The 124936-nt window shown below is 37.0% G+C and overlaps 1 protein-coding gene and 1 long non-coding RNA gene across 2 annotated transcripts; one reads left to right on the plus strand and one right to left on the minus strand.

Annotated features, from left to right (window-relative positions):
- The first annotated feature begins 15008 nt into the window (after positions 1-15008).
- On the plus strand, positions 15009-105822 carry LOC121314500 (collectin-12-like). Its single transcript, XM_041247859.1, has 10 exons — positions 15009-15501; positions 27522-27572; positions 77972-78094; positions 91923-92021; positions 92130-93176; positions 93904-94380; positions 94860-94996; positions 95642-95751; positions 96589-96734; positions 104875-105822. Exons 1-10 carry the CDS (start codon positions 15495-15497, stop codon positions 104892-104894), a joined length of 2217 nt encoding a protein of 738 aa, XP_041103793.1. The 5' UTR covers positions 15009-15494; the 3' UTR covers positions 104895-105822.
- LOC121314501 lies at positions 27580-33358 on the minus strand. Its single transcript, XR_005950111.1, has 3 exons — positions 32919-33358; positions 31493-31573; positions 27580-27775 (listed from the first exon to the last, which is right to left on the minus strand). It is a non-coding gene; the product is annotated as an uncharacterized LOC121314501 (long non-coding RNA).
- Positions 105823-124936: the final 19114 nt, after the last annotated feature.

Genomic DNA, 124936 nt, shown 5'->3' on the forward strand with positions numbered 1-124936 from the left:
ATTTATCACAATCATCCCGAACAGTCTAATAGATAATATATATATAGATAGATAGATAGACAAAGAATATACATATGGTGCTAACATATATATACAGGGTAAACGATATGGTGTACCCACACACACCACATATGTATATATTATATATATTATATATATAATATATATATATATAATATATATATATATATATATATATATATCCCTTTCAGACGGACAACTCCTGTTGAGAACAAACCAATAGCTTTTGAAACATATAATAATTTAAAACAATTCAGTTGAAATACAAATATATATATATATATATATATATATATATATATATATATATATATATATATATATATATATATATATATAGCTCTATGCAAAATTATCAGTTTCTCTGGTTTTACTGGTTTACAGAAACAGAGAAAATTAGAAAAATATAATTCTAGTCATCATCACTATCACACAAATCTTCAGATTCCAACAGTGTCTCCTCATCATCATCAGCCATATTTGAGGTCAACAGCTTGCAGGCTGTAATGCATTTCAGATTGTTCAAAATGCACGTGCAGTCCGATGGCTGGCAAGCTCGAGCACACCTCCATGACATTAGACTGTAGAACCTGTCATCCATTAAATAACAAGACTTCCTTCTTTGTTTGTTGTGAAGCCATGCCCTTCAGTGGATTCAGAAACGTCAGGAGAATTCTTGAGGCTCCGTCTCCAGATGGCAGCCTGTGACGGGGTGCTTTCCCCTTGTGGATATTATTTATTTATGTATGTATTCATTTGTGTTGTTGTTGTTATGTATTATATGTGTTAGTGTGCGGACGGACGAAAGCTGTCCGACATTGTTGTTTATTGTTTGAGGCCGGCAAAAAAGCCATTCTCGTAAAATGTAGCTGCCGCAGATGGGGTTGAATCCCCATCCCGATAAAGCCCGTGGGAATGTGGCTGGACCCTTAATAAGGTAATTTTTTAAAGGGTAATTAAGGCTCCAGCCACAGTATAAAAGACCCACTCGGGGTTCAGAGCGGCAGAGAGTTTAGAGTAAGAGCGAGAGTGAATGCTACCAAGCCAGCGAACAAAGGTACTTGTTTTTGACAATAATTATTATTATTATTGTTAGTGTTTATTTGTTTGGCCAATGTGTAATTTCTTTACGTGTGTTTTATTTAAATCTTTGCTTTCTATTTAATTAATAAATGCAGTGAGCGCAGCCATAGCGCCTCAGTTTCACCCCATACATTCTGTGTTTGTTTCATTCCCTGGTCTGCCGTCACCCCTGCAGCCCTCGCTGCCACACAGCCTGATAGTTTGCTCGAAGTCTGTGCTGCAGCAGAGTGTCTTCACATGGTTGCAGCTGCCAAGATTCAATGTCACCTCTTCTACCACGGAACATTTGGTATTGTAGCTCATTCACTTTGTCCACCTTGGCGTTGCTGCAGAATATTTGATATATTCTTGGATGATGTTGAACACTTCTTGAAAATGCTTTCCTGAACTTCTGACCTCGAAGAAGAATTTTTGAGGGCTTCCAGCTTTCCTTGCCTAGCCAGTGCACTCACAGTATCACACCCAGTCCACGAATGAAGTCCCAACAACACATTAGACACCAGTGCTGCAACCAATTTTGTGACATCGACAAGTCTGACATGAGTTTTAGTGCCCCGTCTGATGAAGATTTTGCTATTGATATCTGTGCTCACACCAAGGGATATGATGAAGACATCTGTATCATCTGCAATGCAAATCAGAGCTGGGTAGCATTCTGTATCATGCTTCGCTGTATCGGCCTCTTCTTGATTGGACTTGAGGACATCAATCGCTTGGCAATCGTCGTGGGTAAGTTTGATGCATTGGTCACCGCATTTGATGAACATGGTTTTGTCACCAAGCTTTTGTCTCCTGCACTGATTTTTTCAGCTCTCTGCAAGAAGCTTTGTAAGCTTGTTCTTGTTTTCTGTGCATGTCAGCAGCCGCCTCCATTCTTTTAATTTTGAGGCCAGGTCTTATTTGATTGAAAGTTAGGCCTTCTTTTAAACCATGGCTTACATGATTGGGTGGTCTTGTTATACATCGAATACCACATTGATTCTGTTACTTCCTTGGCCAGCATGAAGCATCTGCGCAAAAATAGAGAGCTCATTGAATGTACGATTCTCACCACAGAGTTTCTGAATGAGTCCCATGGCATCAATAAGCGAAGCACACGGATGAGGGGTGTCCTTAGCAGGTGATGCTTTGCTCTCCAAGTGTTTCACTAGAATGGCTGTTGTTTTTTTTTTTCATTGTGCCGTCAGTATTCTCCAGCGGCCAAGATAAAGGACCAAGAATGTGACAAAGAATGTCCCGCATTTCCAGCATTCTGTTCTCAGCAATGAGAACCATGTACTCAAACACTCTTTGGTCAGCTTTCAAGATGTTCTCTGTTTACCCTTTATCCTTTTGCAGCTGCTGCTCATGAAAATTCTGGTAAGCTTTTTCTCCCTTTTCTCGTGCTGTCAGTAGGTCAACACAGACCTCAGATGGTGCAGCTGCCCCAGTGGAGATGCTCACAAGATTTGAAGGATCATTTTTCTCCAGCAGATCAACCAGTGAGGCAACGTCAGACTCGTCTCTCTTAATGCGGGGTTTCTCAAGGTCTGGATGACTGAAACCCGAACACTGACACGCAGTTGCCTCAATGCTGCTGCTTGATGCTTAGCTGTGAGATAATAACGGGACACAGTACCTGGTTTGAGGCTGAAGGCAGGTGTTCCTCCAGCAGTTTGGTTATTTTTATTCACCGTTTCTTCAGTGGTTTGGACCATAAAAGGATTTGCGTACATGAGATCAACAGAGATTCCACCGCTTTGAAAATCAGCATGCACTTTTGGACAGGTCTCCTTCAGACGTGTCATCTGGGTGCAGCAAACTGGAAGATACCTTGTATAGTTGATTTTGTCCATTGCAAAGCAACACGGGATCAGGTCTCGAATGCCGAATAGATGAAAATGCCAGTCACCCTCTCTGTCTGCATGGAGTAGTCCAAGAAGGATGTCGACCATTTCAATGTAAGTCATCCAAAACTCTGAGAGCGGACCTCTCTAGTGCCGCAAAACATTCAGGTAAGCCTTGAACAAGCCCAGAATTATCTTGCATAATTCATTCTTCAATGCAATGTTGTGCGTTGCATGTGTTCTGGTGAAGCTCATGCACTGTTTGAATTGTGTCATTCAGCTTTGGAAGATCTTGAAGGTGGTTGGTCTCAAGCTAGTCTGTCCACGCTAACCTCATCAACATTTCATATGTTAGCTCATGAATTTTGTTGCTCAGCGTATGCCTCAAGTTTCCTCTTCAAACGTGCATAATCAGTAGCCACTGATTCAAGTGACAAGCTGTCTAGTCTGATATACACTTGGTGATCCACCGTGAAAAAATGCAAAGAATCTCCAAACTCCACCTCAAGATTTCGACGTAAATGATTTTTGGTTGAGTCTTGTTTTCATGAAGGACACAATTTCGGAAGTAAGTTCAGTCAGAGGAACAATCCACAGGTTTGAAAATACATCACTCTGTATATTTTAAATTAACATGTTGAGAGCAGCCTTCTCCATTTTATGGTAAGAGTCTTTCACTTCGCCACATTCAGAACAGGCTTTTTCTAGCCTTTGGCATGCATAGACTCTGTAACACATTCTGTGATAGTAGAGTTCTGCTATGACAATATCTCTTGAGGTTACAGAGATAATTCTTTCATCTAAGTGTTGAGTTGCGATGTCACAAACTGTTTTGTCAGTTGTGAGTTCTACTGCTGGCTTCAAGGGTTTGCGACTATTCGTTCCTATGATATACTTCGTATTTTGTTGACAAAAAATGCATATTTTGTCATACACTCTTGACTGTGTATGAGCAGGACCTTGTCTTAAAGAGTGCCTAGGGTCCTTGTATTGTGTTCAACTGCAGAACTTTGTTGTTTTTCCAGCCTGGCCAGTAACTTTTTAAGGGTGAATTCCAATCTTTGGAGCAGCAGTCGGATTGTCTCTTGCAAGTTAACAATCGGCTCAAATTATCTCACTGCTGCAGTGTTATCCACGAACGGTCATCTTGGGGTTTGGTCAGCTCATTCAGAGGTGACTCCTTACTACATATAATGCAGAGTCCACGGTCTACCTTTTGTTGCTTGGGCTTTTCTTAACAGTCTGACATTTTGATGGCTTGTGGGCTCAGTTTAGGAGGACTGTGAGAAGGAACTGTAGAACATCACTTGCTGTCATCGCTTCCCTGAAACAAAACAGAAAAACTGTCAGTACCACCAAACTCGCTAACATACATGTCACTAGTATTTAATGACAAATCATTTGATGGTCATAGATTAATTATTAATTTGCGCTAGGACACTATAAATTTAAGTCTCAAAAATGGTCCAATAAATTAACTTGCCTAGCTTTAAAGACGGATGCTAAAATTATATTTAGCTGGGAATCTGGAATGTCTATCACAAGATTCCAGATACTTTAGACATCAGGATAACTGAAAACCATAGTGGCTTTTAGTCCCTCCATTTTATAGTCAGTTCCCAAATTTTGAGCCCTGGCTCATGAACTATTAGTACAGATATAAAATGTTTGAGGTATATATTACTTTTATTATATAATGTAATTTACAAAGTATATGTAGCTCTCTTTATATGTCTGATATAGTTGTTTAGTCATGATAATAGCGACGGCTATACACACACACACACACACACACACAGCCGCAGACAAAAATATTTGGGCAGTTAAAAGAAAATAGAAAAACCACAAATAAAGTGCTTTCTATCATTTCTGATTGTTCTATTAAAAGATATAAATTAAATTAGTGATTCAGCTTCATAATAAAACAACAAATTATTACATAACATGCATAAACTGAAAAATAGCGTGCAAAAACTAATTTAATACGTATTTAATAAGTATTTGGGGACCTTTACATTAATATTTTGTGTGCCCACCCTTTGCTTTCTTTACAGACATCTTTCCAAAGATATTTTTGCCCATTCTTCAACACATACAGCTTTGAATTCTGCAATTGACTTTGGTTTCATTTTGGCAACAACAGCTTTCAAGTCAATCCACAACATCTCAGTGGGATTCAGATGGTCAATCCATAACTGCAATCTTCCTTTTTTTCAAAAATTCCTTTGTAGACTTTGCAGAATGCTTAGGGTCATTATCCTGCTGGAATACAAATTTCCATCCAATAAGCCTTTTAGCAAATGTGAGTGCAAAAATTTCTTTATATTTGGCAGCATTCATTGATCCTTCTACAATACAAAGGTCGCCAGTGCCTGAGATGTTCAAATCAAATGAGAATTCAATATGTTTCAAGGCAGCTATATTAAGCCGTGTCCATTACACACTTCTCCTGACACAGCTCACTTTCTGCAATCAATTTGACCTGTTTGTAAAAATCAAAAACCTCAAGCTATGTCAACAAAAAATTCTGGACAATTACAAAAAGTTATGGATGACAATAATTTAACTGACTTGGGTGTAAGTGACTTTTTTGCATCATTGGAACTTCTGGCACCCAGAATGTGATGTTATTTTTCTAGAATTTTTATGTCATTATACTGTCATCATACTATAGTTTTCTAGATTTTGGCTATGCATGTTCCAAATCTGGAACGCCTGGAGGAGGAAGGCCAATGACAGTTTGGTCATTGTACAGTTCTTATGATGAGTGACTTTACCATTAATTAAATGACACCTACTGGAGCAACGCTTAAGTTTGTTGTAAACCAATGTCAAAATAAAAAATGACAGTGCTACTATAATAGCGTGCTACTTCTATTTGTGTTGTAAACATCTAAACAAACACCTTTGTCTGATTGAATTAAACCACAATTACAATATTGATCCACCGGGTGGCAGTGTGTGTATGAGCTATGCAAAAAAAAAAAATAAAGTTATTGGTTTTTTTTTTTTGCTTTCTGCTTTACCGTTGTAATGCTGAAAACACTCTCATGTTCCCCTATAGTGCTGGCTAATTCAGCCACCCAGCCAAATCTCTGGGCCATTTGCTTAATCCAGCTGACAGTGTCCTCAGTGTGCTGTTGCACTATCTGGAGCACGTCTTCATACTGCTGGCTAGACACATTAATCAGGTGTGAGATTTCATTAAGCTCAGAGTGCAGCTCAGGCAAACTGGGGCAGACTTAATGGAAAATAAAAGAAAGGCATTTCAGTTATGTGAATTAAAACTTTAGCTTTTTGAATCCTTTTCAGACAGCCATACCCCCATATATTCTTAATTTAGTTTCTTGTTTTGCAACATTAAATTCTGTTTGTACCTTCCAAAAATCAAATACGCACACAACAAGGAAAAACAACACCTTAAATCATTATTGTAAAATATTACTTATAGAATTGAGGATCATTTCAGAATTATCTCTTTTGATTAGTGTGAAGTTCAACGTAAACTTGTCTTGATTTTAACCAGGGTAATTTTATATTGGTTTAAAAAGTATTTTTGTCATTGCTGAAAGTATTATGACTTCACATATTAATTTATATTAATTTAAATTATACTAACCAAAATTACATAAGAAAAGGCACCACGGTCATTGGTTTTAGGTTATTTTTAGCTATATTTTATTTGTTTAGTGTTTTTATAGTAGCTGGTCCCTTTTATAAATAAACCACAGTTTACAATAGTTTGCCATAGTTTACCAAGGTTTGCAATGTTATTAAATTACATGTATGATTTACCATACATGTACATCTCTTGGATTTCAAATGCTTATCTACGCTTTATCGTGCTTTCACCATACTTTATTACACTTTGCAATGCTTTTACTATAGTAAGGGGTAGTAGATACAGAGGATAAGGTGTTCTACTCTATGGTATCAGTTGATTAGGGATATGTTATTCTAGTGCCAAGAGGATGGTTTTGTCAGGATTTTTGTAAAGTTACCTTGAGACAATGCCACCTGGCAGGATTGACACTTGCTCTGAAGTTTCCAGCATTCTGAACTATTCCTGCGGAGGTCTCTACACAGCTGTCTGTTCATCGATGGAATTAAATTTGAAAGGATGTAATTTCCTTAAGTTTTCAAGACAGTTCGAAAGTATAGTCAAAACTTGTTGTATTGGTTGGTTGTATAAAGACAAATCCTAATGTCTTATGTATAGAATATATATATATATTATATATATATATATATATATATATATAATATATATATATATTAAATATAATATATATATATATATAGATATATCTATCATGTAGTTCAGTACACTCCCAAGTGTTACATGACAGTCAGGGCTGGTCTTTCATCTACTCCTCACAACAACAAAATAAAATGGCTGAACACCAATTCTGTGACTTAAGAAAATTAATTACAAAACAAAAGAAAGATGCTTCAAACTCTAAAATGGTGATTAAAACATCACTGTCACTCTTTTCTGACTTTCTGAAATAGTCGTACATCTGTCGTGATTGGTTCACTATCACTGTCCTGAAACTGGATTAATGCAGTACAACTGCAAAAAAACAAACAAACAAAACAAAAAAAACAAAAACACGAAACTTTGATAATGGCTGGATTTCACCATTTTCTGTGACTTAAGAAAATTTATTACAAATCAGCTACATTAACCAGATATATAAGTCGTAACTCCAGGTTTGGTGATTAAAACTTCACTGTCATAATCTTAAATTTACATCCGAATGTACAGCAGCCATATGGAAAATGTATGCCCCTCAGGAACACTATTGAGTCCTTTTATTACAATCCAGGGTGCTATATATATATATATATATATATATATATATATATATATATATATATATATATATATATATATATATATATATATATATATTATACAAAACACATTAGACATAATACATGTTTTAATATAGCTGTCAAAATACATTGGATTTACAGTGTTTTTTTGTTTCCTGTGATGTTTTGTTTCTGTGTGCTGCTGTAAATTTTACCCACCCTTTAAAATATAAATGTCTGTCACAAAAAAACAGTACTGTCAGGTAGTGAAATTCAATCCCTCCCCTATCCAATACGTTTCCAACCTGTACAGCAGAGTATCGCATCCCAGTAAGTCAATAAATTGAAGTGCATTTTTTATTGTGTTTCACTGATCACAGGCCCAAAAAGACTTCAGTATGATTGTGTTTACACAATCAGGTTCTTAAAAAAACAAATGGTACATGTTTCAAAACCTGATTTATGGGCCTTTAGAACCCCAGAGTTTTAAAACACTAACAGTTTGGTAACAGTATTCCTATAGAATAAAAAAATGGTTTAAACGTAGGCAAGCAAATGTGGCCCATTGAGAACCACTGTAATAATTAATAATCAATTTCTTTTGTTCAGTTCCTCAGCTTAAAAGGAAGCAATGTCAGTTACTGTTTGAAGAAAAAAAAAAAAAAAAAAAAAAAATTTTTGGAGGCGATCGATATTCGCCTGCGGACGTTTGTTACCGTCATTATATAGTAATATTATCGGGGGAAAGCCATTGTTGTCAGAAGGGACATAGTTATTAAAAGGTGATGTCGGGAGGAAAGCTCACTAATTATATAATGATATAATATATATATATATATAATATATATTATATATATATATATATATATATATATCCTTCATGGTCACTGAAAATAATTATGATCTTTTATTAATATAGATCCCAAATTGTGATGTCATTTTTTCTACTGTTATTTACTATTACTGCTATTTTCCTTTAACTTACTGAAGCCTATCCATTTATCTTTTTTTTTATGTAATACATGGATATTGGTATCTGTAATAAAAACGCAATAAATGGTTGTTAAGGTTCAAATTGCAACCGAATTTAATGAATAATAATAACATTAATTAAGTCAATATTAAAGAATTTTAAATATAATCATTTTTTTTTTGGATAATTGAGGAACGATGAATTAAACTGGGTCAATAAAGAACTGCAAAAAATAACTTATTTTTAAGGAAAAGGTGTTTCAGTGGGGTATGGTTTTGTTTTTTGTTTTTTTTCTTAGTCACTGTCAGAGTCGAAGATTATTTGTCTCGCCCGCTTGTTTGGTGCTCCCGTTGGTGGAGGATGATTGTAAATCTTCACAGAGACAGATTTGTTAAAAGTGCCTAAAAACCACAAATTGTGGGTGTTGTCGAGTGATTGAAAACAAGACATTTTGTGTTTGAAAGAGGTCTTGTGTGCACAGGAGTCACATATGGGTCAAAGGTCAAGTATAATATTCTAGACGAATATGGCATTTTGACGTCACTGCTGTAGTAGTGTGCTTTTTTTTGAATGGCTCAGGATGCAAATATTGCCATTCACCCACATATATATATATATATATATATATATATATATATATATATATATATATATATAATATATATATGTCTATATATATAGTATTATATAATATATATATACTAATTACCAGTTTTTTTTATGTTTTTAAAATTTCACAAAGCTGTAACTCAACTTTTTTAAACCTCTTTTGAGGAATTCCACTCTTCTAATATATTGTTGGCTTAACTACACTTTAAAAGTTTCATAAATGCCAAACAGTGTTAAAGAACTCATGAGTAAAACATGAATAATGCCCAATATAACAAATATGATAAATATTTGTCCTTATCAACTTGCCTTGTTTCTTCTCTGACACACCACTCATAGTCTCCTGAAGTCCATGAAATGTCTCAATAATCACAGAGCTAAATTCTTCAAAGATTCTTCTATCAAAATCAACAAAGGACTCTAAAACATCATCGAGGCGAAGACTTTCCAAGAAGTCTGGGCTTGAGTTGTGATTGGAGTGAGAATGGGCTCTCAGGCTTGGTCCAGTTGTGTGCAGCTCAGAGATAAAGGCTGCCTGAGAAGACTGATCAAATTCCTCATGCTTCTTGTAGAACAGCTCCATGCTTTGGTTGAATAGAGTACTCATTTCAGAAATAATTTTGTAAAATGATCTTCAATCTGTACCACTTTCACATCAACACTTTCTGTGTTCTGGTTTACCACAGGTCTTTGTTTTCATGAGAATTGATGAATAGATGAATATTTCTCTGAAAAAGGTCTCTACCTGTAAAAGTAAAACAGAAACAAGGTAACTCCTGTCTAAGAGCAACCCAGGCAAATAGGTTTCTTTCAAGTAAAACAACACTTATCTGACCACTTGATGCCACTGATAAATACATGGTGACATTTTAGTGTTGTAATAATTGCTGGCTGTTGGGTTTCTTTATTGAAGGTAGTATAGTGCAAAAACAAGCAACAAGTATTGTTGCTTTTAGATCACTTTAGATAGGTAGTGAGTATAGGTCCCTGCAAGCCAACACAAAATACAACAGCAGACAGACTGAAGCAATTATACAGCTGAGTCCATCATAATAAAACTTGTAATACAGGAGGTTGTGGTTATTTGTGCAACATGTAATCATAACAAATTAACTGTAGAGGCAAGACAAAACAACAGCTTGAAAAAAGAGTTAGAATTGAACTTCAGACTGCTTTGAAAATGAAAGTGAGTACCATAGTTATGTCATAGTACAGTACAGCCCCCATACTTATGTTTCCCAGTGTAAATAATAGTGCTTGCTGTTGATACTGTATCTCACCTAGCAAATATGGAAAAGCCTCTGCGACAAGCAGAGGTATAAAATGATTTGCAGGTGTCTTCAAGGCAAGGCCCGCATTCATCCCAGGAAGCCTTTAAGGATGATTGACACTGGTCCTCGGGCTCTTCTAGCTTTTGTTTCACCTCTTCAGAAGAGCTCCCTAAACCAAAGAAACAAGTACAAGTCTACCATCAATGATTGTTTGGTCATATGAAAATATATATTTTCAGTTTATATTTTATATTCGTTAGTGTGTGCCTCTTATTATATATTAAAAAAGACAATTATCAATTGGTTATTAGTTAATTTTCACCTAGGATTTTGTAAATCACTGGCACACTTCATTCACTGAAGATGTTTAACTACTGCATTTGATGCATTACAGAATCCTCAACATTTAGCAGAGGAAATGAAACTATTAGAAGTGTATGCATTGAATATTGACCAGGACAGAGTCTCAAATAAACACATTTATTTGAATTTGCTTTAATAACTCACATGAATACATACCTTGTCATTATTAAAATTTATATCACAAGAACTAAAATTTGGAAAATAAATGTTGGATATTGAGAACATTATTATTATTGATAACTAAAATTACCAGCATTAACATTACTACAGTTTACAGCAACATTGATTTGAACAATTATTTAAACTTACTAATGATTTATTTACAGCTACAAAAGAATACAACCATTATATTTACCAGAGGTTGTACACACTAAGTCCTAGTTCAGTCACCAAAACAGCAGGCGCAGTCAATTCTCAAGTGCACTTTTATCTTTACCAATGATTTGTAACTATTTACGTGCAGTTGATGAACACAAAGTTAATCAAATTAACACGTTTGCATTAGCTGTATAATGTGTTGTGTTGTGTACAGTAATACTGTAAATACACCCTTAAAAATATCCCTACTGTTGGCACTAGAGGGAGCATTGAGCATTGAGTATGTGATCATCATATTCAAAATATTTGATTCAATATACACTAACATCCAACAAGTATTGGGAAAGATGAATAGATACAGAACTACTGAGGATGAGCATTTGTGCTTGTTTTACTTCACTCAGCTTAATAAATACATGAGGATTCCAGATCATCTCCAGAACAACAACAATAATAATAATAATAATAATAATAATAATAATAATAATAATAATAATAATAATAATAATAAGTGCATATGAGACATATTTAGTGAGCTAGCCATCTCATAACAGCAAGGGGTACCTCAAAAATTGTATCCAGTTTCTAAGAATGCATAACTACTGGGGTGGGCAATTTAAACCATTTTACCCCACTTAATCCTTTACCTCAATAAATTATATTGGTATCCATGAATAAATCATTGCCCTGTCTTCAAATACTTGCAAAATGTCTAAATGAGCACTCCATCTCAAAAGTGCAGTGGTATCCTCAGAAATGATCATTTTATTACCAGTTCAGAAAGGATGGGACATTTGTTTTTGTTTTTTTTAATTTTACCACCTAAAAATTGATTTCTGGAATAGTGACTATCATGCGGGGTAGACGTATAATTTAATAAGTCTTTCAGTCCTATTTACAGCATATTTTTCTATTTAGCTTTGCTGGATAATCAAAACAGAGAAAACCCCTTTATGTGGAATGAAGGAACTTCTTAGGATTATTGGATAAAATATTATAAGGCTTCCAAAAAATATACAAGCATATGTATTTGGTATTAACTACTTCCTAACATAAATACGTCATACCTACATTGAAATAGACAGAAGTATCTAAATATTTCTAGATAGCGAATTAAAGACAAAACAGTGGTGGGTTCAGGAAAATCTCAGGAAATGTGTCTGCCTTCGTGAAGGGATAGTCTAAGGCCTATCTGCAAGGCTTATCAATTGAATTTTAAACCTTGACCTTTTTTTCTTTTTTTCGTGTTTTTAAACTTCAAAATCTCTTTTGGTGAAACACATCCTGTCTTTCTATTTATGTAGAGAAGAATATTACAGCTCTAAACTTATTTAAGATAATAAGAAGCATTTAATCATTGAGGTCAATTAAAGGACCCCCCCTAAATTATTAATAGTAAAAGGCTTTCCATTACAAAAGGACACAATCCGTGGAAAACATATTATTGTTATTATTATTATTTAAAAAAACAAAAAAATCTACATAATCTTTCTGTAAAGTATAGTGCTTAATCTATAACTATGAAACAAACTAGTCTTCAGACATTGAGAAAACTACACATTTGTCATAAAATTTTACTGGTTTTCCTATGTATGTAAAATATAATGGAAATAGTCACTGCCATGTCACTTCATTAGAAACACATCTGTAACTAAATCAACATTCAAGATGTCAGCAGCTTGCAGGGATGATGGGTGCCAGTTGCATTTTTGTTTGTTTGTTTGTTTGTGCTTTTGTGTGATAAGCCATTAAGGGTGTCTGCCTGTTTCATATTATCTCAAACTACAGAAGACATACAATACATTCCCCCAACATTAATCCATCATCCTCTGTTAACAGTTCATGGTGGGTGTTGATTTCTGTACTGTCACCTAGCCAGGAAATGTTTCTGAAACAGCCACTTCTTGATTTCCCTGACTGTTTATCCTGGCCATGCTGTTTCTAGCTACTCCTGAGTGACAAAAGATGCAGGTGTGACAAATGACATTGGGTCGGTCTACCCAGCACCTTTGAATGGAGCGTACATATATAAAAGTGTACAGGGAACTGCCATGGGATATATTTTCAATTTTTCCAAGCTGCTGGTTTATCTGGGGAGGACCATATGCAGGGATGTAGTTTACAAATGTAGATTTACACTGTGGCCCTCGAGTTCATCAAAGTGATTAAAATCAGAAATTAAACTGGTTTTGTATGTAAAATTGCAGAGTTTCATTGGTGACAAGTTCTACTGAAGTGCATTAAAGGATGGTCCCAGAGAACTTGAGAACTTCATTTTGACAGGTACCTTTTGACAGGTATACTAATAGCAGGAATGCTTTTACAGCAAATAGGCTATCATCAATTGAGAATTGTTTGCAAATGCATTAAATGCTACCTGCACATAGTCAATGTACCTGGATATTAAAAAGTGTATCCATATTTGCTAAATTAAAAGCAGAGAGTGCGTCTTTAAATTAGAAAAAAAAGCTAATGGCTGGATGAAAATTTGTCTAAAGGCTGGCAAAAAAAATAAATCATATAATAGTTATAGTAATTAATATCTTCATTAATTTCAACGTGAATGTCTCAGAGCCCCAAAATAAAGTAAGTCCAGTTAAATGGTCCTTTCACTGCCAGGAAATGGGCCAATTACACTAAACAAAGACTACTACTATTTTTTCAATGTAATTTTTTTTGCTTGGATGTCAAAAGTTTCAGTTTTTAGTAGTAGTCAGATACATTTTTTGTGTCATCACTTTTTGTAACTTACCAGTATTGTCAATGTGCATAGGAAAAATAACACCAGTGCCCAGGTATTATGATTTAGGAATGCCTGCTTGCCAGTGATGTAAATCAAACTGTGAGACGCAGTCCTCAGTGAGCTGCGGAAGCAACAACATTCTATGTATTTTTTTTTATATCTGAAATAACGAAAAGCAACAATGGAATACTAATGAGGAAAAAATAAGATTGAAATGAAAAAGAACAATTTAGATTAGGGCTTACAGTGTTACAGTGTGTTTTTTTTTTAAGTGCTAATAGTGGGTTCCAAACAGGTTGACCTCAGGTAAAAAAATAAATAAATAAATACAAGCTGTAATGTAGTAAACTCGTTTTGTAATCTAATGGCATAATAAATGAATGGTTGTAAATAGCAGGAAAAAAGCTTTAGTGAAGTTATTGAAACTACAGTAGAGAATTTGGTGATTAAGGTTTTTTTTTACTTTTGACATCCTTACAGACAGTGGTCCAGGGAATGCACAGTGGGTGTATATGTTGCTGTGTTAATTAACGGATTTAACTTATCCTAAAAGTGAATGCAGACACAACACAAATAAAAATAAGGAAATACAGGTTACCATTGCATAACAGGAATAATATATCATTATATACGAATAATATCAAACCAAAACACAAACATTATTAATTTTATTGATATTATTATTTTGCAATGTACTCTATTTTATAAACCAGTGCTGTTTTGAAATTGTATTAAGAATGTACTTTACAGAAAAGGTTTAATATACATTTATTTTGTATCCAGTTAGGTGGCTGACTACCTACTGAAGTATGGACTGTAGCTTGTGTCAAAAAATAAGGGAAAAAAAAAAAAAAAAGATTTACTGTCGTGTGATTTTGCAGCCTGGATGTGGTTCTGTGACGTTTTTACTTTTAAGACTTTAATGAGTCCCAGATTTCTTTCCTAAAGGCATGTTTCACCATGACAGTAGTAATCTAATCTTTCTCATCTCCGGGCTCACAAATTCTTCACGTCCACTTTGTGGAGCACTTCACCTTTTCCCCTTTAAGAAACGGAGACCAGAGGGATCAGACAGATGTAGAATACACGTGGTTTGACAGAGAGTCTGAAGACTCCGGACTTCCTTTCTCATTTGACATTTTTGTGGCTTTCTGATTCAACCCATTGAAAGTCGATGGGAAACATCTATATTCCTGTACTTTAATACAGCAACTTCTTGTTTTACTGATAAAAAAAAAAAAAAAGCTGGAAGAGAAAGGTCTGCTACAATCTGCCTTGTGGATGGAGTTTTTGACCGATAGGATGCCTGTGCTGAAACTTTAAATTTACTTTGCTGTACGGTACCTGCCGAACATTTTGTTAACGTTACTCCTGCTGACCTGAAGCTTCAACAAGTAAATGCATTAGAAGAAACATAGAATATACAGATTTAATTGGCATTTTTGCGTGAAGTTTACACTTTTGCCACAATGAAAGGTATGTTCAATTTTTTTTTTTCTAATCTAATATGTGCAGTTTGATGTACAGTAGTGATTGTAAAACAAACAACGAATAACGGACTATGCGGTACTTATAGCAATATAATAGCAGGGTTTTGGGGGTTTTTTTGCAACATAAAAAAAAAAAATTAAAAGTTTTTTATGTTTTTTTTTTTTTTTTTGCTTAAATTGTTCAAGTTTTTCTTTTGCCAGAAGGGCCGCACATCTGGTTGCGATTATGTACCAGTGGAAGTAAAACTGGGTTGTGAAATGGTTTGGCATCTTTCACTGTACAGCAGGGTTACTCCCAGATATAGGTTTTGTTATTTTAGGACATTTGGCAACTCGATCATAAAACATAAATTGTATGTACGTGTTGCTGGGCGAAGTGTAGTTAAAATGTAGTAATTATTGGAAACTAATAATACGAGCTTCTTACATTTACATTGAATATACTTGTATATAACTTTATATTTCCACATAAATCATGTTTTTACAATAATAAACACGTGTTAAAGGTAAATTGTGTTATATATGTTTATTTTAAAACTCGACTTAATTCTTCTACCGTACTACGCATGGGGTATATATTTTCAAAGAGATTACTCTACTGTAGTCTTTAATTAACTCCTGTGGTAGACTGTGGTTAATGAACATAGAAAATAGATTTGTGTTAAAAATCTAAACATTCTTAGATAACAGCTGCAATATAATTGTAGGAAAATGTATAGTAGGTTGCAGAATGTTTTAGTTTGTTCAGGTTTCTAAAACAAAAACAAACACCAAATTGTGTTGTTAACGTTTTTTAAATATGTATGCAGTAATTTATGGGCCAACTTTAATACAGTGCCATCAGGTTCCAAAACTGTATCACGTCATTTTGTGTGGTCTGTTGCACAACTATACATGAACTACTACAACTATTTCTTTTCATACGCAAATGTTTTGTCTTTTCAAAGCCCTAGTAATATTGTGTGCTGTGTCGATATGTGCTCTCCACAATATAAAACAATAGAAGTTACTTTGGCTAGCACGCAGTTTAAGAAGACCGCACCATTATTGTTGCTGAAAAACTTCTCTTTTGATGCATAAACTTACAAATTAGTTAAGTTTGTTTCTATAGGAATGCATCTGTACGGTATACATCATTGATTTCCAACAATCAGGAGATAGTTTAGCTGTACATCATAGATCAGGTGTCCATTTCTGCAGCCGGTAAAGAATTTAAGTTTCACAGGTAGGGTGCAATTTTATAAGCTCTGTTAACCAAAATCAATATATGTACAACAATTAGTCCTGCTGACAGGACTGAGCTATAAAAATGTAATCTAGTAATAAAATATGTTTAAATAAATAAACAAATAATCATAAAATACTTCATTTTGTTCCTAGGCCAAAACAACAACAAAAACATTTCACATGAAATAATAATAATGTGATGATTAGGTCAACAAAATCCTCAAGGGTCTATTAAGGAGCAAAAACAGAGGACAACGGATGAAGTAATCTTTTTTTTTTTTTTTTTTTTTTTTTTAATTTCAGCTGCATCCTACTGTTATAAAATGTTCTCCAATTCTATTTAAGCAAGTATGAAATCTTTAGATTTTTCAAAGATATTTCAGTTGACTGTCATAACATTGGTTGGCTTGTTGGTAGAGCTGTGCCCATCCCACGTCTCCGAACTGTTTTCACTTCAGGCAAGTGGTGTTTGAGAGGGGAGGCAAACCATAATCTCAATATTATCTGAATTAAGTGCAGTTCAGTTTCAATAAAATCTGAAACAGACTTTGGTTGACACTTTTATTTATGGATTTTCTCCGGTTCCCAACAAGGCAGCTGTGTTAACCCTTTAAAGATCAAACATTGTTCAGTGGGCTGCTTCCCCAGGACCAGTTTTTTTTGGCTGTATTTGACTATCTTCCTCAAAAAATTACTATTACTACTATCACATTACTATTTTTTATAGTAGCACCTTGGAGTTGGTGTCCTTTTTTCCAGAACACTGTAGAACATTATAAAGTACTTCAGAAGTCATAAAAAAAAAGATTTGACGCAATGTTTAGTATTTATTATGTGTTACATGTTTTATATTATTATGTATTCCATTAAGTGTTTTCAAAGAGATGTTTGTATAAAAAACACTTTATTATATGACTGGAGGGACTTTACTTCCTGAAAGCTGTGTTGAAAAATAATGATGCTTGGGCAAATTACAATCATTTTATCAGAAAAGGCTTTGCCTTTCTATATTTTAAATTAATCAAAAATATTTTTTTTAGCAGTAGAGACTTGAAAATTATATTTTTTGGTTCAAGACACTTTAGAGAATATTATACCGTACTTCAGTAATTATAACAAATACTTTTACTGATTTTCCACTCCAATAAAACAATCAGGTACTTTTGGTTATGAAAGATTTTTTCCCCCCTGCACTCCCAATACATTTTATGATTAACTTTTTTTTTAATTATATCAGTAGATGTTGAGGTTCAAGAAATTCTGTTAGCTGAAGGACCCAACAAGACTCCCTGAAAGTTTTGTTGATTATTTTTTTAATATGGGAAAAGTGGCTCAAGACATCCTCTTTCACCTGAGTGATTTTATGAATTTAAAGCCTTAAAGCCTTTTTGTTAAAAAACAAACACACATACCATGGTTTAGAACAGTGGCCCCTAAGTAAACTCCAGGTGTTCAGCAAAGGGTTCCCAAAATCCCAGAACAGCTTTATATATATATATATATATAATACTTATATATATAATATATATATATAGAGAATATATATATATATATATATAGTTGCAGCTTTTTTCAACTTTATCTTAGTTTGCATTTTTCAACTTTATCTGTTTTCTTTTGTTATGAGTGTGTTTATATAAATTTATAGTGCCACAACCTCAGGAGAAGTGGCAGCCACTTTAAGATCCTCTAAGGATCTTGTGACTGACAGCTGGCGGGAGCGCTGACTGGGCGGGAGGCGAGCGCTACATGGAGGTCTGCGCCAACCGGATTCTTGGGAGCAAGAGGGGGCAGGACCCTATATAAGAGCTGCAGGCTGTGTAAAGCGCCATAAGGAGACGACAGACGAACTGACCAGTAAGGATAGGCCAACAAGAAGAGAAAGAACAAAATAACAACATTAGCTGCTGTGTGACCCCACTGGTGTCTCCGCTGAGGGAAGCGAGAGAGAGAGAGAGAGAGAGAGAGAGAGAGAGAGAGGGAGAAGATGGACGGTCAGACAAGGAAAAAGGACAACTGAGAGAGAGAGAAGGGAGACTGGATTGGAGTCAGAGAGAAAGACTCTGTTGGAGTGGCTTTTGTAACGTGTGTGTGTGTGTGTGTGTGTGTGTGTGTGTGTGTGTGTTGTGATCCTTCCCCCATCCTTCTGTTTACCCCATGCTCTTTCCCCCACTATTTATTCACAATAAATATGGACTGATTCCCTTTTCCCCTAGTGATCTGTATCAGTCTGATTTCATCAAGATCCTAACCTGAGAGAACGCTACATTAGTGTTAGTCGTGGGGTTATATAGTCGGATGGAGATACAGTCGCGCTGAGGAGCAGTGGAGGTAAATGCGCGCCGGACTGGCTCAAGGTGATGAGGAGGGAGGTAACTGAGGGCAGCCGTGTGCAGACGGGAGCACACAAAATGGCAGGCGCATCAGGGTGACCGCGGGAACTTGCAAAATGGCTGACAAGTCTCACCGTTCCCACAGCTTCCTGAGCAACTGCAGTTCTCAAGTGCAGCTACTCAGACTTGTGCTTCAATAAGGAACAACAGAGGGAGGTAAGGGCAGCCATTTTGGCTCAGGGTGCAGAGGCCCGATTGGTATTGCAAGTGATTATGTCCTCTCTGGCAGTGAAAGAAGTTGAGCTGGAGGTGGCCATGGGAGGCCTGGGAGGTGAGTTGGGGACGGGGTAAGATGGGCCGCGGCAGTAAGAGTAGCCGGGAAGGGAGAAGATTACCTAGATAGTGAGAATGTGATGTGGAGGCATGAGGCGTGACGAGCGAGGCCGACCTGAGAGATGTCAACAATGACGACAGGCCTGGCGATAGCCGGGGGATTCTGCCAGCAGTGGGGACAACCGCAGGCCATTCCATCCCGGCCCAGCCACGACCCTGTCGACTGGGCGATGCCGACCTATGGGGTGTCGACACCGGCTCAGCCACCAAGGAAGGCTCGGAGAGGCCTCTGGCCATAGCGAGAGAGGTGGTGCAGTCACAGGCCCCGACGTGGGGCACTACAGTCCCTCAGCTGCAGCCTGGTGGCTTCCATGGGCCGCCCCGAGTGAAATTTGGGAAATTTGATTGCAAGAGCAGCTGGGAGGCATTCTACTGTGTGTTTGAGGCTATCGGAGAGGCTAATGTGTGGACGGGGCATGAGAAGGGGGTTCAGCTCGTTACAACTGTGTGCTCACCCTCCTCCCGCATGACAGGACCAATGTAGTGGCACTGGCTGCTGTCCTGGATCAACAGTATGGGGTGGTCAACGTGAATTGAGTAACCATTTCCAGTTTTTTCTGGTTTTTATTGGCTATATACACATTTTTTTGTATTGGGGTGTTTTATCGATTTTTATCTGTTAAAAACGAAAATCAGATCCCCAAATATGTGCTACAGCATTGACAGGGATAGGAATATCCCTATTACAGTGTTTCCATATTATACATTTTTAGGGAGGTTAGCTGCATAGAATAATAGAAGTTAATGCAAAACAAAAATAGTTTATATTTGTTGCTTGACTTGTGAACTGAATGTAGAGTGAATGATCTAGTTCAGCTCCATGTTATTATATGGGTTTATTCAGCCAGATTTAATCTCACAAGACTATATGCCGAAAGGAGATTCAGTTAACAGTACTTCTGGAAACACTTTCCATTCAATTTTTTTATTTTTCGGATTGCTTACTACCTGCCTCGTCTTCGTATTCCGATGTGTTTTTTGTACATTGAAAGAAGTTGGTGATACTGGATCTGAGGACGACCCAAATCCCCAGTGCATTATTTGTCAGGAGGTTTTGTGAAACCAAACTTTAAACCTGCAACATTAAGATGCCATTTATCAACAAAGCATTCACAATGTGAAGAAAATACGTTTTTTTAAACAAAAGAAACAGGAACTTTGCATTCAGCAACTTTCAGGCCCAGATTTATAAATGGATTGCGCATGTTTTACGACCTTAAAACAGACACTGAGGGTTCTGAATTCTTGGATGGGATTTGTAAAACACATGCAATGTACATGCAATGTATATGCAATTCAGGGGCGTTTCTGAATGAAACTGCTAAAATTGGGAGAGGATTTTGCAAGTGAGGTCTATTAAATATTCTGTCTAATTTATTAAATCTGCCGGTAAATGCCGGCGTCGTTTTTGCGTGATTATTTTAATTTGCCGCACCAGGCAGTAGGCTATATAAAAGGCGAGGTGACGTGGGAGTCTTGTCTGCAGCAAGAAGGAGACATTGTTTTCAAGGACAAAGAAACATTGGAGCAAGGAGATGACATAGTTTTCAAGGACAAAGAAACATTAAATAACATTTTGCAAAGAGATAATTTTTTAACCCTTCTGATCAAGTCAGTTTGTAAATTTCGGTTTATAATACGGGTACAGTATTGTTTTGCAAACTCCAATTTTCAATGAATGTTTCCTAGCTTATATGACAAAACAGTCTGCAAATAAAGAATATAGAATCCATGTAAAAAAAGGTTCTTAGAAGCACCTGAAAAAGGGTCTCCCCGCAGTGGCAAAGCAAGGTTCTAACGAGAGCCTTTACTTCTTAGAGTCTAGGCATTGTTAAAAAAACGATATTCCGAGGCTCACAAAAGAAAAAGTCTCATATACAAGGAGGGCTCATCCTGTACCGTTATTTTAGTAATGCCTACAGAATATATTTTGTGTAATATGGCATTCTGGTATTTAACAATACTGGTTCAGGCAGTATTGTTAAATTCGAGTTGGAAAGAAAACGGTAAAAGAAAAAAAGGACAGAGGGACAGATGTCGCAGATGGTTTGTAGCTAGAGCAGGTACAGTTTTTCGACCATATATACCATACAGATATGCTTTAAAATCATACATAGAGTAAGAAAATGGCAACAAACACACACTACTTCTAAGGAAACCTTAATCCAATAAGGGATGACGATTTGTGCTTCTGAAACTCCATTAAACATCAGCGAAGTTCCTCTGATTTAGTGGAAAAAATAACCAGACCCACTTTCCTAACCTAACTGCCTTGGCAAAGAGCATGTTAAGTATCTCTGCAACATCAGACCCGAGCGATAATGTATTCAGCAAAGCAGGGATGCTTGTGTACAAACTCGGATGTCATAATATTTCTGAATAAAAACAGAAAATAAGCTCTGGAGACAGCAGACTTTGTTTAACGTTGGTCTTGTAAATAGTCATTCGTGATTTCGTCGTTAGAGTTTTTTTTCTCTAATCCTGTTGCTGTTAAGTCATCTTAAGGTGAGACAGTGATATTTTAATGTTTTATTAACTTTTTGTGGGGAACCTCGCCAACAGTGTGACTAGACATAAATAATTAGAAATGTGTAGTTTTAAGTTCAGCTGGAGAAATGTTTACTTTTCGTGATTAGGTTTGATGCAAATATATGTACTATTATTTACACTTTTTTTTTTTTTTTTTTAATAAAAACGATGTATCAATGCATCAGGTCTTTATGAAAATGATGCATCGATAGTAAAAAACCACTATCGTCCAGCCCTAGTATTCATTCTGGTCTTTCCACCGCTCATGTATGCAATTCAAAACACAAGATTTTCACAGCTATTACATTACATGCACATAAAATACGGATTAACACAAAGTCCAAAGAATATAAAAACATTGCTAACATTTTGACATGCGGTAGAGTTTTAATGACGCGTCGGCAAATTATATTTTTGCAGTTTCAATCACTTGCACTGTAATGACAGAATAAAGAAGCATCAATGAATTCCCTTTTGATCATCTTCTAGCGCATTCCGGTTTTAATTGTTGCCTTTGCTGTGACTTTTGTATAAGTAATAATGCACTGGGATTCACTTACCTAAACTAAAAGAACGGAAGAAACTACAGTAAAAGTAAAGAGATTGAGGTAGCGATCTGAAAGATGTTTCAATAAATTAGTGGCATTTCCTCCTTTGTTTTTCACTTTCCAGAATGCGCATGGTAGTTGGTCAGTTCCGCTAAGCATATTGTTTTTAAAGCAATTATTGCTACTTTGATATTTTTATTTTACCCCAATATTAAGTATCGTATGATTTTGGTATCATGATATACCGTAGGTATCGATATACCACTAAACATTTAAGATATACTATATATATATATATATATATATATATATATATATATATATATATATATATATATATATATATGAATCAGTGGTTGAGTAATCCTGGCCTGTGATTGGTTAAAACCTCATAATAGGAGGACAATTAGATTGAACTATTACCCAAACATCCTTACACCACGGGTCAATAGTCTCCATCTGCCATGCAATTGGGTTACATCACTGTCAGTCCTGCCCCTTTCAAAGGAACGCCTTATTCCCCTGTACTCTTCACAAGAGAAAATGGCTGAACACCAATTCTATGGGTTAACAAAAAAACTATTTACAAAATACAATAAAAGAAAGATGCTCCAAACACTAAAATTGTGATGAAAACACCATTGTCACTGTTTTCTGACTTTTTTTTCTGAAATTCAACTTGATGAAAACAGATATGACGGGCGGGATATAAACCGGGTCATGCAGCAGTCAGCAAACCAGACGGAGACTGAGAAAAAACTTTGCTAACTATAAGGTATAAACTTCAAAAACATTTTTTGTTACTTAATTTATGTTATTTATTTATTTACTCATGCTGTATCAGCTATATTTAAACAAAATATATAAAGTTGTATTTACTATCCAACCTTGCCTCATCTGTTTTGTTGACTGATTCTTACATTAAATATGTACTGCAGACTCAGCCATATGGAAAATTAAATGCCCCTCGGAGTCTATTGTTACCAGCTGCGGGCACTATATCCCCCTGTTGGTAACAATAGTCCTCCCTCAGGGCAATAATTTTCTAATATAGCCCTCTTCTCTAGTCCATATATATATATTAGGGCTGCTCCGACTAACAGATTAATCCCATTCTGAGAAAAGCTTCCCGCGTCAGTTCATATCTGGTTTGATTTTGTTACACGCACACACTTCTTACATTTTCTACGAAGTCCAGAACGATGTTCAATGTCTGCTACTAGCTTGGAATAATATGTCTGCATTTATTACAATCAAAGCAGACTTTATTCATTTTAAAATTGTGTTGGTGAAAAGGGAGTTTTTATATTTAAGTTGGATGTACAAAGTTCATTTCGACAGAGTTGACTGTACAGTGAAACATTTATTTTCCATGATTTCTTTATTTGGCCTGGCATGGTTTCAGGTGAGTAAGTGCCTTTTACTGGTTAGTACTGTTAATATTACATTACTGTTCAAGTTGTTTATGTATACATATTTTTTACTAGTTTATATTGTAGAACATGTGTAGGAGAGTTGTTTTAACTGATGTTTACCTGTTTTATGGTCCTGAAAAGTTTTTTTTTTTTTTTTTTTTAAATGCAAAAAACCCAGAAGCCCTAAATATAATGTAAAAACATTGAAGGTTGTTCATAAAGAGCCATAAGTGTTATATATGTTAGTGTGAAAGACAAAGTAGTGAAAATATTAAGTTGACAAATGTTTTTTGATTGAAAACACTTTACATACAAGAAAGGTATACCTCCAATACAATCATATAAGCATAAGATTTAAACTGACTTCGGACAAGGTCTCAGTACAGCTCAGTGCATACATTTTGGGGTCAATTCGAAAGAGATGAAAAGACTGACAAAACTGTACAATGTTTGATATTTATACCTATGTAAACAATTGTTGTCTCCACTCCCATTTCTCTTACTGCAATGATAGGGGTTTCCACTCTATCATTGCAGGGGAAAAAGGGGGGTGGGGGGGGTGGGTTGCATACCATGTTGTACCTAGCAGGACACATCCATCTTGTCTTTAAGTTCCCCTCACCCATCTGACACTATCTCTACTAGTCTCCTGCCTTTTGACGTTTAGGTCAGGCAGCTATCTGTGACTGAGTCGTGTTAGGCTATGCAAAACTACACGTAGCTGGTTTTGCCGATGGGAAATAAAAGAACTCGAAACTTACACAATACTGTATAGAAACTTAATATAAAAGCATATTAAAGCAACTGAATTAGTAAGCACATTAAAACGACTATAAACAACACATTCACACACAATTTAAACATAATGATTAAAAACAACTCACAATATAAACAACACACAATATCAAACTTATAATTAATAACATAATTAGTTCCTCATGCAGAAAGCTATCACTACAACAACAAAAAAACAATTATCAGTTCTTGTGCATTATATTTTGCTATTAAACTCTTATGGATTGATGTTATTCTGTGAAAATGTATTACATTTACTAAAATAAAAACCCTTTAAAACTACCAAATTCCCATTGGGCTTATTTTATGTTAGATTCTATTGCTTTTTGTATGTATTACTATGCAGGACAGCTACTGTTTTGTTAAAAATGTGCAGGGATGAATCTACCGATTAATCAACTAATGGCCATATATAATACATGGATGAAGGCTGTATTTGTACCCTGAGCCATTCGAAAAAAAAGGCATTGTACCACAGTAATTCCTCCTTGGTCTTGTAATTTATGATGTCACAGAAACCCTAGATGGAATTATTATCCTGTACTCACTAAAGCCCATCTGTCTATCTATGTATCTATCTATCTATCTATCTATCTATATATATATATATATATATATATATATATATATATATATATATATATATATATATATATATAGATAGATAGATAGATAGATAGATAGATAGATAGATAGATAGATAGATAGACAGATAGATAGACAGATAGATACAGTACCAGTGAAAAGTTTGAGTACACTTGCTGGAAAATAGTTTTTTTACATAATTGACAACGTTTTACGTCGTATACGTTTCTGTAAATACTTGAAAATGAAAACATGTTACAATATACAAAAAAAAAAAAAAACATAAGGAGTATCAAAGCAGTGTTCAAGAAAATTGAAATTTGTCTGTAAATCTTGGATTCCTCAAAATAGCCACCCTTTGCCGTAATAACAGCCTCACAAACACGAGGCATTCGGTTAACAAGTTTCTGCAAGAAATCACCCGACATGTCTTCCCAGCTCTTCCTCAGCAATTCCCAGAGATGTAGATCACTTGTGGGTAGCTTTGCTTTGACTATTCTGTCCAGTGTGTCCCATACAAGTTCTATGGGATTGAGATCTGGGGACTAGGCAGGCCAGATCATTAGATTGAGTTGTCCTTCACTTTCCTTCTTCGCCAGTTCACAACTCTGAGGTGTGTTTCGGGTCATTATCTTGCTGAAGAATGAAGGACTGACCAAATAGCCGTAATCCTGATGGAATGCCATGCCTCTGAAGTATGCTATGATAGCCATGCTGGTTAAGCTTGCCATGGACTTGGTAAAGATCGCCAACTCTGTCACCAATATATTGTACTGCATACATCTTCCCTCTCCTATCCAATGATGTGCGTTTCCAACCTGTACGGCAAAGTATGGTGGCCCAGTAAGTCAGTAAATTGAAGTGCGTTTTTTATTGTGTTGACTTGATCGCAGGCCCAGAAGGACTTCAGTATGATCGTGTTTTCATGATCACGGTCCTTAAAGGGTTAAGACTATTTGTTCTTAAAGGAAAAGCAAATGGAACATGTTTTAAAACCCGATTTATGGGCCAATAGAACCCTAGATTTCTTTTTATCAGTTTTAAAACACTAACAGTTTGGTATCAGTATTCCTTTTAGAATAAAACAAACAAATGTGACCCATTGTGCACCACTGCAATAATTAATAATCTTTTTTTTTTTTTTTTTTTGTTCCGTTTCTCAGCTCAAAAGGAAGCAGTGTCAGTTACTGTTTGTAAAAACTATTGATTATTTCCGGACTTGTAGAGGTTATTCGCTTTGCCTGCCAACAATGGCAGAAAAGCCCCTTTCATATAATAAAGACTCAGGTTTATCATTCTGCAGATGTTGAATGTTGAGGAAATGTGTTTTCTAAGCACATAGAAAGCATTTAATTCTTCTGAAAAGTTTGAAATTTACAGATTTAAATGGTCTTGTCAGAGGTTATGATAATGAGATGGCCACAGTGCAATAATTATGGAGGAATCGTAACCAAATATGTTACGGGGATGCGTTATATCAACTATTTTTAATATTCAATTTCCTGTTTAATATCCAGTTCTCTCCAAAGCTATCATATGTGTTTTCTGTATGATTATCTATTATTGTTTCTGCTTTTGATGATGTTCTAAGTGTAATACTTGTTATAAAGTTTTTAATGCATAAGACTCTCTCAAAGTTTTTTAGTCAAAGTGTTTCGAATCATTGTATTTCCTATAAATTGACCTATTTAGCAACTAAATGCGTAATAAAAAATGATTCAACCAAGTATTTGTGGTACACAAAGACAATGCCTTGGTTTGATTAAATAGATCCCTGCTTTTTCAAAAGGCTATCATAGTAATAGCATAGCAAAATGTAATAAAGCCTAGGTAAGCATTATAAAGCCTAGAGAGATACGGTAAAGCATACAAAAAAAACATGGTAAACAATGGTAAATGCATTCACAACAGGTTATGAAAAGCATGGAAATAATACAAAACTACTATGCAAATTATCAGTGGTAAACATTTATAAGGGTGTCCTCACTATATACTCTTGACTGTCCTGGTTATTACTTCCTTAGTTTCCAGGACTCAAGATTCAAGAACTCACACACAAGTAAATAAAAAAGACAATTTTGTTTTTTTCACAATACTTTTTAATTCTGCAAATGTCAAACTGCTACATTACAGGCACAGTCTGCTGAACTGTTTCAAGTGTGTTGGTAACTGTTTTTACAGACGATTTCGCTGAGGAGGAAGAGGTGCAGTCCTTTGGATACAAGAGATTTGGTGAGTAACAATAAAGCTCATGTGTGATTAAAGACATGCTCCCTCTGTCAAGATGGTTGTGTTGTGCACTTTGTTTCAACATTTGTCCTGCAGTAAGTGCGTAGTCAACCAAGTCTTGTTCCTGCTTTCCGTATGCTTTCTTGGACACTCACTCCTGATACCTCTGTGCACGTCATGTTACAGTAGTGGGTTAATCCTGATGTCTGCAACAAGTCATGAGCAGACAGTCAGTTCCTTTCCTCTCATACACCCAGGGGAGTAAAAGAATATGTTCATAAAGACTTTGTTAAGGTAGCTGAAAATACAACTGCAGAATTACAGCAACAATTTGTAAAGTGACTCCCATCCCATAGCCCCAAGGAGTGGAGCCACTTTCATTGTGTTGTTGGAGTCTGTCTTACCTATTTTCTTGAAGAAAACTTACACTGTACACTTCTTGGAAAGCTGACATGAGGTTGTCAGCACAAATGAGCTTTTACAAGGAAAGCCTGACTACACTCTTTGGAAGAGGTGAATGGCTAATAACCTGGCAGCTGTAAGTAAAACCTAATGGACCAAACTAAAAACAGCTGCTGAAAGTCATATTTCATATTAATCAGACAATAATTTAAGTCTCCCATTATAGGCATTTTCCTGTGAGTTTTAATTGTAAATTACCTGTACAGAAGATGCATAATTTGTCAAATGGCCCCAACTGTTGTACAGTGGGAGTATTCAATTATACCCTGTTAATGTTTGACATGTTTAAAACTGTTTTATAAGCAGCAACTATCATTGTTATTTTTTGTTCTGTACAAACTTTGAGGAAAAATCCATGAGGGCCAATTATGTTCTAATGATGGGGAGTCTTAGCACGGGTTTAACAAAGACAGAATGATAAATCCAGTGTTATGTTTATTTAATGTAAATTAACTTTGGACTTCAAGAGTCATAAAAGTTTAAATGGCAAGACCCTTTGATCAACTGCAGCAACTGGCAAGCATTTTGACACTTTCATATCATAGGTAAAAAAAATAAAAAAAAAAAAATCTTACTAAACCAAAAACAACAACTGAATTGAAATGGCACATGCACATTATTTTTAATAAAATAATGTATTTAATAGTAATATTGTTTGTGTTTATTTTTGTGGTTATAGTGAGTTAGAGGTGTGCAAAATGAAGAGATGTGCTAAGTATCTTACCAGTGCCACTACTCTTTATCATGTAGTAATCACAGAAGCATGTGTTTCAGTACTCTTCTTCATATCCCTATTACCTTTGCTTAATCACATGGTCTTCAACCTGCCTTTATTTTGCATTAGATCTCTGTGTGATAAAGCTCCTCGTATCAGTGATTTCATTATGGATTATAACTCGGCTTGCTACTTTTTGATATTAATCAGTAAAGCTCATTAAACGTCGAATTTCAAAAAAAATATGGGTTCAACTGAAATAAATTTATATAGGGTAAACGTCGTTAAACCACTCACTGATTTTTATTTTCTTACCAAAAATAACACTGTGTAACAATTTTTTTCTTTTTTTGGTTCCTGGGTAGTAGGTGTTATTTTCTAATTGCTTATGCCTCAAAAGTATAGAAAATGGCTATTATTCCTCACAAACTTTGCTTTTGTGACCAGGACAGTGATATTTTGAAATTTACCTATTTTCCAGAACATTCCAGATAGACTCAGTGCTGAGTAAACTTGGAGTAACTTCTAGAACTTTCCAGTAATATAATTTACAATTTTCAATGTTATTGAAAAAATATATATGAAAAATGTTGCGAGAATCTCTTACACATTAGTCATGGGTGAAATAAATGTATTTTTGTTGGATGGTACTGAGGGGAAAAGAGAGCCATGAAGTTCGCTATCCCAAGAATTTGGCGGGAACCCACTGACCACTCAAGCAACTGCTACTTCTGCATGGTGGACCCTTCCAAACGTCGGACTGGCAAGAATGCACCTGCTATCACGTATCCGGACCTTCCTTCATCCATTGCCCCAGTGCCACACTGCCATGAGCTCCCCGTACCCACTCCTCCGGAGAGAGAGCAGCCGTCTTTAGAAGAGAGCAGCAAGTCAGAGAGCGAAGAAGACATTGTAGATCCAGATGACAATTTCAGAGGTGGAGCTGAGGAGAGAAACCATACTACCCCAACCAAAAAGACCTCAACGAGTTGATTAGAGATCTTGGTCTCACCAAGTCCAATGCCGAGCTTTTGACGTCTAGGCTCAAGCAGTGGAACTTGTTGGATGAAAGTGTGCAAGTCGCAGATCAGAGGAAGCATCACCAACCTTTTTCCAGCTTCTTCACCCTTCAAGATGGGCTCTGCTTCTGCCACAATGTGACCAGTCTGTTTGAGGCAATCGGAATCGCCTGTAACCAGAATGAGTGGCGCCTCTTCATTGACAGCTCATCCAGGAGCCGTGCTGCTCTATAATGGTAACAAGTACCCGTCTCTTCCCCTGGCTCACTCGGTGCACCTCAAAGAGGATTACAACAGCATCAAGACCTTGCTGGATGCCTTGAAGTATGATGAGTACGGCTGGGAGGTCATAGGAGACTTCAAAATGGTGGCATTCCTGATGGGTCTCCAAGGCGGTTTTACCAAGTTTCCCTGCTATCTTTGCCTTTGGGACAGCAGGGACACCAAGGCGCACTACCACAGGCGGGACTGGCCACAGCGGACAGAGCTCTCTGTGGGGAGGAACAACGTCAAGTGGGAGCCACTGGTGGACCCCCAGAAGGTGCTGATGCCACCACTGCACATCAAATTGGGCCTTATGAAACAATTTGTCAGAGCTCTAGATAAGGAGTCGGCAGCCTTCAAGTACCTTCAAGACTTCTTCCCTAAGCTGTCTGAGGCAAAGGTCAAAGCCGGTGTCTTCGTCGGACCATAGATAAAGAAGATCCTGGAGTGCAATGAATTCCCCAAGAAGCTCACTAGTAAGGAGAAAGCGGCTTGGAACAGCTTTGTCGCAGTGGTTCGGGGCTTCCTGGGCAATCACAAGGCCGAAAACTATGTGGAGCTGGTTGAGACTCTGGTGAAGAACTACGGCACAATGGGCTGTAGGATGTCCCTCAAAGTCCATATCCTTGATGCTCATCTTGATAATTTCAAGGAGAACATGGGAGCGTACTCGGAGGAGCAAGGCATGCGCTTCCACCAGGATATACTGGACTTTGAACGCCGCTACCAAGGACAGTATAATGAGAACATGATGGGAGACTACATTTGGGGGCTGATTCGTGAAAGTGATTTACAGTAGAATCGTAAATCTCGAGAAACTACTCACTTCTAAATCTTTTGTAGTCATTTTTGTATTACTTTAGTATAAATACATGTTAATTTGGATTCATATGTTGTTTTTTTCTGACTTTATGTGAACGAAAAGACACAAATTTGCCCGTTTTCTCATTGGAAATAGGTAAATTTACAAAAGCAAATCCTGGTCCTGGTCACAAAAGCAAAGTTTGTGGGGAATAATAACCATTTTCTATACTTTTGAGGCATAAGCAATTAGGAAATAACAAAAATTGTGTTACAAATCATCTCTAGTTTGTGTAGTTTTTATACTTGCTGTCTGTCCCGTCTCCTTTCCGCTCTGAATGGCGGTCGCTGTCAATCATCTCAGTGGTTTGTTAGTTCTGTAGTTTTGCTGTCACTGTCATTTCACCCTGTTCTGACATGTCTTTGACTGAAGTAGCACAACAATGCTCTCAGTCGCTTAAATGACTGTTGATCATCATGACCTACATCGACTGTGTACTTTCATTTGCCAGCTACAGCGCCTGTCATTCAAAGCACCTACTTTGAAATGAGCAGGTTAAGGTGTGGGTAAGCTTTTTCAATAGGTATACAGTGACAGTTACTAGTTTGATTTGAAAATGGGACGCAAGAGGTAAACACTTGATGAATATTGTACACAATACCTTGACCGATGGCTGAAGTCTCCACGGCAAGACGAAACGGGCCTGTCTGCCTTACCTTCCGGTGACTGAGTCTGAGTCCAGCTGAAACAGAAGAGGGGTGGAGTTCAGACTGTGAATAATAAGTGCAAGTTAGTTCTGTTCAACTATCTAATGTTTTGTTGTGCATATTATTTTTACTTGTAAATGTATGCTATAAAAGTCTGTGTAATACACTTTTATATGCTGCGTTATCTACAGTTTATTTGAAATAAAAAAAGGTAAATTCTTTCTAAAATAAACGTTGATATTGATTTGGCAAATAGGTAAAAATCGAATAGTAGCAAGCCTAATTATAACGTACATTTTTTTCTCTTTAACTGAAACTTGGCTTGGAACTGATGACAATGTTTCCTTGATCAAGGCTTCTCCTCCAAAGTATTCATTTTTACAGAAAGCATGCTCTACTGGGTGGGTAGGTGGACTTTCCACTATGATCCGCTCTGAACATAGAATCACACAGGAAATTGCTGAAGGTTATTCATCTTTTGAATGCTTAACTTTGAAACATTACCTTTTCATATTGTAATTATATATATCGTCCACCTAACTCGCTATTTTTGACCACATTTGGTGATCTTTTATCTATATTTTCTGTCAATTGCGATAGTATTCTTTTATTGGGTGATTTTAACTTTCATGTTGACATTGAATATGACTATAACTCTGGAATTTTTTATGCTACTAGGCTCCAGCATGTTAAAGGTCCTGTGCATAACTGTGGATTTAGTCATTTCTCATAGTTTAGTTGTTAATCTGCCTTAACTAAAAAGAGTGTGAAACTTACAATTAAAACCTAGGTAGTTCATTCTTCAACTGCTATAAGGTTTTCTGAGGCATTGAGTTCATCGGCCCTTGTTCAGTCTTTATCATTAGATTTGGTTTTTTTCTTAACACCTGCAACACATACTTGACTAGGATTTTAGATACTGTAGCACCAGATAAAACTCTGAGTGTCTTTTAAAAGATGGTTTAATGATACATCAGGTAAAATATAGACAGACGCTGCCATTGGCAAGATTATCATATTATTCTAATTTAACCTAAACCAGTAAAAAATAATTCTAGATTTCTTTTTGCTTCCCTAGATACATTAGTAAATCCTGCCCCTAATACTCCCATCATTAGCATTGGCATATAATTACAATGATATGATACAATGATAAAATAAACTTCTGGACATCAGAAATCAGACTCTGCAGTCTCCTTCTATTATGGAGGATTCCTCCATAATTGAATTAGAGCTGTTAAGGCAGCTATGGAGGCTTTTTCATTGATCACCTACAAGAGCTGACAGAGACAGTCCTGCATATGTAGACCCACTACAGGTGTTCTTGATCCCATTCCTACTAAACTAATAAAATATATTTTTTGTGTTATTAATACTTACAGTTCCCTTAGCACTTAAGGTCGCCATGGTAAAGCCATTGTTCAAGAACATTTACTTGGACCCTCCTTAATAATTAAAGGCAGCTCTCCAATGTGCCATTTTTAGCTAAGGTTCTAGAGGGAGTTGTTGCCAATCAAATTTCTAGCTCTTAGTAACGTATATGAAAAGTTTCAGTGTGGATTTTGGCTGCACATAGCATCGAGACAGCCCTTGTTAAATCTGTTGATAAGCTCTGACTCGAGCTTTCCCTCAATTTTAATTATTTTAGATCTAAGTTCTGCTTTATACTGCAGACCACTTCATTTTATTGAATCTTCTTGAAAGCTCATTGGGGTTGTCAGGAGGTGTTCTATCTTGTCTTGAAAGCTCAGTGGGATTGTCAGGAGGTGGCCTGTCTTGGTTCAGGTTTTATCTTTGCGATAGATTTCAATGTGTCTCTGTTGGAGAGGTGAAATGTGAGAGAACTGGAGTGAAGTCTGTGATTTGCAAAATATATATCTTTTTTTCAAACATCTGCATTTGGGAAAAAAAAAAACGTCTCTTGGGGGATGGTGTAAAATACAGAGTGTGCTGATCTGTTTCCTGCTTTTGTTATGATTTCTTCACCGCAACCTTATATGCTCCTGGGCTACAGAACTTGGTCTTTTTATCCTGGTACAGCTGTGTCAGCAGAACAAGGGTCTGCTGCTGGTCTGGCCCCCCATGCATTTGACTCTCTGCAGCGCAACCCTAGACCTCTATAAACAGAGCAGCAAACCAGCATGACTTTCAAAAATAAACAAACAGGGGTAAATACCTTAGGGCTGTTCTCAGGCGACTACTAGACATAAATTAATTAGAGAATCGTTATAAAAGGATTTAAGATGTAATGTATTGTTAATACAAAAAAAAAATTATGTTATATATATATAAATCTGATATATATATAATATATATATATATATATATATATATAATATATATATATTATATATATATATATATTACACACACACCACACACACACACACACACACCACACACACACACACACACACAAAAGCAGGTAAAGACAAGGCCAGACACCACCCCCCCGAATTACCGGCCTGGATTTGAAGCGTCTGCAGGAAACTGAGGCAATGTCCCCTGACACCGCGGTTGGCTTGGTGCATAATGTATGGTTCGATCGTCAACTTAATCTGGCACGACTTGGACGCGAGGGTGTCAGACAACTAACAGAAACATCTTTTGAGATCCAAATGGATAAAAACGTACTAGAATACATGTGTCTCGCATATAACGAGTTCACAAACTCACTTCAAGACACGTTTTCAGTCTCCATCGCAGCTGCTCTCCTTACTTCCTTAATGTCATTTGAAACTCCACCCATCATCACAGTTTGTGCTCAGTCATCTAATTTCTAGTGAGATGACACTTTCAATACGAAATTCACAATAAACGAACATGTGCAATTTATTTTTAATAAGCAAACAATTAAATAAAACTACATTTGGGACTATATTACACTGCGGATATATACACAATAAAAGTTTCTGGTTTTGTCTTAACTTAATTGTGCTTTAATTATTTTCAATATTTTTCTTCCCACAATTGACAGGTAGCCGTGATATAAGTGGTATAAACCACTTTGGGCCATGCGATTCCGATGATATACATTAAAGGTAACACTGTAATAAAGTCGAAAATATCCCAGCCGTAGGGTTAGGTTGCGAAGGCCTTACTTTACCCCAGTGAAGTAACTACTAAGCAAAGAATGCATATGAAATAGTTTAACTTTTTTTTCTTTTGTGTATTTCAGACAAAAAAATACATAAAGTTCAGCTGTGGTCAAAGTTTTGCACTACCTAGAATGTTAGCATTGAACATAATTTAGATCTTTTAATTAACATCATGTAATCAAAGAAACTACAAACTGATATTGCAAAAGTCTACCGGAAGCCATAATAGTAGTGCAGTATTTCACTTTTTGTCAGATTTTTAAGTAAATGGAAAACTGCAAAGTTGTATGTAATTCAATATGTTAGCGTACCATTATTCAGCAAGTTTCATTTGACTTTATGAAGCAAAATGAGTTAATTCTATAGGGTGATCCAAAACTTTTTTTTTTTTTTTTTAATTTAGTAGTCGCCAATTGTATTTATAATTTTGTCCCCAATTTGGAATAGTGAATTATTTTTAGGCTGAGCTCCCCACTTCTACCCCCACACTGTCTCGTGTGTGCCATTAGCTGAGTGCTTCTTTTACACGCTGCAGGCCCACCATGCAGCCACTTGAGAGCTACAGTGTTGAAAGTAAGCCCGCAGGTGTGGCAAGCTGAGGACACCCTGGCAGACCTAAGCCCCACCCCCCCCGGGTGGCACTCGGCCAATTGTGTGCTGCCACTGGGAGCTTCCGTCCTCGGTCGGCAGTGGAATAACCTGGACTCGAACTGGTGATGTCCCCGCTATAGGACACATCCTGCACTCCACGAGGAGTGCCTTTACCGGATGCACCACTCGGGAGCTGTTTCAGCCATAGCTGTAGACATCAATGTTTTTTTTGTATTTTTTTTACATTCCTGATATAGTGAAGAAATAGGTGTTGTACAATGAAAACATTATTCTTTTTTTATTACAGTCTACATAACTGGAATGTTTATTACAGTCTAAATAACTGGAAATCTGTATCCCCCCATTCTGATTCCCAAATCTGAAGAAACATCTGTGACTTGGGCAGACGTCAATATTTGGCAGCTTGAGTTGCGTTTGCATCCTAATCTGGACTATTTACTACTGTCAACAGCTTTTTAAACAGCAGCTGTGTTGATATCTTCATTCGAATAATCTGATATTTGTCCCAGCACTGAGAGAGAGAGATAGAGAGAGAGAGAGAGAGAGAGAGAGAGAGAGAGAGAGACTTTTTTTATAGACTTGGTACTCAGGGGAATAATGGAGGTCAATATTACGCCTGACCACCTGAGACATCTCTAATTTTTTCAATGTTGTTTATTCAGAAACCAGCCAGATGCAAGTTTGTTTGCTGCATTCCACGATAAGGTTGTCTCAAGGCCATGAGACGTGAAGCAACTTAACGAAACTTTTTTTTTTTTTTCCTGGCAACTTGTGAATACAAAAGTGTTGACTTTTCAACAGGGGGTCCCCAAAGTTTATAGTGGTTGTTTCCAACTACTCAGGTCTCCCTTCTTGTTTAACGGACTTTACGACATTGCCTCAATGTGTCGTGAGTTCTGGTACCTGCTAATACTTGTGGCACACCAGAACAATTCTGAGCAACTTTCTGTGAAACTGTGACAGCAAGTATTTGATATATAATATATATAGATATATATATATATATATATATATATATATATATATATATATATATATATATTATATATTTGTGTGTCATGGTCAATTTTCAAAATCAGTATGTTAAAAGTTTTAGTTGACTTGCTGGAAAAGTAGTTTTTTGCAGCATATACGTCGTATATGTTTTGTTCTTTGAAAAGAAAAAATTAAATTATATAAGTACACGTATCATATAATGAAATATTAAGTGTTTATAGACAAGTTTATACAGTTAAAAGCATAGATAATCATGAAAAACCTGGTTTCAAGCAGGTGTACTCAAACTTTGAAACTGGTATATTATATATATATATATATCTATATATAATATTATATATCTATATATATATATATATATATATATATATATTTAAAAATTTTACGCGCTACAACTAGTTTCTTAAATTCTGGGAAACTATTGAATCAAAATTGATATGTTGTTGCTTGAACTCTTCACATGAGGAACATTCCAGAAAATGTCATATATAACTAGTTTCCAGAAAAAAAATTGATTATCCAGTTAATGTCTACTTTAATAATCAGGTAATCAGGTTCTAGGCTGGAAAATGTTATGAAAATGTCCAGTTCTGAAAGGCCTTCCTCATCATCTTTGCTGGGTGTCATTACATTCTAAATTATTTTAATACCTTTAATAGGTTTTTGAGAATTAACCACATGGGTAACAAGCAATGTTGTGCAGTGGTTAGGGTTCATATGCTTCCTTCCCAGTACACATGGTTGCTTGTCTGCTGTATATTCTATGCCTGATAACTAGATATTGCTGCTCAGTATGTCTGTCCTGTCTTAGGAATGTATTCATCATTTACATGTGAGGTTGAAATAGAAATGTGTATGCAGGGTAGCTCAGTGAATCATTGCTGAGCATGTACTATCACTGAGGTTTTATTATAGTTCCTTCATGAAAACTGCCTACATAAGAGACTAACCTAACCTGCTGTTGTTTCAATGATTTTAGTTGGCAGGGTTTTTGTCAAGTGCAACTGGAATTTCTGAACTTTCTGAGCTTCTCATGGGACCAATTCCCAGAAAATGCAGTCAGCAGGTTTTGAGGTGAATTAGGGTATTAATCCAGACTGAATCCCTGACCATGTGTTTGGTTTCACTTATGCACTCCTTGTAAAGCACTAGGCTTAACATTATTATTCAGCTGTTAGTAGAAACAAAAATGAGGACAAAAGCTACGGCCTTGGAAACCATTCTTATCATGACAGACAGAAGAAACAAACACTGGTGAATAATTGAGTTTACTGGCTGTTTTTGAAACAGGCTTGCATTGTGCACTAAGCTCGTTAGAGTGCTTTGTCAAGGGTTACCATTACTGACATAGTTGCTAACTGCTGTTTACGAAGTTCTGGATAAATTAAAGTGGAAGAGGTGACTGTGTACTTCTCAACAACCAGTGGGGCACATTTGCAGAGCATTTATTCCAGTCTTTAATTAACAATATTTTGGGGTAACTTAAACTCTTAAATGTTTAAAAATGTGTAAAAGTTGAAAGATATTTGACTTGTTGCATTGATTTTTAAAAAAATTCATATTATATATAATATTATATATATATATATATAATGTTATATATACTTTTGAGGAAACATTACTGATGTATATAAAAATTATATAGTAGATACATTTCATAAAATATATAGTATATATAATAGATATATATATATATATATATATAATATAAGTATATAACTATAATATATATATTTGATTAATGGGACCCTCCCTACATAAGTTCAAATGAGTTTTGTGGACTGCAAACATAATTTAATTAATTAACAGGTATTTTTAAAAAGACCATTACAAAACATTCCTTTAAACAGTTCTTTTCTTTTGTGAAGGGCCTTACATATGTACACAGCAGTGACAGGTACAGAATATAGAATAAACTATGACTACATACTTAATATTAAATAAATAACCAATATAGCTCTCCCTCAGTACTTCACAATTTAATAATTCATGATTTCGGTTAATTCACGGTTAGGCCTTTTCACTTTGAATTGTACACATGCTATACTTTCACTGATTCACGGTTTTCAATGTCTTTTTCATATGTAAGTCAGGCAGCAAAATAAGGAGGAAGTGCTTTCTTTCACATTTATATTTTGCTGTCATTAATGTACCTTGTTGTGTTATTTCTAATTGCTCTGGGTAAGGCTGAATGCAGAGGACTGCAATGCTCAGTTTTATTAATACTGCATCTTCAGGTCACTAATGAGTCTCAGAATTTCACAAATGTATGTATATCAAACATTGATTGATTCGGTGCTGTTTGGATTCTTGTGAATAACATGCCAGAAGAACACTGACATTGCCTTAGGTGTGTGTTAACATAACTGGCTGCTACCTTTTGGCGGCGCCAGTGACCTTTGCAATGCATACACTGTGAATACTATACAATATTTAATTTAAGTATGTTACTATACTATAGGCTCTTATATATGATCATATATAAAAAGATTATGATAAAATAAGCAGAAATTATATGTGCCTAGGCTGTGGTAGGCTACAATCATGTTAGCACTGGCTTCTGTAATCTAACAAATATTATTTTTGTGACTATTAGTTAAATACTTACAGGAGTATTTTTTGCACAGATATGTTCTTATGTTCTCTCAAGTTACATCTGGTCCAGAGGTGAAGTATTTTTTCTTTCGATAATAGGCATAGATCAGCAACTCTGGGGGCTGCACTTCTCCTCTTCATGTCAAAGTAAATTGAAGTCTAATATTGGGCAGAAACACTTCATCTACATATGGGTAGTCCCACTTTTTCAGATGAAACAGTTCATTTGTTTCACCTGGGTTAGTACAGAAGTAAACCTGGCCTAGACCTCGAATAACACCTTTATTAATGTTGACTGGTAGTGTCTGAGTGTGTTACATGGAATTAAATAGAGGACATGACGCCCAATCAGAGGTCAGACAGTTTTACTTCAGGTCGCAAGGATGTGTTAGGCTTCGGGAATCACATCCTTTGAATGTTTGACAGTTTTTAGTACCTTTTTTGTTTTTCACCTTTTCTACTTGTTTTTGGTGCAAGCGCAAACACATTGCTCTGGTTTGTGTTAACTATTCAGATTACAGACATATGGACTGTGTGATTGTTTAAGTCACACGTGTAGGTTACCCTATCGTGCAGTGTTTCACTTTCCTGCATCAGAGATATGGAAACAAAACAAACATTGCAATTAAGTTATGTTTTATTTCTCAATGTACATAATTTTCAAAATGAAAAAAAAAAAACTATTATGAAACCCGATCAAAGGAATTTGGTTTTCCAAAAAAGTTTTATTAAAACAAAATTAGATATGCACGACCAATGTGGTTTAAGTCACGTAAAAAAATAAAATATAAACAAATAGACCATTAGCAGAAGGCCGTGTGGCATTTAAAGCACACAGGACTTACCATTTATTGAGTGGATTAAATGGCCAATTATGGGAACATGTTTCACAGAGATTTTGAAAGATAACAGGAAGATAAATTAAAGTATCTACAGACTTTGTGTCCTGTAAAGTAAAAAATATTTAAAGTGGGCTGTTCTGTGGTAAGCTATGCGTATGTGTTTTTGCAGAGGGATTTGATTTGTTTTTGCAGAGGGATTTGACTGTTTTTATATATATATATATATATATATATATATATATATATATATATATATATATATATATATATATGTTTTGGTTGCAGAGTGATGTGGCCTAGGGGTGGGAGGGGTGTGTGTCTTGTATACTGTATGTAAAAAAAAAAAAATATAGAATAGTGTACGTTATATTAAAAAAAAAAAAAAAGTAATGTGTTGTAATACCCGGTCAATATGACTGGTATGGCGGATTTAGGGATGCATTTTTATAACTTTGTAATTTTTATGAATTTGCTGTTTAGACTGTCTGGTTATTTACTTCATATATTTAGGAAAAGTCAAGAACAGTCATGCACTTGGGATTCACTAACACAGATTTATTTAAATTTTAAACCCAAAAATGGTCAAATTGACCGGCTTGGCGGTTCTAGTGTTTATTGGAGGAACTACCCACATCCTCCCGCCCCCTGCTGAAGCACTACTGTAATCCACTGAGTATGCATTCATTTGATGATTAAATGATTGAACTTGCATTGTTTTGTTTTGCATCGCATCAGAGGTAAGAAACACAGTATATTTTGTTATTGTTTTATTTTGGTGCATGTCTTGTGCAAGCATTAAATGTAAAATGGATGATAACACAGTTGATCAGCTGATTAAGTCTGTGTTTACTACGCTAGATTAAGATAATTTAAGATAAAATCTGAAGGGAGACCACAGCCAAAAATTGAAATTGCTGATAAGAACAGATCATTTCATAGTGGTTGGTATGACAAAGTAGATTGGCTGACCGGAGGTGTAGCAAATAACCATCTTTATAGGCCCTTGGACGTACGACATACAAAAGAGTGTTTTGTTTCGTTTTATTTCCAGTACTCGAAGATTTCAAAACCTAAACCAACCGCGGCCGAGCTAAGATTTACACTATTGGTTGTTGAAGGTGTCTATAATAAAAAGTAATTTAAATCAAGAGCCGATCGTGGTCGACGTTTGACATATTAGGGCGTTAACATCATACGCGCTTGATGACGACAAGCTTGTCATTTTCGTCACACAGTTAGCTGCAATACAGCGGTGATGAGCTGCTGAGAAAGATTCCAGGCAGACGCTAGCATTCTGACAGAGAATAGTTAGGGGGAGCAGAAGATCAGTAGTTATTGTATGGAATTAGTAATCAAGTTAGTTATTCATTCTGCTATAAAATGTAAATGATAAGTTAGATGTACGGGATTTTGACCAATGGATTTACGCATGAAATATATGTATTTGTCGTTGCTAGACAAAATGATAGACCCCTGAAATGTGTTTTATGATATTTTAAATCATAACTTCATCCTTAATTAAAAAAAAAAAAGTATTTAATTAATATGCAATTGACCATTGAAGCGTGTGCGTGTGTGTGATTAGACTGCCGTTTGAGCTCATATTTCCTATGTCTGTTGAATATTTATTTTTAGACTTGGTAGTTTTAACATGTAACTAAGCTTCAGCAAATGGCCAATTGCATATTAATTAAATACTTATTTTTAACCATCATTGTTTTAAACTACTCTTTTAAAAATAGCATGATACCAAAGTATAAATATTATGTTAAATATATCTTTACAAAGTTGCAATTGTGAAACAATTTACACAAGTTTAAAATATATATATATATATATATATATATATATATATATATATATATATATATATATATATATATATATATATATATATAGCTTAAATGTATTATTTATATATAAATAATCACATTATCTACTTTTTCAGTGGTAAAGCCAATAATGTTCTTTACAAATTTTGTTATGGTAACTTTTGACTCCTAAACAAATAATATAACACATATTGAAAAACTGGAATAGTTATAATTTCTTAACAAACAAATATAAATGCTTTTAAACTTGCTATAATATGTTATGTTTCGATCAATTATAAACAAAACCCGTGCATATACAAATGACCCCTCTGCAAGTCCATGTCTCCAAGTCTGTGTGCAATGCCTTCCGGACAATCCTGATGGAGGGAAGAGATGCGTATTTAGGGGCAGGCTGTTGCATTAAAAGAACTAGACTTTCAATTTAAAAACACAACCAAGCTTGGAGTAAACTTTTTCTTTGAAAAGTTTAAATATTTTATTTATTTTTTATTTTTTAATTTGGAAAGCTAAAGCCAGTAGAGTGCGACACTCAAAAACAAGACGGCCTCTCGGAAAAAACTGTAGCAGGATTTGGTGCGCAAAAAGCATTTTTATAAGTTTAAATATTTCTTTTTTTCTATTTTAATTTTAGATATGTTTAAGTTAAGTAAAAACTGATAATAATAACCAATTTTTTTGTTTGTTGTTGAAATGTAAAATTTTATTTGACCACCCTACTACAATGACAGAAAGCTTATGCTGTCTCGATGTCATTTATTACACAAACATGAACCAAAATCGAGAAGGACTCATCAACCGTGAGTTTAAAAAAAATAAAACTCGGTGCCGCGGACCCGCTGGAAACTCGAATTTTTCATTGTCAGAAAGCAGGCTCGGCCGTGATGCGTTTTTTTAAGATCACTACGAGAAAGTACAGCAAACAAAAATAAATTACATTGCACATGTTATGTCTTCTTCAATTACTGTACTATACTTAAATGTGTCTTTTAGATTTTAATTTAATATTTTTATTGATTTTATACTAGCTTGAATATGCTTGAGACAATCATTTTTTCAAATGGCAGTTTTTAAAAGGGAAATAAAACAAACCCGTCAATGAATGAGTATTGTGATTGGTATTTATGTTTACCAGAGTATTTATACTTCTACAAAATACAGACAGATAGTGCTTCACGGGTTTGTATTTAATTATACAACGAGTTGAAAACTGCAGTCCACGAGTACCACAGAGCACTCTGAGACGAGTTCTCCATAGAGGAAAAATCGCCAGACGCCTGCTTTGCCCACCCTACTTCATTGCTGGCCTTGCTTACTTTTCATTAACTCTGCACTCCCATGGTTAAAGTATGGCTTTATTGATTTAAAAATACTGTATCGGGCTATAAAGCGTCACAGCAAGTCGAGACACCATGTCAGTTGTGAAGTTAAACTTCAACTGATGGGGCAGGTTAGTGTGTCTATAAAAGAGCTAGTATTTTCTAGTAAAAAAAAAAAAAAAAACATTTATCCACCAAAGAAAGGAAGAGGGGAATTCTCTGTCAGTGTCTTCTCAATGTCAGCCAGTCACTGGAAGCATCAGGAACGTTTTATTTGTTTATTTATTTTTATAAATCTAGATCAACATAGAAGGTAGGCAAAATGACAAATGTTTTTAATTATAATTAAAAATACTGTTTTTTTTTTTTTTAATTACTTTTGGGAGGAGGCTTTCCATCAGCCACCTTTGCTTCAAGATACAGCTAAGTAACGTACCATGCTCTACAACTAGAGTTTGTCTACTGTTTTCTTTTTTTCTACTAGCTGGTGGAAAAAATGCTTTTAACAGCTTTGAAATGGGGCAGAACGTTAAGATATGAAAAGTGTTGTCAGTCAGAATAGAATATACGATTCTTCTGCTGCTGGTGACTTAAGGGGACCCCAAGACCTCTGCTTTTTTTTCTGCCTCCCCATTTTTTGGTCCACCAGCTGCCATCGAACCCTAATGTAGTGGAACAACTGTCCCAACCTGGACTGTTCAGCTTTTTCATTAAAAACACTTTAAACTTCAAATCAGTTAAACTTGTGTGTGCTTGGCAACTTGACCTGTATCTTTGTCCTTTCACATGCTTGCTTTAAAAACATCCATAACTATAAAACTCTCAATACTACTAAATTTAGAAATACAAAAAAGAAATGTAGTAAATTCAGTGACAAACTTTTCGACTAGAGACATTGAAAAAGACTTTTGAGAAAGTTATAGCCTCAAAGGGCTTTGTACCCTTGGTGCAAAGGTCAAGTTGAATTTGTTATTTGAAGTTTTCTCCTGTAAATTATTAAAAAGAATCGTGACGCGCTGCTTTCCCTTGTGGTCACGATTATGTAGGTTATGCAGTAGATTGTCATTGTGTCCCGAGAATTGCCCCACGATAGAGCTGGAGAGCATAGCTTCGAGAGGGTTGTCGAGTGACCTTGGGATCATGATCGGTACACAATGACACAACATAACCTTTTTATACCACGATTTAAAAATGGCTTATTTTTTATATTAACTTTATGGTTAACTTTCTCAATCATGGTACCGTAGTACCAGGCAAAATATAGAATCTCAGGCCAACTCTTATATGTGCCACTTACATATTTTTTTCTTCTACATTTTCACTGTAATTTGACCTAATAACAAGCATCTAGTTATATCAGTTACATACCTTGTTCAAAACACTGCTGTATGGATTTACACATTGATCACAGGAAAATCCATGTAGTTTGGCTACATCAGTTATTTTTCTACAAGTGCTGGTAAAAAGTCTATTAAGTACTAATGTGATGTGCCATATGCACAGGGTCACTTTAGCAAGGTTGGTGCATTTGTTATCCATATAGTACCCATAAACCATCTTGCACAGTATTGAGTGACATAGGCCTAGTAGGGGTGTAGTGATTCATGTGTATTGATAAATCGTGTGCACTGTTATACATTTTGTATTTTAGGATCAGTCTACTGTTACCCTACTACATATAGTAAGAGTATGCAATGAAGTTGTTACCCTGAAAATTGGCCTAGAGGTTTGACTTAAGCACCTTTCACACTGGTGTTCCTACCCGGGTCCTGACTGGGGCTCTGGCTACCCGCATAGTGTGAAACCACGTACCAGGGTCTACCCTAAGTCAACTTGGGGTGCAGCAACCCACCTCAGGATGTTGGTTTATGCCACGTCCATGTGGAGGTTTCAGTTCCGCAAGGAACTTGTGAGCCATTTCTGTTTATTCTGTTCAGCCATATTTCTGTTGATTGAGGCACACCATGAGCCAGATAGCTTCAGGGATGGCGTAGAGTGATGAAGAAACATTTGCTCTAATCAACATTTGGGTCGACAATGTAATCAAGAGAAGCTTGGATGGAAGCGTCCATAACAAGCACGCCATCTTGAAAGCCTGAACAGATGAAAGAGTGGTCATGTGAGCATTGCTGCTTCTGGGCTTTGCATACACACATTGTGTACTTGCTTCTGTCACCCAGGTCAACCCTGCTTCAAAAAGCACTGTGAAATCACATAGCCGACCCGCATGACACTGGTTCACGACCCTAATGGGGTCTGACCTGGGTAGAGCATGCCAGTGTGAAAGGGGCTTTGGCCTTTTTGTTACTATTGTAGTTGCTGAGTCATTGCTTAAATTTGCTTAAAGTCCCACCCAGCTGTAAACATTAAATAGAAAAATGCAGTGAGATATTGCATCATAAAAACTCACATAAACTTGTAAGCTTTTTTTCTTTGAATCCGGCTTGGTGTGAGGTCTCTGATGTGCTTTAACATACAAATGCACAAGTTAGCTAGGTTCCAGCATTCTCCCGGGTCCAGGTCCTTATTAGGATTGCTGCTTGTTCAGCATAAACATCTTTGTATTCTGCTACTGACCTACCAAAAAAGCTCTGTACAAGAGTGCTATAGTTCATTATGTGATAAGTGGACTCTTTTTGTCATTCACTTTTATAATGATTCCAAAACCTGTTGTCCTGCAGTAACAGGACATGGTACAAAAGACTATTGATTCACAGCAAAACCTTTCTGCTGCTGAGTGATGGATTCTATTGTAGTTAGACTCAGAAACGAATCGGCACTTAACTGATTAAAATCCAGGAGCTGAGATGTACATGGAGATAATCGTCTCCCTTGCTAGTATAAAAACCTTTACTCTGCCTTGTACTTTATTTTCTCTGAAGATTTAATGCACCACCCAATAAGTTTTTCTGCCTTGTATTAGGTTTGACTCCTTATCAGCTCAAGGAAATCCAGTTCTTGATATGGGTAGTGCCTACGTTGAAGCAGAGCTGTCTTAGTGTTGGCGTGATAGCATTTGGAATAAAAACAGCTGCAGTTCTGTTATCAAAGTGAAATTTACAGCACCAAGTAATGATCAGGAGACTGGTAACATCAGCCATGCTTCCATATTAATTGGACAGTAAGCAGGAAACACAACTTATATGGAAATACCTGCTCTTAGACTAACATAGTTCATAGTTTGAAATGTGGGTGATTTAATAACACTATGTAACACAATTTTTGTTCCTGGGTAGTAAGTGTTATTTCCTAATTGGTTATGCCTCAAAAGTGTAGAAATTGGCTATTATTCCCCACAAACTTTGCTTTTGTGACCAGGACAGTGATATTTCAAAATATCACTATTTCCAATGGGAAAACGGGCAAATGTGTGTCTTTTCGTTCACATAAAGTCAGAAAAAAACAACATATGAATCCAAATTAACATGTATTTATACTAAAGTAATACAAAAATGACTACAAAAGATTTAGAAGTGAGTAGTTTTTCGAGATTTACGATTATACAGTATAATTTCCACACTTCCTCTAGCACGTGGAATGTGTGAGGTAGGTGCTGCTACATCTCATATATAACGATTGTGCAGAGAGAGTGATGACTTTCTAAGCTGCATGGAAACCCAGACACTGATTAGTATTCAATTATACGATGAGGGGAAAGCTGGGAGCTGCACAGAAGGCTCTATAGACAGAACTGCCAGATGCCTGCTTGGCCGCATATCGACGGAAATCCTCTCACTTGAAATCATGCATGCGTACAAGTGGATGATAATTTTGAAACTATACTATACTAAACTTTGAAACAAAAACGCTGCTAAACAAAAGTGACTTATTTATGCGCAGTGGTTTAGAGATAATGTATAATCCTGTTAAAAAGTCCATTCAAGATTATTATTTTATTTTTGTTTCATTTTGCATTTTGCATTTCTGAGTCACCTTCCATACCCCCTATGACCCTCAGAAGTACCCTTGGAGGTATGCATATCCTCGGTTGAAAAGCCCTGATTTAGAACACCGTTACTAATATGCTGAAATTTAATGGTTTATCTATCACCATCAATGGTATGTGAAGAACAGTTGTTTTGCTATATGTAGAAGTATAGAAGTGTATATTTATGGTAAGTGAAAAGCTGTTTAAATTTGTTTTTCTGTGTATTTGAATGGGCCTCCCCTACACCATAGATTTCCACAAATGAGAACAACAGACTTGTTTCTCACAAATCAAAGGGAGCCTTGGCACGAGTGGCAAATTTTCTAATTGAATTATTTTGTCCCAGAACTATTGCATAATGATATACAATTTGGCTTGCCTGAAAGAAAAACAGATGTTAATGATAAAGCAGGAGCATTTACATAAAACAATAAGGAGTAAAGAAAACTTAAAAGCGCGGTCATGGCCTTAAATGTTAATAAAAGAACATTTTCTTCAGGGAAAGCCAAAATCAACACAATACTTCCTGCACTTAAAAAAGCCTGGAATTTTAATCTTCTCACAGTTAAGGCACTAATCACTATCACGTTTTCAGTTCAGTGCATGACTAAATACTTATTGTTTATTTAAATGTATTATTCAGGATTAAGCACACCTTAAGTGTTTTGTGCAGCATAGCACATCTGGGATGAGAACTATAGAGATGAGTGGTACTGTCTAGCTTTTAGAATTATTGTATTGTAGGGCTGTGTTCGAAGATTCAGATGTTTGAAGGTTCATTCAAGTAGTTTTAAACCTTTGACGTTTCGTCAAGTTGCATTCACGTACTATGTTTTTTTTTTTTTTTTGTTGTTGTTTTTTTTTCTCTTAACAGAAACAGTTTGGCTATAAAGCACACATTAAATGTTACTCACATGCAACAATCAGTCTTTTGATTTGTATAATGCATGTTACGTAAACAAAAGTTGTACTAAAATCGCTACCAAATCGTTATACGTAGCAACTCTATATGGTGCCGCTGCCGTGTGTGGAGCAGGGTACAGTATCCAAAGCACTGGGGCGGTACGGTTGTAATGCTTCAGTAAAATATGTACTCAATATCTAGTGTACGCGGTAGTGCAAGAAAAGTGCTATGGTAGAATATGTCTGAAACATACAAAATATACGATAACACTAATAATTTTAATTAAAAAAAATTAGCACCGTCAGCCCCTCCTCCCTCCAGTTTGGGTTATCCAGAGGAAAATCTTAAATTCCTTCATTCACCATCTCGACAGCAAAGCGTTGTATAGCGTAAGCTGTATTGAAAGAAATGTTTTGAAACCCCTCTGCTGTTTGGGATTTTTTTTGGTAAATGCAAAAAAGTATAGTTGAATGCCAACTGTGCAAGCAACTCATATCATGGAGGCACAACCAATCTGGTCAGACATTTCTGCTACTCAAAACACAGAGGTGGAAGTGTTTAAATCAACAACAAGCCTCTCATTTGTGTCCCTTGTGTGTTTCTACTTCAAGGTGGTCGTTCCGTGCTAGTTAAGATTTCATGTTGCTGGTAAAAGCACAGCCGAGTGGTGTGCAGGATGAGTCATACAGCACAGGTTTGCGTCCTGGCTGTATGAAGTAGCCGGTCTTTGCTGGAGATTCTGAAGGGAGTGTCGCATTGACTCCGGCGCTCTCCTGGGTTAGGGAGGCAAAACTGTCTGGGACTGTTTCCAGTCATCGCATTACAGAGAACCCTGCTGGCCAGGAGCCCAGTGGACACCTGCAGGGATGGTAGAGGTTGGCAGGTCATTGACAACCTCTCTTTAGTTCTTTGGTGTAAAAGAGAAAGCTGGCTCGACATGGGATCTCATGAACTGTGAGAAGAATTTCTGCGGTGAGGGGAAAAATGATTGGGCACACTAAATAATAAATAAATAAATAAATAAAAGAAATTTTATTTTGGCATTGTAAACTTGCATATCGATACCATCTACTTGTCAGACTCCTCTGATAGGTAGGCATAAATAATGGCTGTTTCTTAAGATGTCTACTTCCAAAGTCGTCTCTTCAGGGGTATGTGGATATTTACAGAAATAGGTGTTATTCTATACGTTTACACAACACTTCTTTTATGTAAATGTAAACAATAACTTTATTTTTTTACCCATGAAAAATAATTATTTTTGCCATTGAACCAAAGCAAAATGTATTTGTTTAATAGCTGAAAAGAAACTCTGCGACTTTCAATTGTGTATGTTCTCCCCGCAGAACTCAAGGTTATTCACCACATATTAACAATGCATCACAGTACTATAGATTGATAAATCAAAAGATTTCCTTCTTGAGGTGAATCCATTCTTTGTTTAAAAATAAAGTGCTTTTGGGCCTGAAACTAGTGTTTATACATACATTCATATCACAGAACATAAACTTTGTAGATATTATGTATGAAAAATAATATTTCTGACAGTAATGTGTCGTGGTAACTAGGTTTGTTTCCCATGTATCACAAATAAATTATACATGCTTAAATGTCTTTTCACATTATAGCACAGATATAAAAGTCTGCATTTTGGAATCCTCTGCCTTGTCTCTCTTTGCGTTCTGTCAAAGATATTTTTTGGTTCTGTTCAAACTTCCTGTTGCTCTTGTCTGTGCCTGTTTGACACTAACATTGGTACGTTGCAAATGTGCGCCATCTCAGGGACTGATGCGTTCACAGTAGAGGAAAACACAGACCAGAGCCATCGTTGAGCCCCTCTCTGGAGCAGTGGCAGCTCCTCGGTGGAGGCAGTGGAGACACTGCCTACTCAAAAATCTTTAAATACACCTTTTTATTTATTGATTTATATGTAATATAACAATAAATACATAGTTTTAACACGGAGGCAGCCACCCTATCCAAATTCTCCACTCATTCTCCTCTGTAGTTATGATTAGCAGGTCTATTAGCCAATCATAGTCTTCCATTTCTTCAGCTGGCTTGCATGGAATGCTGATTAAAGCCATCTAAAATAGCTAAAGGGGGGCACGCCTGTTTTAGCCAATCACCAGATGAGTGCCCTCCCATATTAATGACGAGAGTAAAAGAAACGAAGCGTGTGAAGGACGTAGCGAATGCCTATAGATTGATTCTTTTAAATTTGAATGCATTTCAAAAATAGATATAATTAAAAATACTGTTTCTATTTGTTTCTTCAATTTGTAATGTACCTTGCTGCAGAATTAATGTTTGGCTTAATTGCTTCCTTTTTATTAAATAGGTACGCTTCATATGTATAGAACGATATATCATTATTTTGTTGACCATTTAGTTAAGTTTAGCAAATTAAGTCGATAGGATATGCTAGATTTTTGTATGCCTTTCTCCTGCTTTAACAACTTTGTCTAGAAAATGTTTGCAAAGTATGTTAAAGTGATGTGGTCATGAAATGGAAGTGCTATATTATTGTTGTAAACAGTACATTTTCAAACATACGCTGGCGTGTGTAACAGTTAAGTTTATTAGAATAAACTATGAGAGGCTACTGTTTTCTTTTATCTGCTGGCTAGTGGAGAAAATGCGTTCAATGGGGGTAAAATATTAAGATATGAAAAATTTTCAGTCAGAATACAATAAGATTCCTCTGCTGCTGGGTGCTGAAGGAGACCTCTAGCCCTCTGTTTTTTTTCTGCCTCACCCTTTATTTTGGGCACCAGCTGCCACTGCTCTGTAGCAGGCCACGTTTGAGAAGGCTGGACCTGGGACACTTTGTTTACACTGCAAAAGAAAAACAGCTAAGCCACCTCAAAGATGGTTTAAAAGTGGCTAGTGTAAAAGGGGAAAGAGAGAATTAAATTTGCAAAACAAGTGGGTCTGGCTCAAACCTAATGATTGTGTTGTTGTTGTTTCTTATTTACTGGGCTTCTAAACACACAGTGCTCCCCCTTTATAACTCTGTAGTCGGGAGCCATAGTTAATTGTGTTCTGCCTTGTAACGAGAATACTAGTGTTAGTGTAACGGCATTATGGGGCAAATGGGAGCCAGGACTGTACCACCTTATAACCTGTTTCACAGTATAAAGGGCTGCCTTAAAGGGGGAGCACTGTAATATAAATAATTCTGAATTAGATAGCATTGATGAAGTCAAGTCAAAAATGCCATTGCAATCACATGGTTCACAGGAGGGTGGCACATTTAAAACTATTATGGTGTAATTTTAACAAATTAGACCTAGTGCTCTATTTACTTTAACTAAAGGAGTATTTATAAAATAATATGCAATCTATAACCCATCTAAATAACAGCAAATACAGGTGTCTGGAAATTATACAAGAAAACTGGTTTATCCTTATTAATTCTTTGTGAGAAACTGCAGTGTAGCTGCTATACACTTAGGTAATGCCATGCTTTAAGTATTATTGTCAATGTTCAGTTGTTAGAAATGTATTAGGTGAGCTTTTCCAGCGCAGTCAAATTTATTAGTCTTCACGTTTCTTTTTACAGTATGACAGTTGCAAGTCATTAAATGCATAGAAAGTCTGAACATCTTAACTATCTCAAAAATGTGACTTGACCTTGTTCCAGCCATTAGTTTCTGGTATAAATTGCTTTACTGTGAAAAAAACAAAACAAAAACACTATTCATAGTGATATTAATCCTTTCCCAACATAGGGGCAATGCCTACTGTAGGCAATACGTGATACTACATTTCTGGTAATGTATTCTGTCAAAATACAACTGATATCATGGTAAAGGGGAATGTGAGTATGGTACTAGTTAATAATATACATGAGACAGGGTCTGTAAATCACATTTCTGTTAAGGTAGATTCTAATTGGAAGATTGACATCTGCATACTGTAAAAATAAATAAATAAATAAAAAGAAAAAAACACATAGGCCTATAGGTCATTGTAGAGCACTTTAAAGCCATGTTACCTTTGCTGTCTCTGTACTACCTGGACCATTAAAAATGCAACACAAGGGTTGATTTAATACAGATTCCTGTGATTAATGTTTCTGACTAATCCCACTTAGATCACCCTTACCTTTCTCAAAAAAGCCACTGGCATAGGGCCATGTGCTACCCCCTTTGGCGCCATAACATTTCTTACAGTGGGAGACCCTTATTTCACTTCAGGAATTTGAAGACTGCCTGTTTGATTTGTAACCTGAAGCAATTTTTTTTCCCTAAATTCCAAAAGTTCTGACAGAGCTCTCCTCTTCCCATTCTTACCAGTTTTCAGTTCCATTTGTTTGTTTAACCACTTTGAAGTCTTTTTCTTGTAGTCTTCTGAGAGAGGCTGCTAACTGGGAGCCCCAGAGGTGCTGCCTGCTCTGTTTAGTAACACAGCATATGAAAACCATTAAACAAATTTATTTATGCTGGCAAAATAAAAGTACAGCTGGACTGTAATTTCTCATATAAATGCTGCATAAACTATTTCATGTTTCTGCTAGCAAACTTCTCCGGGATGTTAAACAGGGCAAGACTACAGCAGGGTTCTTTCATTCCTGTAAAGGAAAACCAAACTGTCGCAAGGATATATCTTTGTGTTTAGTTATTACTGATATCTGGGCAGTGGGCGCTTTTTCAGTGCTGTTTTAAATTACTTTACACGTTTGCATTGTGAGCAGATTTATGCTGCTTTACTATGAAGATCTTTGAGGGTGTCCAGTGGTCTCAAGCAAAGCAGGCTTCTAAGTGTTATGTCATAGCATTATTAAAGTTATGCAGTTAGTTAATATGTGCATTTATTGTTATTCACTCTCTTTAAAAAAAAAAATAAAAAAAAAAAGTTGTGTGCAGGCCCTTCAACATGGGATACTCAACAATTCCTGTATCAGGCACTTTAACCTGTATTCAGTACATTAATGGCGTAAAATTCTAAAATGCAATACAGTCAACAATGATTAAAATCATACGCAGAGAAAAAAAAATAGCTACTTAGAGGAAACCAATGTTTTAACAAACACGGAAGAAGAAAATATTTGCACAAAAGTACGGGGTTTCTTAACAATTAAGAAAAATCCAGTGTTTACGTTTAAATAGCAAACAAACAGCAAAATAGACAAAACAAAGTGAAGTGACCCTTTTGTTTGATACTTGAGATGCCTGAGACATGACTATGTTTACTGTCTACACTGCTGAGTGATTTACACAGGGAAGGACATGTTTCCTTCATTATAAACATGTTGGGAAAAAAACAAAACAATGTTTCAAGTGTTGCCATATGTTTTGTAGCATTGGGATAAACAATACACTAATGATCTCTGTTAGCAAAACAGCATCTGTGGGGCTCCTGAGTGGCACATCCAGTAAAGGCCTCCTCCGGAGTGCAGGATGCACCCTATAGCCTGGAGAGCGATGGTTTGAGTCCAGGCTAGTCCACTGCCGACCATGGACGAGAGCTCCCAAGAGATAGTTGGCCGAGCGTCGCCCTGGCGGGGAGAGATTAGGTTGGCCAGAGTGTCCTTGGCTCAACGCGCACCAGCGACTCCAGCAGACTGGCCGGGTGCCTGCGGGCTTACCTGCAAGCTGCCCAGAGCTGCGTTGTCCTTCGACACTGTAGCTCTGAGGTGGCTGCATGGCAAGCCTGCAGAGTGAAAAGAAGCGGTCGGCTGATGGCACATGTTTCGGAGGAGAGTGTGTGTTCATCTTCACTGCTCCTGAGTCATTGGTGGGGTGGCAGCGGTGAGCTGAGCCTAAAATAACATAATTGGCTATTTCAAATTGGGTGAAAAATGTGGTAAAAATCAATTGGCGACTACTAAATTAAAAAAAAAAAACAGCATTTTTTGCAAACAGTTTCAGAATGACTTTGAGTGTTGGGGGAAGGGTATAAAACAAAAAAGAAAGGTTTTAACTCAGCTAAGGAATACAATTACTCATAAGGCTCTTTTCCATCCAACTTTTAATCTCGGTAAGAAAGTATATGCAACAAACGCTATGAAAAACGGTTTAAGTCGACTCTTTTAAGAAGTTTTCACTCACATGACAAGCTCGCTCTCTAGGGTTGGTTTTATTTATACTGGCAGCGACATTTTATTTGACACTTGCATGGAAAACCATAACAAGCGTATTTCTGGTCCTAGCGCTCTTCTTCGCCATTCCAGTGACCTCTGATGATAAAAACAAGTTGGCAGACGTGGAGCAAGTAAGAAAGACAATTATTTTTACAATCACTGAATGAATATGATGTTGTCTCTGCACTTGATTTGTTTACATTTTAAGTTCAAAGCTTGTATCCACTCATTTCAGTTAAAAAAAGGTCTATTCAAAAAATGCTATTTTGTTTAATAAAATACTGGCAAAGAAAAACAAGCTAGGAATATAAGAACAAAAAATGTTTTAGCACCAGTCCCTGCTGAAAAGAAGTATCCCCATAAAAGGATGCTGCCACCACCATGCTTGACAATTGGGATGGTTTTGACTGGGTGATGTGCAGTGTTGGGCTTGCACTAGACATAATGCTTGGAATTCAGACCGAAAAGTTACATTTTTGTCTCGTCTGACCACAAAACCCAAAACCTTTTTCCACATTTCTGTAGTATCATCTGCATGTTTTTTTCACAAACTCCATACTGCTTTAAGATGAGGCTTTTTGAGTAACGGCTTCTTTCTATGAGGACCGGCTTATTGTTGCTGTGTGAACGCTGACTCCCATCTCGGACACAGAACTTTGCAGATCTCTAAATGATGGACTTCACTGTGTTGAAATGTTCTTGTACCCTTCTCCTGCTCTGTGTCTCTCTACCACTTTACCCCTGACTTGTTTCAAAAACTCCTTGGTTTTCGTAGTTGCTCTGTTGGATCACTGTTTGTCTATACCTGAGGGAAATTATCTACAAGTTAAACCACTTTGAGTACACACAGGCTGAAACCATTTCACTAATTTTGTAACCTTTCAAACAAATCATTTGCACCTGAGCTGATTTAGGGCTGCAGTTGCAAAGGGGTTGAATACTTATGCAACTGAGATAAGTCTGATTTTCTTGGTAAATCTTACTTGTTTATATTCTATTTGCATTTTTTAACTTTATAAATGCAGTTTGTAAGTGAGGGAATTGTCTGTATTATTATTATTATTATTATTATTATTATTATTATTATTATTATTATTATTGGTTGTATCATTTCAGATGTACGCAATAATAACACAAAATGAGATATAATGTTGGAATTTGTTCACCTTTTTATTCTTTATTCAGTATTATTTTCTCCAATTTTAGAAGTGAGCTTATGATTGGCTGATTAGGTGCCACTAGTCTCCTCAAGTCTCCACTGGTGTGCCATGCAGTGGCCTTAAACCTAGTCTCCTAAAACCAAGTTCCAAGCAACACAGTGGCTCTGTGTTCCCTCAGCTTTAAAATTAAGTTAAACAAACTGACTGTTTAATTAGAGTGTTCATGATATACCGCGTGTGTGTGTGTCCATATATATATTGTGATGATGTGTATGTACCAAACATTAATTTGGAGGCTTTAGGACCCTGGGGATAGCCACACACATTGTATGATAACAAATGTAACAATTGCTTAATTGTATAGTTAATGGGCAAATGCTGATCAGATGCGAGTGATCAAGTTGGGGTTAAAAAGGTTTCAGTTTGTGTGTTCAGGGGGGGGGGGGAGAAAGAAAAAAAACAAAAAAACAAAGACACAAAAAACAACAAACCAGTGGAAAAGTGTGTCGGACAAAGAAAGAGTTTTCTGATAACGAAACAAAGGTACGGGTTCTGACAAAGAAGTGCTGGAATGTGATTTGGATTTGGAGATTTATGGAATTAATTTAAACGGGAACAGGCTTACCCTGCCATGCATTAGATAACACTACTATTAACCAGTTTAGTTAGCGCCTAAAGAAGGGCTAGGTTTTGTTTTGTGTTTTTGTTTATTTGAAATATCAGTTTGCTAATAAACGGACGCCACAGCATTTAAAGAGCACTTCAATTGTATCGTGTGTAATTAAAGAGACAGACACCTATTTGAAAGAACAACACAGACTCCGGCTGAAAAGGTCAAAATACGTTACAATATATATATATATATATATATATATATATATATATATATATATATATATATATATATATATATATATATATATGTGTGTGTGTGTGTCTATATATATGCATACAGTATACGCACATGTCTTTATAATAATACAGCTTTTTTTTTTTCATTTTGCTTATGCAGTTTAGTAGTATGCATCCTAGTAGCCTACACTGTGCTACACAAAATTGGAAGACTGCTAACAAAAGAGCAGAAATAGAAGAAGCAACTGTAGCAGGGCGGTAGGAAAGCCCTGCTGTTTAAATATATTTTGTTTGTTTATTTTTAGAATGGGGTCTCCCCCTCCATCCATCCCTTATTTTGTTTATAGATGTCGCCGAACGCCATGTGTTATTGTTTTATTATTGTGTTATTGTTTTATTGTTGTGTTATTGAAGGGTACTGCAGTTTTGTTTTGTTTTTTTAAACGTTATAATTATTTTTTGGAGTGAGGAAGAGGAAGAAACGATGGGAGGAAAGAGGAGGAGCTGCAAAAAATAGCAGAGGCAACCGCAGCAGCTGAAGAGGTGGTGGACCCGGGCTCCAACTCGGTTTGAACCTCTGGACTGGGCAGCTGAGCAGGAAGAATGGAGGGCTGAAGGTGCCCCCATGTGCAGAGCCTGTGGTGAGTTTAGGCACGTTCAGGAGGACTGCCCCTATGGCGACCCCCAATATGAGGAGGCCTGGAACCAGGGCCTGGTTGGGGATATGGCAGAGTGGTTCTGGGCGAGAGACCAGACTCCGCCAACGCCCAAGAGGGAGGATCCGAAAAGCCACAGCCCAAGCCTGCCCCAGCGGAGGAGGAGTGCCTGCTGGTCCCACTACATCCACTGGAGGAGAGCAGCTGGGAAACCTTCCTCCACACCATAGAGTTGACACAGGAGTGCTACCTCTGGGGAGTGGGGGCACTGTCCACTCAACTGCCTCCTCCCACTAGAAGAATACCTGCTGGTTCTGCCACCTCCACCAAGAGACCACCGTGGCTGCGAAGAGGGCCAAACCCCGCACCACAGCTAGGCCTGGCTCTCCTCCCACCGTCGCCTCCCGAGGGTCTGTTGCTGCCCTGCCTCGCACCACCCAAGGATGCCGGTAATAGTCCTGCAGGACCACAGGAAGCACCGGGGCTGGCGTCTCGGAAAAGGGGGCTGCTGGCTACAAAGAAGGGGGGTGAGGTCAGGACACCAGCTCCCCCAGCCGCACTTTCGCGGTAGGAGGAACAGTGGCTGAAGCCCCAGAAGAGGGAGCTGCCATCCACGAAAGAGTAGGGGGGGAGGACCTCCCACCGTAGCCGCCACCATCGACACCTTGCTACCCCTCTTCCGGGACTTTGAGACTAAGGGGGGAGTTGGCCGTTGGGGCCATGTGTGCTTCGCACAAGGAGGGGAATATGTAGGAGGGCGGTAGGAAAGCCCTTATTTAAATATATTTTGCTTGTTTATTTTTAGAACGGGGTCTCCCCCTCCGTCCCTGTGTTAATTGCATTTGTTTATTGTGTTTTATTTTGTTTATAGATGTCGCGAACGCCATGTGTTATTATTTTGTAGCGTGGATGGGAAGCCCCATCCACATTAAAAACCTTGTGTTAATGTGTGGCTGTCAGCTAGTGCGTTGTTAAACTAGCCGGCAGTCACAGAAATGAATGAACTCGTGCAGGTTGTGGCCGAGGGGTAATAGAATAATTACAAACTAGTTAAACCCCTCAGCCACAGTATTTAAGCCTGCAGCTCTCCCTGCTCTGGGTGGGTGTTCGGAGGAGGAACTGGAGAGCGAGAGGAGAGAGAGATATTTAAAATAAATAAGGATCAGTGAAGGCAGTTGCCCAGCCTGACCTTAGGTCTATTTGTGTTTTGTGTTCGAGATTTATTTTGTTTAATTGTTTTATTTTGCTCTGTGAGCAGTGTTTATTTTTGCTTCAATATTTTATTTATTTTTGTTCTTTAATAAATACCGTAAGCGCCACTGCACTGTACCTGTCTGTTGTTGTTCCTCCTTCTTGTCTCAGTCACCGCAATGTCATTTCCTGCTACAGCAACCTTTAAAAATATGTGAAAACAATGCTGCAGGTTTTATACCTTTACCTTTGTAAGTACCTTTTAACACTTATTTACATAATTTTTGACACTCACTGCAGGTTCAGTTTTCCCATCCGGGATGTGCATTTTATTGCTAGTTTTGTGAACTGCGTATGTAGTAACAGGGCCAAGGTTCATTGAAATGTTTTTTTTTTTTTTTTTTTTTTTTTAAGAGCTTAACTCTGTAGGATACATTCACTAGACTAGTGAGCGAGTAAAATAAATATATGGAAAATCATCTAACGAGTATATTTCTTGCGAATAACCTGAAAACAGTGACACATGCACATTAGGCTATGATATCACGAAATGTACAGAGTAACTTATAAACTCGCTCGATAAATGGATGGAAAGCACACTGTAGTTGTTTGTTTTGAATTATTACATGGATAGAAATAAGATTGCATACCAGTTTGATCCCTTCCTGGTTTTATTGAGAGTTTAATAAAACCTGAGCTAACAAACTGTGGCTAATCAAGCTTGTATTAAAATCTGGAATGAGTGTAACTGCTATGCAATAGGGGTATTATTTCCATCCCTGCATTATTAGAGCTGAGTTCATCCTTATAAACGCTGGTATAGCTAATGTCATCCTTCATTTGTTTTGGACCTGTTTACATGGACTTCAGACCAGACAGTTTTAGGATCAAACCATTGTGGTGGTCTCCCACACTAGGCTAATTCAACTGGAATACAGTACATCTATGTCTTACAGGAGTGGGTTATGCAGTCATGGAAGTATAGGAAAGGCACGGATACTGCCCCCTTCCCTTGAACTAAGACCTCAATCACTGAGTAACCACTAACAAACAGTCACACCTAAGATGAAGAGGCACTAATGTACAGGCACTATATAGCAAACCAATTTTTTTTTTGTTTTGTTTTGTTTTTTTCCCCAATGCCAAGACATCTAGTTCAGAAGTATTAGAAGCTGTCATCTTCATTGCTGGGTTTTTTTTTTTCATATTTTTTGTGAATGAGCAAGGTCCATTTTTTTTCTGCCAAGATTTTACTGCAGTGATATTGAAGATAATAAAAACTTGGCTATGTCTTCACCAGTGAGCACATATCTTTTCCATGTGGTGTTCTGGTTGGAATGCAGTACAATTCGTCAATCATTGAAATAAATGTTTAGGAATAAGATGGAACAGTTTTTGTTTGATGAACATTGCAATCACAAAACGAAAGCATCAAATATGTTCTGTTTTACAATAGCAATGTTTTCATTTAGATATTACAAAACACAATATTCCTGTAAAGGCTTCATTATGGCACGTTGGATCATGTGACACATGACATGTCCTGTATTTCCTAATAGCCATTAATAGAATGGCCACACCCCCGTTTACTTGCTGCTGTACTAGATAGTGTGGTTCTCTTATTTAGGAAATAAGATTGAATACCCAAAGTTATCCACGGAGAAGGTACAAAAGAAAGTATACAATCCCCCCCCCAGTGCAGTAAAGTATTACCAGCCTATCAAATTTAGCATGGAAGCCTGTATCCTTTGAGGCCCAGAAAGGTTATGGACTGTCTAAACATAGCAGGGGGCCTGGAATGCAAGGAAATAAATGGAAATCCATCATGTTGTCCAGAGGTAGTGCCAGCATCAGTATCACAGACAGAACTGGCTAGGTTGGCCAGGGTGTCCTCGGCTCACCGCGCACCAGTGACCCCTGTAGTCTGGCCGGACACCTCTGGGCTTGCCTGTTAGCTGCCCAGGAGCTGTGTTGTCCTTCTGGGTGGTTGTATGGTGAATTTGCAGTTTTTAAAGAAGCAGGCAGCTGACGGCACACGGTTTGGAGGACAGCGTGTGTTAATTTTCTCTGCTGGGTGGTAGCGGTGAGCTTGAGCCTAAATAATAATTGGGCATTTCAAATTGGGAGAAAATAACACAAATAATTGGCAACGACTAAATTTATTTAAAAAAAAAAAAAAAAAAGAAATGACTACGCTGTAACCTAACTGTGGTGGTTAGCACTGCTGCCTCACAGCGGCAAGGTCCTCGGTTCAAATCTGGCTTAGGGGTCTGTCTGTGTGGAGTTTGCATGTTCTCCCTGTGTTCGTGTGGGTTTTCTCTGGGTACTCCGCTTTCCTCCCACTGTCCAAAGACATGATGTTCAGGTTGATTGGTCACTCTAAATTGCTGTGTGTGTGGTGCCCTGTGATGGACTGGCATCCCGTGTCTACCGGGTTAGGCTCTGGCTCACCACGACCGTGTAAAGGATTAAGTGGTTAATGATAATGGATGGATGGATGGATGGATGGATGCGAGATGTCACAAAACATAGAATTAAGAAGAAATGAAAAGCACATACTATATTTCTTCACTTAAATCTATGTAGGTTTCTTGTCTGTAAAAATAAAAAAGTAGTTCATACTATATTCATCTTGAGGGGAATGGGGGCAATTTATAATGGCTCCTATCTTATTACTGTTCAATTTCCTTTAGGAACTTAGGGAATGTCTAGTGTATTTTCTTTATACCATGATATACCTGATTCTATAACAACACATGCTTACGCTTCCATTACATGTATTTGTTTGTTTTTTTTATTGCCAAATTAGTATTCAAAGTTTCCATGGCGTGTTCGATATAAAAACTATGTTGACAATGTAACTTGGCCTTTATAGGACAAACATATTTTTAATATATGGTAGAAAAGTATGATCCTCATACTTCTCATATACAGAAATGGGCCCCTTTTTATATATTTAAAATATATGTTAGTTTGTAATCCACATATTTATTTTATATGGATTACAGACTAATGAAAATATATGGTGCACCATATATTTTCAACATATGAAGTAAATATATGGATTACAGACTAAAATATATTTTAAATATATCACATATATCCCAGTGAAGATAAAATGCAATCATTCTGATTTCAGCTGAAGACAAAAACAGCAAACAAGTTTTTCCACTTATAAGAAAAAAAGCAGTGACTAGCCTATTTATCTTGTTGACCAAATGTTTTAGACTATTTTATGATGACATCATACTAAACAAAAAGAAAAGTGCTCTGTAGAGCACAGCTTTCATGTCAGAAATTGGCCAGGCACTATGCAAAAACATCCAAAAAAATTAGCAGTTCATTGTTTTGCCACAATCAGCACAGCTGTGATTTTTTTTTTATGTTTCTAGTTTAAATAGTATTTAAAAGTATTCTTCCTGCATTGTACGTACTTTTTTAAAGATGTTTCAGTGTTTTCTTCATTAATGTAGTATTCATAGTGCTGTGACAAAACACAGGATTTTTACGTTCGGATAGTCATGCAATTTAAATATTCCTTTGGATATTTGTACGTTTCCAAAAAGTAATAGAAGGCATTATATTGCTTAGAATACAGGCAGGGGCAGGGGGCGTGACCCTTGTATGTGTGTCTTTACAGCAACACGTTACAATATGTAACATGCTAAAATAGAAAAATAACACAGGACTAAAGAATATCGTGTATAGGCCTTACTTTATCCAAGTGAATTAACTACAAAACAAAGGATGCCAAATAGCAGTTCAAGTTGCACGTTGTTTTGTTTAGTCACAAAATAAATAGTACATAAATTTGACATCGCATTTAATTTATTTTTAACTTTTTTCCATTCTTGCCATTGCCGTTTCTTCACAGTAAACAGTGGCCATAGACACGTTTTCATAAAATAATAACATGAGGCTTACTTGTGCCTTTTGTAGCTGAACAAGCAAATGAAAACTGAAATTTAACACTTCAAATAAAACAAGCATTGAAATGACATTGTAAAATGAAGGAGAAAAAAGTTCCACATAACAGAATGACCAAAAAATATATAATATGTCCAACAAGGTTCTACAGTTATTTACCGCTTCGGACACAAATGACATGAAATGGTAACAACTGTGTCAACATGTTTCAACAGTTTTATAGTGTTACAAGTTGACAAATGTAGCAATATTCTCTACCACACATAAACTCGGCATCGCTGCGCTCATTCTTTCCCATATGATTGAACAGTTAGCGAAACGTTAGGATTATTGTCTATCAACACGTCCGGTGTCTCCTTAATTTGTGGATTTATTTGACTTATCTGTGTCACTGTGTTTTTGAAGAATGATGAGATTCAAGGTATTAAAAAAATAATATAAACAATAATATATATATATATATATATATATATATATATATATATATATATATATATATATATATATATATATATATATGTGTGTGTGTGTGTGTGTGTGTGCGCCCAGTCTCGCTGTGACAGGCTGGCGTTGCCGTGGCGTTGCCGTGACATCAGACAGAAGCAGGAACGAAAATACTGACACCAGTACTGAAGTGCAAAAGACGCGTGGCACGTCGTTTTATTTTTTATCACAAAAATAAATAAAAGGTTTTAACAAAAGCAACACTTCCTCACAGAGCGAAACAAAAGAGATGAACAAACACAAATCACGACCACAAAAATAATAACAAAAAGGAAACCAGTCAGGCTGGTCATAGACTTCATTGACTTTAGTAAATGTTGCTTCTCGCTCTCGCTCTCAATACTCCTCGCAATCCCCCCCAGTGCAGCGAGCTGCAGGTTTTTATACACAGCCAGGGGATTAACCAGCTACCAATTAGCTGATTATTCCCCGGCTGCATTCTGCACAAGTTTTTTAATTACTGCCAGAGACGAGTTTGCCAAACCTCGTGCACACATGCAGCACACGCCCATGCCGTCTTTTTAAATAACTGAACAAATATACAAAATCATACTAATACAAAAATGAAACCGTGCAAACAATAATACAAGGTGGAGGGGGAACCCCATTCTAAAAATAAACAAAACAAAGTAAAAAATAAACATTTAAATTGGCAGGGCTTTGCTCCGCCCCCTTTTCTATGTGCAGGGCTCCTGGCCCTGTTACACTCACATATTACACACAGCTGTTTTTCATTTGCCATTTTTTAAACTGTTGTGCAACTTCTGGTTAGGCGGTAAATAAGTTCAAGGTATTGTTATCATTTCTAGCCAATATGAACATCTGATTGTTGTATCCAAATACATGTACAAAATATGTGTTTTGAAAAAGGTTTCTGAAGATGGTTTTTAAATGTGTTAAAATAAAAAATAAAATAAAATACATGTTTACAAAGCCATTTTAATGTTAGACCAGTCAGTAGAAAAAGTAAGACTTTTGAAGAAGCCTTCCACAGTAAAAAGGCTAAAAGACAGCCATACCGGTGGTTCTGTACCTAATACTTTTGGAGCACTATTAAACCTCTAATTACCAAATGTGTGTTGAATTGCAGTGGTTCAGGAACAGTACCAGAACTCAAGGGGTTAAACAAACCAAACATTTAACTGCTAAGATTACAATAATGTAACATTTGAGCTTCAGTCTGTTAACCGTAATTTATTATTTGTTATGATTCTCTTTAAGAAGATAAATGATGTGGCACTGGTCACAGTGCAAGACCTTTTCACAACTACATTTAGGCCAATTTTCAGAAACTGGAGTAAGAAATTGCTTTAAACATTCATCATGAACTGGTCCCACTTGGTATTGATGTGGCGGATTAAGTGCTGCTCTTACTATTATGTTTCAAGAGGCTAAAAAAATGTGATATTTTACTGCAAATTGCACCCATATTTTGGCATGTGCTTTACAGAATGAACAAACTGACAAAAAGGCATTACATTTTATGCTGAACACTATTGTCATTATATTTATTAAAAAATAGTTGTCCATAGGGGGTGCTGATTGAAATAAATTCATTAATTGGTGACTCGGTGTGGAAGGAATCATGTGTTGAACATACTGTAGGAGCATTTGTCACTGTCGCTGGATTTCTGTATTCTTAAGGTGACTTCAGCTTACTGTTAGTGTTACGATTGTATGTTGACTTTGTGGCAGGGCTAAGGCCTGCACCTGCAAATAATTTGTTTTGTTTTGATTATAAATAGAATTTGTTTAATTTTACAAAACAACGTTTGTTTTAGATAGGGCAGGGCTGGGAGGTTAGACTTCTCTCCGTGCCTAATTGAACTTCATGTGCAGCAGGTGGCCAGGCACTGATTGACCAATTTATTGTCAATTAACTGGCCACATGCCTTTTAAAAAGGAGCTGAAAAAGACCTTTTCTTTGTTCTTCAAGCAGGGATAGAGACTGGGAAGACGAATTTGGCTGGAGGAGCCAAATGACTGTGTGTATAACCAGGGGGAGCAAAGAAAGGAATGGCCGTGTGTATACTGGGGTTCCAGTCCTGAGGAGCGGGATTCATCTAGGGGAATTTTTATCCCATCTCGGTATATTTAGATCTGTGTTAGGCAGAAGGTTCTTGGTGCAGGACCGCCCTCTTAGTGGGAGCAGTGCTGAGCCACTGGATGGCAAACTTGGTTTTAGCTGTTTTACCTGTTCTGTTTTATTTTAACTTTTTGTATTTATTTCTGTATCCATTGTATGACCATTGTTGGTACCCTAGTGGCGGCCATGTCCCACTGCACTTGTGTGTGAATTGTTTAATCAAACCCATTCATCAGCGGATACCCACAATCGTAACAGAACCACCCCTGTTACAGACTTTAATACGGTAAGATTCTGAATCGGTATGTCCTGTGATATACATAATAGTGTCAAAGTCTGACATTCAGGGACTTCAGCAAGGCTTCAACTTGCAGCATATCATAGCAACCTGTCATCGAATTACTGATTCTGTATATGTATATTTGGCCTAACTTCAACCCCTGACCTGAGGTAAAGCTTCAGTAATTGAAGTGTTTACATTGCTGATAATAGATCCCTACTGTGCTGTCTCAGTCAGTGATCCCTTTCTGAGGAAAACGATTTAATTCATTGTAAGCTTAAGTGCTGGCCATTGCCTGACAAAGTTTCTATTACAAGTTTTTTTTATTTTTTTCCCCAAAGCCGTGTTGTTTGTACAGGTTTTGTAATACCGTTTAGCAAACTATAGTTGTGCAGACACTGCAGACCGAACAACTCATTTGACCACTGTCATTATCAAACTCCAGCCATGGGTAAACCTTAAACTAGTTTGCCTAAAAATCTATGTTTTTTTTTTGTTTTTTTTTTTACTTTCCCTTCACTGACATCACTTATTTGGGCTGTTGTATCACTAAGGCTGTGTCACCCCAACTACTGAGTGGCAGCAAATTCCTACATTTCTATTGGAGGATTGTAATACCCTTGCAAGATTTAAAATGAGATTACAAGAAACAGAGGATTGTTCTTGCTCGCGAGATTTAAAGCTATATTACAGTTCGATAGGGAGTATTTACACACTCATGGAATTTAAAACAGAATTGCAAATTGTGGCAAAATGTAAAAAAATGCCCAAACACACAAAAACCCCAGAAGATTATGCCTGTGACCACAGGGATTTTGTTGTGGAAGACAGCAAAAGAAAGAAGGTACAATTGATGTGTGTAAGTACTGCCGAGTTACTGTACATATTGTGACAGAAAAAAACAAAAGTAACAAAAACAATAATTTCATACAGTATGTAAAAAGCAAAAGCCCCGAAAAAACTGATTTGTTATTTTATTATTATTATATTTGTATTATTATCCCTGGAAATGGCTACACCTGTCTGGAGATATTTATAAACAAAAAAACAATCTAAAAGGCAGAGCCTAATTTTCTCTGTCAGTATTGCAACAGCATCTCACTGGTAAAGACATTCCAAAATGAGGAGCTCCCAGGTTGGCAGTCAAATAAGTTTTATCACAGGACCTGGACTAAAAGAGCATAAGAGTAAAACCTTTGCAAATAAAAACATTTAATCAATTTAAGGCTATTTTAAATTAGTTTGACAATACTTTGTTGTTACAAAATGTTGTGGTTTTTGGAGGGTTTTTTTTTTTTGCATGTGAACCTAGTATTAGTCAGTGTGAACCTAGATATTTTACCTTGACGGATGCAGAACCCAAACAACTATGCAATCAAAATGTTCCAGGAGAGCATAAAGAATGGAGATCAAAATAAAATAAAACCTTGAATTTAAATGATTTTATGTTTTTGTAAACAGCACCTGAAAATAAAGAAAATGTAAGCTGGAAGGCTTTGTTGAGGCAAAAGTGTTAAACTCCACTATGTGCTGGGTAAAAGAAGGACAATAATATACAGATGTTCAATATAAATGTTGGTACTGTTACACTTATTTTTGCAAAATTTTGTGTGTGTGTGTGTGTGTGTGTGTGTGTGTGTGTGTGTGTGTGTTTTTGGCACCTATATTTTTTAACTTGAGCACACATGTGTGCCTAAGAAAAAAAGTCAGCATAGAGCCCTGCAAAATTACTGCTCCTCACTGTAAAGTTTTAAAATGTCAACCTTTAACATACACTCTGTGGATTTTATTTTACAGTAACACAGCTAAACCTCAAAGTAGCCTTACATGTGGACAAGTATATATTGGAATTATACAAAGTTAATAATAATAATAATAATAATAATAATAATAATAATAATAATAATAATAATACACTGGCTTGCCAATAAAAATAAAATGAAAACACCCCTTTGTCTGCAATGTATGCACATTTAAGTGATGACATTATGTGTAAGAACTGTGTCTAACAATGCAGCAACAATTAGGGAAAAGCATAAGGGTCTCTGTGGCTTCACAAAGGGCATCGCAGTGGCTGCATTGCCCACTTATCCATCAAGACATGCCTGCAATGTTTGCAGAAAACCACCAGCAGAAAGCACAGTTGCAAGCAGGTCAAGCCTGCAGAAACCTTCAATACTGGACAACACGCTGTCAAGGCCATTCTCTAATGCTGTGGTCAGTCAGTACAAAAAAATATTTCCAATTACTTTTTCAGTAATTGCAACATTGCATTGTGTAGTAGTTCATGTTCACACTATCATTAGTATTGAATTAGTTTATTCCGAATTTGAGAATGAATGGAGTAGACTTGTTTTTATATGTGAATGCTTTACAAAGAGGATAGTGATGTTGGGCCTCCTTTCCTAACACCTCCCATGTATTATCGTTAAAGGTCTGATACACCTTTCTGTTTGGATATAAACACTTGTGAATCTGAAAGAACTAATATGTGTTTAGGGGAAAAAATCAAACATCCAGAACAATCAAAAACATCAAAAAAGTGTTATTGCCACACCTCCGTGACCAGGGCTCACGTGGTAATGATTACAGTGGATCCATGTCTGCATATAAGGGATGATAGGATTCATATGTTATGTTCACAGAATGCTGGTAAAACCAGGTCTGCTTTATGTTTTAATAGATAATTTATGTACATAACATGGCATTGGTTAAAAAAAGGTGCAAGAATGGAAAAGAAAGAGTGAAAAATTGCTGTAAGATTGAGGTGGCTAATCAATTCAAAACCTTGGGAAATGTGGACTAATGTCCACACAGCAGAAATCCTGATACCTGACAGAAAAAAAAAAAAAAAAAAAAAAAAAAAACAGAGTCTTTAGCAGCTTCCATCCGTTTACTGAACTGTATATGAACATCGCTACAGGAACAAACTGTTTTCTAGACTTGGCACAGGTTACATCTTTTAAATCCAGGAAACCATTTCCCCTGCTGCCTCTGAGCTGCTACCAGACATGAAGAAGCGTAGGACAATGGAAACATAAATGTATGCTAGCCCTGCATGATGATATGTGGTGTCGTGTTTCCCTGCAACTTTTTAAACTTTTCTGTAGAGACAACCTGTTTTGTGTTCTAATGCATCATTCCCACTGGTCATTCTCAGGTACAGTATAGCTAAGTCTGAATGAGTCTGTAGGTCTTAGGTAAATGTCTTATATTCTTCCTCAGGGTATTGTAGTTTATTGGTTGAAGCTTTCACCTTTTCATATTCCCACCAGCTGCCCATGCAATTGCAGGCTTGTATAAATGTTAATTTCTAACATAACAGTTGTTATAAAATATACTGCATTAATACTGCACTGTATTGTAGAATATTGCAATATGTTTGACACAATAACTTTAAATAAGAATAAGACCCTCTAAAGTACCATACAAATGAATCCAAATAACAATATGGTTATCATCAAAAACAGAAACCAAATTATAGGAAAGACACAATATGTTATTGTACTGAGTGCACACCAACACAGTACAAATCCAGAAAGTGCAGGCAAAGTGTAAGAAGCACTTTGCACTTGGCCCAAATTAGTAACCTTGCACACCACAAGTAAGTGTCTTAACCACTGTGCAAAAGAGCCAGGCTTTTCTGCATCCATGTTGTGACAGGGTCTTACTTGTGTCACGTATGTGGGTCGCTGCTGTTCAAGCACCCAGAGAGACAGACGTGGTGTTGATGTTGAAAACGCTGGCACAGGCGCACATGTTTTATTCATAAACAGACAGAAAACGAAAGTAAAATAAAGGTGGTCATGTGACGTTACCAGCAATGGTAACGCACAGAGGTCTAATACAGCAAACTACAAAAAGTGCAAAATAAAACACAATACAACAAACTAAATCAAAGGTGCCGTAAAAACGGCAGGCCTTGCAGCAGCCCCGCGTTATCTCCCGCGGATGTTTTTAAACTGACGGACACTCGGTCGAGACCCGCCCACCCGCTGATTGAGGACCAGCACAGCCAATCAGTTGCTGCCCTTCCCCTCAACCAAGAGTAGCAGGCAGCATGTCTCAATCGAACGCCTGTCTGTAAACAATAATTCAATCAAACAAATTAACTCCAAAACAACACACAGTAAACCCATTCCCACATATCAAATCACGCCAACACTAATTTACCATTGTGCAGCTATCGCCTTGCCACATATGGCTATAGAGCTTTTAACCACAATTCATCACACCGACCTGAGACAGAATCTAACAGCAGTGAATAACACCACAATGCCTGTTACATCTGCAGGATATTAGAGCAAACCAATGTTTACATACAAATTCTGTTTAGATACGAGACATTGAGACCTTGTCATTTGTTGTGTTTTTTTTTTCTTTTTTTTTTTTTTTTTTTCTCCTACATTTGTCATAACCACAGTTTTAAAAGTGGGTGGCAGTGACTCTGGTATATTTGAGAGAGTTTGGTCAAATTGGCTGAATGTTTTCACTGACACGTCCCTACACCATGCTTTGTCATTTGTTACTAGGTATTTGCAATAGTCTATAAAAGGTACTATCTGGATGACTAGTCCTTCTTTTAAAGTAACAGCCTGCAACTCTGAATGGATTTTTGCCAAACAGTCTTCCATATAGTACAAACATATGCTTTGGATTTTGTGAATGACTCACACTATGATGTAAATACTAATGGCAAACAGATGTTTAAACAGCATTCGAAAAGCAGGTAGACACACGGCTGTAGGCTGTAGCTTTATTGTTATCTCTAAAGGTTAAAATACTCCCAAAGGATACATGTCATAAAATAAAAGTCAAACCCACTAAGACCTCCACCTGTTTCCAAAACTGCATTTTATCAAAAAACTCTCAAAGATCTGTACTGAAGTGTCTGGGATGTGTTAAATATGTCAGATACAAAAATACACACATTTTTTTTAACCCTCGTCTCGTGGGTACCAGTGGAAATCAAGATTTTCTTATTGGTGTGGTACAATATATTTTAAAATCCAGTATCATTCTCACAAAGAAACCCAAAAGGTTCTTTAAATGTGTTTAATAAGTGTGTGGCTCACTTTGCTACCAATTCCTTTAAAGAAAACCATGAAGTAGCATATTTAAGGTTAAACATGACATTGTTGTGAAGCATGTTGTGACAGCATTAAAAATAGGAAAATGTACAGAATAAATGACATACTCTACGTATAACCTGGAAAGAATTCAATATAATAATTCACAGCCGTATCTTACATGTTACTTGAACTGTACCTGCTAAAATTGCAGTTTTTGTTTTTCGTACAATATCTAGGTTTGGAATGTGGTGCAGTACTGTTTGTATTCGAAGTTAGACTCAAAGTATGTGTAGGTACTGTACGTGTAACTTAAAACCCTATTTTTAAACAGAGCTCTCGCTATTAGAGTTATGTAATTAAGAGAAGGCAAGGTTAATGAATTTTACAATTACCCCCCAAAAAAGCACAAACTAGAGCTAGAATACACTAGTATATCTAAAATCACTTTCCATTCAACATTTGATAAATATACATGCTGTAGCAAATTATTCATTTTGGGTGTGTGGGAATAGGTAGATGCGGGGTAGACACATTTTAGGGGAATATTTTTGGGCGTATCAGGGATTAACTCACAGACCACTGGTTGATAACTTTTTATCTAGTTATAATTGAAGTGTGAATACTGTTTTTATTCATTCCAACCTAGAGTGTAAGCAAAGAACACAAAAGACCAGGTTGGGTTGCTTTGGATGGCTGAAATCCTGGTTCACTCACTGACTCAGTGTGACCCTTGCAAGTCCTGAGCAAGTCACTTAACCTCCTTGTGCTCCATCTTTTGGGTGAGACGTTGTAAGCGACTCTGCAGCTGATGCATAGTACATATACCCTAGTCTGTGTGGATAAAGGCATCTGCTAAATAAACAAATAATAATAATTTTTACTAGCGATGGTATGACTTTGTTCGCTCTTTTTATTTCAAGTACATGAAAAACTTGATTTTCTTTTTTCAACTTCCTGTACCAAAATGAAATGCAGCAGTTGCTGCTGTCAGGCAAAACTCAAAACAGCCCTGTTCCAAAGTAGATCCTCAGAAACATTTGAAAATATCTTGAAATGGGTTGTAAATAATCTTCTGTGGTTTAGGTTGAGGGAAATGGCTACCGTAACTCATCTTGTAAGAAGTTTTGTGGAGAAATTACCATTTTATTTAGAACTGTTTAGATAACTAATTTCCCATAAGATGTGATATCTCAAATTCACTGCAAATCATTTACAGGCTGCATTATATCGTATAAACACCATTAATCACCTGCATTGAGAACAAATATTTGCCAATTACACTAAACATCACTCCCTGCTGTAAATATAGAAAGCACAAGCCACACTCCTTGTGCCAAGTGTATTTTGGAGTCCTTCCTGCTCATGAAATAAATCATACAGCTCACTCTTAGGAAAAAACAGGCTCTCACTGTATTTAAATGGAAACATAAAGTACCGTAGTTTAGTTGAAGGTCATTTCGATTTCTGTTGTGACTTTCACATCCTCGTCTGCTAAACCTATTTTCATTGTACTGTACACTATTTTAACGTCAAGGCAGAAACCTGCATTTCAGCAGTTGTGAAACACAGCATTAGACTCAAAAATTAAGTTCAGAGACGTGTACCTGAAATGCAAAACATTCTGTCTTGTTTAATTTAGTTTAAACAAATACTAACCCATTTTTCCACAACTTTCTGCAGTGATTTTCTGGCCTTGATCCTGGCCTGTGCATGTATTGGGATAATTAAATTCTACAATAAAAGCGACATTTGTCAAAACGCTGACTTGTCACCTTGCTCTCATGAAGCAAAGCATAAGGTGCCAAAGCAGAGCCATTTGCCTGTTGAGAATTTTTGAAGACAAGCAGTTTTGTATGTACCACATATTGCCAAGTATCTTCATTCCATATACATGTACGGTTAGTAGAAACAATCTGGTATTGTAGATCTTTAAAAAATGCATACTGCTACTTTGTACCTGTATGTGATTATGTACCCTAGGTTTGAGTTATGTACCAGGGTACAGTATGCTCTCAAAAAGGGATCCGACAGGATGAGAAAAAGTGAAATTGTACTTTACTTTGTACTGTATACTCTGCAAGCAAATAGAACATATCACCCATTTAATATTTTCATTCTACAACTGAATTTCACATCTGTTACACTATACCATTTTGCTCCTGACAGTAGTCTCATTAGGTTTAAGTTTTTGATATGCATGATGTATTACACACACATAGGGGATTTCATGAAAAATACAGTTGTACCCAGCATGTATTGTTAGAACTTTGCTTTTATGACAGACCCAAGTGCAACGCGTGTTTCAGGTTTTGCTGGGTGAAGCACGGAAATGAATGTGTGTTGCTTTTCAAAGGGACTAAACAAATACGGTCTCGTCCCATGAATTATATTTTGTATAATGTTTGTTTTGCTTTTTTTTAAACAATTTTGCAAATCCTTCTGTAGATATTCTACATATTTTCTTATTTCCAGAGTGTAATAATTGAGAACTGCATCAAATGTGGGTCAGCAATTTATTGGACATTTTTCATTTCCCCTTGCCAGCTTTTTTATAGCTGATTAAATGCGTGTCTTTATAGGGAACTGCTGGACCATTACATTTTCCCATTGTCTCTATATGAACTTCCTCAGTTCCAGGCAGTATTCCAGACAATTCAATCTTTCATTGAGTTATTGTTCCTGTTTGACCAACACAAATTTACATAAAACGTGCAATTAAGTAGGCCAAGTATGTAATTCTAGTTCTGGCAGTGATGTGTGAGTTGTGCGTTTGATGAGAGGAACAATATACAAATCATAGAGGGAGCAGGGTTGCATAATACACAATACAATACACACAATTTTCACAGTAGAGCAACAGCTTCCAGAATGGTGATGGGGGGGATGTGGGTTTTTGTTATTTGTGCATCTATCTGTCAAAACTATTGAACCAGGAGAAGCTCAATAAGGCTTGTGCAGCTATTCATTGCTGGGGAACAACGTTTATTATCTGTAGCATAAACACTACTGAAAAGCTTTCTGAAACAAGAGAATAATGTAATTTGTTTTTAACCTTTTAATTTCTATATGTGTCAAGCACAGTGGAAAACGAGCTAAAGCCACTTGAATTATCCAGTCAATATTAAACAGAATGTGAAACATATGTTAGTGTGATCATAGGAGGTTTTTCAATAAAATAGACTACCACTCCCCCTGGTATGCCACGGTTTTCCACTGAAATGTTGCTATAGTCTGAAAGGAAGCAGTTTGGCACAGTAAAAAAGTATAAATTTCTAGCAGCATGTGCATGATATTAGCTTATGGAGTGGTTTGCTTGTGTTCCATTTGTATTTTCTTAAAGGTTAGATTTTAAATATATATATTTGAATGTTTTCTGAACCATCCCCATCCTAAATTTTAAATCTACTTCTGTATAACTGGATTACCTCCGACACAAGATTATAGTTGACGTCCACATCACTACCGGCGGACCACGTGGCCAATGTTCTTGTTGTTTGTTCTTTTTCATGTTTACAAACAATATTTTGAGCGATACCATAGGCATTTCAAGGTGACCTTGAATGGCACTGTAAGAACAGTGTTGTCATCAGTGGCACTACAGTGAAAAGATGTTGACTGCCATTGTATGTATTTCATAAATGAGATTTGCCATTCAAGGAGGTGATATTTGTATTTGTAATAAACCTTTTTATACAATAATAATAATTGACACTGCATTCAGATATTTTCATAACAGGCTATGATGTATGAAGGACAGCAGCTGTATAAGCAGAGCAGAACTAATGCATTTTCATTAATCAAAACCAAGCCTTAAAAATTGTATTTACATTTTAAACTAGATCAGAGGCACCATATGTGAAACAAACAAGTCTTGAGAAGACGACACTAAGAAAACCAATAGAGATAACAAGGGTGCTGAGATGCTTGTTTTTTTGTTAAGTCTTGCCTGTTGGGTCCTAGTACACTTGTGACAGCAAGCGCCTTTCTTCTGGGTGGTAGGTTGTTTTTTCCAGATGTTAATCCAGCAATAAGACACGGAAACCTGATGTTCTCACTAAAACAAGCTTGTGGCTCAGCATTTGGGTTGGTCTTGAGCATCTGATGTTTATTAGTCCGATAAAATTGATAGAAAAAGCCAGTGAGGAAGTGATCCAAGCTCTAGCACAATCTTGTTGGCAGAAACCAAGAGGTTTCCATGGTTACAGTTATGCTTGAAAAAGCGGTGGTGTGCTATTGAACAACTTACCGTAAAAATCGTGGTATAGGTCGTACTGGTGTAAAAGTCGCTCCCCCCTTTTTTGGACTTCAATTATAGGAAAACACCTTTTTTGTGTTTAAAATACTTTTCGTTACAATTATTTTCCCCTACAAGCTCAACAACAATAAATAAAGAAAGATACACAGGTTTAGTTTCAAAATAACCCTTGTTTGCATCATTTTATTCCATTAATAATTTTAGAGTGTTATTTTTTGTTTTTAGTTAAACTGCTAGAAACTATTCAGTTTAAGAAGAAAAAAATCTAAATAATTGGTAAATTGATAATGATAAGTAAATTTAAATGCAATGTCGAAATACACCAAAATATAGATACAATACTACTGCAGTACTGTAAATCCCAGTAGTAACAGTGTAAACCACTGAGAAATGGTACTTGAATGGATTTAAAAATGAATAATTAACAGAGTGTAAAATCAAGTTATACATCCCACGTCACATCTGTATTAACCTGTTTTATTTTAGCTTATCAAGTACCCAAACACTTCAAGAACATATCTTCTTTGTTTTTCCAAAACCTCAACTTAGACAATAGTTCCAGCTGTATTGTCTTTTACAAATTAGTCATATTAATTCAAATTAAAAAGAAAAGTATTAAACAGTGCTGCTTGCATCAGTTAAAAAAGCAAAAAAAAAAAAACAATAAACTAAACCGTGCACCATCTAATACCCGGGTGGTCAAACGTAATTATAGATTTTATCAAAAAAAGATCAAATCGATTTTTGTAATCAGTGGTCACATAACTTAAACATATCTGAAAAACAACTTTGTACACACCAATGTCACTGCTTTATTTATCCAGTGGCCATCTTTTATTTATTTTTTATTTTTTACGCCTCTGCCGACTTTGAGCTTTTTATAATTTAAATTTGTAATATATTTGTACTAAATGAATAGCATGTTTTAAGAAAAATGTTACTCTAAGCTAAATAACTGCTTTAAGTTGGAGGATCAATGTTTTATATGTACAAGCCAGCCTTTTGAAAACCACACATCTCGCTATGGGCAAAAGGTGGTGAGGGCGTGGCACAGCTGATCTGTCACAGAAGAGCTACGTATGAGTCATTTTTGAAGGCATGTGATTTGTTAACTATAGATCAAACCCTGAGTATTTTTGGCACCTTTTTTAAAAAGACATCTTAGGTGTTAAAAAGCCACAGTATCAGCATTTTACATTATTGGTTTGATACATAAATGCCACTAAAACAATAAATAAACTGCATATGTGCCATTCCAATGCATCTTAATATATATTATTTTAGAAGACGATTGAGTGCGAACAGCCAATCAGCTTCCAGATCTAGCGGGCATCTATTTTGCATAGATGCCCGCTGGAACGTTGAAGTGCTTAACTGTGAATTAAATTTTAAATCAACATGAACACCGGCTTTTTCCCTTAACATTCTCTATAACATAAAAAGCTACTTAACCATATTTTCTGATGCTGGTCTAGAGAAAAGGGAAATCATGTCTGTGACAGGACAGCGTAATGAAGGCTCAATTTGCAGCTACTGGACAGCAAATCAACAGGAAAGACATGATTGGTGCACAATTATGTCATCAGCTGGATCCAAACAACACTGTATATGTAACAAATGAATGCACTTACCCGTCACATGTATTTCCGACTATAGTTTTCTGATATATACAATACTTGTTTATATATGGCATGGCAAATCAGTCTGTCTTTATTTTTGTGCAGTTACACAACACTTCCTCAAAAACAAAGCATACGAGACAAGGCGCGGTAATGTATAATATATATTAAACATTTTAGATACTGTGTAGATATATATATATATATATATATATATATATATATATATATATATATATATATATATAGTAGTGTAGTTTTCATTAGTACCACGCAGAACTGATGATATATCATGTTATCGAAAACTTACACATTTGTCTAATTCTCAAAAACTCCTTGAAATCTGCTTACAATTGTCAAGTGAAATGACCTTCTCTGTGCATCAATAGTTTTCAGAGTGTTTACTCCAATCTTGAAATAACAATCACAATCAAGTAATTTAATCTCTCATGCACTCTGATGGCTTGATTTATGGGCCTACATATTTGACTGTTTTAGGATGTGTAATAAATACAAAATACTTTAATTATTGACACTGTTAAAAAAACATGCACAATTGTAGCTCTTTTTGTACATCGGTAAATTTCATTACAAGACAATGAAAATAGTGGGGTTTTTTATGTGACAAGGGAGTAAAAAAAAAAAAAGTAAATTAAATAAATTAAGAAAGATAAAACAAATAAAAAAACAACAATTAAAATCATATAGCCATTTGATTATTTAAAATACAAATGTTTTACACAGTAGTTACGAGCATAACTGAAAAGTGCATGTGTCTGTTCAATGCAAAATGCCCTGAGTAACATTGGTATTATTAGCACTAGTATGTCTATACATGCAGTTTTCAATTATGGTTTACTGGGTAAAAACATCTGCATTTGAAATAATTTGTGGTTAATGTGGTTATTAATATTTTTTTGTGTGTAATTGTATTAGTTAAAACTACAAAATCTTAATACAAAATTTCACAGTTTTACACAATATTAGGTTTTATATAGAACTTTCTGTAGACTTTTTCTTTAGACTTCTTAAGTGGTAGTAATACATTTTGCATTGAAAAGATACAAGCATGTCAAAACTTCTCATGTTGTACATTCTAATTGGGGTAAAGTTGCACTAAAACCAAAACTAAAAATACTGTAACTGAAAATTCTGCATTTTAAATACCTCGAATCCATTAACACTCCTTGATATCTATCAAAGATGTCATTTTTAGCAGTATTGTAGAAAGTTTTAAATTCTGAACAACCCTGTATCGATAAAATATTTTATATTTTTGTGATTTTCTGACTTCCTTGTACACACCATTCTAAATGTGGGGGCCAGAAAAAAAGCCACCATCTGCAATAATCCTTTCTTTAGCATGGTGAAATTACTGTGCGTGTGTAACCACAGAACAAAACAAATAAAACTAGCTGAAATTGCATTAAGATATTACATGATTGGCTGTTTTCTTATATGTGTTCTACTTTTTTTGTACATTCTAAGTTCTTAACCCAATCCTAGAAATGTGGTAATATAGAATTACCTTTATATATATATATATATATATATATATATATATATATATATATATATATATTATATATATATTTATATACTAATTGTAAACCCCTGTATGATTGTGAGCTTCTCTAGTTCTGCTGCCTTTGAGTACTGGCTTAGACCCTAGTCAACATTTCAATGATTATTTATGAATCCTAGACAGTACATACGCTGTTGAGTGGCATACGCTGGTCAATTGCCAACATATTTCGTAAGTATATCCTTGTGAGTTGAATGATTGTTGAAGATAATCTTCTAATAGTGAGCATGCTTCTTAGAGATAGAAAAGGGACAAGCACTGCAAATTATAGTTATTAGTCCTCACAAGTATTTAACAGGGCTGACCACAATTGCTGGAGGTAATTAGGACAGAACAACAGGTGTTTTGACAGAAAGCTAACTTTTCTAGACACGTTTTGTTTTTGTTCAGCTGATTTAATAGTTTCTACAGGCATAACTGCCTTTAAAGGCCATAGCAAGAAAACAATTAGCACGTTTCCTAAGGCTAAGAAAACAAGCCTGCATTACATGCTTTTGCTCCCCTTTTCCTGCCCAGTGTCGGGGTGTCACTTTAAAAATACTGTGCAGAAAGGTGTCTGTAAGGAAATTCCTTTTCTTAAGAGACGTAGCCACACACAAATCTTATGCCAGATTTCCTCTTTCACTCCTCTGCTTTCCTGGAGGTGCAGTGAAGTGAAGCTGTAATGCTCTGACTTTTCTTTCTCTTGGCTTCTGCAACAAAAGTGTTTTTAACAAACAAATGATAAAAAGTACAAGTGAAACCCATGGTAGGAAACTGTAGCAGTAAAACAGTGTTAATCAATGAAAGGAAACTGGGTATAACAGTTTTCTGGGAAAATAGACAAATTACTGTAGGAAACCAGTGGTAATGTACCATTAATATTTGTAATAAAGAATAGGCTTCAAACAGGAAAGACATGGTGTAATTTTAATCTGTTGTGTGTCATACCTATAATGTTGATTCAAATTGAATGCTGACTGGTTGGTTCTTGGTGTCTTCTAACTTGACTTTATTTCTGAAATGTTCTGAAGTGAGTTTCTTCTATTACAGGAATTCAGGAGGGCGCCCAGTGCACCAAATGCAAAAACAACTGGGCACTGAAAGGCGCAATTGTGCTTCTGTATGTCCTTTGTGCCCTATTAACCATCACTGTAGCCATTCTGGGATATAAAGGTAAGAGAACCCACCTACTAGTTTGTATTAATAATACTTTTTATTATTTATTGTTTACCAAGACAGTAAATCTCATAGGGAGCCACTGTTCCATTGGAGAAAAAACAGGTAAGACAAAAAATATATACATTTGGCCTATGCAAAATTGAGACCATTAGTTGACCATGAATAAGGCTACGATTTTGGCATTGTAATTTTTAATACATTTAAGGTGAGGTGCGGCAAAAAAACAAGAATTCACAAAAAGGTCACCAAATAATGTAGGTTTAGCTACATCAGCATACACAAGAGCTTTTATATAGTAAACCAAAACCAATAATATAAAGACTATTTATTTTGACTGCTGACCAGTTTAAATTTACTTTAGAGTACAGTTCGAGTTTTCCACTATTCTGACACAGCATGCTGTAAAAAAAAGCCTTCCTAAGTCGGTAAACTTCTGTTCTCCGATACATTTGTTCTTCTGTCTTTACAGAAAACAGCTCATTCACCATTGTTTGTATTCTAGCTCTGCCTTTCCATTTATTGAAAGCACTTTCAACATGTTTGTCACAGCTTGCTTTTCATTTGTGTGTAGAAAACATCATGCCACCACTTCATAAAATGTCCCCTTTGGATATTTTTCACTTCACTACTATAGTGATATTTGCCACTTTTCTCGCCCTTCTGTCATTATTTTTTCACCCCATAAACCTCCTCTCCACTCATTTACATACTTGCTCGCTCAGCTACAAATCTCATTCACTGAGCTACATAGCTACACGTAAATCCTGCGTGCTTACACAACCAAACAATTTACAGATACCGGCAGAGGAAAAGAAGGCCCTTGTCAAATATGTTTTTACATCCAAGATTTCACTGACTATTCAAATTCACAATTTCCATTACCTCTGTGACAAAATCGTAGCCGTAACTATGAGTGATACATATACTATGATAATGGTATTAGTAATCCTAGGATAGGAGAGTTTTTGTATGAAGGGTATAAAGTGGGTTGCCAAGCCAAGTTGTAGATGCTGAATTATTGGAATGAGACCTGTGAAGTCTTATGTGAGTCGAATGAACAAAAGGATATAAATCAATGATAAATTTACTTTTTAAATCAGCCATCCAGATAAATCTTTTTTTTTTGTTCAAAACAGTGTCGAAATATTTTAAAAAATGCCTTTTAATACCTTACACAAATGTAACCAGTGATTGCATCTGTTTTTGCTTGGGTTGTTTAGAGAAGACTTATAAATACTATTGTTCTGGTGTTGAGTGCTTACAGTATGGAGACCATCTAACATGGATATCGCCTGCTACCCTAGTTGCCCAGGAAACCAAAATATATGTTGTTGTTTTTTAAAATTATTATTAAGAAGAGATCCAGTGAGTACAGTAGAACCTCCGAGTTACAAACACCAAACTTACGAACTCACCAGTCAACCAAACACCCTACTTTTAGCCAGAAGATTTTCCTTTCCTAATAAGCATTCTTTTTTTAAACAAAATATTCACCAAGTGTAATTTGGAAGAAAACATGTAAAATATTAAATATAGTAGTAGCTTATACTGAGCTTTTATTCAAGATTGCATTTATATAGACAGTGCTGTGAAAAAGTATTTGCCCCCTGTCTGATTTTCTGCATTTTTGCATATTTGACACTAAATGTTATCTTTAACCAAAATCTAATATTAGATAAAAGGGACCCTAAGTGAACAAATAACAGAAAATATTGATACTTATTTCATTTATTTCTTAAAGAAAGTTATGCAACACCCAATGTCCCTGTGTGAAAAAGTAATCACCCCCTTAGACTCAATAACTGGTTCTGTCACCTTTAGCAGTGATAACTGCAACCAAACGCTTCCTGTAGTTATTGATCAGTCTCTCACAGTGCCGTGGAGGAATTTTGGCCCACTCTTTTATGCAGAACTGCTTCAACTCAGTGACATTTGTGGGTTTTCGAGCATAAACTGCTTGTTTCAGGTCCTGCCACAACATCTCAATGGGGTTTAGGTCTGGACTTTGATTAGGCCATTCCAAAACTTTAAATTTCTTCTTCTTCAACCATTCTGATGTAGACTTGCTTTTGTGTTTCGGATCATTTTCTTGCTGCATGACCCAGCTGCACTTCAGCTTCAGCTCACGGACGGTTGGCCTGGCATTCTCCTGTAGAATTATTTGATACAGAGCAGAATTCATGGTTATTTCAAAGGCAAGTCGTCCAGGTCCTGATGCAGCAAACCATATCATGACACTACCATCAGCATGCTTGACCGTTGGTATGAGCTTCCTACTGTGGAATGTAGTGTTTGGTTTTTGCTAGACATAACGGGACCCGTGTTGGCCAAAAAGTTCTCTTGAAGATCATCCAGGTGCTTTTTGGCAAACTTGAGACGAGCATTCATGTTCTTCTTAGTGAGCAGTGGTTTCTGCCTTGCTACTCTGCCATGAATCCCATTTTTTCTCAGTGTGTTTCTGATGGTGGTGGCCTGCAGATCCCTGGATGTTGTTCTAGTGTTCTTTGTGACTTCCTGGACAATTTTACGCCTTGCTCTTGGAGAGATTTTGGCAGGATGGCCACTGCTGGGAAGATTCACTACAGTCCCAATGGCTCTGACTGTGGTATGTAACCCTTTCCAGACTGATAGGCATCAATAACTTTTTTTCGGAGGTCTTCAGGAATTTTTTTTGATCGTGGCATGATGTGCCTGTAGAACCTGTGTGCTGACAACTTCACTCTGATGGTAAGGGCCAAAATTAGTCAGATTTATATTGGACAGGGCTGGCTCAAATCAGGCCTGATTGTTAACCAAAGTATTCAAACAGCTGACTGTTGTGTCCTAATTATCCCTTTAATTGGGTTGAGTTAACTAGGGGGGGCAATAACGTATTCACACCTGAAGATTGCATGTTTGATTACCTTGCACACCAAACAAATGAAAGAAGCACCAAACTTTGGTGTCATTTCTTCTTTAAGACTCCCTCTATAAACTACTACAACCCACAAAAATATCTGACCAATTTCAATGTGAAAAATGTGCAAAAATGCAGAAAATCAGACAGGGGGCAAAGACTTTTTCACAGCACTGTGTGTGTGTGTGTGTGTGTGTGTGTGTGTGTGTGTGTGTGTGTGTGTGTGGTGTGTGTGTATATATATGTATATTGGTGCTGGGACGAACACAGGATTTTCATGTTGGGATATTCAATAATAATTTAAATTTTTCAAAAAGTAATGAAAGCCATTATATTGCTCTGAACGCAGGCAAAGAAGCATAGCAGGGGCAGGGGGCGTGGCCCCTGTGTGTGCCTTTATTTTCAGCAAGACCTTACAATATATAACACATTAAATTAGAAAAACATCACAGGAGAAAAGAATAAGTTGTGTAGGACTTACCCAACTGCAACCACAGAACAAAGGATGCCAAATAGCAGTTCAAGTTAAATGTTGTTTTGTTTATTCCCGAAACAAATACAGTCAACACTCGGATGTCCGTTACCCAGATACACGTCAGTTGCATTTTACCGCCCTTGTATTAAGATTAAAATCAATCCCCATTATACACTGTATATGTAACAAATGAATGCACTTACCCGTCACATGTGATTTCTGACTCCGTCACCAGTTTTCTGATACAAAGCCCATCTCTTCAATGTTACAATGGACTTGTTTAACCATCACAGTCTGCAGTTTTTTATAATTTTTTTCCTGGCATGGCAAATCAGTCTGTCTTTATTATTGTGCAGTTACACAACACTTCCTCAAAAACAAAGCAAACGAGACAAGGCATATATATATATATCAGTAAACCAGTGAAAAACGACAACTTCAGGGGGGGGGGGCTTTTGTATGCTTGCTGTATCTGATGATAATTTTGGACAACCCCTAACAAGACTAGCTAGCTGATGGAGTGCTTAGACTGTTCAAGTACAAATTATGTTTATCGCTTATTCATTCAGCTATGTCCACCTTTATGAAAAAGCACTTCAGTTAAACTACATTTCATTTGAAGCACACAACCGCAAGCAGTCATGTATGTGCAATTTTTTAACAAATATTTATACTATTTGAGGGTTTTAGTTGAAAACATAAGTGGGCATCTGTAAATGTCTAGTTTTAGGAATGGTGGTTTTAAATAACTTTCACACACTACTTTGTGCTTCACATGCAAAGTAAGCGATAACCCTGAAGACAGGGTCTGCAGTGGGGTTGATTTGGGCTGTACCCCCTAGTACCCCCTGCTAGAAACACCATTAGAAATGTTAAACGTGTAGTTTTCCATTATAGTCTGATAAAAAAGAACAGTGTGTTTCCAACGACTAGTAACTTGCATTGTATTCTTGGCAACTTACTAGCTTTTTTACTTTTATTACTCTTTACATAGAAATGTCTATTAAATTTTGTGAAAGCATGTGTGTGTGTGTGTGTGTGTGTGTGTGTGTGTGTGTGTGTGTGTGTGTGTGTGTGTGTGTGTGTGTATATATATATATATATATATATTATATACCAATATATGATATCAGTTATATATATATATATTAATATACCTTACCCTACAGTCAAAATAAATACTAGATATGGAAATGTTACGCATGGAAGGGTGCTGGTATGCAGATTCTTACCCTCATCACTTCCAGCTGTACACCAGCTGCAAGTCGGTTGGCCTGTACAGTATGTGTATCGGTGTGGTGATTCACAACAATCTGCCTAAAACAACAAACACATAACACTGAACTAAATTCAATGCAGGGATTAATGTTCCCTTATATTTGGAAATTTCTTTGCTCCTACTGGAACATCTGACCGCAGTCTGGTGCTCCTTAGTTACCTCGCGCCTGTCAAGGAGGTCGGTATGGCAACCACAGTTCCTGACCGAACACTGGCAGCATTCATAGTCATTCTGCAGGGCCAATATCTCATGTTTATTGCATATGTTTTGAAACTATGATAACCTTTCTTGCTGTTTTAGTCGTAGTTGAAGACCCTTGAATACATGCTGTACATTTATTCCACACTCCCTCATAAGTTTATACACCTATGTTACCAATTGTACACCATATTACATTATATATATATATATATATATATATATATATATATATATATATATATATATATATATATATATAGATATATATGCACACACAAATATTTTCTGACATGTATTCGGATACAAAAATCAGATGTTTGTATTCACTAGAAATGACAAAAATACCTTGCACTTATTTACCGCCTCACCAGAAGTTGTGTGACAGTTTAAAAATGGCAAATGAAAAAGAACTCTGTCTGATATGTGAGATTAATATATTTAAACAAAAACCACAGGATCAACACAGCAGCTCTTGAGCATCTATTTAAAAGTTTTAAACAGCAAAAAGTAAACAAAGCACATTATGCGCACACACGCATAGTGATCTCTATGATAAGCCATCTGGCTCAAACAAGCGTTGTGCTGTTTTAGAGTCAGAATCTCATGGGTCAAAAAAAAGGCAAGCACGTCATTCTGAAATGCCTCTCTTAAACAGAGACCAACTTCCTGAAAATGTTGTATAGTGATTGTTATATCTGAAATATAGATTGTATAAATTATATTGTAGAAATTGTATAAATTCATCTTTCAGTTATGTGGAATGTAATAAATGAGAACCAAAATGGTGATTTGTTTCTCCCTTCATTTTACAAGTCCAATTCCACGTTTGTTTTATTTGAAGTGTTTTCAGTTTTCGTTTGCTTGGCCACTATTTACTTTGCAGAAACGACAATGGCAAGGAATGAAAAAAAAATTATTACAAAATAAGTAAAGTGTGGTGTCAATTTTCTGAACTATTCATTTCGGAATAAACAAAACAGCACTTAACTTGAACTGTTATTTGACATCCTTTGTTTTGTAGTTAATTCACTGGGGTAAAGCAAGTCCTACACAAGGTACTCTTTACTCCTGGGATATTTTTCTACTTTGACATGTTACATATTGTAACATCTAGCTGTAAAATAAAGGCACACACACCGGCCACGCCCCACTGCTAAGCTGTCTCTGCCTGCATTTTGAGCAATATAATGACTTTTATTATTTTTTGAAAACGAACGAATATCCAAGTGAATATTTAAATTACGAGAGAATTTCCACACTTGAAAATCCTGCGTTTGTCCCAGCACTATAAAATAGTGAGTTTTAAGTATATGAATTACTTTTCTTCTTCACTATTTCAGTGATTGATGAGTACTTGGATATATAACTGTTTACTGTTTTTTTTAATTCTCTGTATATTAGTCTTCACAAAGTGTTAGGGGACAGGTGCCTAAGCAGGCACCTACACAGACTCACGCACGCTTTCATAGGCAAAGTATCAGTTTAAGATACCTGTAATAACATAGTGTAAAGTAGCAGTTTCCTGAGAATTAATCATGGTAAATGCTGAAAACAGTCTGAAGTAGCAACCTTCTGTTGTGTTTTTTTTTTTTTTTTTTTTTGTCCTGAACACAGTCAGCCCTCTTCTGTGTATTTTTTCATACACTTGGAAATATGTGGGTTGTTTTGTTTTTATTGTCAACCACTTCAAAGGATAAGAAAAAATGAATTGTACAATGTAAAAGTATAATTATAAAGTTTTAAAGAAATGTGTGGCTAAAGAGCTAAGGGTTTTTTCTTTTAATGATTTATTTTTTTAAGCATCCATGCTTTTTAAAAATGTAAACAAACATAACCCATGTGTAAAAATAATACAAAAATAAGACAGTACTTGCTTTAAGAATATACCATAGTTTTGTTATGGTAAAAAAAAAAAAAAGCTCTTTACATTGATACATCCACTTTGTTTTTTGTTCCTTGCCCTTGCCAATAAAACATATTCATGAGCTATACCCTCTCCATGTGCCCAGGAGTAGCAGGAACTACATTTTGCATAAGTCACATTGCACATTGCAGTAGCCCATTGTGACAGAGTGGTTGCAGTGCGCAGGTGCGGTGACGTCACAGACCCGGAAAAAGCAACACAAAACTAAGAATGACGGGGCAAAAACTGAAGCACAACGGTGCTCAGTGCATTTATTAAATAATGAAAGAAAAGATGTAACCAAAACAATAAACAAAAAAGCACAAAGGCCAGACAAACAAACACTAAACAAGTACTATGCTGGTTGCGAAATCAGCATACGTAGCAGTTGTTATTTTTTCTTTTTAAAAGAGTTACGTCCCTTCTCTGACTCTCTCTGCCTAATAAGCCTGGAGTGCGTCTTTTTATAGTTTGTGGTTGGAGCCTTAATTACCATAATTTGATACAGTAATTACTTTAAGGCTCCAGCCACATTCCCACGAGGGTACTAGGGAAGGGCTTTTAACCCCATCCTCACGACTACACATTATAAGACCGGCTTTTCGCTGGTCTCAAACAGTAAATAATAAAAATTGGAAGGTGTTCGACCGCCCGCACATAAACACAATAATAATAACAATAAATTTATTACATAAATAATAAAACACACAAGGGTTGAACACCTTGTCACATCCATTTATTAAATTCCAGTAAGAGTTAATAAAAAGCCAATAAATATGCAGTGGCGAGATGTAACCATTGTAGAAAACATACTCAACATACATATTAAACATGAACACAGAATTGTCGCATGGGGGATACACACAAGCACCCTATCAGTTCAGTCATATCAATTAAATGCTTATTTATGCCAGGTAAAAAAAAAAAAAAAAAAAAAAAAACATTGTATGTTGCCCAGAGTTTACTATGTTATAGTGCTATTTTTCCATACTTATACTATCTGTTGTTTATCATGGTTTACCATGTTTGTTTTACTGTGCTTTACAATACCATGCATACACATTGCAGTGCTTTTACCACATCAGTTAACTTTGAAAGGGGAATTATTTGGTACCATCTCAGGAAGTGCATGTGGTGAAGGAATAGAATGTTTAAACAATAATAATGTTCCAAAAATACCGATCTTTAGATAACCCTTTGTGTTCCTATGTTGGACCAGGTCCGACATTACAATTTTTCCTTTCCAGTCTGATGATCGACATCATCAAAAAGTCGTAAAGCACAGGTCTCTAAGTCGTTTTTTTCTCCTGAAAAAGCTGAGAAAACATTTCAATGGCCGAGTGAGGCTAATAGGAGCCGAATGAAGCCGAAAAAAAGGGCTTATATGACTTCCCGTTGTGCAAGTTCAAAGCAAGTGCTTTCTCTCTCTCTCTCTCTCTCTCTCTCTCTCTCTCTCTCTCTCTCCTCTCTCTCTCTCTCTCTCTCTCTGTGTGTGTGCAGGGATGAGTAGAGGCTGTGTGCATGGTAGGTGTTGCAGGGGTGTGTGCTGGCTCCACCAGTGGCAGGTCACGGTTTAGTCCTCGGCTGCAACACAGTCAAGCAAAACAGTAACACAGCAGCGTTCCGACTGCAATCACAACTGTACAAACTTAGCTGTGTCCCCTTTATACTGCCAAATTCCTCCCTGTAGTCTGAGCCACCCTCTGTCCAATCACTACCCACACCACAGCTGATCACAATGGAGTTGTTCCGCAGCCACACAGCTACACCCTTTCCCAAGATGGCCGACTTCTGGTTTTGTCCCACCATCAAGTTGACCAATCTCAGAGACGGTGTACCACCAGCCTTACCCATAGCCCTTCCTGATCGAGAGGTAGACTTGCAGCTCAGATTCCTTCTCTCCCTGTCACATACCACCAGATGTTTTTCAATCTTGTTTATACTCCCAAGTGCAGGACATTGCTTCAGTATGTGTTCAAGGTCCATTGGGGCAATTGCAGCCTAAGCTTTGTTTTGTGTACAGTATACTAAAACTTTGTTACAGCTCTGCATTAAAGGCTTGGTCACACGGGTGCCATTTGTAGATGGCAACAAGAGGAACACATTTGTTGCCTGCGTGTTGCCTTGCATTTTACGGTGGTCAGACGAGAGACAAGCATGCTGTCGACAAGCTGGCAACACACAGGCAACAACATAATGCAAACCAATCATAATGCATGTTTTTGACAATTTTTTTTTTTTTTTTGTAAACTGTTACAAAATTGCAACCATTACAACCTTTTCATTTTTTATCTCATGAGCAAAAAATTAAAAGGAAATATTGTCTTCATTTGTAAAACACAGTAAACAAATAATGAAATAAATTGAAACAAAGGAAACACAAAGTAACAGATGGCCTCCACGGGAACCTTTTATTTCCTTATATGTCATTATTTCTCAAACCAATTAAAAAATGCAAAATAATCTATTAGCTTCACATCAAAATCATGCGTCCACATTGCCATTTTGTTATTATGTGACACTACTATTGAATATAATTGGCTGGTATGGAAAATGTTGCCCTCGTGTCGCCTGAAAAATAGAACATTGTAATAAAGTGGGAGACACGTTGTGGGTGTGTTCCTGGTTGATCACACAAGGTGACAAGGCGGCAACTGCTGTCGTCCCCTTGTTGCCATCGACAAAAGTCGCCTGTGAGACCAGGCCTTAAGAGGTTGGCATTTGGCCTTGTGTTTATTTATAGCCAGTGAAGACCCATTGGATTCATTGCATGTTAATAAGTTTGTTACTGTGTTGCACAGGCATTTGTGGTTTTGAGAAAGAGGTCTCAGCAGAAGTAAGGGAGAAACTAGGACTCCTGACCTCAGTCACTTTAAAATTGCCTTCTGGTGTATTGTGTTTTACAGTAAATGACAATGACAAAAAAGTAAATGACAAATAAATAAAAAAGCACAAATACAAAATGCAAAAACCCAGCCAATACTTTGGTTGAGATGCTAATATCTATTCCAAACCAAATATCCTGGTGGTTGATGAGATTTGAGGAAATACTGAACTTCCCTCTGCTGGTGGTTTCTAGGTCTGGAGTATTAAATAGCCTCCAATTGTAAAATCTTTATATAGCTTTGTCACAAAGACGGCTGGAGTGGGGGACGTCAGACCAGAAACAGGAACCAGGAAATAACCAGAGAGGTGGAGTTTGGTGGAAGTGAACAAATGGTCTCGCTCAGCATTTAATAGTGCACAGACAAACAGAAAATAAAAGGTTGCAAGACAAACAAAACACAAGACACGGCACATTCACCAAAACAAAGAGATGAAACAAAACATACTAACACTAAACAAACACGGTGAGCTGATCTTTTTAATGATTATTATTATTCTTATTATTATTACCTCGGTCTCCAATCCCGAACACACAACCCCGGGTGAGTGAAAACATGCAGCTTTTATGCAGCTGTACCGAGACTCAATTGCTAATCAATCGTTCAATTGGAGTCGCAGTACAACTGCATGTGAATTAATAAAGTGCAATTCCCCGTGCTCACATATTATTACTTTTTACTTGCATGTGAAGTGCTGTGCAGTCCTTGTGCCTAAATACAAATATACATTTTAAACACCAATATTACACAGACCCGTTTATATCCTGTGTACAAATGACTTTACACCAACATTAACACATAACATACACCACAAAGTACACACAGGGGCGGGCACTTTGCCACAGGCTTATTAACACCAAAAATAATAGTTTTAAGCCCAATTTATTTTATTTATTAAATTACGTACTGCAATTTTACAAATGTCGTAAGTCTCAAAGTTAAGAGGATGTTAAACATGTACAGTCCCTGTCCTTTTCTAGAATGTGGCATATTACTATCCCGCATTTCTTACCATTAAGAATGTATTGCCTGTTTTAGTGACTCATTTGTTTATAAAAAAAATGAAATTTAAATGATGAGTCAGTTTACACATTACTGGCGGAATTGAGCTAAACTTTCGATTTTTGACTTGAGCTAAACTTTCAACTTTCAAGCATTCCAGAGGAATTATTGTAGTTGCTGATTTTCTTTCCCTCAAATCAAACTGCATTCACACTACAGGCATTAGAAGAAACAAATAAACACAATCAAGCAACCAAAGTGTATTAATTTTCACATTACATATTTAAATTATTGAAAACTTTGAGACATTCCAAGTGTTACAACATGTGTTTTGATTTGAAAATAAGTGGTTTATAAGACTGACAGTGTTCCAATACAAGTGGGAGTATTTAACAGTGGCCATTTTTAATGTTGCTTTCCTAAAGATTACCACAGTAGTTTACTGTGCTTTTGCCATGCTTATATGTACCTTGCTTTACCCCTTAAAGGGGAAGGGAAATGGTGGGATTTTGTGCGTTGAAATTATTCATCAAATGCTAAAGATAACATTTCCCACTCAAACACCCTTGTATTTATTGTATAACACAATAAAACACTTTTAAAACTATGGCAATTGGCACTTAAATTGTGATGTGTTGCGCCATACTGACAGAGTTTTCCCATGATGTCACTGGTTGGAGCACTCGACCGGCAGGTGTAAACAAAGATGGCAAATCTCACAAGAGCACTGGAATGAAGTGACTTTGAAGACCTATTGGTAAAAACTTTCTGTATGAATTTGAGCCAATCATAGAGCGCCAAATAGACCCTATTGAAACAGAAAGACAGGATTGAGATTCCTGAGAATCTGATCCAGATCGTGAGAGAGATCCAAATCCTGACATAACAGCACACAGTTTCAGTTGCAACTGTTGTAACTGCACAGTAATGCCAACTCATGAGGAATGTGTTTGTTGTTTTGAAATTCCTCGCATATAGCACAGAATTCCTGAAAAATTGTCAGGAATGCATCACCCTGCATCACGCAAAATGGCAATTTTAAAACTGTGTACCTGGATAGAGAGGTCCTGGACACTGCACTGCTGTTTTTTGCAGACATCCGAGCTGACTCTGTATGACCTATCGCCAGCAGGTAGCCTGTGCTTGTATTTATGTGTTTCATAATTCTCGTACGCATTACATTATTATTCTTACTTTTATAATAATTATTCATAGGTATTAAAAAATGCTTATAACAGCTTTAAAATTGTAAATTAAACAATAAGTTGTTAACATATTATTATTTTATTTATTATTATTATTTTGAAAGTTTTATCATTTTTTTCCATGTGGGTATAGTTTCTTTCTCATGAAACAGCACCGCTAAAGCAACCTCTTGTCCACCTTTGAATCTTTATTGTCACTCTGTATGCAGAAACCTAATGCACCGCACACATGCGTGCATGCTCAACTCATCCTCCCTAGTTACCGCAAGTGAGTTCAAAGATTTGATAAAACAAATCTGCTTTGTACACAAACACCTTTTCATGATCCAGCTAAAAATGAGCCGGGATCCAATCCTGTTTTTTGATCCCATTAGTACAACTGGCCCCAGGTCACTGAAGGACATTTGGAAGCTGGACAACTCCTGTAAAAGCTACATGTAAACCGTATATAAACGGCTTTGTTTTAATGGTATTGTACAGAATCATCATCGGTAAGTCAGTTACAAAGCTCTGAATATCATGTTAAAATGTGACATTTTCCAAGCAATTTACATCATGAGAGAAGTCACTGACTTCACACGTGTCACATACTTCTCCCATTGCCTCCTCCAACCAGTGACATCACAGGAGGGATTTCCAGCAATGACGGATTACAGTTTGATAGACTGCAGAATTTAAACAGTTCATTTGACATATACCGATCAAAAACAATCAAAACAATCCCAGAATTACATTGCTTTCCCCTCTATTTTATCATTTACAAACAAACCAAAAAGTGTTTCCTATCACTTTTAACTGTGTCCTTTGCTATAGTTTACAGTACATGACAGTTTGTATATTTCACAACTATGCTGTGGTGCCCTGCCCCTGTGCTTATGTTATGTTTATATATATCTATGTATGTATGTGTGTAATGGTGCACGGTATGGGTTAAGTAGCACAGGTGATTTAAAATGTATATTTGTATTTAGACACAGGGATTGCACAATCACTTCACATGCAGCTCAAAGTGGGTATTTGTATTAGTTCACGTGCAGACTATGCTTGCTCAAATTGAATGATTTAACAAGAGATTGAGCCAGGCACAGGTGCATAAAAGAGGCACACATCTTTCACTGGGGGTTGGTGTGTTCAGGGCTAAAGAACGGGAGAGAGAAGGAGAGTACGATTGAAAACTAAAGCAATTGCTACTCTTAGAAAATAAATATACAGTTCACAAAGCGTACTTTATCATGATTCAGCATGTAACTGTTTATTGGATATTCTGACATAAGGCTGGAAAAAATTGCTATGCTTAGGGGAGAGTCAAGACAAAACCTTTCGCCCTGCAGGTTGATGTGAACACAATTATAGTTTTACAAATGCACCTACTATGCATACAACACTGCAGTTTTAAAAAGGTATACGGTCGGCTTTGCCATGTGATCTGAAGCGTATACACACCCTTTTTTTTTTTTTTATTTTGACAGGACTTGAAGATGTACAGTATATGCAGAACTATATAAATGTCAGATTGTTGCTGATGTAATGTTGTGGAATCTCCTTCCATAAATGTCTTCAAAGCAGTAATTACCTTCCCCCATTTGACAAATGACTTGGGACATAAAAATAATTTTAAAAAAGTAGCGCTGATATAAAAATACATAGAACACAAGAAGCAGTAACAATAAAATTGTGAGGATATTTAAAAATAAACCTCACCGGGTGTTCACCAACACATGTGAAATTACTATTTTCAATTCTGTATGCACTGGTTATTGTAATAAATTGGCATGCACTAGACACGAACTACAAACCATACACTTCAAAGAAGCAAGTCTTACGTGCAAATAAAGAGCAAGCTCTGTAGTCGAGACGTAAGTTCTGTGTATGTCAAAATGATTAACTCATTGGCCTTTATCACCAAGGCCAGTCAAGACCCATGTTTGTATTGTTTAGTATTGTGTACTGCAGCATCACTCTCTTTTATCTTCTAGTGGTGCACAAAATGGACACTGTGACAGAAGGCATGGAATTTTCACACAAGTCTTACGCAGAGAAACTCATGGCTGTGGAGAGTGACTTGAAGAAGCTGGGTAATTGACAGAATCATCTTAAAGTATTTATAACAGCATGATATACTGTTAGTATTTATTTCATATCTGTTGGAATTACATTTTTTTTTCTCATCTTTGGACCCACAGACGACCAGACAGGGGAAAAATCAGAGAACACCAATAATGAGTTGTCAGGGTTCAAATCCAAGATTCAGGCCCTACAGCAGCAGCTCAGGGATATTGCTGACAAGTCCACAAAGAACAAAAACGTTCTGGATAAACTGCAAGATGCTGGGCAATCCCTGCAGTCCAGTCACAGCTCCTTACAGGGCCTGCTGGACAGCAACTCCAATATGATTAAAAATGTAAATCGCACTTTGCTCACCTATAGCGGCTACATTACCAGTCTGCAGGAAGATACCAACCGGATGCAGACAGGTCTACAGAACCAGGTTCAGACTCAGAGCACATCGGTGGTGAACATTAACAGCCTGAACCTGACCCAGGCACAGCAGAGGACTCTCATCAGTGCGCTGCAGAAGTCTGTGGACGACACCAGCCAGGCCATCCAGAAGATCAAGAATGACTTTCAGAGCCTCCAGCAGACTGTGGTCCAAGCAAGAAAGGACACTGACTGGATGAAGGAGAAGGTGCAGACTCTTCAGGCACTGTCTTCCAACAATTCTGCCTTGGCCAAATCCAACAATGACACTTTGAATGACATGACCACTCAGCTGAACACCCTAAATGGGCAGATGTACAATATGTCGGCTATGGCAGACACCCATGACCAGAGTCTGCGGGAGCTTATGGATCACCAGAGGGACCATGACAACAGGACAGCGGATAAGTTTGACCAGTTCGAACAGCGTATGGACCTCGCGGAGAGAGGCATTGACAACATCATCGACAACATCAGCTACACCGCCCAGCACCTCAGGGTGCTCACCACCAGCCTAAATGACGTCAGGACTTCTTGTAGTATGACTCTGAGCAATCACACGGACAACCTCCTGAATCTCAACAACACTCTGGTGGATATTCGTGTGGACACCACAGCCCTTAGGATGCAGCAGGACGTCTTGACATCCAGGCTGGACCTCGAGGTGGCCAACCTCTCCATGGTCATGAATGAAATGAAGCTTATTGACACCAAGCACTCGCAGCTGATTAGAAACTTCACCATTCTTCAAGGTATGGAATGTTTAGTTTACAATTCCAAATAATTAGCTGATGCTGGTTGCTTGGTAGTTGAAGGCATTAACAAACTTATAAAACAATTGTTGGTTTGCTAACTTTCAATCTTGTTGATTTGCTTGCTTACAGTACCAATTGCAAATAAATGTATCTTAACCGAGAAGTTTGCACCACAAGTATTGCAATGATGGTATACTGTACATTTCAAGAAAAAAGAGATACTATTGAGATTGATTGATATATAATTCACCAGCCAAAATATGTTACATGATTAAAAGGTTATTTGAATGTTTATTGCAAAACAGCTGTGCTGGATTTTATTGTTTCGAACTAAAAAGAAACAATTACAGCAATGTTTGGATGATAAGTGTTGTAGAACCGTTTGTCTAATATCTGATAACTAAGTTTCTCTTCAGTACTACACACTGAATTTCTTTGTATTGAGTGTTGTAGGTAAAATGTATCTCATGCTGTTCAGTGTTGAAATATGTTTTAGGCTACTGTTAAAGTAAAATGTGCACACACACACACACACACACACACTACCCACACTTTTGTTCTATGTGTTTTTCCATTGCAATTGGTACTAAATTAAAATGTTTGTTGTAAATGACTATTAGTTTGTAGCAATTGACAGTTAAATTGTAGATAAAGGTACATCTACTGTAAAAACAAATGCTTGGCAAAGTAATGAACACTGATTACTTTAATTTTGATTTTTCAGGCCCACCAGGTCCAAGGGGCCCAAGAGGTGACAAAGGGCCTCAGGGACCTGTTGGACAGACAGGATTGAAAGGAGACAGAGGGGATAAGGGAGAGCCGGGAGAGCCCGGGAACAGGGGAGATAAGGGGTCTTCTGGACCACCAGGACCCCCAGGAAATATTGGTTTGACGGGCACCCGAGGAAGCCCCGGTTCTAAGGGCTCCAGGGGCTCGTCTGGGAGACCGGGCTTGCCAGGGCAGAAGGGAGAACCAGGACTACCAGGAATCTTGGGGGATACTGGGTTGCCTGGCCCTCCGGGACCACAGGGGCCTCAGGGGGTGCGAGGGGAGATGGGAACACCAGGGCCAGCTGGACCCAGAGGGCTTATAGGACCCCCTGGACCAACTGGGCCCCCAGGTCCTCCAGCATTCTTAGAAAGTTCAGCAAGACCAGAGGCTATACACACTGAAGTCTCTACACCATCAATGAAACCTAATGGCAAGTCTTTTATTTACGGTATTGGTTTATACATAGTATGCCTGTTGGGCCAGGTGACTGCACTGTGGGTGCTATTATAAAAATCATCAGATGTTGTGACTGAAGATAGATTTTAAGTTGTCCTCATGAGTTGCTACCTTCTGCTAACAAATACAGACATTGGAAAAGACTCGTTGCTCTGCTAGACTAAAAAGTTTGTATCTGTACTAGTAAAATCAGTGCCAAGGCATATTCATTGATATCGATAAGTCAATCTAATACATTATACTGTAAATCCAGATGAGTTTGATGGTGAGCAGTTTTTGGTGATGGAGTTTGATGGTGACCGTAGCAACTTCAGTCCTTCCCCGTCACAGCAGGGGCTTGGACAAGTGAGGTGTTTCAGGAAAATTGCGGTGGAGGATGTGCTAAAATGAGGGGAACATCTTTTTTTCTTTCATGAAATATTGTTAATAAAATCTTTTCTGCTGGTTCACCAGGTTGTCCTCCACAGTGGATCAGCTTTAGGAACAAGTGCTACTACTTCTCAACTGAAAGGGATATTTTTGATGAAGCCAAAAAACTTTGTGAAGAGAAGTCATCAACTATGGTTATTGTCAGTGACAAAGAGGAACAGGTAAATGATGAATACTAGAATGATTATTTTTAAATGAAAAAAAAAAATTCTGTAGCAAAATGAATATGGAATCCCTAGTAAAATCAAACAATGTGATGAAGCATAGTGAAAGCATGGTAAAACATAGATAAGCATTGAAGGAAAAACATGTTCCAGCAAACATGTATTTTCGTTTTATGAGATCTGTTAACATACAACTGCAGATTAAAGAAATGTCATACTTGCAGGTGTTACTGTCTTTGTCAAAGTAAATTCAACAGTGGGTTAGAAAGAATGTCACTGGCTACAAATCTTGTTAGGCATTCCCATATAAAAGTTTACCATAGAAAAAGCAAAGTATAAAAAGCATTGTGAAAGCAAGGTAAAACATAGCTAAGCATTGTAAAGCCCAGGGAAATATAGCAAAAAATATTAACAAACATGGCAAACCATTGTAAACTATGGGAAATGTTTAGTATAATGATGGAAAAGGCATAGGAAAACAGCAAAACGACTGTGCAAATTCAGTGTGGTAAACTTTTATCAGAGTGAAACGACCAAAACTAACAGAAAGTAATTGCTTTATGTTACCTGTTATTTTACCAGACAATATTATTGTGATTGTATGATGCAGTAAATGTGTATTTTTCCTGCTTTTTCCTTCAGCTTTGGTTAAGAAATCAAATTGCTGGCAATGGTCATTTCTGGTTGGGTCTAACAGACAAAGAGGAGGAGAATGTGTGGAAATGGGTGGATGGAACCTTGCCTGCATTCACGTGAGTGTTTCATATAGATTATATTATTTTTTGTAGTGCAAAGACTAAAAGAAACTTGTTGGCAGCTACAGCACTTAGTGGACAAATATACAAAATGCAGTACCGTACCAGGTTTATTTTTGCCATCAAGATAACAGATAAACAGATACACTTTTGCTTCAAAAATATGTCCTGAAAATATTCACAGTGCATTTAAAATGTTTGATTGCTTCTGCACTCAAAAATAAGTTTCACAACTCTGATAGTGAAGCATTTGGTGTATATAAACTGTGCCGAATAGCTAACAGCTAAGGTAAACAAACCTCAGGTAAGCTTCTATTGTTCAACAAACAAACTGCAAACATGAAAGATGTTCTTGAGGTCAGAATCTAGGTCGCCTAGTTTACAAATGAATTCCTCAGCATGTATTGCCTCCATTCCTTCAGAGATGTTTGGATGGTCATTTTCAGGAAAGGCTGTTGTCCAAAAAAATAGCCCATCATTTTTAAGAAACTATGGGATGTTTTGTATATATTTAATGTACTAGTTCCTGTATTATGCTACTATCATGTATTATGCACTTTCCACTGTATTTAATGAATTATGCATTTTTTTTTTAATATATTTTTTTAGTGTACTTCATGCATTTCTCTGTATTTAAAGTATTATGGATTTTCTTGTTACCGCATCTTGTAAAGCGCTTTGTGATGGTGGTCCACTATGAAAGGCGCTATATAAAATAAAGATTGATTGATGTATGCACCTACAAGCAAAACTCTAACTATCAGATCTGTTTTCTTGCTCGTTGTGACTGAATTGGACCTTTATTTTGACACAAGCTTTCCTGTGTTGTTTAAGGAACTGGAAAGAGGGTCAGCCTGATAACTGGCAGCATGGCCATGGGCCTGGAGAAGATTGTGCTGGGATCATCCACGCAGGCCTCTGGAATGACTTCTACTGTGATGATATGAACAGGGTCATTTGTGAAAAAGAAAATGACATAGGTAAACTGAAGTTACATCCCAGGAATGGATTGTTGTGTACAATTAATTAAATCAAGACATTAATGATTTGAGACGCAGTATACACATGTTATTTAAGAATGGTCCAAAAGAAAATAGGGCAACTAAATGCAGATGGTGGGTAAGTATTCATACATTTTTCATACTTTCCCCTTGCCTTTCTTGATCTTAAAGCAGTTCGTCAATAGTTCTGTTTACCTCAGCCTACGCCAGGCTCTGTTCTTTATTTCTAGTTGCCTGCCAAGAACATAATTATCGTAAGCAAGATCAGCCAGAGAGTCTTTATAGAAATGTGAGCCAGCACCATTTAGTGATCACCTACTTTGGATTAAGTCCCTTTAGTATTGCTGACAATACAAAGGTGTGCACTTGATGGTGTTGGTTTGTCTATTGTAGCAGAGCAATTACACTTACTTGCCATATATTTTCACTTTGAATTAGGTGGAGCCCAATATATATTAGAGGTTTTACTCTAGACATTTTCTCTTGATCGATAATCGTCATTGATTAATCGATTAATACCTGTTTACTAGTGGTATGAAATTGTACTGAAAGACCATTACAAGTAATACAAAGTATTACCGATAACATAATGCTATTGTAGCCAGCCAATCGGTAAAAGAAAACCACTTCCAGACAGATGTTTGTGAAACCAATCCAGGTAACATATATTCTTGTGCCTCCCGCATATGCAGTAACTTGATTATGCCTTTTCCGATTATACAAACAGGAATATGAACTGATATTCTTGCAAGTTTGAAGTCTGCCAAAGCAACACACTGATTACATACTTGTACTAAAACAAGGATGTCCCCATAACTCCTCCACCATCCCAGCAACCACTGCAGCACATCTCTTAAAGATCCAGCATCTCAATTATAAATCAGCAATACAGTGTTTAGATTATATGTATCGTACATTATTTACTGCAAGTTTTTCACAGTGCCAGCGAATAATATACATATATTAACTTACATGTAATTTGCCAGTTTGAAAATATTTACATACATGTAATTGGAAGTTAGTCAAAGTGAGTAATTTCAAATATTAACTTAGCTTTTATTAACTGTTTGTGCTGTTTTATGGGTTTGGCGGGCTCACACCTAGCTTTTTTAAATTTGAATGTTTTACTGGAAGGGAAAGAGAGAGAGGGAAAGAGAAGGAGGGGGTGTAGGGGACGAGCGGTTATCTGTTTGTAGTGATGAGCTGTGTTGATTTTTGTTGTTTAAATGCTTTGGCAAAGCAAAATGTATTTTGTCTTGCTAATAAAGAATCTTTAATTTTTATTTGTGTGTATATATATATATATATACACACACACACACACACACACACACACACACACACACACACACACACACAGTATACACATAGTTATAGAAATTTTTCAAAAACAAATAATTATATGTAAAATCTTTTGTACAAAAGTTTTGCTTTAGTGGATGAGGAAAAAAAAGTTACAAGAAATAGATGTTTACAATTATTTGTTTAAGCAATTTTTTTGCTAAACTCCAAAAAACGCTAATTCAAAAGTATTCATACCCTGACAAGGACAATTAAATTAATAGAGGCACCTTTAGCAATAATAACCTCTTTTAAACGATTAGGATATTTGTCAATGGGTTCTTTAGTGATTTTTGGACCAATCTTCAACGTATTGCAATGTTTCCTAGAAAATCACAAAGGCCCGGTGGTGGTGGAGGGGGTAGGTTTGCTGTTATTTTTTGCACAAAGTGTAGGTGTCGTCTGCAGCTCTTATTTTTTGTGTTAACTGACGCTTAACATGTGTTATGTCAGTCTTAAACCAGTTGTTATTTGCATATTAAACGTAAGGACCCAAATTAATTATGCAATGCTTGTAATGGCAACATTCTACAGTAATCGTATTCTGTTTAAAAATGTTGCCAATTTTATTGCCTTGTTTTTAGCTAATGTTAATATCCCTGCATGAGTTCTGCTGTAATGACTGTAACACTATTAAAACAATATTCATAATACAAAATAATAACATTCTCAGAGCGCTGTCGCTTGTGTGGCCTCTCCCAAGTCAGCGCCAAATCTTGCTGAGTAATAACGAGTCCAGAAAAGATTGTGAATGGCATTTTTGACCTGAACACATCGGATCCCAAATTAAAAAGTTTGTCAATTCGATCACTTATCTTGGTATCTATCAGGACATCTTACTGTGAGACTGGATATGATGTACGAAATGTTGAATTCACAACAAATAAAGCTGCTGTTTTATCTACAAGTCTGGGAAACGGACGCCAAACAAAGCAGAGCGTTACTTTTTTTTCACTGTCATAATGAAGCCGGATGAAACCTCCACACTAAATGTTCAATCTTTATTTTTTTTCCATAATTACTTTTTTTATGATTTGTTGATTTCAGTGCTTTCCTTTTGGCTTATTGGTTGCTTAGTTGTAAAAAACCTGATTTGTAAAAGATTTGCAGGAACGAGTACCACCAACACAGCACTTTGGTACGCAGTCTCAGAGTCTGACTGTATTACAAATATGATGTGCGGCGGGAAAGTTAGGGTTAGTTCATATTTATGTTTTTAAAAAATGGTTTGTAAATTAATTCAGCTTTTTGGCACACTGGCCCATTTTCCTGGATTATATATATATATATATATATATATATATATATATATATATATATATATAGTGTGCATGGGGAAGGCAGCAGCAGGGCTGGTAGGTGACGTAATCACATACGAAGACATAAGCCTGATATACACTCCTTGCAAGGGAGCCAGCTCTTTTGTACAGCGGTATGGGCACTATGCTTCAGTGCGAGAGGACCCGGGTTCGCCTGTGTGTGTGGATTGCCTCACCCTGTGTGAGGAGCCTGCCTGCGGGAACCAAGAACGCTCCATTATATACAGTGCCTTGAAAAAGTATTGAGCCCCCATCCCTTTTTTCACATTTAAGAGTCTCAGATTTAGAATTTGAAATAGATTAAATTTGGATTTTTTCCCACTGATCTACAAAGCCTTGAGCACCATGTCAAATCAAAAGAAAAATTCCAGATGCTTTCAACAATTTACTAAAAATGAAAAACGGAAATTATCAGATTAAAAAAGTATTCATACCCTTTGTAATTGCAAGCCTAAATTTGCTCAGGTGCTATATATTATCTCAACAAGTCACACAATTTGTTGATGGACTCCACCTGTGTAAGAAATTAGTGGATCACCGGTCTTAAATTAATCTGTGAGGATAAATACTGCTCTCTCTGTATGGTCCCACAGTATGGTAGAGACTTCCAAAAGAAAGAATCAAAATGAAGACGAAAGAGCATTCTAAGCAATTCAGGGATGTGATTATAGAGAAGCACAAATTCGGGGAAGGATACAAAACCATTTCAAAGGCTTTGAACATCCCTAGGAGCTCAGTGCAGTCCATCGTACAGTGGGGAAATACGAAACTACCACCACACTGCCTAGATCAGGCTACCCCTCTAAACTTAGTTGCCAGACAAGAAGGGCTGCTGTGAGGCCAACTGTGACTCTGAATGAGTTACAGAAGTCAGTGGCTGTGATGGACGATGATGTTCATGTATCAACAATCTCCAAGGCATTCCACAAAAAGCTCCTTTATGGGAGAGTGGTAAGGAAGAAGCCCTGGCTGAAAAAAAAACATATCCTTGCCCGCAAAGAGTTCACAAAACGTCACCTAGAAGATACTGCAGTAATGCGGCAGAACGTCTTGTTGTCTGATGAGACTAAAGTGGAACTTTTTTTTGCCTGTACGGTAAGCGGTATGTGTGGCACAAATCAAACACTACACACCAGCCAGGTAACACCATCCCCACCGTAAAGTATAGCAATGATAGCATCATGTTATGGGGATGCTTTTCAGCAGCAGGGACTGGCGTTATTGTAAGGACTGATGGGAGGATGAGTGGTGCACAATACAGAGAAATCCTGGATAAAAACCTGGCCCCTCTGCCAAAAAACTCAAACTGCGGAAGAAGTTTGTCTTTCAACAGGACAGTGATACAAAGCACACTACCAGAGCAACACTGGAGTGGCTTAAAATGAAGAAAATAGATGTCCTTGAGTAACCCAGTCAGAGTCCTGACCTTAATCCCATTGAAAATCTGTGGCAAGACCTCAACATTGCTATCTATCATCGTTCCCCAACTAACTTGACACAGCTTGAGCAATTTTGCAAGGAGGAATGGGTAAATATTGCTCCATCACGGTGTGCAAAGTTAATAGAGGCTACTGGCTGTAATAGTTGGCAGAGGTGGTTCAACCAAGTATTGACCCAGGAGGATAAACACTTAAAAAACGATGACATTTCAGTTTTTTTTTAGTTTTTATTATTTTATTGTTTACTATTTTATTTCTTTTTCATGGAGGGGGGGGACTCTGTGAAGAAGAATGTGTGACTTACAAATAAAAATTCCCAATCTAATGCATCAAAATCCCAGACTGTGAGACTCTTAAATATGAAAAAAGGAATGGGGGCTGAATACTTTTTAAAGGTACTGTATATATATTATACTAGTTCAATGTAACTGGCCCAGTCTGGCTTGTGGGGAGGCCAGGTGAGGTAGCGCAGGAGCCTTGCAGAGCCTGTACCATTAAAACAAACCTGAAAACTAACAATTATAATTTTTTTTCTTCTAATTTTGTAGGTCCGACGGCTGCCTTTTTTGACCCAGCATGCCACCGGGCCTGTAGAATGGTACAGGAATTAATATTTGACCGTTGTTGGGGGGGGGGTTTTTATATACATATATATATACATATATATATATATATATATATATATATATATATATATATATATATATATATATAGATATATATTGGCGGGCGTGTGTTTATGGATATGGAAAAGTAGCATTTGAAGATTTAAGTACTGATGATCCGTTCTCAGGCTGCGCAAAACTTAAGCAGCTCTCTACTACACTTACTGCACTGGCAAAGTCAATGTTCTCCCTCTACAAAAAAGTGCTAGCATAAAATAGTATAATTTAAAAAATGTGCTGTTTTTTCTCTGATTGTACTCCTGTGGCTAGACTGTAACATTAAGTGAACACGAATACTCGCGCATCCTAACTGCACGTTATGCAAACCAAGTACATGCACATCCTAACTTCACGTTATGAGGAAATATGTTTAGTTTGTGAGCGTCAGTGACAGAAAGTGCAAACACAGTAAAGTGCAAACACAAGAAGAAATCTTTAAATTATTTTGGAGATGATTATTGGAGGGGCCAGCAGTAATTAGCAGTAATTATGTAAACAATGTATTGTTTTATCACCAGTCTTCTGCTTTAAATATGAACCATAAAAAATAAAGTATAAGGTGACATTTTATGTGCGGTTACTTGGGATTTTGAAAACAGTTGTTAAAATGGATGCAAAACGTAAAAATGTTTAATCCTACTTGCAGCTCAAAGAAACAAAAAAAAAACTGCTGAATTACCATCGTATGTTAACTTCAGTTTTTCTTACATTGGTGATAAGGATGATACACGTCCTCAGGTGTTATTTGTTGTGAAGTGCTGGATCAAAAAAGAGTAGAAGTGCCCCACTGAACGGTCATCTGCCTCATCGTTACACTATGTTACTTTAATACCATTTTTTTATTTGATAAAAGCAAACATCTAAGCAGCCTGTAAATAATTTAAGCAGCTGAATGCTTATATAGTATAGTGTAGCTACAAATAAATTAAATGTCATTTTTTGATTGGTTAAGAAGTATTTCAGTTACAGTACCGAATAGTAAATAATTTGGGGTCATGGGTTCATTATTCCAATGTTTATTTGGGTCACCAATCAAAAAGCTGGAGAAACATCGTTATAGCTCATTTGAGAACATGCTAGTTTTTACTTTAGGCTGCTCTCTACCTATCACTGTGCTACTGATCTATTGCTATCTTTAAATATCATTCTTTATTTTTTGATGAGGTTTCTGAGCCGCTGTCTTCACTTTTCTCTTGTCATTCTAGGCTTGATTTTGGGGGATTTTAACATCCATATAGACAACTGCCTGGATAGCCTCTCTAAAAATGTATCTGCTCTCTTAGATTCCTGAAGTTTGATTCATGTGATTCAGCACATTTCTACTCCTACTCATGTCAAGGGACATACTTTCAACTTAGTCATTACATTAGGGCTATCTCTCAGTAACCTTTCTCTTATTCCACTTACTTTCTCTGATCCTTTTCTGGTTGATTTTGAAATTCCTTCACCTCTTCCTACTGTAGTACCACAAACTTGTATTTAGACCTTGTTGTCTTTTAGATCCTGTTACGTTGACCAGCTTCTTTACTGACTGCTAAAACAGTGGGCTGTCATTACCAGTTGATGAGGCAGTTGCTTTGTATAACCCTACACTTTCCAGTATTGTTGTTAAGGTAGCACCACTCCTCACCCGTACCATCTGTTTGAAACGCTTATCTCCCTGGTATACCCAGGATCTTAAGGAACTAAAAACTAAAGGTCGCAGTCTTGAACAGAAATGGAAGACATCTGGGCCCTGTGTAGACTTTGATATCTGGAAGTCACAAACAAAACAATATAAATTGGCCTTGACCACTGCTAAATCATCTAATTTTTCTAATATTATTTCCACCAGTGAAAATCATCCGGCTGCATTAGTTTTAGCATTTTTCACTGATAAAATTGAAGTGGTTAGGGCCCAGTTGCCTTCTAAATCACCTAGTTTTTAAATATCTTTTAATGGGAATCTTTTGACTCCATCTCATACTGTAAAAAAAATTGGGAATCACTATGGATTCAGAACTATGTTTGGACCCCAACATTAGCTCAATTATAAAGGCCTCATTTCATCATTTGAGGAACATTGCCAAATTGAGATCCGTTCTGTCTGTTAAAGGTGCTGAGATGTGGGTTCGTGTCTTTCTTATTTCTCGGCTAGATTACTGTAATGATTTGTTTGCTGGCCTTCTTGATTCTAAACTGTGTTGGCTCCAACTGCTGCAGCCAGGGTGCTTAGACAAACAACAAAGCACATGTATGCTAGTAGTGCTAGGTTGATTATTAAGATGATCGGAACTTAAATTTTGGAGGATATTTGATTCAACATGTTTTTTTGTTCCGACAGATTAAAGAATGCCGTGTTTTTTGTTTTTTGTTTTTTTTTTAAGTTTGCCACCTATACCGAGAAAGATGCCTGTTGGGTTTGCAGCTGCTATTCTGGGACTAGAGGGACGTTAAAGTTTTTTTTGTTTTTTTTTAAAGAGAGAAGATTGCTTCTATTTTATGTTTATCTTTTTGGTCTTTTTTTTGCTACTGCTCTCAGTCAGACAAGTACAAACTAGTTATTGTGTCTTTTATATGCAGTAGGTAGAATAGATTAGCGATTTGGATTTTAGCACTGTTTGAAGACTGCATTACATTTCTGTAATAATTCAATTAATGCTTGCCCTCTGAGAGAGAGAGAGAATATCAATATGAATCAAGTTAAATGGACTTCATCAGTGTCATTCTGATTAAAAAGTTTATTTATGCACAATCTCAACAACTCAAAGAAGAATAATGTATTTAATAAACCTTGTTTTATAACCACCAAGTAAAAAAAAAAAAAAAAAAATGTTAAAGACAAAGATATTCATTGTTTTTGGTTGTCATGGTTATGTATTAAAGTTTGATTAATGAAATGGATCCCACAATACAGTCCCAGTAAGATTTTTAGATGTGTGAACATTGTTCTGATTGTTGGCTGCTGCCATCTACTGGTAATAAGTAATAGTTACTGAGAAAAAATATGTTATGACATTCTTTATTGTAGAATCAGATTCTGGGGATATATGAATGAATCTGTCCACTTGTCTAAACTTGTGTCATGGGGATCCATATTTCTGTGATACTGACATACACTTGTGTCTGTAGAAGAGGCAAGGGATGTATGTTACTACTACAGATTAAATATATAATCTGGTAAAGTTATTGAGAATATCAGATTCTGGGGATGTATCACAGTTACATTTCTACATATGTCTGGATAATCAAATTTTGATTAAACATTTCATTGCTAGTTCTTATTCTGTATGCTTGTGTACACACTTTTTGTGTCGTGGTCATCAACTTTTTCTAATTTGGAATTCACAACATGTGTGTTGTTTTGCTTTTTCAGATAAAATGCCAGGATCATAGCACACATGAAGAGGATGCATGGGATCTTCTCAGACAGATCAGAAAAGCTACACAAACATCTTAGTTGTGGATTCTCAGAAGAAGCTTTTTGAGAATAAAAACAATACATAACCATCTTCCGATCTGGAATCTCAGATCAACGCACAGTTCATTCCAGACTCCAGTATTGAAATATATATGATCTGTAAGCACAGATAAAAAATTAAGAGGAATATATTTTAGTTATTAAAAAAAAGACAATCATATTAAAAGCATTTTTTTCTTTTTTACTAAAATGCCTTGTGTTATGCAGATATTTACAAGTCAATGTAGTTCAGTACATACTTATGCCAGAACATATATTTTCTTATTAAAATTTTGTATTACACTTCATATGACTTTTCCTGTGCCAAAGAACATGACAAAACACTATTTTTTTTTGTTTGTTTGTTTAATGTTATTATTCTATAAGCTGTTTTTCTTCTTTGAGAATTGTGAATGAATTTGCAACCAATGGCAAAAAAGATGTTGTGTTATTCTTGGGGAAAGACATGTTGAGCCTCAAGAATCGTCCTGGATTTATTTAGCTGTATTATAAACATAAAAAGAGAGTCAGTACTATTAGGGTCTCGTTGATTTGAAATAAAATAGTGTGATAGGTTTTATCATTTTTCCAAAAGAGTTCTGATTTTCTTTTTTTTTATATTATGTTTTAATTGTGAAATCCAATAGAATTTCATGAGATGAGTTAAATACTCACTCATGGTTCATATTCAATTTTCCTTTTTTAGTGTTAGTCTCAGGTAAATTTGTATTCCCTATATTTGATACTGTATTAGGGATTCATGATAGCAGTCCTGGTAAATTATCCATTTACTGTGGTCGTAAAAATGCCTATAATACCATGCATTAACAAACAAACTAATAAATCAGGTGCACTATAAACCCATTGTGTGTCTTGTCTCAGCTCACTCAGTTGCTTGTTTGATTGCTTGTTTGATTCATAATGAATACACACACAATATACATCTCAAAACAATATGAGGTACAGTACATTGAATCATTGCAACCGTCAGTAAGGTTGACTGACGCGAACACATGCTGGAAGAACTCAAGTTTGGGAACCACTGTTAAATTTGATTGTTTTAAATAAAAATAACTGTTTGGAGGGTGTGCATTTTGTAACGATTTACTGTAAAACAACTACAGTTGTGATGTGGTTGATATTAAGTACACTTCATAATACTGATTATTGATTACAGATAGCAACTATACACAGTAGTTACCATATTGTTATAGTCACAACACCATTTTTTGACAGTCAATTTACAGAAAAAAATTGCTGTTAAAAACAGTACATTGTGATATAAGTACCGAAGGTGGTTATAGTTTTCAGCAGTACTTATTACCATGATATGGTTATTAAGTTAGCAAGTCTAACCCCCAGAACAATGTCTGTGTTACAATCATTTTAAGACCTGCATGTTCAGAAGGGTACTGTTTGCCTCGCTGTGTGCTGTGGATCCCCAAGGGAAGCTGGGCCCAGGTTGGTAAACAATGCTTTAGTTGATGTATCTGTATTTTGAAGTGTATCAGTATATTTATAAGACAAACTGCATATAATTATTTAAATGCATTAAAAAAGATATTTGTCAATTTTTTTGTACACGGATGATGGTTGAAGTCCAAATGTTACTTAATTAAAAAAGAACGAAACAGGTTGGAGCTGAAGTGCTATGATTTCCATTACATGAGAGTAGATGTAAAAACTTCATGCTGATTTGAACTCGGCTCTTGCCCCAGCGCATCAGCATGACAACCGACTGGATTGAGCTAAGTAGGGTACATCTCTGGGGTCTTCAAGTGGGCACCTTGTGTCGTCGACTAGCCTACAACACCTCAAGAGGGCTCAACAGTGACTGGAGTGCCAGCATTACCTCCCTCCGTCTCCCACTCAACTGAGCCCAGCTTACTTATCCGTACATCAGCGTGTCTTTCTTTCTATTGTGCTTCAGATCCCCATCCAGAATCTTTCCGTCTCAACCACAGCCAGTTGCTGCTCCTTTCTGCTGCTTCAGATAAGTTGTTCTCTGTGCGACACAACTCTTGGCCGCTGAACCCGTCATCTCTAAGAAATCAGGTTGTAGAGTGTGCCACAAATCCTCGACAGCCCACCTCCACTGGGTAAACTCGGACTCTCCATCCTCACCATTCCGCTTCAGAAGCTAGTTGAGCATACCAAAGTTTCTTCTGCTCATACGCCTCATCCACAGCATCCTCCCATGGCACTGTTAACTCTACCAGATGAACAAGGCATGCTGATCCAGACCACAAGACAATGTCTGGTCGAAGGTTAGTGGTGGCAATCTCAGGTGGAAAAATAAACCGTTGACATCTGCCAGCATTTTCCAGTCTCTAGCAGCTTCCAGTTGTCCTGGGAAAGGTTTTGTTTTAACACCTTTTTCTTGGTGGTTGCTCTCCTGGATGGAGGAATGTTGTCTTTTGTGTGTAATGCTTTGATGAAACTGCTGGCAACTTATTGGTCAGGTTACGCTTGTCTTATAATGCTAAGGCCAAACATCGCAGCACCTGGTCATGGCGCCCAGTACACTGTCATTGGCTGATACCCACCTTACATCCTGTCAAAATGTGCCTTAAAGTTGCAGGTGTTAAACACAAAGGACATGAGGGATCCTCACCTACCCAAAGGTTAGGTTCTGTGGTGATGGGAGAACATCATATGTTGATCTGATGAGGAAACTGATCCTGCTCTGTTCCATTGTCCATAGGTCTTACCAGCCGATCTTGAGTTTCTTCCCATCTCATCCATTCTCCCTGCTTGGCCTGGGAAACGGCCTTTACACACCTGATCCTCTCCTCCTTTTTTTGCACCTCGTTGACTACCAGTTTCCTCCATTGAGCTGGGGTTGCCTTGTGCCAGGTAGGAAGAGCTGAACTGAGACCAAGAACCCCTCTTCCCCATAATATCACAGATTCGAAGGGCAGCCTTAGCATCTTCCACAGCTTTCTTGGCTGCCCATTTTCTTACAGGTGCTGCCTCCCTAACGCATTTGTCGCGTGAACCTACTAATGTAATTTCCATTCGGACTTTGGCGCACTTAAACTCCTCGATTAGAGCAGAGACTGGTAGCTGCAGTATTCCTTTACCATAAAGTCCCACTCTACTGAGGCAGCATGGAACTCACAACCATTTCCTGATGTATGAACTGATTAAAGCTTCCAGCTTCTCAATTGTTGTCAATGAAACCTCGTACACAGTCAGTGGCCACAGCACCAGAATTTCAGTTTGCCCGGTAAAGCGCTGCTGTCTATGCTCTTCAACCCTTCCACTGCTTGTTGTCTAACTTCTCCCCCATGAACTTGTCCTTTAGATCCCTGTTGTACCATCTCCATAGACTTTTCACTGGCTTCTTGGACACTGTTGGTATTGCCTCGCCATTAATGTAGAACCTTTTATCTACTGTTTTACCTTTAATTATAGAGATGCTCCTTGATTTAGTGGGCTTGAATTGCATTCGTGCCCATTCAATGTTATTGGTTAATTTGCCCAATAACCGATTAGTGCAGGCTACTGTTGTAGTCATTGTTGTCATGTCATCCATGTATGCTCGAATTGGTGGTAGTCGCATTCCAGAAGCCAAGCGCTCTCTTCCCACTACCCATTTTGATGCCCTAATAATTACTTCCATTGCCATGGTAAAAGCCAGCGGAGAAATGGTACAAACTGCCATTATTCCAACTTCTAGGCATTGCCATGTAGTGCTGAATTCTGAAGTTGAAAAACTAAATTGCAAATCTCCAAAGTAGGCTTTCACTAAATTTGTTATTGTCATCGGTACACTGAAAAAATCAAATGCTGCCCAAAGAAGTTCATGTGGCATTGAACCATATGCATTAGCCAAATCCAGGAATGTCACATGGAGCTCCTTCCTCTCCTTTTTAGCTGATTGAATTTGTTGCCAGATTACGCTGATGTGTTCTAAGCATCCTGGGAAACCTGGAATGCCCGCTTTTCAATGAAGTGTCAATGAAGCAGCTCTTTAATAGGTAGATTGACAATCTCTGAGCAATAATGCTGAAGAAAGTATTGCCTTCTACGTTTATTAGGGAAATAGGGCAAACCTGACTGATGCTTGTAGAATCTTTTTCTTTTGGTATAAAGACTCCACCTGCTTGGCACCATGCTCTTGGTACAAACTGTTTTTCCCATGCCACTTTCATCAATTTCCATAGGATTCGTAGAACTCCAGAAGCACTCTTGTACACTCTGTATGGAACTCCATTAGACCCTGGAGATGATGACACCCTTGCTTTTTTCACAGCTTGCTCTACTTTCCACTTAGGTGCACAGTCCTCCATTTGGTATTCTGGTGGATTGATAGGTGGGATGTCTGAAGGAATTGACATAGGCTCCTGCCTTTGAATGGACAGAAGAAAAAAAAATCTTTCCCACGCCTCAAAAATAAACACATAACCTCTTGGAACAATACCACTATACTTCAACACAAACAGAAAAACCAAAACAGACCATAAAAATAATAAGCAGATTTTTTTCTTATTCAACATTTATACAAGTCCCTGTTTGCTAAAGGCCTTGTTGAAGCTAAGCACCTGATCAGGCTGCAAAGTGTATTCTCAGCTATGAATGGTCTTTAATTAGGCAATGTATGTATCAAGTTACAGTCATTTGGCAGCTTACCAATGCACATTTTGAAACAAAACATCCATCTTTCCTGCTACTACCTGTGGCAGCAGGGAACATGATCAGCATGTAAGTTCTGTGTCTGGTAAGCAAAACTAAAAATGTGAACACTTTGCTGTTGTATACAGCCCTGGACCCAGGGCAAGGTATTTCTGCAGTGAACCAAAGGTAACCTCGGTCCCATGCCTCCAGCAACAAATAAAATGAACACTACCACTAGACAATTTAGATAAAGCATGCAGATCACACACAGAAGCAAACACTTGTGAGCAAAGTACTCACCTGTTCAACATTTGAAAAGTGCTATGCACACATTGGTAAGAACCTCTAAAAACAATAATTTGATTGGCAGAAAAAAAGTCAAGAAGACTTGCGAATTAACTCCCATATTTATGTCCACCATTCAGTGGTAGTTATCAATACTGTAGTATTCAAGCCAGGTGTATTTATACCTATAGTATATTGCTTTCCAGTCTGTCCTGTGCTATTGAGTTTACTTTCACCTCAATTTTTACCTTGCCAGCGATGTGGCATCTCTCAGTGCGGGCTGAGTCAATTGTTTTAATTCTCTAATAAAATGTTTTTGAATCGCAAATGCTGTCAGGGCTGTAAAATTGAGGATTAATAGTTATACTTCCATTCAGCACTAGGGGGCAGAACACATGTAATTGTCAACATAGCTCACAGCCATAGCACACTATCTGATTTAAGATTTAAGAGATGTTCCACAAGATGAAGATCTTGCTATATTTGGATGATGAGGGGGAGGGGGTAGTGTCTATTGTGTGACTGGAGGCCAGTCATTAGATCTCTAATGTTTAATCCCTGAAACCTGTAAAAACGGTTCAAAAAAGCAGCTTTGTCAGTATGATGAGGGATATACACTGAACAAAAATGTAAAAGCAACATGTAAAGTGTTGGTCCCATGTTTCATGAGCTGAAATAAAAGATCCCAGAAATTTTCCATACGCACAAAAAAAGCTTATTTCTCTCAAATTTTGTGCAGAAATTTGTTTACATCCCTGTTAGTGAGCATTTCTCCTTTGCCAAGATAATACATCCACCTGACAGGTGTGGCATATCAAGAAGCTGATTAAACAGCATGATCATTTAACAGGTTCACCTTGTGCTGGGGACAATAAAAGACCACTCTAAAATGTGCAGTTTTGTCACACAACACAATGCCACAGATGTCTCAAGTTTTGAGGGAACGTACAGTTGGCATGCTGACTGCAGGAATGTCCACCAGAGCTGTTGCCAGAGAATTGAATGGTCATTTCTCTACCATAAGCCGCCTCCAATGTCGTTTTAGAGAATTTGGCATTACGTCCAACTGGCCTCACAACCGCAGACCACGTGTAACCACACCAGCCCAGGACCTCCTCATCCAGCTTCTTCACCTGCAAGATCGTCTGAGACCAGCCACTCGGACAGCTGATGAAACTGTGGGTTTGCACAACCAAAGTATTTCTGCACAAACTGTCATAAACCGTCTCAGGGAAGCTCATCTGCGTACTTGTCATCCTCACCAGGGTCTTGACCTGACTGCATTTCGGCGTCGTAACCAACTTCAGTGGACAAATGCTCACCTTCGATGGCCACTGGCATGCTGGAAAAGTGTGCTCTTCACGGATGAATCCCGGTTGCAACTGTACCAGGCAGATGGCAGACAGCATGTATGGCGTTGTGTGGGCCAGCAGTTTGCTGATGTCAACATTGTCAATAGAGTGCCCCATGGTGGTGGTGGGGTTATGGTATGGACAGGCATAAACTACGGACAACGAACACAATTGCATTTTATCAATGGCTATTTGAATGCACAGAGATACCGTGACGAGATCCTGAGGCCCATTGTTGTGCCATTCATCCGCCGCCATCACCTCATGTTTCAGCATGATAATGCACGGCCCCATCGCAAGGATCTGTACACAATTCCTGGAAGCTGAAAATGTCCCAGTTCTTCCATGGCTTGCATACTCACCAGACATGTCACCCATTGAGCATGTTTGGGATGCTCTGGATCGACTAGTACAACAGTTTGTTCCAGTTCCCGCCAATATCCAGGAACTTCGCACAGCCATTGAAGAGGAGTGGGACAACATTCCACAAGCCCCAATCAACAGCCTGATCAACTCTATGTGAAGGAGAGGTGTCACTGCATGAGGCAAATGGTGGTCAAACAAGATACTGACTGGTTTTCTGATCTACGCCCCTACATTTTTTTTTTTAACAACCAACAGATGCATATCTGTATTCCCAGTCATGTGAAATCCATAGATTAGGGCCTAATGAATTTATTTCAATTGACTTATTTCCTTATATGAACTGTAACTCAGTAAAATCTTTGAAATTGTTGCATGTTGCGTTTATATTTTTGTTCAGTATAGTACACTTTGCTTGCTTATTTAACACAGAAACTGAGGGTGAGTTAGTGATGAGCAGGAGTAGTAGGGAATTGGAACACACATGCAGTGTGCAGGAAGGGATTTATTTTCAATGCACAATGCTTCAATTTGCATTGATATTTTACCACCTTACATTACCAAGATATTAAACAAAATGTAAAAAATCATTCCTTTCAGTTTGCTGCCTATTTATATACTGTTAGCGATAAAATGATCAATAAGTGAAAAAAAAGTTTTTAAGTTGTTGCAGTTTTAACCAGTTTGAAAAGTTTGCTATATTAAAAACACAGAAAAGTCTAGTAAAGCATAGTAAGGACATGTTTACACTGAGATATTGCAGAAATGACCTTGCCTTGGATTTGATATATTGTACCTGCTGGAGGCCCAGTTATAAATAGTTTTTCCTGTTTCCAACTTATATGTCACCAGTCTATCCAAGCTTAGTAAAGAACAAAGAGATATGATAGTATATGTGGTAAATGCATAGTATAACCATTGATAAACTGCACAGTTACTGTGAAAATGGGTTGCATTTCCATCCAGAAGAATACACATTTACTGGTTTCTTCTTGGATACCATTAAATATTCCTGTTCGCTTGAGCACTGATCAGAACAGCAAGATTCAGAATGCTTTTCGTACCTTCATTTTGTCTTTTTTTAGGCAATTTACAATGCAAAACACAATATTACAGATGTATACGAGTCAAGTAATATTATAAGATACAAATATTGTTTAAACGTGTTTTTAACTCATGCTGTTTTATATATTTTAAAAACGTGTAAGAAGAAACTGCATTTTTTAAGTTATTATTAGAGGTGTGAGAACTTGCATTTGTTATAGACGTAACATTTTAGGAATGGTAATTCCCTTTACATTAATTCGACATAACAATATCCCTAAAAGTAGGTATTGGTAATATAACAGTATGTGCCAGTAACCATTTTCATAAAGTCTTGTAACAAGGAAATTAAAATATTTGACTCAGAATTCACACAACCCTGACATCCCGTCAGTCAAATATATTTGTTGATAACCAATCAGATTCAAGAAACAGAGCTTTAGGCTTCAGCAATACCCAATCAGGACCGGAGAAACAAAAAAAAACAAAAAAACAAAAAAAAAAAAAACACTTATCAGGACCAATAGAACAAAAAGAAAGCAAATCGTGTTTACATCAGCATTTGAGCATTGAATACCGGTCTCACCGGTTTTGGAGTGGTAGCTATATTAGCCCTGAAGCATCTGACCCCTAGCCTCTCCTTTCTGTGAGAAGGGCGATCACATCTACTGGATTGTATTGTCCTTATTTTACTGTTTGGATCATGGAGTACGCCAGAGAATATGCCAGTGCGCTGTCGCCTAGATCTCTAATGAGGTGAGTGGGTTGAACGTTTGCTTTTTAAAAACTGTTTTAGAAGCTACAGTATGGATTAGAAAAGATTTCGAATCTCTCACAAGAGTGGAAGGCAAATGTTGGTCAAGCTACAGACTACAGTGCAACGTGTTTAAATGAATGTACGCAGCTTTCCCCTACCTTATGACACGTACTGTAGTTTTGGGTTTAATATTGTGACTGTTAAGCCTCGTACAATGCCTCCTTACAATAAGTTGTTTGGAAATCGTAAAAGTTTCGTATAAACTGTTGCTGGTATGTTCAGAGTCTTGTTAGTTTTTTATTTATGTATTTATTTATTTTAAGGGAACACATGATTCTATAACTGATCAATCTGATTTAGCTATGATAAGAATACTTATTTTACAGTAAGTATAGAAAATATGTTTTCAAATCTAGATCATAATATACCATAGTTAGACAACCGTCTCTGTACAAACATACAGAAACATATGTCTCTAGCCTCTGTCAAAAAACATTTATACACAGAGCATTCTACCCCATCTGGGGATGCCTTTCGCAAGTAACGTGATGGAACTTGTTGCAGCCTGAGCATTGTTTAGCACAACGTATTGCCAGTACAGTGTGATATTGATGCTTTCTGGTGGTTTGGTAGGTTTTGCAAGCATTGTTCCTTTCTGAAATGTAATGGGCTAATGACAATTTGGGTAAAATAAATAAATACATCTTAGTGAATGTAGTTCTTCGTAATGGTTTTGTTTCTCTGTGTTAATGTGTCTAACGTGCATTACTGTGTCTCATGAAGATAATACGCTGGAGTGTAAAGATTCATTTACATTATATATTGCATGGTACCAGGTAAGTGGTTCTTTAATGAAGAATACGTGTATTATAGTGGGTAGTAATACATACTCTCATTAACTAATTTCATATCTGTCTTTTAGCGAAACAGTCCTTCATTAAATGATTATTTGATCTTCTTATGCATCGTACAAGTAGCCCATCAAGACCATCACTGTGTCATGTTCTTGGCACTGTTACACCCTTAGTAATAACAAATTCAGCTCAAGTTTCCTTCATTCTTTATAAATGAGCATGTGATTAAGATAGTGTTATGAAGTATAAAAAATCCAATCCCATTATTTCAAGTGCTTCATCATTATGCGGTACTCTACTCTTACATAAATTATTTCTGTGCCATTCCCGAGTCTTTCATAACAATGCCAAACTGTCTTTTTGTTTTGTAACACTCTCCTCCATGCAAGGTACGTGATTCTGTGTCTAGGGTTACTGGTGTTGTGTTTGTTTATGTAATTAACTACAGTACTTCATTGTGCATTGCTTTAATTCGTTTTTGCAGTGACCATGTGTATCTCTGCAATAAGGAGCTTAAACATAATCTGTTCTGATAAAACTAGTTACAGCTGCTATTAACAGTTGGTAATGTTCTTTCTTGAGCTGAAGTCCTTAAAAACAAGCTTGAGCTTATTCACGCTGATTACACGTTCTGTTGTTTCAAATTTTAACCAACGCTACAAAATTAGGTATACAGACACACATGCTTTATTCAGCACAGCAAATAATATTGAACATTAATGTAATATTAATCATTAATTTCATAACCTTAACTGTTTAAATGTTAAAAAATGGTTTAGTGAAAACGTATTATGCATTATGGTTTACCACGTATCTTCTGCTTCTCTCTCAAATGACACAGCGCGGTGTGTGTTTTCACTCATCATGTAATTAAAAGTTGACTTTTATTCCATTCCAATGACAGAATGTTTCTGAGTGGTTCTGTTTGTGTTTTCTTTAGCATGACATCGTCGCTTCCCAATTTGAAGAACTGGCTGAGATTCTGTCTTAGTTTTAACTTTCTGTTGTGTGAATTATGATTTTAAGTATTGATTTGTCGTTTGATTTGTTCAATGAAATAGTTTAGCTACAACTTGCCATATTTTAAAATCCGCTTTGAAGTGCCTGTTATTGTGAAAGACTTTCCTGTCTGTATACCTGCCCATTGTGTCTGGCTCACAGACGCTATTGTTTATCTGCAGTATTGGCTTTATTCCTCCCTCTACTGTTGTTATTTGTCTCCCTGCTGATATGTTTTCCATTAACCCTTGATACAACAAGAGATCAACAACAACTATAATGCCTCCTCCCTCCCCCTAGTCATTCAATGCATATGACCACTTTGAAGGACTCCATGTATCAAAGGCAATTCTCTTCAAGAAATCATTGTTTTTCTTGTAAATGAGCTGGGACCAAGCCAGTCTACAGTAATTAGTAACACATGGAGAGCCATTTATTTCAAAATTAAACTACTGGTAATGTTTTGTTGCATTACAGCAAGGTAATATATATGAGTGGATGTGTGCAAAATTTAACTTAGTTGTAAATGTAACTTAGTTGTATTTGTGCACATGAAATGTTATGATCAGATTTTTTTTTTTTTATTGACATATTCAATACAGTATAAAGACTTAATAGAATCATTGGTTAAATGAATCAACCACATATTTTAATCAGATATTCCCTACCTCTTACTGAATCAACCAATCAATGTAATCAAAATAAAGGTACACAATTATCAAATTTAGATTTGTTATCTGAATTATTGATGGGCTTTTGGCTGTGGTTGTTGAGATTTGTTTTGCAAATAAGTTACCATGTGACCAGAAACCCTACATTGGGCAAGAGATACATTTGTACAAATTTGCTGTAAACATAACATTTTAAAAGCAACGTAAAGCTAAGAAGTACAGGTTTCTAGCACAAGTTGACATTTTCACCCAGATATGGTCAAGTATTCAAAAGCTAGAGGGTTAAAAATGTGGTCAGTTGGTGACCTTACAACCTTTATTCAATCTTTTCTACTGTTCGTGTTAGGTGTCATTAGGCATCCCCATCCTTCCCTAACAACCCCTACCAACTTCTCTCCATTTTCCCTCCCTCCTCAAACCCCCACCCCCTCCCCAATCCTCTTCCTTTAGATCCGCTTCCCTTTACAGCTGATGACTTTCTGCTCCAAAGTAGATGACATTCAGAAGCTATTCTCCAGACCATCTGCCCCCCGCCCCCGTCCGCCATTCTCAACTTTCACACCTCTGTCTGACTTGGACCTTTGTACCTTACTCCTGGATTCCAGGCCAACCACTTTCTCCCTGGAACCCCTTCCTACTCACTTCTTCAAATCCATTTTTTTCCAGGTCAGTTTCATCAGTGGGTTCCTCCATCAGCAGACGGGTCCTCTTCCCTGCTGAAGCACCATTGCGCCCCTTCAGAGTGTGTACCCACAATCGCAGCAGCAGGAAAGGAGTGGTGGCCAGGACTTTGGATGATCTCATCACTAAGGTAAGATTCTGATTAGATGAAGTTAAAAACCAGTACTTTTCAGATGAGGACAAAAACTGGGAGTGCAACACTTTTTCAATTATTGTTCTTAATTTTATACCAACATGTGCCAAGGATAAAAATCATTCAGTGGGCACTCCATATCAGTCTATCTGTTGCTCTGTATGTTACACTTGCATTTTTGACATCTTTATTTGAAAGATATATGAGCAGTTTGTGGTTCTGCTGTCCTTGATAAACTGTTCCCAAAAGTTAACCATGTATGTTTCATAAAGATGGGAAAAGATGATAAAATGTCACTAGTATACCTACTGTTGTGTTAAGAACTAGTATGGCTAGTACCCAATCCTCCACAGGACAGGGACTCAAATGAGAACAAGAGGGTCTCCCCCTGTTTTGGGCCATAGTGGTCCTAAACAAGAGTAAGCAAATCACAGAATATGCACAATTACGTCATTGATAACCATAAAGAGCAATGTTTTATTATGTACAGTAGTATAAACAACATGCAGGCTCAAAGCAGCTGGCTTCTTCAATTCCAAACAGAGATAATACTGAACATCACACAGTAATCAGTCACAATCATTATAGAATTCAATCAGCTGATTCGGCAGAATAAAGGTAAGTGCAATAATGCCTACACTAAACGTACTTCTTGCATACTGTACTATCTACTGGATAGTATAAAACGCACTCACCACACCTTCGAAATATTAGCTGATGGCGCATGTGTTAGGAAGAGGATGGCACTGCCTCTGAAGCGGTTGAAAACAGGGGAATTCTTTTCAGTCGCCTGGCAACCACACTGGGTTTATTGTGCTTGAAGAAGGGCAAAGATTGCACAGGGCTAAGGTATTTCAGGCTGTTAAGAGTACTGTGTAATCGGTCTTTTCATGTTTAGGCTATTGTAAACTGTTAACCTTAAACATTTTTGCATTCTATGAACCACAACCCACCGCGGTGGTTTTAAACAAAAAAGGAAAAAAAATACAATTGCAGGGAGAGATTGACAAGCCACCACCCTTATGGTGAGTTTGTATCAGTTGCAGTGTGCCACTTGTCCGACAGTTGGAGGCTCCAGATGACCACCATTGGCTGTATATTCATGCGTTTGCACCGCACTTGTATTATTGAAAGCTTAAGCCCATGTTTCTCCTCCACCCCATTTTGCCAATTTACAACGTGGTGTAGCAGATTTTGGGCACGAATTTTAGTGTTTTCCACGGAGTATTCACGTTTATTGGTTTGGGCGCTGCTGTAAAAGGTTTTGTCGGGAGGGATTATATTTAATGAGTTACAACATGCACTTGCCTGTATGCTGTTTACGAACTGTGCAAACATATCAGTAATAACCAAAAGTTTTTATAAAAAACCATTAGTGGACATTAGAATCAATGTCGTATAGTTGGCTTCTTGAAATAAATAAAAAAAATTTGATATGGTATCTCAATCCAATTTCTACATGGCGCATGACAAATATGCAAATTTCAAGCATAAATATAAGAAGAATAGACCTGGGACCATATCTAGATTACCATATGTACCGGACACAAATAATAGTAAAAAATAAACAAAAAATGACACTCCTTCTGAAGATAGAACCCCAATAAGTAGTCGAATAGCACCAACCATTTATATTCAGTCAGACAAATAACGTATAGAAGTTGTCACAACTTTATACAACTCATCTCCAATGTCCCTGAAGGAGAGCTGTGATGCCCCCTCACAATCCTGCATAAACTGATAAGAATCAAATTACTCCAACACTACCCTGAGTTTAAATTATGTTACAGCAGGGGAGGACAACAGGTCTCCTTCAAGGCATATACAATTAATCATGCAGCGTGTGTGTGTTTTTGGTTTTTTTTAATCTAAATTGTTATTTTTTATCTAATGTTATAATTGGTTGCCAAAGCTTTTGAAAACACTTCTAAACACAGATAAATAATGAGACTGAAAAAGAATAAGCCAAACTCACTTTGACCTGTACAATATTTGAATCTCAAGTATAACTAGTGTCCCTGTTTTGGGTATGCAACGGATTCCTCACTGCTCTGTGTGTCTTCACTCCAACATTCGACATTAGCATCTACAACTCTTCTAAATGACTACGAGATGAGATAGTATCTGCAAGTTTTCCTGTCGAGCTAATACTTAGTCCTCCCTACCTATACTAAATAAAATATGAATGGGAGCCAAAAAAACATGTGTCGAAGTGAAGTCGAGAGTAACTATTGTGGTAGCTACCTATGAAGTACCACAGTATTAGGAATCCTCTGTTATTCTTAGTCTAACATTACTGACTCATTGAATGTTTGGTAAGGGTACGTACAACACTTTGTCTAACATTTAAGATGACACATAAAAAATGGGAGAGACCGTAGCAAACCTCGATGCACGCGGTAAAGTGCGTCATTAATAAATGATCATACTACAGCATTCAGATACATGGCATACCACTGTGCAAATTACATTCATGAGAGATAATATACAATGTACAGGCCGCAGGCAATGACTCAGAATGTTTCAACTAGCCCGTGAACAATAAAAAAAAAGATATAAACGCAACTGTAAAGTGTTGGTGGCTCCATGTTTCATGAGCTGAACAATAAAAGATCCCAGAAATTGTCCATGTGAAAGGCGCTATATCCATACTGCACAAAAAAGGTAATGATTGATTCTGATTGATATTTGCAACACCAGAAGGGAGTATTTTCACCTGGGTCACAGCATTAAATTAGAGGAACAGAAAAGAGGGAATGAACTAAATTGTCAGTTTTAAAACTAATTAGCGGTCAGTTATCTCTGAGAAATTGTCCGTTTACAGCGAAACTTTGTCTTATACACTCTCCTGGGTTGGTGACATTTCCGGTGGCCAGTTATAACAATCTTAAACTCTTGTACATTTACTATCTCTTTTACCAAGATAATCCATCCACCTGACAGGTGTGGGAAATCAAGAAGCTGATTAAACAGCATATTCTCAGGTGACCTATCCTTGTTCGTAGTTGGACATATAAAAGCCGTCCACTCTAAAGTGCATTTGGGCTGTTTGTCACACAGCCAAGTGTCACAGATGTCTCAATTTTGAGGGAGCCTACATTGGCGGCTGACGCGGCTGCTACCACCTAGGAGCTGTTTGCTTTGAACAGAATTGAATGTTCTCTTCGTCCTACCGATCATAGACCACCTTGCCAATCTTGTGTTCCTTAAGAGAATTGTAGTTCAGTATCAGTGGGCACCAATCCACAGTTACCATGTGTAGACCATGGCACCCCAGGATAACCTCCGCATGACCAGCTTCTTTACTACAGGGCATCGTCGTGACTACCAGCCACCTGGACAGCTGAGGAAACTGTGGGTTTGCACACCCAAAGAATTTCTGCACAAACTGTCAAACTGGTTGTTATCTGCGATCCTTCACCAGGGTACTTGCCTGACTGCGTTGCATCTGCGCGTTACACTGCATTCAGCGTTGCGGAAATTGCTCACCTTTGATGGCCATAGGCACACGATATTACGTTTTCAAGAACGTGCCCTAAGAGAGTGGACTTCCTTGGCCTTCACAACAGTCCCCAGATCCCCGAATTATTCCCAGATTCAAAGGCATGCTCATAGTTGGGTCTGGACCGACTCTCTCAGTATGGTGCTGAAAGCTGACACCCTGGGGTCTCCTCTCGATGAGATCTGGAATTGATGAACGGGAAACTGGTGATTTGTGTGGTGTGTGTGGTGTGTTTTGTGGTGTTTAAGTAAGCTGACTAAGCACCAAAGTAGCTTTTGTAAAGTTCGTTAAATGATAATATTACTTTAAGATGTGGGAGTTATTTATCATGCTTGCAGTCTTTCTGTTTATAAATGATAAAAAAACGGGTTGACGACTTTATTCAGATCTTATCAATCGTGATCCAACTCTGTAAATGGCAAGACCTTGACTCTACCAGTGTGGTTGCCCTAGAGCTAGCTTTTTTCGCTTCTGGCTTTTTGGATTTCTTGCCCAACTTACAGACACAAGGTTTTCCTGTTGGATATTGTCGCTGGTGCTTGGAGTTAGAAGTCTAACCACATGGTATGACAAAGAAAAAGTGCTTTTTAAAATACTGTCGTAATATTATTGTTCTAGGAGTGTTGTAAAACATAGAATCTTGGCCCAGACAAACTGCTAAGAATGTAAATATCGCTTTAGCAAGATTTGATATTTGCATGGCATATAAACTCTCTCAGAAATGTCACGAAAAAACTAGAAGTTGAGACTGTTACCGACTTTTGGCCATCCACATTGTCTAGAATTTGTCAGAGTTCCAGGTTTGGCAGCTAAGGCCTTGCTCCCTGACCGTCGGACACAGATTTTTTGGGTCGTATTGTAGCTTGTATATTTGGTTCGGGCTCGGCCTATGCGATCCTCACAAGACACATTATTCATTTTGTCCTGGTACCTTGCAAATGCGGCATTGCTGGGTGGTAAATAGTTGCTTTACTATGCAACCAATAGGATAGTAATTAATTTCAGTTACCTGCAATCTAGCTAAGCACTATGATAAACATGTTCTTGATACATGATAAACTGCCATTGTTGGTCAGGGTCGTCACACAATGCTTTCAGGCACAGTCTTAACGGGATACAGTAAGATTTCAGCAACACATACGTCACTGGGAAAGTTGACATTCAGTCTTATACAATGCCACAACACAAAATGAAAATGCGACAAGTACAACATAAGATTGCTATAGCTGTCATCAATCTGCAATTCATGCCTTTCTTCTGTAATAGTGTAGAAACAAAAAGACTAAAGGCACTACAACAGTGTTATTAGTTCCACAGTTAATGATAACAAAAGATATTTTGTCATGTAGTAAACTGTATGCATTTCATGTTTAAATGTAAGAAGCATAAATGTACATCATTAAGCCACTGTTCTCTCTTAACTCAGCATGTATATTCCTAGATAGTTTCTTGTACATTTTCCAGTTCTCTCAGCTCGTAATTGCATATACATACGAGACCCATGAACTGCAAAAAAACATCGTCCAAAGATTCAGGTAGCAGTTAGAAATTAGTATTAGCATTTTATTAAGGAAGTATAGACTGTTCAGTTTATATCATGACCCGATTTTGTAACGAATTAATGCCACACATCGGACATAAAAGATCGTATCAGCGTTCAGTGTTCTATATAGGCTGCTGGGAAACAAAACAACTATCAACAGTAGAAGTGTGTAGCAGTGGACGATGATTCAATACCGTATGACTAGCGGAAAGGGTGTGTCTCATTGGTATGTCCATTGATGTGTGAAAAATTATGACATTGTTGTATTCAGCGATAATAAAAGTCCACGTGGCCTTGTACAATGCAAATCTTGCAAAATATTACTGAAAAATGACAGCAAAATGACCGGAAATTCATTTCTGCAGTGGCACACTGAAAATGGATGTATTTGTCCTGTAGCTGTTTTAAAAGCCATAGTTACGCATGGTATACCGAATAGTATATACTTATCCAAAATGAGTATGCGAATTTGCAAGAGCATCTTCTGTGTGGCTATTTATTGTAACAAAGTTTTGAAGAAGCCTGTTGTTGACTTATTTTAAATCATGCAATCATGCAGTGATTACTAGGAAAGGTAATAAATGAGATATGAATAATTTGCAGATTTTTTCACTTTTTCACTACGTTTTAACTGGAAACCAGGAACTCTACACTAAAAGTACCTAGTTGCAATAGTGTTATCATGTTAATATTTTCTGCTACGGTATTAATACAGTGGTGAGTTAATGTCGCGGTATACTGTCATTCCGTGACAACGCCGCGATTTGGCACTACACTCTCACACTAACCTTAGCACTAGTCTTAGCGACGACACAATTCACCTACAGTAAAATCAGTTGGTTTGGATGATTAAGCACGGTCTGTGTGACTTACTCTACACTAATGATAACTTATTTGGTTTATATGGGATAGTGCTGTCTGGATGCCATTCATTCATGTGTGCTGTTAGAATTGCCCTCCAGCACGCTGATTGTGAATCCCAGTTACTCTAAATGGGTAACAATGAGACTGAACATACGTGAACTGTAGAAACGACCACTACTATATGTAGTATGGAGTACATAGAATAATGGTACAGACAGATGTTAAGACAATAGAGTACATACTATCCCATGTTTGCAATCATCAAGTACTTTTGTCGCTTTTTCTTTACTTTTTAAAGAGCTTTATTAATCATTTATTTAGGATGCTAGCTCTCACATGACACATGATATTGAAATATTGTTTGCTATTGGTGGTTAGGCATATATTAAAATTATACAAACCACAACAGTGACAGCAGCTAAGGTCCTCTGCCACCTTTCATAACCCTCACAAACCCCTTGTTAAAATCTGGATAGTCTTGTCTGCTGATGGAGGCCATTCCGCCTACTATAAATGTTGTTATCATTTTTGTACGTTTTCATTATGATCATTATGTTGGATTGTTGCATTAGATGTTCCTTTTGAGTGTCATTAAGCAGCAGGTGACGGGGTATAAAATCTCAACCATCGTGTCACACTCCCAAACACTGCACAAACAACCACCTGCCCATACACTGTGGAATCCGGTGGCCTGAATGCCTTAATGGCAGAATTGTTAATTTAACTGATTGCTTGGGACTCCCCATGGACTATAGAACCAGGCAGGTAATCCATTACTGGGGTCGAGTGCGTTTGACATCTAGAGAGCTGTTTGGAGAGTGGAGTAAATGTTTGAGGTGAGAGTTTGGGTGCTTTATGTTCTTTTTGTGTTTATCCAGAATTGGTGTTTAGTTTGGAAACCTTTGTTTTGTGTTTATACCTTTTGTTTGAAAAATATATGAACCCAAAAATTGTGCCTTTATTATTATTGTGTAATTTAAATAAAAATAATTTAATATGGGTTTAAAAATAAAAGTAGTTTGTTTCACTGCATTTTCCTGACTCTGAGTCTTCCCTTTGCAGCTATCCTGTCACACTTGTATATTGTTGGTGTTGCATTTTGTTTTTGTATTTGCACGTCCTCCAGGTTTCCTTTCCACATCTCCTCTAGATGCTAGATGGTAACATCAGGGCAGTTTTGTTCAGACAGTCTCTCAGTGCATTCACTGTGTTTAGTGAGTGTGTCAGCTTTAATAATTTAGACTACCTTTAAAGAAGGACCACACAAAAGGTGGCTGGTTTTTTGCTTCAAGACATCTGTCACCAGATCTAGTTGGCACCGAACACAGGACACCTATAACTCCGGGTACACTACGTAGCTAAGCCAGTGACTAACAGAGTTTAGTGTTTACGACAAGCTGCATGCCTGGGGTACAGTTATCAAGAAATCTAGGGAGTAGTTTCTTTGGTCTGGATCTTCTCCCACCTTCAGTGTCCATCAGATTCTGTTTGATATCGCATTGTGGATGTGCTCAGTGATCATCCCATTCCTCAACCAGTGTCACCAAAACAAGAGAGAGCTGACAGGACAGAGGGAAAAGACACTTTATCAGAGAGGCTTCGTCGTAATACTTCTCAGATTGACGAATAGCCAGTCATCTATTGGCCCCCGCCCGCACCTTATGGGGTCAATGTGACACATTTGCAGTGGTCTGGGACATACTAGGGACAAGTGGCTAGCCACTCCTTAATTGCAGGTACCAGGGCTCCTAAATTTAAGCATTGGGATTCACTCCATTAGCAAGTGTATTCTCTTAAATCATTATTTGTATTCCATTAGAAGAACAAAGCTTGAATGAGCCTTTTAAAAGGAGTGATTGTAGCTACAAAAAATAACTCTATACATCTTGCATGTTGTGCACACCCTTCCTGGTGCTCCATTTCCTTTAATAGTCGTGGGTCTATCTAAATTATTCAAAAATAGCACATGTGTGTCTCTGAGTGCGCTTTAGAGGAATGCAGCATATATAGGTGTCCTAATACGTATCATGATTAATACCTAAAATTGTGCTGTGCACCTTAGACTAGCTGAAGGTGATTACATAAGTATTTATCATGTGAGTGAAATGGTGTATACGCAGAATAGATGGTCGTACTTATGACAGAATCATTTAGTTTATTTGAAGTCTTTATTCACCCTATCAGCTCCGAATAGATGGACTATTGATAGCAGATAGACGTAAGTCTCTGCTAACTTTAAGATTCCATTAGTTTTATAAAGGCATTTTTAAATTATTTCTTCAGACTTATAAACAGGATTATTTTAAGAAG

The sequence above is a fragment of the Polyodon spathula genome, chromosome 4 (genome assembly GCF_017654505.1).
Source record: "Polyodon spathula isolate WHYD16114869_AA chromosome 4, ASM1765450v1, whole genome shotgun sequence".
NCBI lineage: Eukaryota > Metazoa > Chordata > Actinopteri > Acipenseriformes > Polyodontidae > Polyodon > Polyodon spathula.

Excerpts from the sequence above, each read along its gene's own strand:
- LOC121314500 (XM_041247859.1), top strand. Across the intron at positions 27,573-77,971 it reads CTTTGGATACAAGAGATTTG|GAATTCAGGAGGGCGCCCAG; the intron begins GTGAGTAACAAT and ends CTTCTATTACAG. Across the intron at positions 78,095-91,922 it reads AGCCATTCTGGGATATAAAG|TGGTGCACAAAATGGACACT; the intron begins GTAAGAGAACCC and ends TTTATCTTCTAG.